General features: G+C 39.2%; 2 protein-coding genes and 1 long non-coding RNA gene across 11 annotated transcripts; 2 read left to right on the top strand and 1 right to left on the bottom strand.

Annotated features, from left to right (window-relative positions):
• Positions 1-68,665: 68,665 nt before the first annotated feature.
• On the bottom strand, positions 68,666-101,421 carry MAP3K8 (mitogen-activated protein kinase kinase kinase 8). 9 transcript variants are annotated; one of them, XM_087946199.1, is made up of 10 exons: positions 101,189-101,396; positions 91,120-91,446; positions 90,511-90,605; positions 88,169-88,533; positions 84,719-84,883; positions 83,470-83,731; positions 77,465-77,571; positions 75,480-75,632; positions 71,617-71,863; positions 68,666-70,097 (listed from the first exon to the last, which is right to left on the bottom strand). In XM_087946199.1, the coding sequence occupies exons 3-10, from the start codon at positions 90,527-90,529 to the stop codon at positions 69,967-69,969; spliced, it is 1,449 nt and encodes a 482-aa protein (XP_087802325.1). In that variant the 5' UTR covers positions 90,530-90,605; positions 91,120-91,446; positions 101,189-101,396; the 3' UTR covers positions 68,666-69,966. The 9 variants fall into 9 exon arrangements, with proteins under 9 accessions (XP_087802325.1, XP_087802330.1, XP_087802331.1 ...); XM_087946204.1 differs by lacking the exon at positions 90,511-90,605; XM_087946205.1 differs by lacking the exon at positions 90,511-90,605 and having other exon boundaries at positions 88,169-88,529.
• Positions 101,422-101,468: 47 nt separating this feature from the next.
• Positions 101,469-104,557, top strand: LOC148128776 (uncharacterized). The gene is made up of 2 exons (XR_015745764.1): positions 101,469-101,704; positions 104,067-104,557. It is a non-coding gene; the product is annotated as an uncharacterized LOC148128776 (long non-coding RNA).
• Positions 104,558-112,487: 7,930 nt separating this feature from the next.
• MTPAP (mitochondrial poly(A) polymerase) lies at positions 112,488-127,491 on the top strand. Its single transcript, XM_026672183.2, has 9 exons — positions 112,488-112,672; positions 116,309-116,481; positions 116,804-117,037; positions 118,826-119,050; positions 122,239-122,450; positions 124,616-124,842; positions 125,074-125,166; positions 125,264-125,337; positions 126,782-127,491. The coding sequence occupies exons 1-9, from the start codon at positions 112,501-112,503 to the stop codon at positions 127,079-127,081; spliced, it is 1,710 nt and encodes a 569-aa protein (XP_026527968.1). The 5' UTR covers positions 112,488-112,500; the 3' UTR covers positions 127,082-127,491.
• Positions 127,492-144,179: the final 16,688 nt, after the last annotated feature.

The raw sequence follows: 144,179 nt of genomic DNA, 5'->3' as shown, positions 1-144,179 counted from the left end.
ATATATATATATATATATATATATATATATATATATATATATTCTTAAGTTTTCTGGTACTTACATGTATGGCCTTCAGCTTTGTTTGGGTATTTTCCCCACGTCATTATAGTTATTGCTTTTAAAAGTTGTAGCAACGTTTCAGCAGAATCTCATCTGCCACCGTCTGGACACAATACAGAAGCCTGATGATGGCAGATGAGATTCTGCTGAAACGTTGCTACAACTTTAAAAGCACTGAACTATAATGCGATGAAAATACTCGAACAAAGCTGAAGGCTATACATACATACATACATACATACATATATACATATACATATACATATACATATACATATACATATACATATACATATACATATACATATACATATACATATACATATACATATATATATATATATATATATATATATATATATATATATATATAATCTCAAATGATCAAATTTGAGTAAATTAACCCTTCATCGTACAATACTTCACTGTTGTTTTATTTTTTTTAGCCAAGTGAATTTCCCACATTTTATATTAAATGTTGAAGGAAGTTAGTACCCACCCCTCTCCTAGAAAAATGAAATATCCTAAGAAATATTAAAAAGGCAGAAACTCAGCCCTTCTTTCTCAATGGGCCATTAAAGCCTGAGCCAGTCTATTCTACATAACAAAGGTAGGATTAGCCCTCTACCCATCTCACCAGGTGGCACCTAGGAAGATTACATCAGCCAGCACTCGAACAAGCCTGGGACACAGACAAAGCCTACCCTTAGAGTCTGACAGCCATTTCTTACACAGGAACAGGACACACTAAGGTGGGGCCAGGCAGTGGGTGTAAAACTTGGGCACTCCTTTTTCCTTCACCCAACATCTTGAAGCATGTGATCGCCATTTTCACCCAGGATCTCCAAGCCATGTGTCCACCCTTAAACCTTCTTTTGAAGCAACTTCCATGATTCCAGTGTCTTTTTCCCAGGGGTGGGATCCTACCGGCATAACAACCATTTCGATGAGCGGGCACAGTACTTGCAAAACAACTTCTCCTGCAAGCAATCACCATCTCCTGCTGATGCGTAGCACTCAGCTGTGCCACACAAAGCAACTAAGGTAAGAATAAAGGACAGCCTAGAGCCCTGGCGGGTAGGCAGGCAGGCGGGCCCAACCGAAGAAAAGAAAATCTTCAGACATAACCAGTTTGGTGTCAGCTGCTCTTCGGAGCTACCGGTTCTATAGAACCAGGCTGAACCGGTAGAATCCCACCCCTGCTTTTCCCCCCACTTGGAACTGAACCCACAAGGATATTTCTTCCAACAATGTTACAATCCAACAAAAGAAGTAGTTTAACTTTATAGTGTTATGCAATAAAAAGTCTAGTGGGGGAAAACAAAACGAAAGCAATTTCTTGTGCTGAATTGACTTATTGGATGCACAATAGAATCAAGTCCATTTCCAATTGAAATGCAGGGGGAAAAAACTGTGTGTGTTGCTTCATATGTGGGAAGCATGATTGAAGCAAGCTACCCATCAGTTCCTCTAAGTTGTCGACCTCTGTGAAAAAGCCACATAAATATCTAACTCAACTGATGCAATCTGTCTGTGCAGGGTTCTGTTAACATCTCAATTGGCAGTCCGATTATGGACCTGATCTTTGTGTTTAATATGTCGACTAAAAAGTGCATGCTTCAGCCTGGGAATATGTCAGAAAGAATGTCAAGGAGGAAGGAAGCTATTAAGAATTCCCAGGAAACAATTTAGAGTATTCTAGTCCAGGATGTTTTAAGATCACAGACTGTAAAGATTGTGTTGAGATAGCAGCAAAGAGAATCCCATATATTAAGGATGGATGGAGAAAGTATACAAGTTTACAGCCATCCTTTCTTCTTTCCTTTTATTACAGATATCAAAAGGCTGCTGTCTGATGAATTTAATCAGAAAAAGAGTTAACCAGAAAAAGATTACTGGATTATTATTTCAAATATTGCCAGAAATATATTATGATAAGGCACTATTACAGATGAGATATCTTATTAATACAAACATAGCTTAAAATAATGAAAGTCCAGCAAATTATCTGGGAATTATATAGAATAAATAAAATTAGAAAGCATATTACTGAAATGAACAGTACAATGATTCTTTGTTCACAAGAAGAAATAGGTAGTAGGATTCTTATTATGCAAGGCAATTTCAGGCTAACTAACTAAATCTGCTACTACCTCCACACGCACCAGATGTAATTCTGTATAGAAGAATATAATTACTGCATATTTGGTGCCAAATTTACGTATTGGACTCTAAACAAAGATAACATTTAGATTCTAATCCGACATTGGCTATCCCTCAAAATTCACTCAATGGCAGATCAAAGGCTCTTATAGTGCATTGTGCCTCTAAAGAACATTACAATCTGTCTCAGTAGTCCTCAAAATTACTTTATTGGGCAGGTCATTACTATTCTTGGTTTACAGAATATACTAACACTAAGGGAGAATGGTTTGCACAGTATAAGCCAGAATGCTTCTCATTAATGTTTCCAATTACCTTGCATGTTCGTTTGGACACTTCTCGTGTCATGAAATCAGGCTACCTTAGCAAAAGAAAAAAGTATCTGAAAGTTCATGATCAGCAAAAGAGTTTGCAATCTATGCAGTACTGTTTCTCTTCTGCTTCAAACAAAATCAAGATTTTCCTTGAGAATCAGCTGGTAGAGAAAATGATTAATTGATTGATTACGATGAAGTGGTTCTTTTGTTTCTCCAATGCACAGATCTGCACATGTTTTATTGCACATGTCATACTACATTGTATTGCATATATCACATTGATCAGTTTTTGTCTGGGTGTTTTATCTTGGGTGAACAAGCTTCAACCTCCCAAGCATAGCCAGAATCTTGTCCACCCCACTGATAAAACATCCAGACAAAAAATGAGCAGCATGATACATGCAGTACAATGCAGCAAGACATGTGTACACTCTGTACACTGAAAAAAACAAAATAACTACTTACAAAACACACATGGTACAACTTAGGCACAAAAAAGCACCTTTGAGACATCCTGTGTTGTAACATTCTCGCTAAAAGTAGAAATGGCCGAAACCTGCAGATGAGGAATTCTAAAGTTTTCTTCTAAAGTTCATTGTACACCTTAGTTGAAATGAAGAGGAATAAACAAAACCAATTTGCTATCTAATTTCCACCACATGTACATTGTTTCTATGGAAGGAGGAAAGAAATAATCTTGTATGAATCTTTGCAGTTCATTCCCAAGCTCCTAAAACATGATTTGAGGGCCTAAGAGGTTCCACATTAGCATTTCTCCAGCAACAAAAGATGACACTTGGACAAAATAATCCAATGAAGCATTTAACTCTGACTATTAAGCCCCAAGAGATTTAATGGAGTTTACTTTCCTCCTGCTGTTAAGACTCAGCTGAGGTCCATTAAGCATTTTGGTTAAAAGAAGAAGAAAAGCAGAAGAAAAATAAACATAGATGAATGAAGATAAGCATTTTATGAGGAAAAGGAAACAGTCTTCTAACAAAGCTCCTGGACTGATTTTGCTGTTTAGGGGCCTCTGGACTAATAAATACACAATTTCCCCCATGTTACCCTGCTAGTTATTATAAAAAGAAAAAAGGAAAAAAATAGATTCCCACATCCAAACCCAAGGACTCCTTCACAAACTGAAGTAGCAATACAATCTGAAGCTCAATATCTGACTTATAACTATAGTGGCTTCTTATAAGTATCTTATAAGTATCTGACTTATAACTATAGTGGCTTCAGGGAGTTAAGCCATAAATTTCAAGCAGAAACTCATTTGCTAAAAGTAAAAACTTAACAAGGTGACTTCCAACATGGCTAAAGTCTTGGCTGGTGATAACTAGATTTATTTCTTTGTGATCTCAGAGGAAAATAAGTATCTTATCAAGGTGGTAAAAACTTTGAAGATCTTTAGCAAAGTTGTGGAATTTAACACAAGAAAGGGTTCATTACTGAGAGCTGGGGAGGAGGAACCAATGCTAGACTTGAAATTCAGGGCCAGATTTATATAAAGGTTGGGGCAAAGGGAGTTGATTGTTCCTCTTCTCCTAAACAAAGGAGACAAATATGCCCTACTTGGTAGATTGACATCTTATTCCTGAACTCTTGTCAGTTATTTAGAAACCCAGATTCCAATTCAAAGACCTATACATTTTCCTGTTATATCCTCTTCCAGTTTTCTGGTTCATCTTATCAGGGTTGAAACCAGTGAGATACAACCAGGGTAAAATATCAGGAAAATGAGGAATTATGAAGACTATAAAATAACTTGAACTATAACCCACAGTGGCTTGCCATTCATTACATTGGTAAGGATTATTGGGAGAGGAAATAAAAGTTCTAGGGAGCATCAAGTTGCCTCCTTTATAAATTTCAAAGTTTTCAGAAGACCTAATAATTTTTGTCTAACTCTATTATATAGTGCTATGCAGAAAAATTCTCCTGAAGTATTTCTTTTCCTACCAGTTCTCCTTCTATTTAATGAAATAATTTCCTCTATCAAAATTTATTTCCCACAAAAGGGAACATTTTCATGATTGGAGTGCCTACTTGTGCTTTTTAAAGTTAAAATATGGCCTGCAGACTCTTTGTTTCCATAATACTTCTGTTTTTTCCAAGTTTCATTTATATCCCAAGAAAAATGATTGGGAGGTAGTCCCTTCCATTTGGCATTTTTAGACTGTCATGGTTGAGCACTCAGAGAAACTTCAGTGAGAAAAAAATATGTAACACCACCATCATTTTAATCATCATTTTATCACTATTATCATCTGATTCAAAGTGAAAATTCTAATAAGGGAGAATGTTTGTAGCTCAGAGTTGAAATGAGGAATCCTTGGTGCCCTGTAAGCTTAGTTTTTTTCTTGAACACATTTTATTACCCAAACTACTGCTTGTCCTGATCAGGGGTGGGATTCTATCAGTTCGGCCCAGTTCTGTAGAACACCAGTAGCTCTGACACCGAATTGTGTTTGTTTTTTTCTGAAGATCTTCTTTTCTATGGTTGGGCCCACCTGCCCACCTGGGCTCTAGGCTGTCCTTTACCCTTACTTTAGTTTTTGTGGCATAGCTGAGTGCCACGCATCAGCAAGAGATGGTGGTTGCTTGCAGGAGAAGTTGTTTTGCAAATACTGTGCACGCTCACACGAACCAGTTGTTATGCCAGTAGGATCCCACCCCTGGTCCTGATGATGTTACCTAGTAATGGTAATGAAACGTCTGCAAGAAAATAACCAAGCTCAGAGAACACCAAGGACCTCTCAAAATACAGTTTGTTCAAAACAGAAACGTGACATAACCCAATTGCCAAAATGATTCATTGGAACATCTGAAAAAACTATCATGTACCAGTAATGAAAAATTGGTGGGAACATAAAGTTGAAGATGTAGTCAGAAATTAGATTTAAATATTGTAGGATGTCCAAATGCATTTAAATCTGGTGTGCTATGAGTTTTGGCTCATAGGGTTATATTATCAGATATAAATGTGGTGGGAAAAAAGAAAGTGTGGATAATTGATGTGGCAGTATCACAGGATAGTAGAATAGAAGACAAAGTATTGGAAAAGATCATGAAGCATCAAGATTTGAAAATCAGATGGAAAGTTTATGGCATAAAACGGCCATTGTGATCTCAATGGCAATCAGCATACACATCAAAACATATTGGTGGGCACTTAGAACATCTGGAGATTGACAAAATGACCACCTGTCAATAGCAACTTCTTGCATCTGCACATAAACTAAACTGATACATTGCAACATTCTGGGTTCTCGGGAAGAATTTAATGCCTATGAAGTTAGCTAAAGAACTGGCAGCTGCAATTTCACATTCTTGTGTGTATAATAGTAACACCTACCATCCATCACCTCCAGTAATTTTTTAAAAAAGCCACTATCGAGAGGCATTTGCGAGAAAGCTTCCAGTATCCTGCCAACATGGAAGAAAAACAAAAGCTTCTTTTTCAGGGAGGAAAAAAAAAAAACTTATGAGAAATTGCAAGGCAGTTTTTGGCACGCCCCTGCCTCTCCTAGCCTAATCTATTTCACAGAGCTGTAATGGAAGGTGGAGTTTGCTTGAGGCCATTTATATTGGTATAATGCTATTAATGATACCCTCATCCCTATCCTAATCCAAGAAACCGTCATAAAGACTTTTTTTCCTGAGATACCTTAAATGTGACATACCTGGATGCTAGGCAAAATGGAAATATTAGCAGAGGCAGTGGACAAAACTCAATTATCTATTTAAGTAGATGTTAACAATAGTTAAAATTGGATATTTCATTACTAAATGGCTTTCCCAAGAGAGAAGAAGCTACTGGTTCACTTAACGTTGGACTATAATTCCCATTAGCCTAGACACATGGGCCAATAGTTCTGGAGTATCACATCTATAGTTCAACACAAACTGGGTGGTTACAAGTTCTAGAATAAGATGAAAAAAGAAGAGGTACATGACTATTACTTTCAAGCAAAGTTGCTGTATTTCTTATTTCATAGGAATTTTTAAGTTTTGATAATTTGGATCTAATATGTTGCTATTAAATATACTGTGTGTGAAAGATATATTTAAATAATTGATATCACAATAATTGATTTCACAATAATTGATTTCACAATCTTGCAACTTTATGAATTTGGGGGGCTGAAGTTCACATTTTAAAGTTTCCAACTTCCAAAAACATTAATTCATTTCAATTTAATATTAATTCTTCAGGGTTTTCCGTTTGTTTATTTTTCTGATGCTTGTTTTGTTATTGTAACTTAACAATTAGATTATCTTTTAGACAGGTATATATTGCCAGTTCTTCTTAAATCTGATTGGGTTCATGTATTTTAAATTGCATTTTTTTAAAAAAACAACTAAATTGAGTTGCAATTTAGCTTTTAAGTCTTGACAATTTGGATCTGACATTCATAATGAGAGTGGAACTTATTTTCAGTATGAGTGTCAGATCCAAATTATTAAGACTTAAAAGCTCTTATTTGGCTAATCCACACCTAGATTTTTTATATTTTTTATAATGTTGTTCATTTAAATGGATTTTTCAAGAGAATAGCTGTGGAATAGATAACATTCCTAGTTTCCCTGATATACAAATTTTGATACACAAAAAATGATACGCTAAATTTCCCTTAGTACACAAAATTGTCTGCTACAATGTCCTACCTGTCAATGATTACTTCAGCTTCAACCACAATAATACACAGGCAAACAATAGAAACAAACTCAAAGTAAACCTCTCCAAACTTGATTGCAGAAAATACGACTTCAGCAACAGAGTGGTCAATGCCTGGAACTCACTATCTGACTCTGCTACATCCTCAACCCCCCAAAACTTTAACTTTAAACTGTCTACTGTGGACCTCACTCCATTCCTAAGAGGTCTGTAAGGGGGCATGTATAAGCGCACCAGCGTGCCTACCGTCCCTGTCCTAATGTTCCCTTTTATTTGTACTCATTTATTATATATATACTTATACATGTTTATACTTATATCTTTATCTGTTATGTTCATACTTATATACTTATACTTGTTTTCTCATACATGCTAGACAAACTAAAATAAATAAAATAAAATAAATAAATAAATAAAAGTTTCCCACCCTTGTTCCATAAGACAGAAGAACACTTTGTGTCCTCTGCATCATCTGAAGTCATCCAACGGGGCCAGGAAAGGGCACCTTCCCTGTTATGGCACCTGCCCTCTAAGAATAATCTTCTGAAGGTTCAGAGCAACCTGACTCTGCAAGCTTTGAGATAACAATTAAAAATGTATTTTTCATCCCAAACTCTGGAATTGGTTGCTGATAAGCCCATTTGATATGCGTGTTGATATGCGTGTTGTAGGGGAACCAGTTTTCCTCTATTACGTTCTGTTTATTATTATGTTTATTTTTACTTGCTTTTGAATGCAGGTAGTCCTCGACTTATGACCACAACTGAGCCCAAAATTTCTGTTGTTAAGCGAGACATTTGTCAAGTGAGTTTTGCCCAGTTTTACTACCTTTCTTGTCACAATTGTTAAGTGAATCACTGCAAGTTGTTAAGTTGGTAACCCAGATGTTAATTGAATCCCCATTGGCTTCACTTGTCAGAAGGTTGCAAAAGGGGTTTGCGTGACCTTGGGACACAGCAATGGTCATAAGTATGAACCAGGTCCCAAGCATCTGAATTCTGATTACATGACCATGGGAATGCTTCAAAGATCTTAACTGTGAAAAATGGTCCTAAGTCACTGTTGAGGTAATTCCCCATTAGGAGAATGAGCGCATACAGGGAGACGTATTTGAGAGTAGTGTTTGAATAACACACGTACAGAACACAGATACACTGTACAGTAAATGTAGGTTTTTACTTCCAAAAAGGTTTAAGCAAAGTTCAGAATAGGCAGTCCAAAGTCATTCACAGGTAAATCAGTCAGTTTTTCAATCCAGGGATAATCCAAATATCAAAGTCCGGTGTCAAAAAACAGTTCAGTAACAGACTTACATTAAATCCATGTATATATATATATATTCTTAAGTTTTCACGGGTACTTACATGTATGGCATTCAGCTTTGTTCGGGTATTTTCCCACGTCATAGTAGTTGTGCTTTTAAAGTTGTAGCGACGTTTCGGCACAACTACTATGACGTGGGAAAATACCCAAACAAAGCTGAATGCCATATATATATATATATATATATATATATATATATATATATATATATATATATATATATATATATATATATATATATATATATTACACACACACGCACATATACACACACACACACACATATATATATATGTATGTATATACACACACATACTATAATATACACATACACATACACACATACATATTGAAAAAACATAACCTGTTGATAAATTTTGAAGGAACTTTGAGTCTACATGGACCAAGACATAATACAGATAATTTTGAGCACAACCTCCTCTGGGGCCTTTTAACAAGTTATTGACTGGCAGAAATAAATGGGCAATTGTTCTTTAAGGCATGAAGATAAGCTGATTCTCCTGCTAATGCTATCAAACTCAAAAAGTAATCCCACAAATTTACCTATCTCCTTAACCCAAATGTGATGCGAAAATGTCCAGGTTCTCCTAGTGGCTTTGGAATGTGTAAATTGTGCAATGACTCAAGTATTCCAGGTAGCTTGGCAGAAGCAGATGTTTAAGCTTAGCTAATTTTGGCTAAAAATTCCTGGCAGCACAGATGATCAGTAGAGGTGATGAGATCATTGCTACCCATATTTCAGAGCATGCAAAAGTCTCCTGCTAAGATATGAACCGATTAAACACATGGCTTCATCCTGTTCCCATTGATGTCAACGGAGAACCTTGCAGATAGCTTGCCAGTATTGGTGCTCATTCAGCATGTCACTTCATGGCACTCAAATCTTTTTCCATTATACACTCTCATCTTTCATAGTGTATAACTTGGATATAAATACACCCTTGGCAAATAATCCTGAGCCTTCAGGCAAGAGGTAGGGTTTATGCTTTTATAAAAATTTTCTCTGCATAGTGAGAAAATGCGTAAGAATTTTTTTTATTGTTAAATTTGGATATTTACCAGTTCTTTAGGATTTTTTAAAAGTCTTATTCAGCTAATATTGGGCTCAGTTTTCCATTAATGTAAAAAAAATCATGTTACTATTTAACAGAATCTAAAAAGCATTATTTCGGAATGCAAAAAAGTCCTCTTTTAATGAGCTGCCGCTGTATATTGGCCAAGATCTGCAGTTCTAACCAAATTAAAATGATCAGAGCTGCTTTCAGGATGTGAAGAAGGACATCCTTTTAATCTTAATCCAAGTAGTATGCTTAGAAGAATCATCTCCACATAACCACTTTCCCTTTTGACTTTCTATATGAATTATAATAATTCTCATATATATATATATATATATATATATATATATATATATATATATATATATATATATATATATATATATATATATATATATGGTGTTCGACTTTGGTTCGGTATTTTCCCACGTCATTGTAGTTGTTCTTTTAAAGTTGTAGCAACGTTTCAGCAGAATCTCATCTGCCATCATCAGGCTTCTGTATTGTGTCCGTCTGTGAGTCAGACTTTTACAGTGGTTTCAGATTTGAATTTGGGGCAGCCTATTGCTGTGCCAGAATGGTTTTTCTTCATCCTGATTGGTTGGGAGTCTTGGTCTGTGTTTATTGGTCTCGGAGTTTGCTGTGTTCTGCTTGATTGGTGTCTCTAATATCTTCTGTCTGTTTTTGGCTCTTTTTGTATCTTGATTGGCTGGCAGCATTGTGTTGCTTTAATGGAGGCCTTTAGTGCAGCTTGGCTTCGGGTAAATGGACGGCTATCATTAATTAGGAAGCTGGGTTTCATCTGGGTGCCTGGTTGGGATGTGTTTGAGCTGGAGGTATCAGGGGATCTGTTTGTGCCCAGGTGTTTGCCTGGCTTGTGGTGTGGAGATTTTTTTGTTTGTGAGTGCAGGCTTCCAAATGATTGACAGCCTGGTGGAATCATCTCTTCTATTCATGCTTTCTGGTCTTTTTTCAATCTCTATGGCTTCTCTGATGATTCTGTGATTAGGGTTTTCTATAGTGGCCAGGGTTTTGGTGCCATTGAAGTTGATGCTATGACCTGTGGCTTCCATGTGTTGGACTAGTGAGGAAGTGTGTTCCAGCTTTTTGACTGCATTTTTGTGTTCATCCAGGCGGGTGCTTATTCTTCTATTATTATTATTATTCTATTGGTCTGTATATATATATTTTCTTAAGTTTTCGTGGTACTTACATGTAATGGTTCGGCTTAAAGTTCGAGTATTTTCCACGTCATTGTAGTTGTTCTTTTAAAGTTGTAGCAACGTTTCAGCAGAATCTCATCTGCCATCATCAATACAGAAGCCTGATGATGGCAGATGAGATTCTGCTGAAACGTGCTACAACTTTAAAAGAACAACTACAATGACGTGAAAATACCCGAACAAAGCCTGAATGCCATATATATATATATATATATATATATATATATATATATATATATATATATATATATATATATATATATATATATATACACACACACACACATATACATATACATATACATATATACATACATACAGCTGTTTTGGCATTACTTTTGCCATACATACCAAAAATGTAGTCAAACCCATTAACATTTCTATTATTAGTACGATATTTACATTTTGCTTCCAATCCTCCTAGCTGATTTTGTTCCGACCTTCACCTCTTTTTTGCAGCCACATATAAAACTTGTTCCAAGCTTCGTAATATTCTGAATCCCCCCTTATTTTTCATTTCTAAAGTTAGTCTCTCAGCTTTTGCACAATTCTTTTCATATTTGAGAGATAACCCACAGTCCATAGGTCAGATCTTCTTGCTTTCCGTAGTGCTCCAAATCTATAAACCATTGCTCAGACACAAGAGAGAGTTGACTAATCACTAACAGTAAAATGAAGTGTAGGATAGAAATCTAAAAAAAATTAGAGAAGTCACTGCTGATGCTACTTCTTTTTTGGTACATTATTGAGTAAGTAAGTGCCCTATTTTAAATTTTTGATGGCAGAAACCCAGACTCAAATTCCCAAATCATGCAAAGCAGTTTTAAAGATTCTCCAAGTTGTTCATTGAAACACAAGAAAAGTCTTTTTAAGCAATAACAAAAACAATAGCACTTATACACCGTTCCACAATGCTTTATGAATGGTTTAAAAATGTCAGCACAGTGCCCCCAACAATCTGGGTCCACATTTTACCAACCACAGTAGGATGGAAAGCTGAGTCAACCTTGATCTGGTCAGGAATCGAACTGCAGACAGTTGGCAGAGTTAGCCTGCAATACTGCATTCTAACCATCATGTCACTATGGCTCTTAAGAGTACCTTAATGGCCCATCTTGATCATTAAGATCTCATAAACTATTTCAGCCAGGATTGAATTCCTGGCTGTGGGCAGAGTTTACCTGAAATATTGCATTTTAACCATTGGGCCACATGGCTCCTGCAGATCTTCCAGACACAAGACACAAGAAGTGTAGGTGCAAATAACCTTCAATGTAACCTGATTAATATAATGGGAGCTTAAGTCCAATTTTTTTTTCAGAATTAGCAAAACTTGTCTAAAGTGCAGCACGACCAATTTCAGCTGCAATTAATAGCAGTATATAGTTGACTTACAACTATTTGTTTAATGACAAGTTTGAAGTTATAACAAGACTGAAAAAAATGATTTACAATCGGTTCTTATGCTTATGATTATCACAGTGTCCATGTAGTCATGTGATCAAAAATTGGTTGCTTGGCAACCAGCATTTATTTACAATAGTTGCAGCATCCTGGAGTTGCCCTTTCCAACTTCCAAGGATGGTTACAATAAGAAAAAGTCGTAAAATTATATGCAACTCACCTAATGACTGCATCGCTTAGTGACAGAGATTCCACTCTCAATAGTGGTTGCAAGTCAACCACTATCTATAAAATCCACTGAAATATGTTCCGTCTCTAGACTACCATACACTATCTGAACAAACCCCTAACATTTTGTATCCCCATTGTTGCCATGATATGGACCAAAAAGTAAGCACAACTACACCACCTGGACTTGTATTTTTAACCCTTGAGATCTGAAAACTCATGAAAAACATTCATATTCATTTTTTTTTTAAAGAAATGCTTCTTAGCAAAATAACAAAAAGCAAAGCCCAATTTTCTACCTTTAAACTTGATATATGTGGGCCTTGGGAAAGGTAGTCTAAAAAGCATCAGACTGTAAAAACCTTAAAATGCAGCTTGACCAAATATTTATCTTTGTAACATCTGTTCCAAGAATCCATTGAAAAGATATGGCCCAATGCCTAGTGAACATTTCCTTTGTTCTCAGTCAAATTTTGCCCCCAGATAGACAGTAGATAAGCTCCAGCCACTGCAAACATTCTATCCATCCCTTGGCAAATTGGAATGGTAAGAGTTATGAATATTATTATTTAATAATAATTATTACCTGCCCCTTAAGTCAGCAGAAATGGCACTCATTACCAACAATGCTCCACACCCACCTCATGACCATGGATGAAAAAAACTATGAAACATGACTTTAAAAAAATACTTTACCCATGCATTAAAACCTATCTGCCATTTTCTTCCAGCATAAAATAACAAAAGCAAGTCATATCAGAGTGCATTGGAGGTGGGTGGCTATAATCCATTTGAATAAATAATTATAAGAATATCTTGACTGTCTATACTAAGGTATGGTCTCTTTTTAATAGGTGCAGATATACAAAACTGGATAATGGAACCATGGATAACAATGGTTATCTGCATCAGTTCTGCAAAAGTTAGTTTAGAATCCTAAAGGATTGACCATATGATTCCACCAGTTTTCCAAGATTATAAAATGGCCTCTACACCAGAAGAAGAGATCTTGCAGAAGGTTAATGGAAAAATAATGAAATTCAAGCTGTATTGCGTGACTCCTCTCTTCGTGGCCACAGTTTTCTAAGAGTGTCAGTAATGTCTTATTTAAGTCCATATTTCTCAACTGTGGCCATTTGAAGATGTGTGGAGTTCAGTATTTAGTATTTATTTGATTTGTCAATCGCTTACAAGATGCAAGTATAAGAATAAATATAGTTTTGAATACATGAGATAGATACTTATAAGAAAAATAAAAAACAATAGGACAGGGACGGTAAGCACGTTTGTGCACTTATGCATGCCCCCTACAGGCCTCTTAGGAAGGGGGTGAGGTCAATAGTAGAAAGCTTAAGGTTAAAGTTTTTGGGGTTTGGGGAAGAAACCACAGAGTCAGGTAGTAGAATATTCCAAACATTGACCACTCTGTTGCTGAAGTCGTATTTTCTGCAGTCAAGTTTGGTGTGGTTAACCTTGAGTTTGTAGCTATTGTTTGCTCTTGTATTGTTATGATTAAAGCTGATTTAATAGAAATTAATTAAAATTAATTGAAAGATTTAATTAAAATTAAAGTTCAACTCCCAGAAGTTCCCAGACAGCATGGGCATTGTATTCTATACATCTTCAAGTAGCCAAAACTGAAAAACACTGATTTATAATCCTATTTCCTATTATTTGTGTTATTCCACAAATCATGCTTAAGCAAACTATAGCTTAACACAAACATAGTCAATTTTTGGCCATTTGGATGCCACACTATCCTTTGCTTATTCTTTTTTTACCACTAAAGGCTGCTGGGAGGCAATACTGGTTGATACACTATCACAGGCTGGTAGATTTTTATAGATTTAAGGCAATATTTTTCAATCTCAGCTACTTTAAGAAGTGTGGACTTCTACTTGCAGAATTTTGAGACTCTCATGCTGGTTGAGGAATTTTGGTAGTTGAACTCTATGTATCTTAAACTGACTGAGGTTGAGAAACATTGGCTTAGAATTTTTTGCTTAGCCTGTTAAGTTTTGAACTGCTTGTACTAACCACAGTTCTAGTATGGCTACTACATCAAGTAATTTGTTGCTACTCTTTGTTCCTCTGTTATCTATGGAGCTTATTTTATGCTTTAATTTGTTTTAAAACAGGAGTAAACAGCTTTTAGCATGGAGAGCAGCAAACCCTTGGGAGCAGTTGTTCAGGAAAGTGTAGTGAGCAGGATTGAAGCAAGCTGTGGATGGAGATGCAGCCAAAAATAACCAGCTCTTTCCCATCCAGATTTCCAGACACCCAATTTTGTCTTCTCCCAAAAAAAGCAGTAGGCTTCAACAGAGAATAATTGAGTTCTCTCTGGAGGTGTGATCTGAATTTCTGCAGGAGAAGGGTTCAAATCAGACCAAGGGCACACCAAATTAATCTGAGGGCCACAAGCTCCTTTACAGCTGCAAGTGGTTTTAAACACTTACAAACAGTTCTGAATGCCATGTTTCTGGGGAAATATTTCACAAGCCTTAAAAAAAACCAACCCAAAGTCATTTACAAATATTGGAAGACTCTTCTGCACACACACATGCAGAGGCTTGTATTATCTTTTACAAACAAGGGGACCCATGTGAGGTTGCATTGTAATTTCAAGAAAGCGGTTTGGTCAAAACATGATTGAATCCAAGTGCAAGGATTTGCACACCTCTACACAGATCATAATTTAGAGCAGCGGTCAGCAACTGGTGGTCCATAGACCACTGGTAGTCCATGAGAAAATTTTGGTGGTCCACAGAAAAATTATTTGTATTTTTTATATTGCACTAAATTAGGGGTCCTAAAACTATGCCCCTTGGGCCGGATACATGCAATGTGTTGCTGCAGAGTCTCCCCCTTTGGGGTCTTTTTGTGAGAGTCAGAGGGGGGCAGAAGTTCTGACTTGGGATCTGCTTCAGCCTCCTGGTGTGGGACTTTGGGTGAAGGCTGGAAGGAAGTGCTGCTGGTGGCGAAGAGCCAGAGGGCCTTGTTACAATGGGACTGCCTCATGGCCTGGAACTGGCTGACCGTCTCAGCCTTCTGAGCCTCCAGGTGCTGCTACCTGGCCTTGCACTCCTGCAGGTCTTCCCTCTGCTTGGGAAGCCTATGTAGAGGCGCCCCTCAATGTAAGTGACATTGTATTGGCCATGGCTACCTAGTCAAATGACCACCTAGCCACGCCTACCCAGCCGGTCATTAGGCAGATCATGTTAGTGGTGCGCGGGATTTAAAATTATGGATTTAATGATCCCTGAGGTCCAAAAGGCTGGTGAGCCCTGATCTAGAGAATGGTAGACAGGGCATTGTGATTAAAACCTCTTCCTTTTCATTGGATGCAAGCCTTAAGGTAGAGCATCAATCACATCATTTTGCTGAGTTTGAGAGATACACTCTATGGATACCCTTATCTTTGTTGTTAAGGGTTGTTTGTTGTTCAGGAATTAGCCCAGGCAGATTTAGTCTGATAGAAGCCCATGGAGGTGTTGCTGCCAGCCTCACGAGGTGGCACTTTTGAACTATGCCTTTAAGCATAGGTGGAACTTTGAAGTTGCCACAACATAAGAGCAGAAAATAGATTGTTGAGTTGGCTGCTTTCACAATAATTCTCTATTTCTACTTTTCCCTCCCTGCAAGAATGCTGTAAAACAGCAAGGTCTCCAACCTTGGCAACTTTAAGACTTGTGGACTTCAACTCCCAGCAAATCTGGCTGAGGAATTCTGAGAGTTGAAGACCAAAGTTTCCAAGGTTGGAGACTCCTGCTGTAAAAGGAGAGCGGGAGTGGGTGGGTGGGTGGGTGGAAGAACTGGTTGGAGAGATTTTAGAAAATGGATGAAAATTACAATCCTTGGCTTCTACTGACAGCATATCAAAGCTCTGCTCTACTCTTCAAATCCCTCGTGTTCCTAGAAACACATCATTTCCCACACAATAGAAACATTATGTTGGTGAGGGGGAGGGGAGAGATACTGATGGGATGAGAATCATTTGAGAATTAGGATTTTGATGTGAACTTTGAGAGAATAATGGCTCTACCACAGAGATGAAGAAAGTTTGAGTCTATAATGACAATATCCTGAGGAGAGACACTTTGAATCCAGCTCCAATTACAGCCTTCTAGGAGTGGAAGAGAAAACAAAACAGCTCCATTAAACTTCTCTCATGCAAGAGGCCCAGCTGTTCTAATAAGGGAAGTGTAGCCTTCTCCAACCAAGTGCCCTCCAGATTAATAGAAACCTGTATTAAACTTGTATTTTAAACTTCTTTCATTAAGACTTGAAGTAAACTTTCCTGGTGCTATAAAACTTGGCAGTTCAAAGGTTCCTAATAATGTAAAAGTAGTTGACAAGCAATTTCTGAAAGTGATAAGAAAAATGGTATGTGAACTCAATATCTTTTTAGACATGCTAATTATGGTTCGAGCGAGTTGGCTATTTCCTCATCTTGCAGCGCTTTCTTTGCATGAAGCAATAGTCTAGAGCAGAGGTGGTATTCAGCAGGTTCTAACCAGCTCTGGAGAACCAGTAGCGGAAATTTTGAGTAGTTTGGAGAACCGGCAAATACCACCTCTGACTGGAGATTTTACAGTATCCTTCCCCTACCACAACCACCAAGTCACACTCACAGAATAGGTAGTAAAAACATTTGAATCCCACCACTGGTCTAGAGCATTTGTGAGGAATCTCAAATCTTTTCCTTGTCTGGAGAGAAATTATGAAGAGCCAGCCTTCCTCCTGGCTCTTCCAATCCATTGCTATCATCAGCTCCACTTTTAGTAATCTCAACTTCTGTGGAAGAAATGACAAGCAGAAGACAGCTCCGCTAAAAGTAGAGCTTTCTTCTGCTTGTCATTTCTTCCACAGAAGTTGAGATTGCTGCATGTGTTCTATTCATACAATGTGTTGTAAGAATATCTATATATTACAACATATTTTTTCATATCAAACCACTTGCATTTGTGTGCTAAACTGGAACATTACATTCTATGTTTATACCAATTCTGAAATGTTAAGTGCAGTCTAGAGAAAAAACACTTGTATATTAACGTCTTCAATGCTTGCTTTGCTTTCAAAGCTTCACTGGCTATGAAGAAGAAAAATACGAACTTAGGAACACACCGAACCTTGCTAAAAGTGCAATTCAAAAAGATGGAATTATGATAATTTTGAAAGACACTCATTAATTATTTTTCCACAGAAATCTTAGGAACTTTATTTACTCCTTTAACCTAAAACTTTCATCAGTGTTAAGGACTCTGTTCTACTTTCCTGATGATTCCAACACAGTTATTGGTTGTGAAATTGGTCAGAATTAAAGTTGTATGACTCAAGAGAAGCAAATAACATTTGCTTATTCTTGGGTAAGGATGGGTCAGATCTAGTTTAAACATCTGGCTGACTATGTGACCAACCACAGTAAAAGTTTACTAAACTTGTTTGCTACCCAACTCTCAACAACTCTGGGCAATTCATGATTAAAGAAATAAAATGATTAAAAAATAAAAATAGCAAATGCAATGAAGCAATGGGACTCACTCCCCCTTCAGCCCAACCATCCCAGGTTTAGGGGCCTATTACCCAAACCAGTCATGTTATTTGGTCACTTGGAACAGATTGTTTTACTTGCACCATATCAACTGTGTAGCTACAAATATGCAATCATCAATTGACAATTTGTAACCTTTTATAAGTTCCCAACTCAACTATTGGGATGCCTTCTTCACTGTGAACTTGGTAACTGCTAGCCTTGAGAACTGCTTGCTAGAAAAGGAAAATCAAACTATGTCATAATGGCTTTATTGGGGACAAAGAATAGGGATGGGGGGGCAGGAAATGTACAGATTTACTCTCTGTACTCCTAGGTGATTATATACATTAGTAACAAATTCGGAAAAATCAGGTCAGTATTTTTATTTATTTTTGCTGCCCACTGAGAAGGATTTGTTTCTGTATACAAATACAAATGAATTTTACCATCTATCAATTCAGCCCACCTCAAAGTATGTATGGATTTCAACTCCCAGAATTCCACAATCCATATGACTATTGCTGAGAGTTCTGAGAGTTGAGATCTCATTTGGAGGGCATTTGGGGAAGATTGTACTAGTTACAGAATAGGAATTTTCTACTCTAACCCCTTGCTCAGACAGGAAGAACTATATCATTTCAGACAAATCGTTGTCCAATCTCTTCTTTAAAATCTTCAGTTGGAGCACACACAACTTCTGGAGGCAAGTTGTTTCACTGATTAATTGTTCCAACTGGCAGGAAATTTGGTTTTCCCCTTGATTAGTTTCCATTCATTGATTCTTGTTCTACCTTCAGGTGCATTGGAAAATAGTCTTCTTTGTGGCAGCTGTTTAGCTGCCAACAGTTAGCTCCTAGTTAGAGTCCAAGGCTTTTATTTGGAAGAATCTATTCTTTTGTTACTGGGTTCAGTTTATCACACACTGTACCACTGAACCGCATTTTAAAAGTCAGGATTTGTTTATTGACCAAAGCAAGCAGCTTTTGAGATCTACCAATAGTTATTACCTTGCTGCTGAAATGTGATTTTCCTCAGGGCTGCTGTCAGGAATCAAGCTAGAATACACATTAAATCCACTTTTGAAAATACAAGCTATGTTTCTCAGTGTGTTAATAACTTGACCTCCTTGACAGGTCCTGCTGTGCATGGTGAAACTGTGTATTAACTCTCTTTTCCACTGCTGTCTTTGGTATTTAATCTCCACCAGGAATTTTAGAAGGTCAAAGTGCCCTTCTTTGAGGAATGCCATACAAGCAATAAAACAAGAACTATCGGCCAACTTTTTTAAAAAGGTATTTTAAGATGAGAGGTAATTGCTTAGATAAGTCATGAAAGGAACAAGAGATGTAAACAAAGCACAATTGATGTACCTGAAATAAAGGTGCCAAACTCCATCCAGAACTGATATACAGCCTGATTGTAATCTATTCATTTCCATCCAAATACCCAATTAATTGGGATGCAACAAAGGATGCAGCAGAATTTCAGAAAGACCACTGGAAGTAAAAGTGACCAAGCCTAGTGAATTTGTGAAAAACTAAAGTAAAAAAAGAACTCAAATACATATAGTGAGACAATTTTTTTAAAAGACTAATAATCACCTGAAACCAGAACCTTTTTTTCCCTGAGATTAAGGAGCAGCCATGAAAGATTAATTTCATTAATCTTTTATATGTGCAAAAATGAAGGACTTAGCTACTCCTAATGGTAAGATAAAGATGACAGAAATAAAAGAGATGGAAAAATTAATTTGTTTGCCTAGAGAAAGTTCAACAGTTACATTTTTTTAATAACTGGAAACGGCTTATGGATTTTTTGCTGAAGAAGGAAAAAATGAACTGGTGATATTTGGAATTGATGAACAGAATGGTTAGATTATGGAAAGAAGGAAACTATGATGCAAGCTTAAAGAGAGAGAGGATAAAATACTAACTGCTTATACTAATAACTGCTGATCAAAAAATTGGAAACCACTTCCTTATTACAGGTAATCCTCAGTTTATGATCAAAATTGGGAGCAGAATTTCCATTGCTCAGCAAGGTGATTGCAAAGTGAGTCATACCTGATTGTACAACCTTTTTTTTTTTTGCCATGGTTGTTAAATGAATCACTGCCATTGTTAAGCAAATCATGCAGTCATTTCCCCCATTGATTTTGGCAAGGTCACAACAGTGGTGGGATTCCAAATTTTTTCCTACCGGTTCTATGAAGGAGCACTTCACTCTCAGGCACGATAATCCAGTGCGAATCAGCTGAACTAAAAAACAAGGGAATATAGGACAGGAAATGGTGGGTGCAGGTGGGCGGGGCCAGTCAGAGGTATTTGCTGGTTCTCCGAAATACTCAAAATTTCACTACCAGTATGCCAGAACCGGTCCAAACCAGCTGAATACCATTTCTGGGTCACAAATAGTGCTCACATGACCCCAAGATCCTGCAACTAAACACATTACATGTAATGTAAACACATTACATGTCGCCATGCAACCAGATTTTGATTATGTAACCATGGAGATGGTATGACTGTTGCAAAATCCAGTTATAAATCACTTTTTTTCAGTACTGCTGTAACTTCAAATTGTCTCTAAATGAATGCTTGTAAGTTGAGAATTACTGTACATATTTATTTATTTTTTCTATTTCTTTTACTTTACTTCATTTCACTTCTGTATTCCTTATTTTTTTTCTCTTTAGTTCAAAAATTATATTATTATTATTATTATTATTATTATTATTATTATTATTATTATTATTATTAATGTTGAAAACTTCTTTGATAAAAATTATTTTAGGAAAGAGAGTAAAATTGAACATCACATGAATTTCTTAGGTCAAAAAATATACATAGAATCAAATAAATATATATTGAATAAGGAATATTGTACGTAAATAGTATCGTATCTCAAGGAAACCTGTATTTTACCAGACTGCGTGGTAGAAATTTACATGTCAAAGAATGAAGGCAAGGTCATTTATATTTAAAAAAAACTTTATAGACAAATGTACATGAATAACTCTGTCTCTACATGCAATACAAATTTTCTACCAATGTTTTATTAGGAAATACTTTTTAAAAATTGGTGAAGGGTTTTTACTAACTAAAACTGGCAGAATTATATTAATCCAAACTTACTTCCGTACTCTCAACCAACTGAAATACTAAATCATCTCAAAACCTTTTTGCTTTGGCTGGATTTTGTGGGGCTTTTAGGAAGTCACTGACCAGATTTATATAGTGTGTGCTGTGTAAACATATGATTCCTGTGCAAAAGAACACAGACCTCAGTTCTCCCTACCTCCTCCTCCTTCTGGAGCTCTCTTGTTCCAAATATATTTCAAAATCCTGGATATTAAGTGACATCACTATTTTCTGTGATTCATTTTTGCCCCTAGCAGCTTAAATTTCAAAGATCATTGGAACATTTTGGTTTAATAATGGGTGTTTTGTTTTTAGTTTTTGTTTTGCTATTTGTGCTTTAATCTTGGGGTGGGGTAACTATGATAGTTAGTTGTATTACTATATTACATTATTTTTATTATGATTATTTCTGAAGTTTGTGCCCTGTAGTATTCAAGGCTAATAAATAAACATAGCCAAAGGCTTAAGCAGAAGGAAATAGCTTCAGGCCAGGTCAAAAGAAGTTAAGGTGGCAACCTTCCATGTGTCACAAGATCGAAACTTCAACTGAGCCATTGAGTCCCTCTCTCTTTCTTTACATGTTGCACCAAATAATGGGGCAAGTTACAGCCACCATTGTGATTTTGTTACCTTGTGATACTTTACAGATATCCATGGGATTAGGATACATGGGGATGGGGGAGATGGCCTGTCATTAAAAGAAAGCTGCTAACACGAACTTCTTAAGAATTAATAGTTATTGACCACCATGAAAGGTTGAAAGTGATTGGCTGCCCAAGCTCAATAAGAATTGCACTATCTTTCTCTAGCAGCAGCAGGAAATTATGGACTGAGCACAGTGCTACCTACAGGCTAAATAAGAAAGTAGCATTCCTTGGATGGTCTTGAATCTGGAAGCTAAGCAGGGTTAGAGCTGCTTCATACTTACATGGGAGACCTGAAGGACTTCAGACTCTATTAGGAAGTTAAGAAACATCCACAGAAGACAGTGGCAAGAAAATCAGAAAATTCTTGAAATCTGTAGGAATCAAAGTTGACTGAAAAAGTAGATTTTACAGGTAGTCTTCAACAGACAACAATTTGTTTAGGAACCAATTTCAAGTTACAACAGTGCTGAAAAAAGTGACTTACTACTGCTCCTTGCACTTACAATCATTGCTACAATCCCCCTGGTCATGTTCATTATTTGGGCATTTGGCAACTATCATGCATTTACCTCTACATCCTACTGATGGCGCAGTGGTTAAGGATGCAATACTTCAGGCTACTTCTGCTGATCACCGGCTGCCAGCAGTTCGGCAGTTTGATTCTCACTGGCTCAAGGTTGATTCAGCCTTCTATCCTTCCAAAATCAGGAAAATGAGGACGACCAAGCTTATTGGGGGCAATATCCTGACTCTGTAAACTGCTTAGAGAGGGCTGTAAAACACTGTGAAGCGGTATATAAGTCTAAATGCTATTGCTATTATGTTTAGGATCATTATAATTATCATCAGTGGTGACACAGGAATTAAAGTGCAGTACTGTAGGCTAACTCTGCACACAACCAGGAATTCGATCCTCATTAGCTCAAGATTGACTCAACCTTCCATCCTTCCAAGGTCGGTAAATGAAGACCCAGATTGTTGGAGGCAATATTGTAAATACCTCAGAGATTGCTGTAAAGCACCGGAGAGGTATATAAGTCTAAGTGCTATTGCTAATTGTTATTTCCCAGCTGGCTTCCAAGCGGCAAAGTCAATGAGAAGCAGCCAAGGAAAGTTGCCAGTCACAAACATGTAATGTTGTACTTAACAACTGCAGCAAAAAAAAAAAAGTTATAAAATCACCTGCAGTTTCATGATGCCTCACTTAGCAACCACACAACTTACAAATTTTCTAGTCTCTGTTATGGTGATAAGTCAATGGTTACCTGTATAATCATGCCACAAGATAATCACAGTTGTACCATTGGCCACCATTGACATTGTCATATTTCAGGAGAAAGTGACTTCAAGGTCTATATCAATCACTTGGTTCTTTAAAGCTACAAGTCCATTTAGGACCACTCATTTAGTGATCAATCAAAACAGAGTCTGTTAGGTGTCCTATACAATCTCTCTCTTTGATTGCCATTGTAGGAAGAACATAAATACAATAATGCTAATGACATGGTGGATGAAATACAGATTCTCTCTATTCTCCAAAAGCACCTGTAATATTATTCGAAATGCCAATGAATAAATGTGATAAGTTTCTTTCCTTTATGTGACTACTTGCAAATCTCCATTGTGTTTTTTTTAATCAATTTTCCTCAGTCATTTTTTCCATCATTTCAATCACTTTTGGAAGATTGCAGAAAAACAGCCAAGAAAGAAAGAGACAGAGTGAGCAGAACAGGGCCGTATCAAGAGATGAGATCAACCTTCCACAACCTGGTGCCTTCCATTTTGCTGGCCTCCTAATCCTATTATCTCTACCCCATATGGGTAACTGCTTGCAACACATGTGGAAAGCACAATGGAAGGGAGGAGGTAATTAAATTCTCCCTTGGGGTCCTTCAGAAGCATTATTTCTCCTCAGAAATTAAAATAAACCATGGTTCAACTTTGGACCACTATTCTTTTTTCATTCTGGTAGGATAGAATTTTGTTTTGCTAATATAAAATTTAAAAAGCTCTCCTCCCCCTTCCCCAATTTTGCTCTTCTCTCTCTGAATGCTCCAGATGTAGCAGAGAAAAAGACACACCTACAGAAAGAAGAGGTCACAGTTAGCCTCTTTTCAAAACCATTGCCATTGCTGTTTTATCTATAGTGAGATACCATCAAGAACAAGTCAAGTGTTGGGAGATTTTTTTTGACAGTCCTTCCAAACATCCAATTACCAGCAGACATCTCTTGTTCTCTACTTCAAAGGCCCTGCCTCTCCCTGCCACCACGTCTGCTCCTAGACGGGCTTCTCTTCCAGCAACAGGGAGACCAGAGCAAACCATGTTTCTCTAACCCTCTGAAGAAGACACACAGTCCTTCTTGTTGTACTAGCAGGACTCAACTTGATGTGGAATCTGGGCTAATGGCCTGACAAACAATCCTCCAAACTGGGCAGGTCTTGTGGAATCTTGTGGTTTTTGAAAATCCTTCAAATCCTTCTGTTTTCATCTGCCAGGTTCATCAAAAGGGGTTCAAGTTCATGAACCTATTTTCCTCGTAAGTTGATATCCTATTTTTGTTTCTCTCCCAATGTGATTCATTCTATTAGTAAGAATAGGGTATTTTTTTTCCCAATGAAAGGGGAGCCATGTGCTACTTTATGTACTGCATGGTATTAGAAAGAGGAGGGGGGGGATTAAATGTTGCTTGCCAACAGTAAATGCCTTCTAAACAACTTATTATTTATTTTAATGGGCTTACTTAAAGGTATATGCACGCATTGCCTCAATTAGGCAGGATAATTCTAAAAACCTCCAATATATCTACTTTTAGTTTTAGTAGAACTTCCCTCTTCTGAGAAAGTTTTGAAATGTAAAGAGCTAGTTTTGATATTCTTCTGGTTTTGCCCCTTTTTTCCACACCTGACTGGACTGACTGGGATTCACTTCAAAGACGGGCTTTGTCCTGGAGTGGCTTCATCTTGATGGAATATCAAGAAAGAGATGATCTACCTTGATTAAAGATGGGCTTCCTGCATATTTTAGTGCATTGTAAGCTGTCTAAAATCGCTTTGGATAGTGAAATGGGCAGCAAATAAATTTAATAAATAATCAATGAATAAATTTAAAAATATGGATTGAGCCCTTCGTTGAGCAGAAGCTTCACTCTGCATGGTAAATTCAAAGGAGTGGTTTGCTTAACCTCTGATTAAGTAATGTGCCCCTCTGAAGACCTCCGCAGTCTTAGTATATAACTGAAAACCAGTATGCCCGTTTCACAATGCACAGCATCAGCAGTAGCATTTGGACTTATATATCGCTTCACAGTGCTTTCCAGCTTTCTCTAAGCAGTTTACAGAGTCAGCAAATTGCCCCCAACAATCTGGGTCCTCATTTTACCCACCTCGGAAGTATGGAAGCCTGAGTCCACCTTAAGCCAGTGAGACTTGAACTGAATTAGCCTGCAATACTTCATTTTAACTACTGCACCAAATGACTGTGTATATACTGAAAACAGTATGCCCACTTCACAGGTTACAGTTTGTGCTTGGCACCTGAAATTCCAACAGGATTTCTGAAAACTTTAATCTTTCCCTTGATATTCAGAAATTAGTTTAATTCTGAATAGATTTCTAAATGTCTTTGTTTTCCTATCGGGCACGCAACAATACCATTTGGAGCATCACAAGAATAAATCCAGTGGTGGGATTTAAATTTTTTTACTACTGGTTCTGTGGGTGTGACTTGGTGGGCATGGCAGGGGAAGGACACTGTAAAATCTCCAGTCAGAGCAGGGGTGGGATTCTACCAGTTCGCACCTATTCACTAGAACCAGTTGTTAACATTCTAAGCAGTTCGGAGAACCGGTTGTTAGAAGAAATTACTGGCCTAATCCTGTAAGGAAGGCAGGAAGGAAACATTCTGGTGTTGCTTACAGAAACTGCCTCTCCGTTAAACCTTATTACATTCTTGGCAGGACTAGACTTCCTGTCTCAGGAACGTCTCTGGAGTTTCCCCCCCCTCCTTTGCTGGTACTTTGCTTGTGTGGAGTAACCATTCAAAGTTACAATGGCACTGAAAAAAGTGACTTATGACCATTTTTCACACTTACAACTGTTGCAGCATCCCCACAGTCATGAGAGGCCAAGCGAAGAGATGCGTGCCTCGATGCGAGTGATATTGAATGGCCACGCCCAGCCAATAACATGACCACCAAGCCATGCCCACCAACTAAGCCATGCCCACAGAACCGGTTGTTAAAAAAATTGAATCCCACCCCTGAGTCAGAGGTAGTATTTGTCGGTTCTCCGAACTACTCAAAATTTTCACTGCCAATTCTCCAGAACTGGTCAGAACCTCTGAATAGATCCCACTCCAAATGTTCTAATGATATCACAAAATTAACTGCTGTCCCCACCACAACATGCTGCTCCTCCCGTGGGAAGCCCCCCTGCCAGAAGAATGAAATATTTTGGGAAATATTAAAAGAGGCAGAATATTACATTTCCCCAAAGGAGAAATTTAGAAAAATCTTAACAAAGGCTAAAAGCAGCCCCAATAGCTTCAGCAGATGCCTGACATCTGTAGAGATGGATATTTCTATCCATCTAGGCCAGTCTATTCCCAGACAAAACACATTCAGGTCCAGATGATGGGATTAAGAATTTACACTCCCCCACCCAAATTTTAAGAACAGGACATGACCCTTAGAACATAATAGGATTAACCCACCACCATTAGAATAGCAAAAGACACAAGGCTCACTATATTTCACAACCCCCTGCAGTATCTCAGAACCCTATAAAAATCCATGTACTCATCAAACCAATTTGTCAGCTGTCCCAGAATTGCATGCTATAGTTGGTTCTGCTCATCAATAACTTCTTTCCAATCGGCCTCCATTTTATTTCCAGTGCCTTTCTTCCGGCTTGGAACCGGACTGGATTTTTCTTCCTTTACTCCTAAACCTCTCCTCCCTCCTAGCTTTGGCAGAGTTAGGTAATGAAGGCTGTACAGTGTGCCCTAAACCTGTGTTTTTCAAATCTGGAAGCTTTTAAGATGTATGGACTACAACTCACAGAATTTCCCAGCCTGCCTTCTAGCTGGGGAATTCTGGGAGTTGAAATCATGCATCTGAAAATTGCCAGATGTGAAAAACATCACCATAAGCCATATTTGATCATGCTTATTCCATGAGGCTACAGTTCAAAGAGAAGCTAGAATGTATGGAACTGTACGATATCACTGACAAATTAAGAGGGACCAAGCTGATAATTTCCTTCTCTTCAAGCCACCAGGAAGAGTGGAAGATAAAGAAGATTGTTCAGAAGGAATGAAAAAACATCTCAGGATACAGCTCAAGCTGCGTTCCTGTGGCCACTTGCCTTTGTTATGTGAAAGAAGTCTTTTTCCCCCCCTTTGAAAGCAGGTTAGAGGAAACCTAGAGGTATTTGGGTTAATGTACATGAACAGGAGGGGGATTAAGAGGCCCAGTCAATTAAGGTGATCCCTTTAAGGATTTGCCCTTTCACCTTCCTGAGTTTGGATTTAATTTTGATTCAGACTGATGTGACCAAACTCATTCTAACCTGAAAGCTGACATAGGTCAAAAGTTAACTGTGCTCACGCATTAAAAGCTGAAATTCTCATGCTGTCAGAAGGATCACAGAGATAAATTATACTGACAAAAAGAAGAAAGAGGAAGGAAGGAAGGAAGGAAGGAAGGAAGGAAGGAAGGAAGGAAGGAAGGAAGGAAGGAAGGAAGGAAGGAAGGAAAGAAAGAGAGACAGAGAAAGAAAAAGAAAGAAAGAAAGAAAGAAAGAAAGAAAGAAAGAAAGAAAGAAAGAAAGAAAGAAAGAAAGAAAGAAAGAAAGAAAGAAAGAAAATAAATCAATCTTCAGCAGTAGCAACCTTTGTGGCTGCAATACATTTGGGTTTGATGTAGATGCTTACTTCCCAAGGAGAATGAGATATACTCTTTGGAAATGGATGTGCACTGAGAGGTTCCCCACTACAATGGCAAAACTTGGATAAATCTAGTTAAATACTGCAGCTTTTCCAATTTGAGTACCATCCAAAGATTCCCAGCAAGCAGTGCCACAACTGAAAGCTCCCAGAATTGAAATTTATGTTTCTAGAGGGTATCAAAGTTGGAGAATCTGGACTGTTTGTCTCAAGTTTCTCTAGAAATTGGCTTGCTCAGCCACATCTCAGGAGCTGCCACAAAGAAGAGGGAGTCAAGCTGTCCTCCAAAGCACCTGAGGATAGGACAAGACAGGACAATGCATGGAAATTAATCAAGGAGAGAAGCAACCTAGAACTAAGAAGAAATTTCCTGATAGTTACAAAAATTAATCAGTGGAACAATTTGCCTTCAGAAGTTGTAAATACTCCAACATGGGAAGTTTTTAAGAAGAGATTGGACAACCATTTGTCTGAAATGGTATAAGTTTCCTGCCTGAGCAAAGGGTTGGACTAAAAGACCTCCAAGGTCCCTTATAACTATTCCATTCCATTCCATTCTAATTCTAATTTTAATTCTAATTCTATTTCATTTATCTGTGGCTCCCATTTGAGTAAATCCATCTGCAGAATCACTCTCTCAGTTCAGAAAGGTGACATATGTAATGAATTCCATGCACGAATTCAATGAACAAGGATAAAGCAGTGAATCTTGTTTTATTTTTTCAGGTAGAAATTTCCTTTACCTGAAGAGGGTTGGAGATAGATGGGTGTTTTAAAACTAATCCTTAATACATCTCAATTTTAGTCATTCTAGCTAATTTTCTTGAGAGCTGGAATCTTCGTTCCTGCTACCAAAACTGTGCTCATGAAATAGCTTTCCAACGTTTTTTTCCCCTCCAATAATTTGCTAATTCTTTTGACTGCAGGAATTAGAAGGGTATCCCTTTGAAGAGAGAACATGAATTTAAAAGCAAGACTACGCTTCAGAAGTAGGCTATCTAGATTAACTCCCATTGGCCCCATTCATAGCAATATAATGTGTCAAATATAGTCCTCCCTTCTAGATGGTTGCACATTATAGCCCTAAATTATAGGAATGTAGGAGCTGCTTTGCTTTTTTATGTGCATTGATGTAAAAAGCATAGTTATCACTACCATCTTGACCTTTTTATAACCACACCTTGCAGACGCCCTTGCTTAGAGGCAAGTATATGAATAATCAAGAGGAGAAGAGCTTTTATCTGTCTGGGCTGTTCTGTGGACTTCTCAAGAATAGTTTATGGTTTGGACCTTGATCCACAATCCCCTTCTGATTATATTTCAACTACAACTTAAGAAGCAGAAACATTGTGAGATTTCAACCCTGCAGAAGCATGGCTCTGTTCACGTAGAAAAAAATAAACAACATTGCTTATGGACCATAGAAAGTTTGCAACCCCAGGAACAAATCATTAGAACATCGAGACTCTTAATCCATTCTTGATGGTGCTAGATAAGATTCCCTTCCATTGCCAGGTACTGTTTTATTTCCAGTAGCCCTAAGCAAAGGCAGAGTTGGCAACTCTGCAGAAAATAACTTGGGTTAGAAATTAGTTGGCATTATGTTACCTACAAAGTCAGTATGTTAAATGAGATTCATTTTGTATCTGGCAACATTGGGTTTATGTAAACTGTAACACACACGCACACACACACACAGAGAGAGAGAGAGAGGGAGACACACACACACACACACACACACACTTGTACTCTTGCATTCTCCAAAGACTTTCTAATCATTTTAATTCTTATAATATTTTAATAGCTTTAGGCTGTCAGTTTCTTTTCTGGTGTCTGAACATTTCCATTGTGTCTAGCCCTTAGAAGAGCACACAACAAAACCATTTAAAAGCACGGGAGGTTTTAAAGAAGAGATTGGACAACCATTTGCCTGAAATGCTTTTAGGGTTTCCTACTTGAGTAGGGGGTTGGACTAGAAGACCTCCAAGGTCCCTTTCAGCTCTGTTATTCTGTTCTGTTATTCTTGCTACACTTCCAAACCCATCACTTCTGCAACCAGTTGAGGGGTGATGGATGACAAAAGGCAGGCAGGCCGTATCAAGAAACAATGGATTAATAATTCTGAAATGTGTCTAACATTGTTGTTGTGAGCTGAAGCCTGCTCCACCCTCACCCCTACCCCTTGTTGATTCACTACCTGAACAGGTTTAACACAAATTGTATTTTTAGGTGTCCATGCAGGACATAAGCAACAGAACTGAGATATCAGAAATAGGCAGGGGTGGAATACTGCCGGTTCTGTCCGGCTCTGTAGAACCGGTTGCTCTGAAGAGCAGCAGACATAGAACCAGTGGGCTTTTTTGGCCCACCCACGCACCCAGGTTATTGCCTGTCCTTTATTTCCTGCTTTTTCAACCTCAGCTGCTTTGCGCAGCACGGCTGCAGTTGAAAAAGCAGGGGAAAAGGGCTTTTCCAACCACTGCGCACCCTGCTCAGCTGTCCAGGCAGCAAGCTCACGATGATTCATATGCGCACATAGCGCGCGTCAGGCAAATTGTAAATCACCAAACCGCTAGTTACACCGGTCGGATCCCACCCCTGGATATAGGTTGCCATTTCTCTAAATTAGTCATGGAAATGACATGTGTTTAAATTATATTTTCAATGTGGATTCCCAAGCTTTGCATTTTTGAACCTTCAAAATCTTCCCTTTTTCTAAATTCTGCAATGCTTAGTCTTAAAAATATTTTACAGAACATTTTGCCTAAATATGATATGTCAACATAAATGTATAAAAAACATTCTACCAAAGAAAATGTATGGAAATTAATATATTTATTGGTTTCTTTGTTAGTTTCTTTGTTAATTTACATACCCTCCATGTTTCAGAAATACATGTTGAAATACAGGAATTTTAGTACAATTATTTTTATTTAAAAAGTTAAGTACAATAAATTTTATAAAGTAATTTATACAAACTAAATTTAGAAAAAATCTGAAACTGATCACTCTATTTTGCACTGAAGGTTTACCTTAGTGACTTGGAAGAAACAGAGATGATGTAAAAAGAATCCATTAGAAGATCTTCAACCAACTCACCTGCTGAATTGTGTTCTAGATTAATAATGTTTTTTTTTATGTTTTAACTATACATTGCCCAGAGTAGCTCTATGAGTAAGATGGGCCGTTTCCAAATTAGATAGATAGATTGGAGGGAAGGAGGGAGGGGGAGGGAGGGAGGGAGGGAGGGAGGGAGGGGGAGGGAGATAGATAGATAGATAGATAGATAGATAGATAGATAGATAGATAGATAGATAGATAGATAGATATGTCTGTGTGTGTGAGAGGGAGGGAGGGAGGGAGGGAGGGAGGGAGAAGAAGAAGAATAACTGTGGTATTCCTGATCTAAGCAGAGCTTATTCCAATACCTGGGGGTGGAAACAGCCACGCTGGAGCTTTGAAATCCTCTCAGTGTTACGGGTTGCATAACCCTTGCTTCTCCAATGATGGATCTGGTCCAGGGTACAACACTAAGCCAAAACTTGTGGAAATTAAAAGCGGTATATATGAAGAAGCATTTGAATAGAAGGATTAACATCAGAAGAGTGGGTGAGGAATGAGATATCCAGTTGAATTGGCAGAAGATATATAGTTATTTGAAATGGAAAGGAGAAAAGGAAGTATTAGAGCAGCACAACATTTAAAATTATAGTATAGTAGTTGAGAATAGTTGATCATGCACATTATTTTAAGGGTCAACTGCAGGCTGCAGATTTTATTTTTACCCATTATTATTTCTCCTTTTCCTCCTCTTCCTCCTCCCCCTCCCTCTTGGAAACTGCCATGTATTTATAATGGTTGCAGTATTCCAAGATCACATGATCATCATTTGTGTCCTTCCCAGCCATTGTCTGACAAGCAAGAAACAAAGGGAAAACCAGATTGCCTTAACAACTACATAATTCACTTAAGAACTGCATTGATTGACTCAACAACCTTGGCAAATTTTTTGCAAAATTAGGTGTACGTCATTTGATTAGCAATGGACCATTTGTCTGAAAAGGGTATAGGGCAGGGGTGGGATTCAAAAATCCCAGCAACCAGTTTGCTGCCCAGTTTCTGCCTGGGCATGGCCTGGTGGGTATGGCCTACCAGAACTTTGGGAGGGCCATTTGTCACTTTCCCAAAGGTCCAGAGGCTTCCCTCAGGCCTCTGGGAGGGTGAAAACGGCCTCCCTGAACTCTGGAGGCCCTCCAGAAACAGGCCCGTTTCACGACTTCAGGTTTGGCCATTTTTTGCCTTCCCAAGGGTCCGGAAGCTTCCCTCGGGGCTCTGGGAGGGTGAAAACAGAGCCCCCGGGAAGCCCTGAAGACCCTCTAGAACAGTGATCCCCAACCTTTTTTACGCCGCGGCCCGGTGACTGCATCAGCTGGGCGCCGCGGCCCGGTGCACGGCATCAGCTGGGCGCCGCCATCTTTTTGATGAAAAGTGCTTCCGGTGAGCTTTCACCCGGAAAAGCTCACCGAAAGCGCTGCGCGCCATCTTTTGATGAAAACGTGCTTCCGGTGAGCTTTCTACCCGGAAAAGCTCACCGGAAGCACTTTTCATCAAAAAGATGGCGGAGCCCAGCAAGCCAGCGGCCCGGTAGGACTTGTTCCGCGGCCCGGTACCGGTCCGCGGCCCGGTGGTTGGGGACCCCTGCTCTAGAAGCCTGTTTTTCCCCATCCCAGAGCCTCTACACAGACCCTGCACTTACCTGCATTGAAAATGGGCTGCATGGAGACTCCTGGGAGGGGAGTCTCTCCCGAACCGGTCCGAACCGATAGAATCCCACCCTGGTACAGGGTTTCTGCCCTAAGCAGGGTTTGGACTTGAAAACCTCCAAGGTCCCTTTCAACTCTGGTATTCTATTCTATTCTAAATTTTGTTCCTAACTGTGGTTGTTAAGTCGAAGGCTATCTGTATAGGGTAGGGCTTGGATCACATGGTCACGGCCACCATCTTAAAATTTTTAACACCCATTTCCTCAAAACTGTCCCAAAATAAGGATTTGCCGTTTGTATCCATTACATAAGGAAAATGTGAAGCACCATATATATGATGTCAAAATTTTGGTGTAAGATCTTACTATAAATTTGTGAAGAAAGAACCCAGGAATCACAAGGGATTACATTGTTGGCTAACTTCTACTTAGTCTCCTAAGTTAGTCTCCTAAAGGCCAGATAAGTTTACATGTTTACAATGTGGGTGTATGTTGACTCTTTCTGCACAAGAGATAGCCTTGTATTTTAGGCTCTTTAAACTATATTTTCTTATATTTTATAGGCTCTTTAAACTATATTTTCTATGCTGTAAGAGCATACAAGCTATACATGTACAGCTATGGTTTCAGTCTTTGGATGAATATGTAGAAGTGCTATGGCTGAGATGTTGGACCCAAACTTGGTCCACAGCTTCATACATTCTATATTGGTTTATTGACTGGATGCAATAATTGGTTTTGGAACGAACACATTCTTGGGATTTTTTATTATATCCTTGCCCATAAACTAACCAAACAGGGTGGATTCTCACCACGCCTCAAGTAAAGAAAAACTAACCAAGATTAAAAATTACCATGATTCTGTCCAAACGGATGGACTTCCAACACATCATGATTTATTAACACATCATGATTTACTGACCGCAAGATGGCAGTACAAATAGGTAAAGTATTAATGGATTTATTCTGGGAGCATGATATTTGATTCTTTCCTTAATTCAACTTACAACCATTCATTTAGTGACCATTTGAAATTACAGCAGCACTGAAAAAAGTGTCATGACCATTTTTCACACGACTGTTGCAACCTCTGCACTGTCATGTAATCAAAATTTGGATGCTTGACAACTGGGCATGTATTTATAAAGGTCACAATGTCCCACAATCATCTTTTACGCCCTTCTGACAAACAAGGTCAATGGAGAAACAAGGTTCATTTAACATCCATTTTGCTGACTTAATAACTGCAGTGATTCACTTAACAACTGTGGCAAGAATGGTCACCCAATGGGGCAAAATTCACTTAACAACTGTCTTGCTTCGCAATGGAAATTTTGGCTGAGTTGTGTCGTAAGTCAAGGATTACTTGTAGTTAGTTAGGTACTTTGCCTGTCATTATAATGCATTTCCTGAAAACAAGAATCTCCTTTCACTTGTAGTTATAAAGCCTACTTCACTAATCATTGCTCAGGTCAGATTCCGACTCATAAAAACAGCTTCACTCACCCAGAATACTTCAGTCTCCAGCAGATTCACCCATTACATTCACCTGCAGCAGATGGTGAAGTATTCAAGGCAAACAGCTGTAGTGTAGCAGGCCTATGGCAGCAACAGAACAACAGAGTTGGAAGGGACTTTTTAGATCTTCTAGTCCAGGGATGTAAAACTCAAGGCCCGTGGGCAGGATCCCTCCCATGGGGTGCTTACATCTGGCCTGCGGGGCCAGCCTGGAAACAGCAAAGGACTGGCCCACAGTGACTCTGCCAGCGAAAACTGAACTTGGGAGGACCGTGCACAGTCTTTGCCTCTGCCGGCGTAACGGCGTAAACAGAGCTCAGTGCCCCCACCCCGGGGATCCATTTTCACTGGTAGAGGGCTAGCAAAATAAACTAAAAACAAAACAAAAGGAGAAGTGTTTTCCTTTTCATTTGAGCATGCAAAGGAAGGAAGGAAGGAAGGAAGGAAGGAAGGAAGGAAGGAAGGAAGGAAGGAAGGAAGGAAGGAAGGAAGGAAGGAAGGAAGGAAGGAAGGGAAGGAAGGAAGGAAGGAAGGAAGGAAGGAAGGAAGGAAGGAAGGAAGGAAGGAAGATTATAATGAGAGTGAGGGAGGGTCTCAGGGACATCCTCCCATAGCACTTGGCCACCACAGGTGCCCCTGACACAAGTGATGTCGAGCTGGCCATGCCCACCATGTTCATGCCCTCTGGCCACAGCCCCCGTCCTCCGAGGTCAAGCATAACCTTGATGCAGTCCTCAATGAAATCAAGTTTGACACCCCTGTTCTAGTCCAACCCAAGCAGGAAACCCAATACCATTTCAGACAAATGGCTGTCCAATCTCTTCTTTAAAACTTCCAGTGCTGGAGCACCTACAACTTCTGGGTTAGTGTTAAAAGGCTCAAAAGGACATGAATTAGCATTTATTCTCCACTGCTGATTGTATTTTCTCAGTGTTTGTTTATTTGCCAAATGCAAAAAAAGGAACATGGACACTGTTTTCTCCCCTGTTCCACTTTGTCTTTCAGACTTTCTCTTGTCAATCTCCAGTAGCAGAGCGAACAGAAGAACCTCAGCTCTGTTTTTGGCAGCTCTCTCTTCATTTTGCCATCCCTCCCCCGGAAGTCTGGCTTTTCTGACTGCAATCTGTTAAAGAAAGCTCACAATGCCTGGATAAGGAATGATTGCTGTTATTAAAAGCTTTTGGGGGATATTTCTAAAAAAATACACTCAGTCTGAAGAGGATGAATTGTGCAATATTTACATTGGCATTAAGATTCATATGACTGCCATTGCTGTGGTATTTATGGCCTTCTGCCATAGTTTACATATTCCAGACATATATATCTATAATCAAATTGCTTTCAGGTTATATTATTACTGTTATTGTTGTTATTATTTTGCTAGGATTTTTTCCCCCCAGAGAATAAAATCTAGAAAATCTACTTAGGTTCTGTAAATGAAGTGACTAAACATCTTTCTGTCAAGTAAACCTGTTTTTCCAAATGCATGTTAAGAATAATATGAAATTTATCCTATTCCTTATGAATAGTTTTCCTTGGCACTTAAGTCTGACAGATGTCAACGGAATTTCCCAAGAACTATAAGCACTGAGTTCATATATTCCATGTATACAAATCTTCTGTCAGACATTTCTGGAAATGTTCGGCTATTGGCACAGCCAATGCCCTTTCTGAGTAAGAATTATGGATACTTAGTCTATCACAGTTGGGTAACAACTGTAAGGGGAAATATCTGTCAGATAGCTATTGTATTAGACTCAAGTTGTAAGAAATTCACATGGGTAAAATGATTATCAGAAGCTAACCCTAGGTGGCAAAACTGCAGGAGGCAAACCATTCAATTGATTAATTGCTCTCACAGTCAGAAAATTTCTCCTTGTTTCTAGATTGGATCTTTCTTTGACAAACTTTCACTCACTACTTCTTGTCCTGACCTCTGGTGCCCTAGAAAATACTTATCCTCTTTTCTTTGTGACAGCCCTTCTAGTACCGAAAGGCTATTATCACATCCCCCAAATCCTTCTCTTCAAGAAGGTGGACATACCTAGTTCCCCCAACATTTGCCATGCAATTTAGCCTTCATCATCTTTGTTGCTCTTCTCTGAACATTTTCCAGGGTCTTAACACGATTGAACTCTGCTTCTTTACTATGTGTATTGCAAATCCCAATCATAGAAAGAACAACCCTATAAAATTAAGTTGGAAGAAAAAACAAGATGTGAAACTTGAAATAAAGCATCCTGGAATGATGATGCCCTGAAGCAGACCAAAACAGTAGCTGAATTACATTGCCGCCATCTTCATCATTGGTTTTACTAGTTTGGGCTATTAGAGGTGGGAAAACAATGATCCTTTGGAGGCCCAAGATTCCCAGTCCTAGCATATAAAATCTGAACCTGAAAGCAGAACAATTTTGTGGTTTTAAAGACCTTTTAGGTCGCAGGTGTCAAACACTCAGCGTCACGTTGCTGTCATGTGATGTATCATGAAGTCCCTCCCCCAGGATTGGCGTGGCCTGCATGTGACGCATCCAGCCTATGGGCCGCCAATTTGACACCCCTGCTTTAGGTCCATATTTCTCAATCTTGGCAACTTCAATATGTACTTCAGTTCCCAGAATCCCCAATCAGCATGCCTTAGGTTGAAAAGTTCCACAGCTAAACTTTTAAGTTAAAAACACCTCAGGTTAAATAATAATTCAGACAACATTTGTGTGGGGTCATTTGGAAGTCAAACCAGGTCAAGCCATCTACAACAAGGAGTCAATATTTCCATTCTGGAAGCCTAGGCATTGCAGTCCACCTGGCACTCCTCTTGAATCCAAGCACTTCCCTAGGATTTAACTTGGCCAGAATTTGGCATGACAAATCGTTTATTAAAACTCAGCCAATCATAACAGCCAATTTGGTATGGTTGGGAAAGTAGCACCCCCTTGCCAGAAGCTGCTCCTATGCTGAACAGAGGGAAAATTGCATAAATATTCTGAACGCGTATCAAAATAAATATTACCAATTGCAGGAAATATGTTTAAATTACTCTCATTAATATTTCAGGGTGGATTTGGCATTGTGGTGACTGTTATAACACACTCCCTTCTTACATCCTTTGACTGATTCTAGAACTGAACCTTTACCACTTCGGCCCAAAAAATGCAACGAGACATCAATTTTCCATCTCTAGGAAATCCCCCAATCCTGGCATTTCTCAGCCAGATTCCATCATCGTTTGGTATGATCTTTGTCACCAGGTTCTTTTTACTGTGGTTACTCAACAGTTCTTGAAAATATAATAAAGAAAAATAAAAGGAAAGCTTTGATGGTGGAGAAGGGTATAAATGACAGAGAATGGCAATCTCACCCTGAACTATGAACATGTTTTCTGGTTTTACTTTAGCAGATTTGTGGGAATGAAGAATCAACAGCTTCTGATGGCAAGTTATTCCGCTCCATAATTGTCCTCACTGTTAGAACGTTTCACCCTAATTCCAGATTTTTTTCTCTCCTTGATTAGTTCCATCCATTGTTTCTTGTCCTGCCCTCTGGTGCTTTGGAAAATAAGTTGACCCCCTCTTCTTTGTGGCAGCCTCTCAAATACTGAAACACTGCTATCATATCCCCTCCAGCTCCTTCTTTACTCTAGACTAGCCAAACCCAAATCCTGCAATCATTCTTCATATGTTTTAGTCTCCAGGTATGCTTGATGCCTTTAGTTATTTATAAAAATAATAAAGACAGGATAAAAATGAATAATTAACATAGGATTTGGACTATACCTGGAGCAGCAGGTAGAGAGAGGCTGGGCTTTTTTCCTAATCTATGATATGATTTCCAGTGTTGAGTAAGAGAAGCTAATGAGGATTACTCTACAACAAAATTATATGCCTTCAAGTTTGCATTTTATCTTCTTCCTCTCAACATTTGTAATGGTAATTTTATTCAGTAAAAGTATTTTGCTCATCCCATTCCCTAATATCCAGATATGGGGGGAGGGGGGCACGTATATAAAATAGCTCATTTTTGCTTCACCACCCCAATTTTTTGTTCTGAGAGTTAGATCTGCTGTCGAAGTTCCATCTAAACAACCAGTCTTATAGTTTTTCTGCCCCATCTCTTTTGCCATTCATCTCATCCAGAAATATAAGGCTGCTGGGCAAAGAAGAAAAAGCTTGCAGCTGGGAACAGATGCTCCCCTTTACCTGCCACAAATAATCCTTATCCAACCAATTTATAATATCAGTAGGCAATAAGAGATCTGTGGATTTGTTTCCATGTGCCATGAATGGTAATCCACCACAAGTCCAGATCAAGTCCAGCAATATGCTTTGTAACTGGGGAACTATTCGGACAAATTATTATCTGTCACTATTTAGATTACTATAACATATAGTAATACCACCCACCTTACCTTTTCCTCTGGGTTATATTGAGAATAAATAAATGCAATAAATTAAAATAAACAATATAAATAGAATGAGAAAAATAGAGAGGTCAGTGAGATTCATGACACACTGTAATAACGTTATGACCTTCCAGGAAAAGCCGTGCTTGGGAAATCAGAGATAACAGTAATTGAGAAAATAAAAACCTTTTCACAGGAAAAAAAATGTGGATGGAAAACAAGATACAAAACAAAACAGAGAGCAAGACATGGAACGTCTGGAATACTCTACCCGACTCTGTAGTCTCTTCCCCAAACCCCAAAAACTTTAACCTTAGACTGTCTACTATTGACCTCACCCCTTTCCTAAGAGGTCTCTAGGGGGCGTGCATAAGTGCACCAACGTGCCTACCGTCCCTGTCCTATTGTTTCTCTTATTCTTCTTTTATTTTTCTTATATGTACCCATTTCATGTATTCACAACTATGTATACGCTTATACTTATTATCTTGTAAACAATTGGCAAATCAAATAAATAAATAAATAAATAAATAAATAAATAAATAATGCAAGCAGCAGTTAATACAAGACTGTAGCAAACATGGTAAAAAAAATAGAAGGATGATTTATTGGAATGAGATAAAGACGACTCTCTGGGGATTCTGGGAGCTGAAGTCCACCATCTTAAAGTTCCTTTTCAAAACAGAGGAAGGAGAATAACTGGTAATTTGGGCAATACATTTCAGGCTAGTATAGTTTTTCTCCAACTCAAAGGTGGTAGTTAGTAGTTTAGCTCAACAATAAGGAAAGGCTTATGATGACTAGTTATACTGCTAGAAGATGAATTGGCAATTGTTTCGGTTTTTAAAGCTTTTTTTAAAGAGTCTTGGATTATTTTGCATTTTTCACCAAAGTTCAGTGAATAGATTGGTCCCCTCTTGATGTTTTGAAAATGGATTTTTGCATTCAACAGGCTTGACTAACCAAGATAATTAATTTTAGAAGTATTTCCAAACAATTTATCTGTTAGCAGTCATGGTCAAACAGATAAATGCATGATATTTTATGTTTCCATTTGTTCATAACTATAACTGTCCTGTTTAAGTCACTATTGTTGCAAGAAATAAATCTACCAATTTTTTTTTACCCAAACTGTACTAAATAATTGCTCTTCAATTTCAAAGGAAAAAAGTACTCAGCTTTAGCAAAATATGCATCTGTCTCTGCTTCTTTGGCATTTCTGTCTGTCTTAGGCCAGAACGGTATGTATTCAACTGCCATCTACTGGAAAGTAAAAGAATTAAAATAATTGTACCCAGGGCAAGGCTAAAAAAAATATACTCCGAAAAGCAATCTACCTTTGTGTTGCAAATTTGTTTTCCCACGCTTTTGATTCTACAATAACAATGGTTCAAATGATGGCTCTCAACGACGGAAGCCTTTACATACCCAAATCTGGTGAAGTTCAAAAAAAATTGTGACATATAAACATATTTTGGACGCTGAAGGGAAATTAAAATCTAAGCAAGAGCTTGAAGACCAGGGCATTATATTAATATGGTGGCCTCAATTGCAAATACAATCTAGATACAAGAAAGACATGAAAAAGTCTGGCTTTTACAAAGGACAAACAGCCTTTGATCTGACTGCAATCATATAACCAAGCACTGAGAGCACCAAGGACTTTCAACCCTAAACTATGTTTGTTTGCTTCTATTAGTACATCAAGGAAACATCACTTAGGCATACACATATGGAGATGTTGGAGTTAGAGAGTATGACAATGGTACAACAATGTTTTGACTTTTCTTTTGTGCTTATTGCCTAATTAATACATTATATTATGGTTTGTTTGCATGTGCATGAACCCAGCCATTTGGTTGGGCAACCGTGGTTTATAGCAGGGGTCTTCAAACTTGACAGCTTTAAGACTTGTGAACTTTAACCCGCAGAATTCCTCCTCCAATCATGTTAGCTCGGGAATTCTGGGAATTGAGGTCCATAAGCCTTAAAGTTGCCAAGTTTGAAGACCCTTGGTTTATAGCTTTGCATAATCCCAATGAATTGAAGTTTATTCTATTATCAAGCAAACTATGTCTTAGCCCACTAACAGCCAAAGGAAATATTATGCTATTTTCTGTCTCTCCATCCCCTCCCTCTGGATAACCTACAAGTGTTGCTTATTGAATAGAATAGAAATAACAGAATTGGAAGGGACTTTGGAGGTCTTCTAGTCCAACCTCTTGCCTGGGCAGGAAACCCTACACCACTTCAGGCAAATGGTTATCCAACATCTTTTTAAAAACTTCCAGTGTTGGAGCATTCACAACTTCTGGAGGCCAGTTGTTCCACTGATTAATTGTTCTAACTGTTAGGCAATTTCTCCTTAGTTCTAAGTTGTATTCGAGGCATAAGCATTAAGAAAAGCAGTTACTGCTAGACCAGAAAACAATATCTGCCAGAGAACAGAGACAAAACATCTAACAATCCATTAAGTCATTTTAGGAAATTGTGGACTCATTCTTTCAAGAACGTCTAGGGCATGTGGGTTTGGGCTGGCTTGGCTCAGTGTAGATCAGCAGAAGGAGCAGAAAAAATATGGAGAAGCAGCTCAGGTATTGCTTGTGAGTACAACTGTTCTGATAAGCTCTCCTAGATGCTAGTCAAGACTCTAGTGAAGCAAGATGTAGGTAGTAGCACCATTGCCAAGCCTTGTATATAGCTTTGAGTGGGGAAGCCACTGGAGGACATGTTGCCAGTTTGACCTTTGAAGGTGAATGAGAGAGGAGAAAAACAGAGACAGGTCACCATGCTTTAGCAAGTGTTGCCAAAAGCACCACTGACTACTAGATTCATTTGATATGCTGAAAGCAACCCTGCATACATTCCCCTTGATACACCATACCTTCACAAGTCACTAGATGGCGAACAATCCTCAGGCGTGCTTATCCCAAAAAGTTTATAAACTGAGCCCTGTTTATTTTTACAAAGGACCTTGCTTTTTTTCCCCTTACCCTTTTCATTTTTTGGAGGGGAGATTGTTGCTTGTGCGCATAATTTTCTAAGCATTCTGTAGCAAATTCTTCCTGTTGCTATCTACTTCCAATGCTGACCTGAGGTCCCAGATAGCCCACTGGGCAAAAATTACACACTCCTGCTATTATAGTAGCCATGTGAATGAGAAGCAGTTTAAATAATTGTTCATTTGTTTAAAAAAGAGTTGAAGATGCCTTTGTAGAAAGTTAGCCACCCACCTTTTTCCTAGAAGAAAGAAATTTTTTTTGAGAAATATTAAGAGGGCAGAATATTATATTCCCCTGGGTGAGAAATTTGAGAAACGTGTTTTTTTAGAGGGAGAAAGCAGCCCCCACCTTTCTTAATAGCCCTCAGAAGATGTCAGCATTTAAGAGATAAAGAGCTTATTGAAAGAAGCCAAGTATCTAGGCAGCTCTATTCATAGGCAAAGATTCCCTTCAGCAAGGTCTGAACAAAAGTGGGATTAGCTCTCAGCTATAATAGGAATTGCCCAACACCTTTTCAAACACAAGCTCCTTCATTGCATCATCTCAGTTGCACCACTCCCAGCAAACTTCAACTAAACTTAGCTCAGACAGACATGACCCTACATGGCCTCATGAGAGTCTGACAACAGCCAAGAGAATACATGTTCTTGCACAGGAACAGGAAGCTCAGGTGCAAAGCCCAGAGAAGGTATAAAAACCACCTATTCTCAACTCCATGTGGTCAGCTGCACCAAAACCATATGCTTGGTCGTTCTGTTCATTATTAAACTATCTTTCCAATCAGCCTCCATGTTTCCAGTGTCTTTCTCCCAGCTTGGAACTGAACCAGGTGATGTTTCTTCCAATTGCATAGATACAATTGTGTAATTATTTCAGTAGCAGGACAAAAATGGTTGTCAGTATCACATTCCAGTATATTTCTCAACTTCCCATTATAGTCTATAGCTCTAATATACCTTTGAGATCTCCCAACCAAATATTTATCATGCCAGAAGCTGCTTAACTAACAGATTGTGTCAGCTATGTGTTGCCACCTGTCGAAACACTTTGCAACTTAAAAAAATCTACTAGAGTCCAGTAGTAGCCTAGATCTAAGTAAGGCATTGAGCTATTTCCAGTGGCACTAATTTGCCTGATTTTACAGAAAAGTATGCAATATAGGATGTAATTACTCCTGCTTTCAAAAGATAGATTTCCCACATGATGAAAAACGGAGTGCCAGGCCAAAACTTTGACCAATGGGAGGAATCCCTATTATGGCATATTTTAAAGTAAATTCATCACAGAGGAAGTTATTTGCTTGATTTTCAGGCTGTTGATTCCCAAGGTTGGCAGATGCTTTTGTCACATGCCATAAACATAATTAAACCTGCTTTTCCACATAGCTCCACTTCTGACTCATTGTTGTTGAACAAAATTGAGCAGCCAAAAAAAATGAGAATGAAGTTTGCTGCCATCAAATGCACCAATAAATTAAAGTTATTACAATCAAATGTACCACTTAAAAAACAACTGATAAATTGTTCATCTTTAGAAAATAAGCCATATGAAAGAACTGCAAGATAGAAATGTGTTGATTATTTGATCCCAATGGTGTCCAGGTGAATTAATTTAAGGAAGTAGCCCGCCCTTTCAAATGTGCAGGTGACATTGTGATATATACAAAGAAGCGAGCAGGGCATGCATTGTGTTGGAAGAAAAATCCATCTTGTTCTATTGGCTGGTGTCAGATTCCTATGGGATCATGTAGGGGTTATGTAAGGATGATAGCTGGCTCTATAGGCAAAAGAGGAAATGCAAATCCTAGGTGTTTGTCTGAGCTAATCTGGCCAGCTTCTGGCTTATTGTTTACATGAGCTCTGAGATAAAGTTTGGATTGCTCTGGGATGGTGCAATGAAGGTGCTTGTGTTCTGAGAGAGTGATGGGAAATTCCTATTGGGCCTAATGACTTTTCCCCGGTGTTGAATCTTGGGTGAGGGGCTGCTTCTAATCCTACCATTCTGCCTTTGTTTCAAAATATCCTGTCTTGAATGGATTAGCAAATCTGCAATTTCTAAAAGTTGGCCTTCTCGGTTTCTGCTTGGAGCAGAAACTGGGGCTGGTTTCTGAGTAGGCTGGCCCAATCTTTCTTAATGGGCACAAAATATCTGCCGGGGGCTATTAAGAAACACTAAGTTTGCTTCCTGCCTCTAAAAAAACATGGTTCTCTATTTCTCATTTATAGAAATATAATATTCTGACTTTTTAAATATTCCTCAAAATATTTCATTCTTCTGGCCAGGGTGGGGGGCTTCCCAAAGTTGTGACACTGCACTGCTGTGATCCTCCTCCATTTTGATTCTCCTTCATTCCTCTGCTGTGATCCTCCTCCATTTTGATTCTCCTTCATTCCTCTGCAGACCCTAGAGAATGTGAATTTTGTTGAAATTCATGTATTTTGCATGTCCCAGATGTTTGCTGGGCCTGCTTTTCTTCTTGCAAACATTTTATTCCCAACTTCGATAACATCATCAGGACTTTCACACAAAGGAGTGCGGTTTACGTGGCAAATTGTCCTATTGTCTTGACCAGGGTTGTTGTACTGTTGGAAGAAATATCCTTCTGGGTTCAGTTCCAAGTGGGGGAAAAGACACTGGAAACATGGAGGCTGTTTGGAAGGTTTAATGGTGGACAGGACCACATGGCCTGGAGCTCCAGAGTGAAAAGGAAGGATGATCACATGCTTCAAAGTGAAGGAAGAGATTTAAAAAGGGCTGATATGCTAAGAGTGCCTGGGTTTTATAACCTTTGTTGGGATTTGAATTGAAGCTTTTTTCAAATTGGTTGTCAGACTCCCATGAGGCCATGCAGGGGCAGCTCTGTAGGCTGTCCTAAGTTCCAGGCTTGGTTGAGTCTTGCTGGATGATGATGCACTGAAAAGGGCTTTTGGCAATTTCTATAGCTTTACCTGGAGATCTTTGTTATGTAAAGTATTCTGGCCCACCCATTAACAAAGGTGGGGGTGAGCTTCTGCTTCTGAGGTGAGTTTCTGCTTCTGAGTTTCTACTCTTTTTAGAGGAAATAGTCTGCCTTTTTAATATTTCCCAGGATATTTCATTTTTCTAGGAGAGGGGTGGGTGCTAACTTCCTAAAGTAGTTTGCGAAGGGGGCAGAGGTGGGTATTCAGCAGGTTCTGACCGGTGGTGGGATTCAAATTTTTTTACTACTGGTTCTGTGGGCGTGGTTTGGTGGGCGTGGCAGGGAAAGGATACTGTAAAATCTCCCGTTAGAGGTGGCATTTGCCGGTTCTCTGAACTACTCAAAATTTCTGCTACCGGTTCTCCAGAACTGGTCAGAACCTGCTGAATACCACCTCTGGCTCTGACCAATTCTGGAGAACCGGTAGCAGAAATTTTGAGTAGTTCAGAAAACTGGCAAATACCCCCTCTGACTGGCCCTGCCCCCATCTACTCTCTGCCTCCCAAGTCCCAGCTGATCGGCTGGGTCTTCTTTGGTTGCCCTGCACAGGAGAACAGAGCTGGAAAGCAGGTTAGTGGGGTTGAGGAAGGAATGGGATTTTACAGTATCCTTCCCCTTCCACACCCACCAAGCCACGCCAACCAAGCCCACAGAACTGATAGTAAAAAAATTTGAATCCCACCATTGCGGGGAGGGAGTCTGTCTCTGATTGGCCTCCCTGGCAAATTGCTGACAAGTCCTCTCCCTGTGCCATCCGTACTCTTGATCTGTAGTCTCTATTTAATTCTTATTAATTTTAACTGTTTTTATATGTATCTTTTTATAATTTATAATTTGATAATAAAATATTTGCAAGAAGAAAACTCTGCCCAGCAAACCCCAACTCCTCAACATTCCAACCCTAAGCTACAGCTATTCTCCACTACAATATTCACAGGATAACTTTTAACCCTGAACAGAATTGGGTTTATTTGGACTAATTCACCCCCACCCCTACATATATGCACTAAGTTGTCCGAATTACTTTCAGAATGATTACATATCTCTTTCAACATCCACAATTGAAACAATGGCCTAAGTGTGACTCAAAAACCAGAGGTTTCTATAAGCCTCTTGTTTCAATGACTGTTTCGTTTCTCATTTTTTAAATCGTGCATTTGAGTTTAATATTATAAAACACAAGGGCTCCGAAAGGAATAAAATATAATGTACAACTGGATATGAGCATAATAATCTGAAGTGTACATTATTACCTGTAAAGCTCTATATAGCTTAGAACTGGAATACTTACAAGACTTACACCCCCACCCCATTTGAGATCTATGGGATCTGGCAGGAAAGGCACATTTGAGGGCACATTTGGCCTAAAAAGTGTTGCCTGGTGGGACTTCAAAAAAAAAATTTTGTTTTTTGTTTTTCTGTTCTGGTCCTCTGGAGCATCTTCTCCCCTGAGATTATGTGCCCAAAGTTTCCAGAAGACTTTGAACAGTTCTGTGATTGCTGCCTGGGTGTGTGACAGAAATCATTTCCTGGCTATGTTAAAAGCATTGTATGATTCTCCAGCTGCTATGTGTTTTTAAACTCAATTTTAGTAATAGAGTGGAAGGTGTGGGTGTAATTTTAAAGTTGTGCACTGCCCAGAGTCATTCATGTATATGAGATGGCCTTAAACTTCAGAGAGATTAGATATAGATAGAGAGACAGACCCATAGAGGCAGACATCATACAGACAGATATAGGACAGATGGTAGATATATGATAAGTGGGGGTGGGGGAAGAGAGAAAGAGAGTATGTCCTAAATTTGGACAAAGAAATAATAAACAGTAAACTAAAGAAATGTAGAAAAAATGATCTCTCTGTAGAGACAAAAGTCTTTTTAAAGAGACGTTGCTGTTGTTTTTCAGTGTACCTGGATTTCGGGGTAATGCTATATATCAGTGATGGCGAACCTTTTTGTTATGGTGTGCCAAAAGCGTGTGCGCATGCTGGCACCCACAATGCAATGCGCCCCTCCTGCGCATACACATGCAACACCCCTGTCCCCACACCCTTATCTGCACTGCGCATGTACATGCCTCCCAGCTTATTTTCAGCCCAGTGGAAGCCATTTTCAGCCTCCCGAGGCTGCAGAGGCTTCCCTTAAGCATACCATAGGTTCGCCATCACAGCTATATGTGTCAATCAGGGGCTGTTTGGGAAGATGGTACGTACCACTTGTTTACCAACAATTTCAGCCTCGTTTTGGCTGCAGCAAAGAGATAAAGAGCTGTGCATCTGGCCAAAAGAACAAGAATGTTTATTGAGATGTTAGAATCTTTGTGAATGACTGAGTCTGTAGTTAGGAAGAAGCTTACATTCACAATAGCTCCCCCAAGCAGTTTAGAATAGTATACACTTGAGTCATATTCCTCCCCCCCCACCCTCTGCCTGCCTGCCTGCCTCTCTCTCTCTCTCTCTCTCTCACTCACACACACACACACACACACACACACACACTATCTCTTTCAAAGGAACAAACAAAAAGGCAGGAAGTGGGAGGGAAGTAATAACTACACAGCCTCCTGTTTGATGGCTGGGTGGAGTAAAACATGGACACTGCTGAGTATCCCCATAATTATGGATCGTTTGCTGATGACACGTGAATTTGGCTGAATTGACTAAGGTGAGCCACACTTTGCAAACAAAGCTACTGAAAGACATTAGTCCGTAAAAGAGATTTTTGCAAGCTGCGTACAACTTATTTCACAAGGAGGTTCTTCAGGATTGTCATGGATATACAACTCTGCACATTATCTATTCATGAATTATGAGGCCACAGGAGAATCAAAATGTTACTTCTTTTTTATGATTCCAATACTCTTAAATTAATCTAGATAAGGAATCAAGTAGAATGCAAAGTAGGATCCTAAAGCATTTTGCTTTGGGTCCCTTGTGAATCTAATAGGATTCAAAAATAACAAACTACATATCAGATTTCCCAAATCTAGTGCCTTCCGGTTGTTTGGACTCTGCTATCATTATTATAACTCCAAATGATCTAGATCAGGGGTGTCAAACTGACGTCGTCACGCCAGCTTCACGTGACGTATTGTGACGTTTTTCCCCTTCGCTAAACTGGGTGTAGGCATGGCCAGCGTATGATGCATCTGGCCCGCAGGCCGGAAATTTGATGGCTAAATTTGATGGCCCTACTTTAGATAGTGCTAATGGAAAGAATGACCTTTATGATGTTCTGTTTTCAAAATATACGCAAACATGCTTTAGTATTTTCAAGTACAGTAACTCATCTTAGCACCCAGATTGTGACAGTAGCAGAGGTGGTATTCAGCAGGTTCTGACCAGTTCTGGAGAACCAGTCGTGGAAATTTTGAGTAGTTCGGAGAACTGGCAGATACCACATCTAACTGGATATTTTACAGTATCCTTCCCCTGCCACACCTACAGAACTGGTAATAAAAATATTTGAATCCCACCACAGTAGCAATCTTAAATTTTATGTCTTTTGGAAATGTTATATCCTGAGAGATCAGATTCAAAAAAATGGCACTGCATAATTTTTTGCTAGGTGTCTTTCTACACCTGCTGGAAACATTGCTTCTCTTAATCTATAGCCCCTTTGCCAAATAAAACTAGCAGTTTCTGTGCTTGGTTGCCATTAGTGTCTAAGTTCTATCATGGGAAAAAATTGTAGAGTCTATTGTAAAGGGAAGGAAAATCAGAATTAAGAATGTATGCAGAATCTATTAGATCGACTTCCGGTTTGTCGGCTTCGCGAGCGGCAGGGATTTGCGAAGCTGCGCGATCCCTGCCGCGCTAGCCGTTTTTGGGGCTCCGACCCAGCCGGTACGGAGCTAGCTGCCCTGCAGGGGCAGCTGAAGGTAGGGGATCCGGAGAAGGGTTTGGGGTGCTGCAGACCCCCTCCTGGCCGGCAGAACCCCTTTTCCCAGGACGGTGCAGCGGCGGTCCGTAATGGCCGCCACAAAGAAGCTGGCAGCCGGGTAAGAATGCGCAGGAGGAAGTGGAGAAAGTGATTGAGAGGAGAAAGTTTTTCTTGGCTCCTAGGACTCTAAGACATATTTAATAAAATTCCTGAAAAGTATGACTTTCTGAATAATACCTGCCAGAAGAGGAAAAAGCGGCTGCTTGAAGGTGCTGAAAGGATAGCTTTCCCTCTTTTCCTATGGAATAAATAACTGGATATTAAGAAACCTATTTTTTTAGGTGGAAATTGGTTTTAAGCGATGAGTGGGAAGAGAGAGGATTAAAAAGAAAATATTTGTATGCTAAGATTTGTTGGAGCAGATGCCTTAAGGATTTGAAGACTAGAATATATTGTAACAAGACTTTAAACAGATTTGGACTTTCTTTCTCTTTGATTGATATCACCCCAGAAGGAGAAAGTGAGAACTCTGCCTTGGTTTGGACTGATTGATAACTTTGGGACTGTTTTATCTTTTTTATTTTCTTTTGAATATTCTGGTTGTTGTAAGAAGAAAGAAGGAGAAAAGAAAAGAAAAGATTTATAATGGCTCTTTCTGTTGAGGAACTAAGAAATGGTGTGGAAGAAGCTTTCCTTTTCTTAGAAATGGCGCTTTACTAATTATCAACAAAAATTACAACAGATGAAGACAGCAGAGGAACAAGAAAAGAAAGGAAGGAGCCATCTTTAATGAATCTTAGAATTTGATCCAGAAAAAAGGAAGAGAGAAAGAAAAGAAAAGAAGAGAAAAGAAGAAAACTAAAGGATTTAAGGACTTAAGATCTAAAAAAACATTTAAGAAAGGGAAAAATAAAGTGCAAAACCAATATGATGATTGTAAACAAAGGGGAAAAGAAATACGACAGAGAAGGGAAGCCGGTAAGGCAGAGGCTAGAAGAAGGGGGTAGAAAGGTTTGTTGGGAAAAGAAAGAAAGGGAAAAGGTGGAGAAAAGCTACAACGTTTTGAAATTAAATGGAAAAAAGGAATTTTTTATGGATAATGGATAAAGTATAATTTCTTTTTTAAAAAAAAGGTTTTGCAAGGTACATAAGATGAGATGGTAGTATTGCAATGGTTTAAGAGTTGATAAGAGATTAAAATGTTAAAATGTTTAAAAATGATTGGTTTTAAAACTTAATAATAGGAGAGGTTTAGAATATTGTTTTAATTAAAGAGTTTAATAAAATTATGGTATTGATGTTATTATAAAATTTTTATTATAGTATTTCTTTTTAATATTTGGATTTATTCTCTAATTATGCACTTAATTGTGTTGGATGTACTAGTTAGATAGAATGTACCAAGCAAAATCTGATTGGGTATTAGATATTATTTTAAAGATTAATTTGATTAACTTAGGGGGGAGATAGAAAGGCATCATACTCTGATTAATGATTTCAGGAGAAACTGATTTTCTTTTTTTTCATAAGGGATGAGACAAAGGGATGATAAAAAATGGACAAAAGATACAAATATAATGATTTAAACTAAGATGATTAATTAAGGTAGAATTAAGAAGTGTGAAATATGTGGAGAAGTTAATATAGAAGGCTTAGAATGGTAAATAAAATAAGTAATAATATGTAAGATGAGCATGAATATAATTGAAGTCCATGAAGAGAGAGACACCTGGGTCCAAGTTACTTTCCAAAAAGATATTTTTTTATGTTTTGTGTGTTGTGTGTATATGTCTTTTTGGGGGAGAATTGGTAAAAACTTGTAGAAATATAGAATGAGAATAATGGTAACTAAGTCAGAAAGAAACAGATGAAATAATAATAATGATATTGAATAAGAGTAAAGAGAAGTAAAGAGAAATTGAATAAGAGGTTTTGGTATATTATATGGAAATGGTTTAAAATAGAATCATAATTTATCTGACTTGTTAAATTTACAAGGGAAAAAGGTTTAAACATGTAATGAATAATGATAATTTGTGTGTTTTAAAAATTAATAAAACTTGTTTTTTAAAAAAAAAAAAAAGAATCTATTAGATCAAGTTTCATCTACCCTGGTACAGGTAGTCTTCGTTTATGATCAATTGTCTAGCAACTGTTGCAATTTACAACAGTACTGAAAAAAGTGATTTATAACTGGTTCTTCTGACCATTAAAACTTCACATGTTATTATGATTTGGGCACTTGCAACCATCACATATTTACAATGGTTGTAGCATGCTGTGATCACATGATTGCCATTTGCGATCTTCCCAGCCACCTTCCAACAACGAAATCAGTGGGAAGCTGAAAGGAATTTGCAAATCATGGTCATGTGATGTCTCAACTACCACAGATGATTTATTTAATGACTGTGACAAAAGAAGTTGTAAAAGCAGGCGTGATCTCGTGATGCCTCACTTCATGACCACATCATTTAATGATGAATTTTTCAGTCCCTATTGTGCAGGGGTGGGATTCAAAATTTTTAACAACTGGTTCTGTGGGTGTGGCTTAGTTGGTGGGTGTGACTTGGTGGTCATGTCACTGGGTGGGCATGGCTTGGTGGTCATGTTATTGGCTGGGCGTGGCCAACTCAATATCACTCACATCGAGGCATACATCTCCTCGCCTGGCCTCTCATGACTGTGGGGATGCTGCAACAGTCGTAAGTGTGAAAAATGGTCATAAGTCACTTTTTTCAGTGCCACTGTAACTTTGAATGGTCACTCCACACAAGCAAAGTACCAGCAAAGGAAGGAAAAAAAACTCCAGAGAAGTTCCTGAGACAGGAAGTCTAGTCCTGCCAAGAATGTAATAAGGGTTAACAGAGAGGCAGTTTCTGTAAGCAACACCAGAATGTTTCCTTCCTGCCTTCCTTACAGGATTAGGCCAGTAATTTCTTCTAACAACCAGTTCTCCGAACTGCTTAGAATGTTAACAACTGGTTCTAGCGAATAGGTGAGAACTGGTAGAATCCCACCCCTGCTATTGTTGCTGTAAATTAACTGGACAGCAGTGACATTTGATTAGCTAAATGTTTCTGAGGAGGTCATATGATGGACATGAAATCAGTATAGGGGCCCAGAATTTGAGCTTTCTTACTGCAGAACTACAGTGAAGTATATTTCTTTTGTTTTTGAGAGATAGAAAGACAAAACAAGAGTCCTTAGACATTTAATCAGCAACTAGGGCCAGAATGCTTCCATTTAATACTAAAAGTTGGATCACATTCTAGTTAGAAAGAGGAAACAAGTTCATTGTAGGTTTTTCTTGTATGGGATAGCTAAAAGCAATTTAGTTCTTTCTAGGTGGCAGGGAGTAAAATCTCCTAGTAAAGTCTCCTTACAGCCCATATGCTAGTTTCATTTTAATTTTATACATGTAATCTATGTATGTAACACATGCAAAGAAATGTGTGGAGGAAGAGGCCCAAATATCAAGATGGCAGCCACAATCATGTTATCAAAGCTTTTCTTTCTTTTCTATGTACTTTGCTGAGTATAACACTAATTTATTCAACCAATAAAGTATCCCTATGCAGCTAATGTGCATATTACAACAATAACATTTAATAAAGTCAGGCCCTTATTTTAGAATAAGACCTTACATTTTTACTATAATTTAGAAAATGCAGTATGATCATTAATTTGCTGAGCAGTAAATTATTTTTCTTCAGGTAGAAAAACATTCTTTTAAAATACTTTTAGCAGACTCTTGGTTTCTGTTCTCATTTGATCTTGTCTATGAGGAACTTAATGTGTCACATTTCTAAAAGATTTGTAATTAAGGATATTGAAACTCTGATCTAGCTATTGCAGAAAACCATGCTTTATTTGTGGCAAATAAGTCCATCTAGGTTTGCTTTATAAAATGAAATATTTATCCTTCATTATCGCCTTATCTTTGGACCCAGTAGTGTTCAAAGAGGTCCATAAGACATAAAATACAACATTGGTTTTACTATAAAATACGACTAAACTGGGGAAACAGTTTTAAATAATAGCAATTACATTCTTTCAAATAGTCAAATGTCTAATAGAATAAATACTTTGAACTTTTAAAAGTGTATGCATTCTATAGATTCCTAAAAGTTTTCACTACAGATAATAGGATGCCTGGCAATTAGAAACAGGTTCTTTTTTGTGGTGGACCCTGTCATAAAATTTGTTTTCTTTTCAGTACCAGTCTGAAGGATTTTGGACTTGTGGAGATTTTTCATTCTATAATTTTTTGGCTTTGTTTTATCTGGTCAAGCTGTGTGGCTTGTCACTTTAGGTTAATATTCTTTAGCTTTGTATTAATTCACCCTGAAAAAAATTGCCCTGAAAAGTAAGGTATGAATTACCACTCTCCTGAAATCCTTAGAAGAAAATAAGAAAAAATTTCCAGGATGATTTTTTTTGGACCAGTACAAGTATGAAATATACAAAGAAGAAGCCGGAGAAAGAGTTGTGACATTAATGTATGTTTTGTAAGTCCTTTAAAAGATCAGAATCAGAGCATTGAATATTACATCCAAATAATCCCTAGAAACTAATTAACTAATTAATAGGGACATTAGGCTTGTGATCCTGACAACCAAAGTATGGAAGACAGTTAATGTTATGTATTAGCATACTTACCTGTAATTGGTCGGTCCGTGGCAGCGGGAAATTTGAAGAGCTGTTACTGGTCACAGCTGCGAGCAGCCCAACTATAAAAAGGGCTGCCGCGATTTTCTTCGGCGCTCAGTCCTAGGAGGAAGTAAAAACAATTGACAATCATGCTGGTGTCCTGAGTCTCATTCCCGCAACTTAACACTGGCGACGAAGGTGGGATACTGAGACAAAGGGAACCAGCGAGCATGTGGCGACCGACGAATACCAGCAACATATCGAGACAAAATGGGCAGAAACAACATACCACCCACACCGTTCAATCCCGCAACCGAAGACTGGGAATCGTATATTGACCAATTCCTCATGTTCCTTGAAGGGAGCAACCTCCATAATATATCCAAACACAGGAAGGGAGCTGTCTTCCTCACACATTGCAGTCCCGTGGTATTTAAGATGGCCAAAGCATTAGTGGCACCTACCAACGTGAAAACAATGGCCTGGCTGGACCTGGAAAGAATACTGGCTCACTACACACCAACCATTTCCTGCCTCATCAAAAGACATGAATTTTATCGGCGCAACCAAAAAAAAGGTGAGAGCATTGGCAATTTCATTGCAACGCTGAGGGGCATTGCTGGAGCGTGCAAATTCCTAAACATGAATGAAACCATGAGAGACCAAGTGGTCCTGGGACTGAGAGATCTTACACTCCACGGTCAATTATTAACAAAACCCAAAATAACACTCCAAGAAGCAATAGAAGAAGCTACCACAGCAGAAGCAATGCAGAAATCAGTGGCCACCATGCGGAAAATGAACAAAGCGCCACCGGAAACCCCCCAAAACACCACCACAACCCACCACGAGGACATCGAGTCCCCATCGGAAGACAACAAGGAAGAAGAAGGGGTAACTCAACTCTGGTCAGAACAGGGCAGAAGGGACCGGAATGGAAAAAGGAAGGAATTTCGTTTTGCCAGTTGCGAGGGGAACCATCCATGTTCTGAGTACCATTTCCTAGATGCAATCTGCAAACATTGTGAATGGCTGGGACATATTGCTAGGGCATGCCAAGCAAGAAAAAACTACAGCCCTAGACAAAAAACGAACACCTCTACCCCAAGAGAGGGAGAAACAAACAGGGAGTCGCTGGAAGCAAGACAACAGAAACAGGCGAGGGAAAGAGACAAGCAATAGAAGAGATGAAACACACCAGAGGGTGACACTCCAATACGACAAACGCCAGGAAAGTATACATCCAGGTCACCATAGAAGGCCAGCTGTGCCGGATGGAACTGGATTCAGGCTCATACTTATCAATGGTATTGTGGGACACGATAAAAAGACTGATACCAGACATAAGCCGGGAAGGACTCGAATGACAAACACTAACGCTGAAAGACTACCAGGAGAACAAAATCCCCGTAGTAGGTACTGGACAATTCAAAGTAACATTCAAAAAATACACCAGAGTCCTTCCACTAACCATAGTCATGCCCCTGGTGGAGACTGACTCTGAGGAAGAGGAGGAACAGCCAACAGAGAGTGGGAGTGTGGCTCCAGAAGTGGTGGAGGAGGCTGGGAAGGCAGAGGCCAGCTGAGCAATCAGACCCATCTCCTATCCATCCAGCTGAGCAATCCAGACCCATCTCCTATCCATCCAGCTGAGCAATCCAGTCCCATCTCCTATCCATCCTAGGTCACGCAGGGAGGAGAAGATCAGGGAAAAGCGAGGTCTACTCAAGAGGACATTACCCTGATCTCTCACAGGAGAACCACTGTGGATACCAGCAAAAGTAACCCAGATAACTGGACCCCGTTCGTACAGGGTAGACACCACAGACAGGAGAAGCTGGAGAAGGCACATAGACCAGCTCAGACCAGCTCAGTCACAAAGGGTGACCCAAACAGACCCAGGGAAGAGGGGGGAGACCCCTCAAACAAACAAAACAAATGCAGGGAAGGAGGGGGAGACCCCTCAAAAATGACCATAAGGGAGGGGGAGACCCCTCAAACAGAAAAAATACAAGTAGGAAGGGAGGTGGAGACCCTCCACAAGCAAGGGAAATAACAGAACAAACCCTGACAACTACTCAACAACCACTACTAACATTAGCCCGGTCGGGAAACACAAACACGTACCTAAGACCAGGGAAGAAGACAGGTCGGGAAGACAGGAACAGAAGGATAGCGGGAAAGCAGTTCCTGGCGGGAGTGGCCAAGCCGACTCAACCAGCCAAGAAATTCCTGGCGGGAGCAGCATGGCCGACTCAACCTCCAGGATGTTCCAAGAAGACGGACGGGAGGAACAACAGATCTGTCCGAGCAGTCCAGGAGCCAAACGGACACTGAGCTGCGCAGGTCCAGTAGACCCCATAAAAGCCCTGCCTACCTACATGATTTTCTTCGGCGCTCAGTCCTAGGAGGAAGTAAAAACAATTGGCAATCATGCTGTGTCCTGAGTCTCATTCCCTGACTTAACAGTTAATTCCTCTGAAATAGATTAATGGTGGGCCACATAATGATGAGAAGAATTGTCAAATTGTCAACAACTGCTACTGCCCAGTATTTATTGTTTCATTTGCTGATTGATTAAAACTGGCTTGACCACACTTGAACCCTAAATCCAGGAGCAAAGAGAAATCAAATGCACTCCAAACTATTCATCTGATCCTTGAAAACCTGCATTCAAGATGTACAACTTTTGTCTAGCTTAAACCAACATTCTGTCAGCATCTTCATTTTATTCAGATTCATCTTCTGCTTTGTTCTGTGAATAGCTGCTTCTGATCTTTACAATAGCTAATTAAATCATTGGCTTATTATGATAGATTACAGACATTGCACTGTTGCAAGTTTGCTTGCTTGGTTTTACTAACAGATAATTCTAAAGCTTTCAATACCTCTTGATAGAAATTGTTCAGAGGCATAATGCCTACGGTTGTTAAAATGCTAAAGCTACCTTTGGATTTAATTCTGTATCTTTTTCTTTTACTTCCATTTGTATACATAGCTTTATTTTCAATACCTGTTCCTGAGTGGTAGAAACATTTCCAAATGTGTAACATTAGATTGATGTATTTTTTTCCACCATGAAGCAATACCCTTTAGATAACTTCTAACATAGGAAGTCAGCAATGCTTCTGTTTTTTTCTGATGTAGCAAGTAGGAAGGCTGGTTAGACAGATGTCTTTCAGGTACCTTTGCTACCGCTGTGCTACATCACTAACAGAAACTGTGCTAATTTACTCTTGCATGTGCTGTGAACAGACCAATGTTATGAGGAACCAATTCTCAAAAACAAGTTATGAGTCAGGTCTGAAACATGAACATCAATAAGATAGGTGCAAAGCTAATTTTAGGATAAACCAGATCTTATCTCATGAGAAGGCTGGGAAAAAAACCATCTCCCCTGAATGGACAAAAACAATTGATTGCACCATCAAAGGATTATAAACATTGATTGGACCAGAAGTGAACTAAGAACACAAGCAACCTATGCAGACAATTATTTCTGTAGGAAAGCTATCTAATTTAAGATCTTATATTTATCGATTCTTTGTTTGAAAGAGCACTGTTGTGTATGTAATTTTTAAACAAAGGTTATATGTCTTTGGGTTAATGTATTAGAGATCACACAGATAAACTTCTCCAGGATAATCAGTCCCAACCTGGCCTTTCTAATGGTGCACCCATTGTACCTATAATTGAGCCCATCCACATTGATGATGGTTTGTCCTCTTCTTGTAGTTTTATATTATCTAAAAATGAACATCTCTGGGCTGTATATGAAGTCATTAAAGGTTTTTTATTAAAATGGGGAAAATGTACAAATACAGAAAAGAAAACAGTACAATAGAGATAATATAATAAATAACAACAAATAGCAACACAGCATAAGAATGAAAATAATCAAGAAACATTCAAAACAGTGACTTTGTAGAAGCACCAAAATGGCTGTTCAAAACGCATGGTGGATAAAGAAAGGGGTCACCTGGTACCAAGAGATGTGTCTCTTATGTCATTTGTGCAACATGCAACAGCATTCCTTTTCTTTCTTCAGCATGTGATTTTTATGATTCTTCATTTTGTGTGAACTGTTGTAAAGAAAAAAAATGATGACTCAAACAACCCAAATGTAGTTTACAGATAAGTGACTGCAGCACATGCAGTCAAGAAACTTGATTTTTCTAAATAATCCTGTCCCCAAATTGTAATGCATTTGTTTACCTGACCATGCTGATTTCTACAGCTTTTGGGGTGTAAATATAGGAATGTGCTTGGATTTCCTTCCCCTGTCCTTGCTGAACACATTAAAAGAAGGAGAAAAAGCTACTGTGACAAGTAATGTGCATACCAATATTTTGAGCATGATCATGGCAGAAACATGATGATATTAGTTCTGTTTATTATAGTCCCCATAATTTGCCCCCACCCAGGGAACTGGGGGCTGAGCTATGAGTTCCTGAAATCCTTCATTAGGCTTGTTGAATCAGCTTCCAATAAACCAGGTTGTGGAGTTATAGTGCATCATTCTTGGCTAAAGTCATGAGACTCCAGTATCCTCAATTCATAAGGAATTAGATTGTGATTATTTTATGAAAGAGTAGTGTGTCTACAGAAGAAATATCTCCCTATCCCAGAGAATTTATTCCCATGACAAGGACCAAAAAAAGTAACACAGCTCTTGTACAAGTATATAGGTTCCTTTGTTAAGACAGAGGAGCTCAATTAGTCAAGGTGGCCGCAGCTTAAGAAACACACTTAACTAGTCTAGTATAGACTAGCATGATAGTCTATGTCTTGTCCCAGGTAGAGAGAGTTCGTTCCACTATTTCCAAATTCTCATCTCATCTTTTGAGTCATGTTTGGAAAGATGGAAGAGAAACTGTGGTCTGGCTGCACACTAAAGTAACTACAGGTCAACTTCAACATGTGCAGATGCCACTGAAGATTTACTGGCCATGTGTTCAGCAACATTGCCACACTTCCTTTACATACTCAGCTAGCCATGCCGCTCCAAGGCTGAAGGCTGTTTGCTCAACTGTCTCCTGGGTGATACAAAAACAAACTAGCTCAGGATCTTCTCAAGCTCAAGAGCCATATTCTGCAATAATTATAAGGAAAAGCATTTCAGATTGTTGCATTTTAAGGATTTGGTTGGAGAATCCTGTCTGCCAGCCAAAGGAAATTTGTAAAGGTGGATCGATGCATAGTCTGAATTTGGGAAAATCTATGAGAATAAAGGTAGTCCTTGATTTACAATCATAACCGAACCGGCCTGTTATGGTCATAAATTGTGACTGTCATGAAGTGGGTCATTACATGATCAAACCTTATTTTACAATCTTTTTTGTGGCAGTTGTTTAGAGAATGTGGCAGTCATAAAGCAAATGTGGAAGTAGTTAAGCAAACCCACTGGGTGGTGGTGGGAGGGTTGGAAACCAGAAGCAAAGGCAGGTTTCCAGAGGAAAAATGTCATAAATTCCAGCCACATGACTGTAATAGCTGTAAATGTGGGCTGGTTGCCAAGTGCCCAAAATGTGGTCATGTAACGGGAAGGGGGAGGCATTGATAGGAGTGCAGACATTGTAACTTCCAAACTGAGTTCTAAGTAGCTTTTGGGAAGTCCACTGTAATCTTTAATAGTTGCTAAAAATGACCAGTCAAGGACTATCTGTAAGATTAAAAAAATAGGAAAATAAACAAAATAAACACAATACTCTGAAGGACATTTTACAACAGTCACAAAATTAGCAATTAGAATCAGACTACATTCTGTCTTTTTAAGTTCAAACATTCTCAAAGATCCATCTCATCCTGGGTGCCCCTTTTTTTTTAACCATTACCATCTGGCAGACGGTACAGGATAATAAAAACAAGGACAAATAGGCTGAAAAACAGCTTTTATCCCAGGGTAGTAACTCTATTGAATTCTACTGTATAGTGCAAAATTAATGCAATATCAGGGTTTTTCAATTCAATGTATAGAATGTGAAGGATGTGTGTTTGTGTTTATTTTCATAGCCATTATGTACACCCAAAGATGGTATTTAATTTTGTTGTACCAGGTGCAATGACAATAAAGTAAACTAAATTAAACTTAGGTGTCCATGATTTCCAGATTTTCCACTTTGCATTCCTTACACAAATTTCTATTCACATTTATGATATCAGAGGTATGAATGCATATCCACTTGTTTTCTTTTATTCCCAAAATGATGTTGGTAAAAAGAGGAATGGGATGAGAGGAATATAACATGGCAAGGAACACAGGTTTTTCCCTTAACTAAGGATGTATCTCGTGGAAGAAGGGGAGTTTCATCAGAAAACAATATGATCAATTCCTTCCTCCTTTAATAGAGGCTGTGGTCAAATTCACAGAGGTTTGTAGCAAAAAGAAAAGTAAAATTTGGAAATCTCTAATGTGACAGTCACAGCGATATACATTTTAATCTCGGGATGAAAAAAACACTAGAAGTGATGATGAGAAATAAATCTTGTGACACTGAACCAGCCTTCCGCAATCTGAAATAATCTAGATCAGGGCTGTCAAACTCCTGGCCCATGGGCCAGATGTGTCACATGCTGGCCATGTCCACACCCGGTTTAGCAAAGGAGAAAAAAGTCCTGATACATCACATGACATCGCCATGATGACATGAGTTTGACGCTCCAATCTACATTTTTAGGTTACAACTCCCAGTGCCAAGAGCCAGGGATCTTGGAAAAGGAAGTTCAGAATTCTTGGAGATCACCAAACCTAAGAGAAAGGTGTCCGTAAAACTGCAATATTTCTCTCATGAGCAAGATAAGAAAACAGACAGCATATGGTGGGATTAGCTTTAACCCAGAATCTCAAATTATGGATCATTGTGACCCAACAATTATGGCCCATTGGTAATTGCTAGTTGCTAACTAGAATCAAACATTTGGCCAATATACTAGTTGCCAAAAAAAATTGACCAAATTCAAAACTATTAGAAGAAATAGAATACGGAACATACCGGTACTTGCTTATATTTTCAGACACATTAATGACAGCTATCAACACAAGGGAAGAGAAAGGAAGTGTTCCCAACTGTGAAATATAAATCGATAAACAAATTTTTAAAAAACAGGGAGTTTCACTATTGTGAAGTACATATTTCGTATCCTATAATGTATATTAGAGACAATTGGATATATATTAAAGGATAGTGGTGGCATTCAATATATTTCTGAATCCTTGCTTGCTTTGTATGTATCAATAGAAAAATATTTGTCAGGATTAAATTATTTTGGTTCTCTGACCTTGGTTGTTTTCTTGCAGACACTTAATTACCAACTAAGTAATATCATTGGTGTACAGAGTGGAATAGGCTCTCTGTTTATATACTAGTGGCTTGTTGATGGGAGTTCCTGGATTGGATTGTTGTTTACTGTTTGTTTGTCTGAGTTGGTAGTTCATTCATTGGGATATTGTTTACTGTTTTATTATTGGCCTAATCTTGGAGTTAATCTCTGCTTCTGTGGGTGTTGATTGCTGGTGAGAAGAGAAGTTAGCTCTGTGTTTATATACTAGTGGCTTGTTGATGAGAGTTCTTTGATTGGGCTGCCTTTTGTTTCCTTTTTAACTTTTTGATTGTCTCTTTTGAATGATTTGTATTTCTATGTGCCTGTTTGATTCGTCTGAATATCAGGCTTCCAGGAATTCTGTAGCATTTTTCAACTTAGCTTGGTCTAGGATGCTCACAGTTTCCCAGTTGATTTTATATTGAGGTTAAAGTCAGTTACATAGCCAACTTGCCAGGGCCAACTCATCATATGCCATGGCCAACTCACTGCTGGACAACTCACCATAGCCAACTTGGGACAACTTGCCACAGGACAAGTGTTACACTAATATTAAAGAAATAGTGGAAAGAGGGACAAAATTAAATGTGAATGATTAAAAATTAAAATAATTTTAAATAATTAAATTGTTGAATTATCTCACAGTGAGTTATCCTATGGCGAATTGGCCATGTTGAGTTGTCCCGCAGTGAGTTGGACGGTGAGTTGGCTGCAATGAATTGGCCGTGGTGAGTTGGCTGTGATGAGTTGGCTGAGGCAAATTGTCCCATTCCGCACTTCAAGAAATACTGCCATCTAAACTGGAGCACTGCTGATTTACAGTTAGGGTACTTTTTTGAAAGTTGCATAAAAAGTATACATGTGGCTCCCAAGTTTGTTTTATTATCCAGGGAGATCTATTGTAATTAAAACAATCTAATACTCTCTACTTTAAATGTTAACTAAGTAATTTGTCACATGTTTCATAGACTGCAGCTCATTTCATCAATATCTAGTCATTCAATTAGAGATATATACTTGTCTCTCAGGATAGTCCATGGATCTGGGGATGTAGTCAACTACATTTGTTAATCTTCATCATGCCACAGGATTCTTGGCTCTTTGTATGTGGGAGGAAATTAACAAGCCACTCTTGGAATGTCCTACACATAGAGAGTAGGCCAAACATATACAGTACAGAGAGAGAGTAGGCTATCCATCCATCCATCTATCTATCCATCCATCCATCCATCCATCCATCTTTCTACACTATCTATCTATCTATCTATCTATCTATCTATCTATCTATCTATCTATCTATCTATCTATCTATCTATCTATCTATCTATCTATCTATCTATCTATCTATCTATCTATCTATCTATCTATCTATCTATCTATCATCACTGCCTGTCTGCCTGCCTGCCTGCCTGCCTGCCTGCCTGCCTGCCTGCCTGCCTGCCTGCCTGCCTGCCTGCCTGCCTACCTACCTACCTACCTACCTACCTATCTATCTATCTATCTATCTATCTATCTATCTATCTATCTATCTATCTATCTATCTATCTATCTATCTATCTATCTACCCATACATACATCTAAAGTGTCTGCCTTCCTGCCTACCTGCCTCCTTATCTACCTACCTGTTTAAATATCTATCTCTATCTCTATCTCTATTTCTCTATCTATCTATCTGTCTGTCTGTCTGTCTATCTATCTCTATCATCTATCTATCCATCTATCTATTTCTCTCTCTCTCTCTCTATCTATCTATCTACCCACCCACCCACACATACATACATCTACAGTCTGCTTGCCTGCCTGCCTGCCTCCCTCCCTACCTGATAGATAGATAGATAGATAGATCTATCTATCTATCTATCTATCTACCCATACATACATCTACAGTGTCTGCCTGCCTGCCTGCCTGCCTGCCTGCCTGCCTGCCTGCCTACCTACCTACCTACCTATCTATCTATCTATCTATCTATCTATCTATCTATCTATCTATCTATCTATCTATCTATCATCTATCTATCTATCTATCTATCCATACATACATCTACAGTGTCTGGCTGCCGGCCTGCCTGCCGGCCTGCCTGCCTGCCTGCCTGCCTGCCTGCCTGCCTGCCTGCCTGCCTGCCTGCCTGCCTGCCTGCCTGCCTGCCTATCTATCTATCTATCTATCTATCTATCTATCTATCTATCTATCTATCTATCTATCTATCTATCTATCTATCTATCTATCTATCTATCTAAGGTACTCGGCTTTACTCAGGGGTGTGATGCAAATATTTTTACTTCCAGTTCTATAGGCATGGCTAGGTGGGAGTGGCTAGGTAGGTGTGGCTACATGACTGGATGGGCGTGGCTTCTTCTTTTTTCCAGCACACCTCCGCGCTCCATTTTTTTGGCCTTTTGGGCCTCAGGGTAGCCTCCCAGGAGGCTGATTTTGCTCCCAGGAGGCTTCCCTGAGATCCAGGAGGCAAAAAATGGTGTGCAGGGGGCCCATGTAGAACCCTGCCTTGCACGCCCATTTTTGCCTCCTGGGCCTCAGGAAAGCCTCCTGGGCGAAGCAGTAAGACAGCAAGGGGGATCCCAGCACAGCTGATCTTTGGAATAGCTGATCATCAGGAGAAAGGAAAAAAAGAAATACTGCAAGGAGCGACTGAGTGGGGTGCGGTGGGGCAGGTGGGGGAGAATTTAGTCAACGATGTCGCACATGATGTCACACATGCACGGTAAGGACAGACTGGGTGTGGAGGGGAGAGGCAGGTGTAGAGGGGCGGCACCAGCCTGGTGCACAATTTGCCAGTTCTCCGAATGGTGCAGAATTGTAACAACCGGTTTACCAAACCGGTCCGAACTGGTAGAATCCCACTCCTGGCTTTACTGTTATATTATCCCAATTAAGAGGGAAGAAAAGGCACAGAGACGTTGAGAGCTAGCTAAATATTTTAAAAAAGCTTTTCCTACTCTAGGAATTTCAACCAATTGAGAATATTAGAAGTTATATATCGTGACTCATTAGGAGAGTATCTCATGATAGAAGAGGCTTCAGACCTACCACTTGCACCTGCCCTTGCTTATTTGTGTATAACAAATCAAATATTACAAAAATACAGCCAAGTCACAGCACATGGCTATCCTAGCAGATACACTTACTACACTTTGGAAAACTGTAACATAGAGGAGTTCATAAAAAATGTACTCTACAGTACAGCTTTTATCAATTGCTTGGTTTCATAATGCATCTTCTATATTTAGCCTTGATTTTATCACGGTCTAACTGACATTTACTTAAGAAAGAGCAAAAAAATATCTTAGGTGATTGATTGATCTGTCTACCCAGTATTTTTTTTTTATTCTGATTTGCACCTTCAAAGAACCAGAAGTCTTTACTGGGTGTTTTCTGGATCAGGTCAAAGGCTCATCTAATAAGACACTTTGCATCAAATAACAGATAATTGAATATATTAAGAAAGCTTTCAAGAGAATGATAATTTTCTTCTACTGATGCTCTTCACTAGCTTGATTTTATATTCAGGCAAGTACCATACAGCTATCGAAACTAGTAACTACTAATGGTCTCTAGTTCTTTTTTAAATCCACTAAATTGGCGACATCAAGTTTGATGGCAGTAAAATATATAATTTAACCATGCATGCAAGTTCCATGCTCTCTTTCCTTTTGATGAGAAGTATTGTATTTCCATTTAAATGATAGTAATTATTCCTACATTTCTATTTGTATAAAACCAAACTGTATATTCATAATGGGTACATAATAGCTCCTCCATCTTATTCCAGCTGTCCTTTGCCACAAAAATGCTGGAATCCAATTTGAAGTGGGTAATATGGACATTGTAGAAATTCACACCAGAACCACACCACGTCACTCTAAATTGTGACTTGAGTGCCATGTTTCTTTAAGGATAAGAGTGATGGGTTTAAGCACATTTTCAAAAAATGTGAATGAAAAATGTAATATCTACTACGACCACAAACATCTACTCTAATATCAATTTCATCACATAAGTAACATTTTCAGATCATTCTATATTTGCTAATTAACATATAATAAACCTATGGATGGAAAAAAAAATGCAGAAAGCAATTTGACAGGCCTCAATGCTTGGTAGACCAGATTTAAGAAAAATACCAACCTTGTTTGCAACATACTAATGTAATTTACAATTACCTTTGTTCATAAACAGTATTCATGATCATGCATGCCACCCACAGTTTCTAGGAGTTAGGCAGTCTATAAATTTAATTTAGAACCAAGCACGTGAATAAAAACCAAGGCCACACTTAGTATTTCTTGCTTTATTATTTCATAAACTTCTTCCATCTCATATCCCGAGTGGGAATTTTCCAGATGCATTTAAACCCATGATGGTGAACGAATAGCATGCGTGCAGGAAGTGGCTCACAGAACCATCTCTCCGGGCACTCCAGCCATCACCCGTTGCTCTTTTGTGTTCCAGGGCAAATGTGCACTGGCCAGCTAGTCTTCACGCACACATGGACTGCAGAAACCGGAAGACCAGGTGGTTGGCCCACATGCATGCGCCAGGGAGCTGCTCTTCTGATTTCCGGTGCTCCTCCGCGCATGTGTGCTCCCGTTTCGGCACTTAGTGCCAAAAAGAGTTGCCAACACTGGCTGAGATTGTAAATCCCAGGATATCTTAAAATTCACTAGCTAGAATGATGCGTCTCTGGATCTCTGGGGCCATAACTTTTTAATGCCCAAGTAATACGAAAAACCCATGCCAAATGTAAATGGCCTTATTTCAGTTACTCTCGTGATTATTACAACATCATTATTTGTTTTGTTTTATTGGTGAATGGTGTTTGTTTTTTGATATGGTAATAGTCTACTTCCTGTAATGTTAGTCTTCTTCACATATTATAATTTCATTTCATATATAATCCTTGTAACCAGTTAGATCCTGTACCGTGTCGTATGACCATTTACAGCCTCTAACACTAGAGACTCTAAGTAATTGCTAATTCCATAAGCCAGTTTATCCACCTTCACGTATCGTATGAGTTATAAATATGTAATGGATAGCCAAAGATTCTAAGGCTATATTTTTTATCTCCCTCCCACAACTCTTTTAATTATATTTCCCCAAAACTGATAGTATGATTTCTTGCCATTTTCACATAGGAAAATATGAAACATAACGTCCAATTTTAATTTATGTACATTATCTCAAGAAAGAATAAATGGGATTTTCAAGTGCTGCTATGAATTTAGAGTACAGGTATTCCTCGACGTATGACCACAAGCCCAAAATTGCTGTCACTAAGCGAGACAGCTATTAAGTGAGTTTTGCCACATTTTACGACCTTTCTTGCCACAGTTAAATGAATCCCTGCAGTTGTTAAGTTAGCCACGTGGTTGCTCAGTGCATCTGTCTTCCCCGTTGATTCTGATTGTCAGAAGGTCGCAAAAGGTGGATCATATGACCCCAGGACACTGCAACCATCATGAGTCGGTTGTGAAGCATCTGAATTTTGATCACATGACTATGGGATGCTGCAACTATCTTAATGAGAAAAACTAAGTCTAAAAAAAAAAAAGTCATTTTTCTGATGATGTTATAACTTCAAACAATCACTAAATGAACTGTTGCAAGTGAAGGACTACATGTATTAGCAGCTGTAGCAGCAATGAAATATTAAGCATTACCTATTTATTTTTATTATAGAATTTCATTTTTCAGGTAGCTGAAGCCATGTCTTAGAGAGGTCAAGAATTCATGATAACCATGGGCTTCTCCCAAGTCGTTTTGCCTTTGACACATGCAGTTGTGATATCTGCATGTGGGTCGTAACCACCATCTCCCATATGTTGCAGTCATTCACTTCTTCCCCACGTGATCCATTTAGATGATTTGCTCCAAACACTTTATGGATCCATCTAGTTTTCAGCAAGCGTTTTGAGATTTCTCTGACAATCTTGTAGATGATTCAGTTGAGGGTCTTGTCATTGCTTGTATGAAGCATAATTCAGGTCCTTGGTAAAACTACTCCCAAGTAATGTTTCTTTTCCAGCTGATTCTAGATGGTTCCTTGATTTTCTGAAGACCTTCAGAAAATGAAGCTATAGAAGCAATGCCTGCAATGCAGGTTGAAAATGACTGAATTTGACACAGCATATGTGCATGTTCAAATTCAGGCCTACTCTATAATGATAAGGGTAGCAAAGACTCTTTCAGTATTTCTTCCACCTTATTGTGGCCAATTCCCTTTTGAGTAGGGATTTATTTGTTTATTTGTATATAAATTTTATTTGCTGCCCATCTCATATTTGACTCTGGGTAGCTTACAACATAAAAAAAACACTGAAAAACGTTAAAATCATTAAAAACACAGTAAGTAAAGACATTAACAGATAAACAAGGAGGCAAAGTGGCAAAGAAGGGATCTGGACACACAGGAGGTGGGGAGGTGGGATTAGATTTTAATCAATCAACCACGTCCAGTATGAAGCGGGAACCATAGCAGAGAAGTCTCTTCTCTTGGATCCCACCAGTCAAAACTCCTTGGCTGAGAATCTACAGTATACCCCTCTGCCAGAATCAATGGGGCAGGCCAGTCTCATCAGTATGAGATGGTTCCTCAAGGGTTACTCTATTGTCTTTACCACTGTGACCATTTTGCCTGACACTTTGACTGGTAAAGTTATTCAAATTTACTCTGATCTGCACTTCACTTGAATGGAACCTTGTAGAGCAGGGGTCCCCAACCACCGGTCCACAGACCGGTACCGGTCCGTGGAACAAGTCCTACCAGACCGCTGGTTTGCTGGGCGCCGCCATCTTGTTTTGATGAAAAAGTGCTTCCGGTGAGCTTTTCCGGGTAGAAAGCTCACCGGAAGCACTTTTTCATCAAAACAAGATGGCGGCGCCCAGCTGATGCCGGTACTGGGCCGCGCCATAAAAAAGGTTGGGGATACCGGGCGCGGCATAAAAAAGGTTGGGGATCACTGTTGTAGAGGGATTCTCTTGCCAATTTATCTGGATTTCCTTTTGACTTGTTACTTGCAAAGAAGTGGATAAGACTTGGTAGATTGTCTTTGATCTTGTATCCTTGCCCTGAATTTCAGACAGATCTCTCTCACTCCCCCCTCTCTTTCTCCCCTTCCATTTCCCTCTCTCTCCCTTCCTCTTTCTTTCTCCCTCTCCCCCTCTCCCTCCTCCCTCTCCTTCTCCATCTCCCTCTCTCTTTCTGTGGTTGGGTGTATATGGAACTCACCATGGACAACTCACCATGGACAACTCACCATGGACAACGTGTTGTGGGACAATTTAATATTATACAATTTAATAATTCAATTTATTTAAAGTAATTAAAATTATTTTAATTTTTGTCATTCATATTTCTTTTTGTTCCTCCCCTGGCATCTTTTAATGATTCTATTCCATCATTTCTTTGATGTTAGTGTAATTCTTGTCCTGCAACGCATTGTCGTGTGGCGAGTTGGCCACAGAGAGTTGGTTGTGCTGAGTTGGCTGCGGCAAGTTGTCCTAGACTTGTGTGTCCTCCTTGACTTGCTAGTGGAGGCTGTAGACAATATCGGCTTGTGGTCTTACTTGAGAGGGGAGAACTGGACTAACACGGCTCCCATTCTCATGACCACCAACTAGACCAGTATTGGTGAACCTTTTTGGCACCGAGTGCCAAAACGGGAGCGCGCACACACACAGGAGTGCTGGAAACCAGAAAAGCAGCTCTCTGGCATGCGCATACATGCCAACCACCTGGTCTTCCGGTTTCTGGTGCACATATGCGTGCAAAGACCAGCTGGCCAGCACGCATGTGTGCCAGAACCCAGAAGAGCAACGAGTAACACTGGCATGCCTGGAGAGATGGCTCTGCATGTCATTTCCGGTTCACCATCACAGAACTAGATTAATATTGTGGTGGGAAAAACAGGAGGGTATTCTCATTTGGAGCAAATTAGGTGGTTCAAAGCCAAAAGCATTATTTTCCTGTAGCGGTCCACTTCTCTCCAATATATTAGCCTTCCTGAAGAACAGAGCTTTTTAAGACTTTTGTAACCAGACACTATGTTATTGTTTTATGTATTGTTTTAATGTATTTATATTTTTCTTTGATTACTGTGCTTTATTATTGTGAACTGCCAAGAGTCATATAATTGCAGTGAGATGTAAATTGGATGGTAGATAGAGAGAGAGAGACAGAGACAGACAGACAGACAGACAGACACCCTTCTTGTCACAAGAAGCTTCCCCGTGACTCTCCAGAAAGCCCAGAAATTAAGTAGCAGCGCTTGACCTCTGAAAATTTCCCCTCCCATCAGCTTTGAAATAAACATGTTTAACAACAAGAGAAATGGGACAAAACAAACTCATAACTTCATATCACTTTCATCCAAAACAAACTCATAACTTCATATCACTGTTAAATACATTTAACAGAAATTTATTTTTTTTACAATAACTGATTCAGGAATTAGAACTTCAAGAAATTGATACAAACACATTTTGCATACGAAGACATTTAAATATAAAATCTAAACCATAATGTTGTTAATCACTCTATTTATAACATACATAGTATGCCTCTTTTTTAAAAAAATAGCTTAATAAACCATTAAACTGTTTTATAAAAGTTAATATATTCATCCCATAGGATGTACAAAGCTTTGTTCTTGAACTAGTTTTACTATCATTCAAAACATTTGTTTTAAATGCACTCAAATCTTCAAAAAAAAAAGGAGGTATTCTTTCCATAGGAACATAAAATAATCGTAACACCTAACTACATGTCTATTTTTAACACATAGTTCTTAAATTAAATTAAGCTCACCTTCATGAGTCATTTATACAATATGTTAACATTCAAACAGCCTATGATTGCAGTTACTAAGTCTTTGTGTAATTTACATTCACATGACAGAGTTTATCTCAAGATCTGGCACAGTTCCCATTCATGTCAAAGAACTATTGTGTTGGAAAATATTTTCAGCCAGCGTGGGGAGCAGGCGTTTTGACAATCCCTGTCTAGCAGCTTGATAATTAAAAACTTAAACAGAAGATGCAACTAAAGTCACAATTGGGGTTTCCTTCCCTCAAAACCAGTAGATATACATGAATTAAATTATAGATATTCATTAGGAAACTAGGTGACTCTGAATTCAGTAATGTTTTCTTGGAAATGTTCTTAGCTTATGTACAGAATTCCTAAATTTGCCACACCCTCAGTTTGAAACAAAGGAGATCAATTGCAACAGCACTGAGAGTTAGGAAGTATGATAAAAAATAATAATATGAAGCCCCAAAATATTATTTTGAAAGAAGGTGCTTATCTCCCTTGATAATCAAAACAAACTAAACTAGTGGTGGAGCATAAATATGCTCTTTTGCTCCAATATTACTTCATTCACTTAGTAAGATTACGTGAAAATACGGATTGAACTACAGGTAACAAAAGGCAGGTTGGTTGGTTGGTTTTTAGGTAAGCCAAGTAATAGAAACCAAGCAAAGGACTCACTGTCAGTATAACTGTCTTTTTAAAAAATCAGTTACATACATGTGTGTGTGTGTGTGTGTGATTAAAAGTAGCAATGGAATCATCCAGTACATTCATTAAAAGATTGTTAGAGTTCAAGGAATCCAAGCGCAGCTCTTATGCTTCTCTCTCTTTCTCCCATCCCTCTCTCTATAGATAACTACTCCTTTCAGTTCCACATAAGAGACCACCAAATCTAGTCATAATCTAGTGTTGTTGGTCCACGGACAATATTAAAGTAGCCAGCTAATGCTCCAAGGTTTATATATAATGAGCGTTGTCTCCTCAGCAAATCCAATTCCTCAGTAATCCCAAGACATGAAGAATCTAACAAGAAAAAAATTAAAGGAAAAGGTATATTATACACTAGAAAAGTAGTTTCAGAACAATTAACAATTAATTAAGACGGGTTTCTCCATCTCTGGAGACTGGTCAATTACTGTTTTAGGATGCATTAATTGGTTTTCCTTCACACTGCAAAGGGTTAAACTAATTTTGTAGTCCCTTCCAACTCCACGGTTCTGTAATTCTATGGTTTATTAATTCCCCTCCTTCCTCTATAAATAAGTAGAGGAACTGTATACATAATAACGGCACCCAATTAAGATAACTTGAAAGGGGAAGATAAAGTTACGAGCAGTTTTATTCTTCTTAGCTAAATATTAGCATCAATTAAATAGATGTTTGTTCCTTTAGCAAGCCTCAAAGTATTCTTCATTAAATCCCTCCTTGGCATCAATTAAATGTACAATGAGTTTGAGAAAGTTCATTTTGTAACCCAATTAGGGATGAGCGCATTTCTAATAAAGTTTTATATCAAATAGGAAATAGAACTTTATGTGAGCTGATGCAGATTTGTCTTCTCTGTTAGAACAGGAATTGTTCCACAAATGAATACAGGGAAATCAAGAATGAAGTCCACTATTATTAAATAAAAATCATAGTGACTTTATATTGGCTAGGAGAAAAGAACCTGGTGACCTATGAAATTTGACTGCACTGCTAAAAGGCTGGGAATAAAATTATTGATAAAAATAATGAAGTTCTAGGAAAATGAAGAAGACAGATACAGCAAACCAACTGCACTCAAGTATGTCTTCTATTGTGATTCCCCCCTCTTATAGCCTTTTTAAGAAAATAATCTAATATTCCAGATTCTGCAGAACATTATAAATAGTCAGTCCTTGGGTTTCAAATGGCAATCCAGATTTTAGGACTGCAAGTATGTGACTGCAGGAATACTGCAAATGGCCAGAATTCTGAAAAGCCAATGTAAGTTCCCACCATTCAGTCCTGTGGCAAGTTTGAATGATTGCTGAATGGATGACTGTAACCTGAGGACCAACTAGATTGCACAATTTCGGAAGCTCCAAAATACATGTTGAGTTTCCTAAATGCCAATGTGAACTTGTCACGGAACTGATTTTGCAGAAATTACACACTTCATCTAAAGCCCTTTCAACTGAGAAGGATTCTGCCTTGCCCTTAAATATTGGTTTGGCTGGCTCTCAGACTTTTATGAGCGATGATGGCACAGTGGTTAGAGTGCAGTTCAGGCTACTTCTGCTGATTGCCAGCTGCCTGAAATTTGGCAGTTCAAATCTCACCAGGCTCAACCTTCCATCCTTCCGAGATGGGTAAAATGAGGACCCAGATTGTTGAGGACAATATACTGACTCTGTAAACCATTTAGAGGGGTCTGTAAAGCACTGTGAAGTGGTACATAAGTCCAAGCTATAGCTATAAGTCCATAGCTATTGCTATGAAGACGCTTGGGAAGTGCGTTGGTCTTTGCCATAAAGGCCAAAGTTATGTGGAAGTAGCTGAAGATAAGAGCAGACCGTACCTGAAATATTCTCAGAGAGTTCCAACTCATTCTTTTCCAGCAACCTCTTTCGTGCAAAAAGTGCTGAATCCAAACTCTGACAACGGGGCTGTTCCTCTCGTGATGGGTGCAAGGCTTCATGTTTGAGCAATTCTGTAGCCGAAAGTCTCTGGTTGGGATTCCTTTCAAGAGCTGCTTCCAATAACTGTCTCATATTAGCACTGCAATCCTCAGCAATGTCCTCAAGTGGCGGAGCTTGCTTATGGATCTACCAAAATAAATGTTTAAGAAAGGAAGGTTGTAACTTGACGCTTAAGAAGAGGCAGAGAAAAATTTCCCACCGTTGCACGAATATATGCATGTTGTAAAGTTACCGCTCTAGGAATTCCCTCTCCCTGATTCACAGGTTGGAAAATTGCCATTCTACTCCTGAGATAAAAAGCCAGAGGAATCCTGGAAGCAGAGCCAGTTTCACACTGAAACTTGCCCCTAAAACAGGTTCAAATTCAATCTAATGTCTACAATCCTAACTCAGAATATCCAAGGCAAGCAAAGACAAATGCACAGCATTTGAAAATTCTAATTTGGGGAGCAAAAGGGAATGAAGATGGATATGCTATAAATTAGAAACAGATCTTTTGGCTTAGGCTGGTATTGTCACTCCTGTAACAAAACACAACCTCCAAAGGCATAATTTGCCAGTTTTGCACCTGGAAATAGTTAAATTGGTTTCAAAGTGGGGCGGGGTTTTTATGTATGAAAAAAATCTATATAGGAATATTGAATATATTTTTAATGTTCTATTTCTGGTCCAATAAAGAAGAAATTATCCAGAAAAATACTGCCTAATTTTAATCAGTTGAGCTTTGGGCCAATTCAAAACAGTACTGACAAATTTTATAGCTCTGGCTGGTCAAATTTAGGTTATGTAAAGACAAGTAAACTGAATCACTCAGAGCTGCTTTGTTTAAATTTATTTTCCGCTTGCAAATTTTTCAGCTTGCAGTTTTTATCTCCCTCCAACTCAGATCAACAAAATATCTTCATTCTCCCAGTTGTTCCCATATCCACAATCTTGTGGCGATTTACTAAGTTTTACGTAACGGGAATGCAAAAGGCCTGAAAGGTAGCACAGCAGCATATCAGCTTACTTCATAGATTCATATCCACAATGTTTTGTTTTCACTATATTTCATAGTCAAACCTTATCCCAAATACCAAAAACCTCCCCTCTGACTTTAGTTTTCCGTGAATAAGAGTATTAACTCTGTACTGCTTGGTACATAATTATGGCACCACCATGTCAATAGTCTGGACTGCATACAGTAGAATAGCTATGCTTATCTCTAATACAATGGAAACTTGGGCATTCACAATCAACCAGTTGGGGAAGGTTCCACAAAGAAATTTAGATTGCATTGGTGTTACTGAGAGGCAACTGCTTAATCCTTTTTCCTGTGCTACTTGAGGCTAAGTTGTCTCTTCCCCTCTTGCTCAGGGTTGGACAAGCAGGTAATCACACATTTGGAAGGAATTTTGGAAGCCTTCAAGTTTCACTCCTTGCATATTTCAAGAAACCAAAAGCAACAATCCTTTCCACCACACCCAAACATACACATACACATATATATAAACACATCTCACAAAGAGAAGCATTCTTTAGATACTTATGGGAATAGAGGATGATAAGCACAAATATACTGCATGTAAAAGCACTAATTACAATCCTTGTTTGAAAAAACATGATGGGTACTTAAGATTCCAAGCCTCAGGCAAAGAATTCAATGAGAACCAACACCTTCCTTTTGTAGCAGTTTGTGTTTTTGTTCTGGTCCTTGCCAGATTCATTATGTGACCCAAATTGCAATGTTGTATTTCTGTAAAGTGAAACTTCTATATTAAATGCAGAAGGTTGTAGACTGAATTTCTGTCTGGTCCACTGAACAGGTTCAGGATGGCAAACTCCCTGGGCCAGGGATGCAAAATACAGAAAATGTAAGTATCCTGACCTGGTCTTCAAAACTTCACTTTTTTGTTTACAATTTCCAAAATGGCTACTCATATGTGCATCATTTAGGCACCCAGCATCTAAGACTGGGTGCATATGTGGTACACAGAAACAAAAGCATGGCTTTTCCAATGTGTCCTTGTGGATTGAGGGAAGTGAGAATGGGAGATAAAAGTAGAACTTGACTTACAAGTGATTGAACCCAGAATTACATTTGTAAGTTGTTCCAGTTTTTAACCGGATCACCATGTGACTGCACCCAATTTCTTGTGGGAGTTATAACATGAATAGGATGGTTGTTAGGTAGATCCATTATTCCAAATAAGTATTTTTTGCTGGAAACCAAGTTTGCAGCAAAAAAGATGATTAATCACAATCACAGAACCATGGAATGTTGCGAATGGTCATACATGCAGGCTGATTGCTGAGCACCCAAAAAACTAGCATGTGAGTATAGGTGATGAGTAGCCCTCGGCAGATCCATTTTAACTTTGAACTGTTATTATTACTTACTATTTATTATTACCTTTATTGTCAGAGTACAACATGTGTACAATGAGTTTGGCTGAGCCTCCCTTTGTGCACCCCCACACACACACAACTCACAGTGAGGACAGAAGTCCCTAACCCAGTTCCAATCTTATTACACTATATGACCTTATTGCACAATGCGCTGGCCCTGTAAGACTGTCATACTATGTTGACATGAAGTTATTTTCCATTCAGAAGTCTGACAGCCCACGGGTAGAAACTGTTCTTCAGCCTGTTGGTGTGACTGGCTATGCTTCTATATCTCCTACCCAATGATAGGAGAGTGAAGAAGTGCTGACTGGGATGTGAGTCATCCCTGAGGATTTTCCTCACTCTTCTAAGGCAGCAAGCCCTGGCAATGTCATCTAGTGGTATCAGGTTACACTTGGCCAATAAAGTATTTTATTCAGTCCGGCAACAGTCCACGATGTCTTGTGCTGTGCTCACCACCCTCTGTAATGTCTTTCTATCCGCGGCTGTCAAGCCAGCATACCACACCGTAATGCAATATGTAAGGATGCTTTCTACTGTGGACCGGTAAAAGGAGGTCATCAGTCATTGTTCCACTTTATTCTTTTGCAAGACCCTAAGGAAATGGAGTCTCTGTTGGGCCTTTCTGGCCAACTGGGTTGTGTTGATTTTCCAGGTAAGATCTGTTGCTAAACAACCAGTCGAAAGTTGAGAATCACCTCTACCCCATGGCATCAACCTATCAGTTGCTTTATATTTTAATAATTGGTATATTATTTACATTAACTACAGTTACTATTTGATATACTTAAAATATTGATAATATGATGATTATTATGTATCATATGTTGCTGTCTAAGCCCATTCAGAAGTAATAAGCTTATAATAAACAACAAGCAATGTAGTTGCCAACTCATTTTGCCTCATTTTTTTATTTAGGATTAGGGTTAATGAATGCGAATCTAATGCTGGAAAAGAAAGTATATTCCCTACATATACCCTAGATTATCAACGAGTTCTACCATATTATGTTTTTCTTCCAGTTCTGCTGCTAAACACACCCCAAATGACACCAAGAGCAAATCAAAATAGTTCAATTTCTTAAAAAAAACTCATCACCTTTACAAAACCAAGAGGTTTTACCCAATTATCTAACCCAGTGTTTTTCAACCTCGCTAAGTTGATGGACTTCAGCTCCCAGAATTCCCCAGCCAAGAAGACTAACTAGGGAATTCTGAGAGTTGAAGTCAATGCATCTTAAAGTTGTCAAAGTTGAAAAACACTGTTCTAATCACTGCACTACTATAAAGATTACAGAAACAGGTTGTCAACTTGCAGCTGAACACCTATTGAACAAACGATTAAATAAACTTACTATGTAGAGATAGGAGGGATATGCTGCACGAGGATATCGACTGACCCATGGTGGGATGCCAGTTTGCATGTGGATGATGGTTGCTCCTAGACTGTAGATGTCAGCTTTTGTACTGTGGCCTCGGCAGAGAATCACTTCTGGACTCATGTAAATCTGCAAATAAAATAAAAAATAGAGTTTGGCTGTACTAAGAATTAGAATAGATTAAGAAACTAGAAATAGGGGGGGATATTTAAAGTGAATGTTAGAGGTTAAGATCAGATTTTGAAAAAGGATGTTATCAGGTACGCTGAAGAATAATGTCATTACTGTTAGAAGGATATAGCAAATATTGAATAATTGAAAAATGAAGGATTGTGTGCTGATACAAATATGTATAATAACATGAGAACTACATCAGTTGGATTAATGTAGTAATTTTTATTTGTATTAAAATGAATGACACCAAGACCCCACACTGTCCAATTATATTGATGTATATTAAAAAAAACTTCACTACAAAAAAAAAGAAAAGAAAGAAAATTAGCTTCTGTGACAACTTTACTCTAGAATCATCTTTAAAGCCAAGTAGCAGACAGGCAGGAATAGCTAACACCCAAGAAGATAGGCTCAAGATCCAGATGGCTCTTGACAGACTAGAACACTGGGCCGTATCTAACAAAATGAAATTCAATGTAGAGAAAAGTAAAACCCTATACTTAGGCAAGAAAAACCAAAAGTACACATATAGATTGGGTGAAACCAGGCTCAATAGCAGTAACTGGGAGTGTGATTTTGGAGTCTTAGTGGACAACCAGCTAAATATGAGCCAGCAGTGTGCAGCAGCAGCCAAAAAATCTAATGTAACCCTAAGTTGCATTAAAGATACAATCAAGATCAAGTGAGGTACTAAAACCACTCTATAAAGCCTTAGTAAGGCCACACCTAGAGTACTACATCCAGTTTTGGTCACCACATTATAAAAAAGATGTTGAGACTCTAGAAAAAGTACAGAGAAGAGCAACCAGGATGATTAGGGGACTGGAGACTAAAACATATGAAGAACGGTTACAGGAACTGGTCATGACTAGTCTAGTGAAGAGAAGGACCAGGGGAGACAAGATAGCAGTGTTCCAATATTTGAGGGGCTGCCACAGGGAGGAAGGACTTAAGCTATTTTCTAAAGCGCCTGTAGGCCAGACAAGGAATAATGGATGGAAACTGAACAAGGAGAGATTTAACCTGGAAATAAGGAGAAACCTCTGACAGTGAGAACAATCAACAATGGAACAGAAGTTGCCCTCAGAAGTTGTGGGAGCTTCATCACTTGAGACTTTCAAGATTGGACTGCCATTGTCAGAAATGGTGCAGGGTCTCCCGCTTGGGCGGGGGGTTGGACTAGATGGCCTATAAGGTCCCTTCCAATTCTGATTATCTGTTATCTGTTTGGCACAGAAGGTTTAAAAATAATTGCATTTTTCACTGATCTCATTTAAAAGCCATGCAAAACTTGAGCTTTTGCTCAAAGAAACAGGAAAATTATTGGTGCCAATTTTAACTGCCCATTTTGATGCAGTGGTGCATTGTGAACAACTAACGAAGAGCAAGAAATCATAATAGACCATCCCATTTAAGATATATCAAAGATTTATATTGATAATAATGACTATATTTATAGGAAGACTTGCTTCCGTTTGAACTTATCTAGATATAAAAAACTCTTCCGTAGTGTTTCCTGTTTCCCCTTACCATTAGAAAAAAAGGATTCCAGTGCAATTCTATCTCATGAGAATGTTTAGCCAATATCGATCTTGATAAATTCTAAATGACATGTCAAAGCTGTTTAACCACATTATGGTGGTGATTTTACTAATGAATAATAAATTGGACGAGGGGACAGCGAAGGAGAACTCCATGGCAGACATTCTTATTGTCCTGTGCTCCATCTCATTCTTCTGCAATTACTATGATACATATGGGGCTATCCTCTCATGGACAATCATTACCTCTGTTCCTCGAAGTTCTTTAGGATAATAAACATCTTCTGTCATTTGAACGCTTAGTCCAAAATCCACTAAAACAGCTTTGGTTGACATGAAAACAATGTTGCTTGCTAGAAATTAAAGGAACAAATGAGGATTAGGCTAAGGAACAAACGTCCATGTTTAGTTTAACACAGAAAATATCTTACAGGCAGGAATTAAAAGGAAAGTAATTTTTAAACAGGCACACACCAAGCAAAAATACACTTTGGACTTCTTCTACCAGTGATTCATAACTGCATGGAAAAAAGCCACTATAGCTGTTTTGCCCTACTTCCTGCACTTGAACAAGTCTATAGATGGATTATTTGACTCAGATGTTGAGCTGCGTATCCATATAGTATGAGCTTCAAGATACGTAAGAAGGGATAGAAGAGATATCTCTGCAGAGGTGAGCTTTTGACCCTGGTCTCACCTTCCCCTTATATCATCATCCCTTTGAGAATCTCATTATGGGTTTTCAAGAACAATAATTCCAAGTTAAGAAACTTCCTGGGCTTCCATACCCAAAGTATGAGATACTGTTCACAAACCCACTTTGGCGGACCGCCAGCTGCAATCTGGGTCACTGATAGGCACAATTCACACTCCATTCCAGACTTTGTGGAGATTGTGGTCCTAAAGCAAATTAAAATTCTGACTTCTGAAATATCTTTTTAGGTACTCATAGCATTTCACGTGGATAAAGTCATGACTCATTAGATGTTTTTGAAATTATCTAAGTTTTAAAGTAACCCCAGTGACAGCAATGACGGGAAAACTTTATATGTTGATGAGAAAAAGGGAGAAAGAGAAATATGATCACTCCCTTCCTCCTATTCTCTCTTCAACTAAACCTTGAGGAGATCAATTTAAACAGGAAATCCCAGTGGCAGGCAAGAAACTAAAGGCTGCATCCGATTGTTGGCGCAATATACTGACTCTGCAAACCTCTTAGAGGGCTGTCTAAGTGCTATTGCTATTAGATTTCTCCAACATCTGCATGTCAGGTAACATACGCCTTTGTAATCTAGAAAGTTGAATAGATGTTGCATTTACATTTCTGTGAATGTTAACATTCTGACACTCAGACAACTAAGGATCAACAGGAAGCTGGATCAACCAATCACACATGCAGGACCCACATCTCCATACAACATGTAACTGAGATTTAGGAGGTCTGCATGTTGGCGTGTCTGTAAACATTTGCAACTTACTCTTCCCCTCAACCCTTCGCTGCGTAGATATGCTTCAATGCCTATACCATTTTGGACAAGCTAAATCGTGCCTAACTCTCATGTATTTTAGCAGAGCTTTCCTTAGTCAAAAAGGAGAAGAAATTATTCAGTCATCAAAATCCTATCTTCCTCATTGTGAGTGGCGTACTTGGGTCTCTCTGGTTCAAATACCAGAATGAGTATTTAGCAATCCCTTCCTTGTTGTATAAAAATAAGTCCTGTCTTACTGCAAGATTATGAGATAACATCAGCAAAAGTGCATGAACATATTTTGTGTAGCCTGCAACTCAGACTTCTGATTCCCATTTGCTGAATAGCAGCATTTCACCGCTAACACACTCCTCCAGCCATCAGTCCTTCAGATCAGTGGTGGATGCTACCGGTTCAGACCGGTTTGGCCGAACCAGTAGTAAAAAAGCAGACAATCGGCTGAGAGGAGAGAAAAAAATCCTCCAATCAACTGAGAGGAAAAATAGAAGAAAAGCGCAGGATCGGCCCTCCCACTTGCCCCTGCGCTTTTCTCTCCTTTAGCCTCTCAGCTCATTGGGGCTGTAGGTCTCAGCTGCCGGCGTTAGGCAAAGCACACCCACCAAGCCATGTCCACCGAACTGGTGGTAAAACAATTTGAATCCCACCACTGCTTCAGATGTATTTAGGACTACAGTTGGACTGAAAAATCTAGAAGGTACTAAACTGGGGGAAACTGACTGGCCTAAAATATGCTTTTGGAATGAAGTAGACCTAAGATAACAAGGAGCAGAACTTTGTTCAGAAGGACGGTGAGTAATAGAACTTCCAGAGGTCTTCCCTCATGACTGAATTCAAGTGCTATTTACTCAGCCTTCGTTTGGTAGAAAACTCTATTGTTGTGCAATTTTCTACCCACATTGCCAAACTTTATCCTGCCTCTTCAGCAATGCATCTATTATAAGTCACTGCTACATGGTACTGTCCTAGTTTTGGATGGTAGAGTGTGATAATCAAGCCATTCAGTCAGTTCCTTCAGTTTTCCTGCCTACTTTGCTTGTCATCAGCCAGGAAATACAAAACTTTTGTCATTTGTGGAGTTACAACAAGAAAGCCTGACAGTTCCTTCCTGTGTCTTTCTCTTATGCCCAATTCTTTCCTAACTCAAGCTGAACAAAGTAAAATAAATAAATAAACAGAGTAGAGTCCCAAAGGAACTGTATTAGAAGCAGCTCCTTTGCTTAGGAATTTTCTTCCTTTCTTTGTGTAGCATGGAGTATGTGTAATGGAGAAGGCCGGCTGCAGGGCGCCGTGCCAATCATCTAAGCAGCTTGGCTGTGAGTGTCCCAGGGACTGACCGCCCTGCGTCATTTCCACAGGGATCTCAGTTGAGTCCAATTGGGGGCAAGGAAGGAGCAGGAGGGCCCAGTTAATTGGCAGCCCTGATCTTCATGGGCACCTGGGCAATTGGCCAGCTAGAAATGTCCTGGGACCACAGTGCTTGGTGCGGCAGGATTCAAGCTACAGAAAGTGGCATTCAGCTTATTGCTGGGCAAATGACCTGCCAGAAATTAGCGGGGAAGGGATGGCCCAGGGGGAGAGAGGAAATAAAAGGAAGAGGTGTGTGGCACAAAGGGGAAACAAAAGAAAAAAGAGATAGAAAAGAAAAGGAGATGGATAGAGAGAGGCAAGCAGAAAAACAGAAGCAAGCAGAGGCAAAGTAAACATATGGGAAGAGGGGAAATATGGGAAGAGGGGCTTACTGGCCCACCCTGCCATCCCACCACCACATGGTCTCTGCTTGATTGGGCTGCACAGGAGACGATAGAGGCAAAAGAGAGGGAGGGAGGGAGAAAGAGAAAAGCCATCAGGCAAGTGGCCAAACTAGTGACCAGTGGGGGCACCAGACACATAGGAGGAGAGCTGATTCAGACAAGTGGATGAGCTATTGACCAGACAGGGCGCCAGACATACCAAACAGCAGCAGAGGAGAATTGATCCAGATGAGTGGGTGAGCCAGATGCACCAGAAGACAGGGAAGGCAAGTTGATCCAGGCGAGTGGGCAAGCCAGTGATAAGAGAGGGGGCCAGATGCACTGGAGGACGATGGAGGTGAATGGAGCTAGGCGAGTGGAACTGTCTGGGGGAGCGACCAGAGTGGGCTGACGGCCAGGACGAGGGACAGAGCAAGAGACCTTGAGACTGAGAGCGGGGAAGACTTAATTGTCTTGGGAAAGGGACAGAGGGATCCCGACTCTAGTGGGATAGTGCTACATTTATATGGGCAACAACTGTCATTCCAGATTTTACCATGCTCTCTTCAAAAGGGAACGGGGAGAAGAATTATGCTACACTAAGTGTTCACCTTAATCCTGGCTGGACCATCAAGTGGAGTTGTGCAGATCTAAAAGAACCACAGTACAATGTTGTCCTGCAGAATGTTGAGGAGGGCACACAAGAGGAAACGGAACACGTCCCTATCGGTCTGAAGCAGTCCCATTCTGATCCCAGCCTCTACTCGTCACCTAACGTTGCCTTGGATATAATGGGTGGCAAAATGTAGAAGGTTTTGCACATTCAATGGCTGCTATTGGATACTCTTTTATCACCATTACAGTTAAGAACAATTTAAGTCCGCCTCATCCATGAGTTAGACGTGACAGGAAGGCAACGTCAGAGGAAAATGGCTGAAAAAACCAGACTGCCAGGGCATCTTTGTGTCTCACTCAGATGTAGGTGGAGAAAAACCTGGAGTCTTCATCTTTGAATATAGAAGGATAATAAAGTTGTGCAGGCCTACAGGAATATGAATTGACTTTTTCTTGCTCTAAAGTACTCCATAAAAGCTAGGTGTGAAAAGCTTTCAATTGCTAGGATTTCTACCACATTTTTCTTCACTGGAATATCTCCTGATGCATTTTCATGCCAAGATAAACATCATCCACTGGATTTTCGACTGTCAGCACATCTTTAAAGAGAGAAGAGCCTCCAAGAGGACAGGAAGGCAGAAAAGGCAAGAAATTTTCTTCATAGAACTTTTCGTTTTCCTGGGCCTGGAAATATCCTTTTAAGCATATTTAAGACCGGTCACTTAATTATCTATTTTCAAAGTTATGATGGCTGCACACCCACCCCATGATCACATGGCAACCAGTCTGCATTTGTGGCAATTTGCACATCCAGTCATCATGTGACTGCAATCTGCAATCTTTTTTGCAGGTTTTATGCCATTTACTTCCAGTTTCCAGGAACACCAGTTGCATTTGTTACAAAAAAAGTTTTTAAGAAAAGGTTCTGGTCATGTGATGGCTCAGCTTACGACCACAATGATTTACAACCCTAATTCCAGGCTCTATTACAATAACAAGTCAAGGAAAACCTGTACTCTAGAGAAGCATTGTACATTTGGAGTTTTGGGATAAATTTCAGGAAATGAGGTTCTTTGGGGTAATAAACACTACAATGACAGGTACTACCTTCCACCCGCAAGCCAAATATTATTGAATTTTGAAGAGGGACCTTTCATGCAGTGAAATTCCTTTGCAAATATCTGCCTAAACCTAGTGATCCAGAGCAACTCAATGCCCTCCAGGAATGCTAGATGTTTATACCTTTAATCAGGAGGTCCAAAGGACAGAGAAAGTAATTCTTCCAGTTGAGAGAGAGAGGAGAGAGCGGTTCTCAGTGTGCCTGCCTTTATAATCTGTCATTTGTGAATATGCTACGCCATAGTGTGGTTTATTTGATTTTGGCCTAGTATTCTGTGTAAAACTAGCCAATCATGTTTGTAATGTTCATTTGTTGTCAAATATGAAGTATAATATCATAGTTAAGTAAATATAAAATCATGGCTGGGCAAGTCATGGCTTAGTGCAGGTGTCTGCAACCTTAAATACTCAAAGAGCCATTTGGACCCGTTTCCCACAGAAAAGAAAACATGGGGAGCCAATAATTTAACAACTGGTGTGACTGGGTAGGCTTGGCCAACTCAGCGTCACTCACTCCCACCCAGTCACCTCCTCCTCCAGAATATGGAGTGAGCCTCCATCCCCCGCCATCACTCTTACCTTCTCAGGCCAGGCGAGGAGTGACGGGGACAGGAGGGGCCAACATGGTGGGATCAACCGACAAGGAGCTACAGCAGAGAGCTGAAAGAGCCACGTGTGGCTCCAGAGCCGCAAGTTGCAGACCCCTGGCTTAGCGGTATGCACAATTCCAGAATTAATTAAATTAATTAAAACAGAAGACAATTGCCTCCATTCTCAGAATGCTCAATCTTGATTGCATCACTATATTCTAAGGGTTGCAGCATAAATTATGGGAAGGGGGGAAAAAGTCATAATGTTTGTTAATAGCAATCCTATGTACCAGTGGAAACTGCAGACCTCCAAACTAATGATAGGCTTGCAAGCTTCTGACTACTGATTAAGTCCAGTAAGAGCTACAGCCACTCCAACTTTGCTTAGTTACATGAACAAGATTCCTGAATTTAATGGGATTTGCTTCATAGCAGCCATAGTTAGCATAGCAGAGCATGGAGCCCACTTAGCATTCAGTTCATTCCATTTCCACATAACATATTGTCCTTAAAACATTCTCAACTTTATTATGTACCCACTGCAGATGAATGTATTAATAAAAGATAAATTGGACATACCTTGTCTCCAAGGTGCAGAAATTCAAGTTATTTTCAGTAAGTAAATAATCTCCAAATAACTTTAAAAGAAGCTGACATTATCCTGAATATAGTTTATATTGTACAATATAGGGACTAGGTTAACTTACGTTTGATATCTTGATGAATAACTCCCTTTGAGTGAAGAAACTCAAGTCCTTTGAGAATATGTTTTGCCAGCCAGATGACTTCAAATTCTCTCAAAGGCCCACAACTTTCTATCTTTTCTAGGACAGACCCTCCTTCTCCTGCCTCCATAAAGAGATGGATTGTCTCATCCCATAAGATGGCTCCATAAAGTTCAGCAATATTTTCATGGCGAAAACAGGCTTGGATTTCAACATCTGATGGCTTGAACTGCTCCACGGGAACCTATGATGGCAAATATGTTCACATAATCATCTGGAAATCTAAGATTATTAAGTTTTTTTTATTAAAAAAAACCAAGAAACCAGACCCAGAAAACCATTCAACCCCAACCTTCCTCTCTAGAATCCCAAGGAAAAGCTATGGCTTCTTCTCATGCTGGTTTTCTGCCACATAGCATATTTGGGGAGGGGGAATTTCCCTTTGTTCTTAATAATGGACAGAGAAAGACCAGATTCTTCACCCATCTTCTTAAGAATTTTGCCAGAGAATGATGGAGTATCTACCATGAAGAGGAGGATTACAGCAGGATTGTGGACTATTGATAGAAAGTACTTCTTTAGTCAGCAATTCAGGCAAAGTATTAGAAATAAAAATCCTTCCATATGTTTCTACTATAAAACCCTGCTGTGTCCTTTTAAATCATATGCATGCCAACATCAGTATAAATGTCTACATATGCAGATGCTTTCTATCCTTTTTTAATAATAGAATGCTTATAACATCCCATCCCAACCCACAGGGCATTAAGCTTTGGTTGACTCATTCTTCCAGTGCTAATCCATTTTTCTTCCATGGATCTGATTGGCAAATGAAGACTGTTCAAGTGTGATGTTCTATCTTATCCTGACCGGACTTAATTAGTTTCAGCATAGTTATCCACCTCCAGGTGGTTGTTAAACCATATTTACATTTATTTATTAAATTAATACTGCCATCCATCTCACATATGTGGCACTTCAGCATTTGTTGATGATGTATATATGGAGTCTCTCCCAAAGAAGAAGAGAACTGGATATGTCATACTTAGATTGAGTTTCAAAACTTGAGTCTACCATATGCATATTGGAGGAAGTACATTTACAAAATGCCGGTTTCCATCATAAAGGGACAAATAGATCTTGTTTATTTCAGCATTATAGAGAAGGCCTAACATGGTGCAGGCAATTATCATAATTATCTTAATTATCAAAGATAATTAAGAAAACTTACCATCTTACAAGCCATCCGCTTTTTGGTTTCTGTATCTTGCGCCAAGTATACTTTCCCAAAAGCTCCCCGTGGAATGAAGTCAGTCCCAATATTTCTGTATGTTAGTTTCCAAGGAAATAGAAGAACATCCGAGTCAATCTTATAGCGCCCATTTTTGGGTTTGATCTATTTAAAGATATTTGAGATAAAGAAGAAAGTCAAAACACAATACTCCTTCACAACATTTTTATTCTGAAATACGGGTGTATTTACTGGAATATACATACTAAATTAATCTATGTCACCAACCACCTACCTTTACCTTGGAATGCCTTTTCTGAGATCTTACATCCCCCCACAAAGGTCTTTCTGTTGCAAATTACTAGGGACTGAGCCTGTAACTGGTATGTGAGAAAGACCCTGGGAGACTGAGGAAACATATGCTGCCAAGGGAATGGACATCTGAAAGACAGCATAGCCTACAATTGGATTCAGATGTGCAGGATATTGTCCTCAGAGGCAAACTAGATAGGAATCATGACCTGATGAGCTAATTCTACTTGTTGTAAAGCAAGGGTATCAAACTCGATTTCATTGAGGGCCACATCATGGTTGTGTTTGACATTGGGGGGGCTGGAAGGCATGGCTGGGGTGGACATGGCCCCCTCCCAGAAAAATGGAGCTCAAGGGGTATATGCTTGGGGAGTATGCGATAGCCTCTTGCAGCCCTCTGTCAGGAAAAATTCAGCTCGGGCCCACCCAGGCCACGTTTTCAGCCGCAACGGCATCCTGCAGCCCTCTGTCTGTAAAAATGGAGCTCGGGTGGTACAGCGTAGCTGCCTGAGCTCCGTTTTCACTGGCAGAGGCAGTGGTCTTCACAGCAATACAAGCAACACGGTGCCTACCGTCCCTATCCTATTGTTTCTTTTATATGTTTTTATATTTTTCTTATATGTATCCGTGTATTCATAACTATGTTTTTACTTATACCTATTATCTTGTAAGCAATTGACAAATTAAAAAAAAAGAAGCTCTAAGCTACAGCCCTTTTTCTACCAGAGAAAGTTCCATGACCATAGTAGTCGTTATATAGAACACTTAATTGTCTGGCAACAGCTTGATTGACAGCCTAATCAGGAGGCTGACATAAGGAGTCCTCTTAGTAGTTTATTGGGTAATTCTGACTATCTCCTAACCTTTTGCTCTACAGAGTTGAGAGTTTGGCTATGAGAGCAAATACAAGGTACTCTGTCTTCAAAGGTTGTATCAGGAGGTTGGCAGAGGAATAGAAACTAATTTTTTCTCAGAATAGGTGATGCAGAAGAAATTTGAAATCTAATTGTTCCTCTACTTCAAAGAATGAATGGTTCTTTGAAAGTACAAGGATTTTTTTACAAGGTAAAATTCTCCAAAGGAAAATTAATCAAGGAAAAAATATCAAAATACTTGGGGTGAGTTCAAGTATAGCAAGTAGATTACTATATTTAAGCCTAGCTTCATCTGCTCTAAAATAGTGGGATTTCAACTGCCTCTACAGAGATTAATCTGTATTATGGAAGTTTAATTGTGTTTGATGCCATGATTGAATTGGCACACAAGCAAAGCTGAAGTTGGAAAACAAAATGGGGAATGGGCTGGCAAGACATAATATAGTCTCAGTGGCGCAGTGGTTAGAGTGCAGTACTGCAAGTTACTTCTGCTAGAGCCAGCTGCCTGTAATTTGGCAGTTTGAATCTCACCAGGCTCAAGGTTGACTCAGCCTTCCATCTTTCTGAGGTGGGTAAAATGAGGAGCCAAATTGTTGGGGGCAATAGGCTGACTCTGTAAACCACTTACAGAGGGTTTTAAAGCAGTATATAAGTTCAAGTGCTATTGCTATATGGTATGGTATCTGATTGGAAAACCTTGTGAAAAGAACTGAGCATATGAAAAACAAAACTAAAATGCCAACTAATTCTATCCAATGGTTTCTCACAACTGTTGTCCACCATTTGATTATAAACAGTGGTTTATAAGCTAGCCTCCCTTTTTCCTCATCTAAAAAAACTGACAGAAATCAAAGGGCAACCTCTCTTCATGAGAAGTGACAAGAAGCTTGAAGATCCTGTTTTCCTGGTCTCAATTTCAACCTGCAAACTTCATCTTTAATTTGTTGTTGTCAAGAATACCTAATTTTCTAGTCCTCATGGTCACGAATAGCAACTGTGAGCAAGGATTGTTAAAACAACCATAAATAAGAGCTGACAAATATGCTTTCCACAGAAACATGAAAGATCTGCATAATTTTAATAATTTAAACTGTTTTTAATATTGATCTTTTTACCACTTTGTATGCTGTCTACGGTCTTATCGGTGAGATGGGTGGTATATTAATTAACACATTTAATGCTCAGACTTTAGATATTTGTCTCAATCTATGTTTAGATTTTTAATTGCATCACGGCTGAGATTTAAAGTTGGGGAATGCACAAAAGTTGCCTTTGGTGAGATGGGTGGCTATATAAAATAGATAGGTGGGTGGAAGTAGAGATAGAGAGGTAGAGGTAGAGGTAGAGATAGATAGATACAGACAGACAGAAAGACAAACAGAATAACTGGAAGGCAGCTTCAATGTAATTTCATATAGGGTGTCACAAGGTGATAATTTTATACGTTCTAGAAAGGGGCAAATTATCTATTTTAGTTTTATGTTCATAGCTGCAATTCTCTTTTTAAGAAAGTGGATCAATTTATACAATAAGGTTTCACTCAGCAAGCTCAATGCCTGGCAATTTCATTGACACATCCATGTCAAATTTTGGGCACTAAATGAAAGGCTCTGCAATTGCTTCTTTTCGTCTGTTCAGCCTCACCTAAAACCTGGGATTCCCTGATGACCTCCCAGCAAGTATTAATCAAGTCCAATCCTGATTAGCTACTTGAGAGAAGCCAAGCTCAGCTAGGTGCTAATAACAGTATTGCACTCTTGAGATTTGTTCATTATAGTTGCAAACAGAAACTTAAATCCAAGCTAAAGATTCTGCTTGCAGAAACCATAGCTCAGGCCAAGATCCATTTTCCTGTACTAGATAATTTTCTCCTGGAGCTTCAAGTGGTATCTGGAGGACCTTTCCCCCCCCTTTTCAGAGTTTTCCCAGGACCTTTGGGCCTCACAAGAAAAATGAGAAAAAGTGTGAGAGGTCCCAAGTCACTCAAGCAAGGTGCAGTAGTTGAGATTATTAGTCCAATACCTTCATCACCTCACCACATTGGAATTAAATAATATCTAACTCCCATATTTAGATATTATACAACCTGATAAGAGTATAGGAATGCCTGTGGACAGCAACAGCTGGTCAGCAAAATCTTATCAGCCAGACCTAAATAGTCGAAGACTCCAAAATCCAGCCACAAAACCCACAGCTTTGAGCCAAGCTCCATACGAAATGCATTCATACAGAATAGCTGGTGGAGGTTTTAGAAAACACACACCATGTTTAATATGATTCCAGATTCTTGTCTCCTGTGCTGGCATAACTGCTTTGCGGTGTTTGACACCTGGTTGGCAAATGCCAGTAGGTCTTCCACAGTCCCATACTTGACACACGAAAGCAAAGAAACTTCTCTTCGGCTGAAGAGCAAAGATTCAGTCCGCTCCTCATTTTTGTTCTTTTCTGGATGCAGAGCAATGAGGTTGTCTTTGTAAATTGTCAGGTCGCCTTTGGGATAAAGGTTCTCCATGATGTCAATTACTTCGGACATATTTAAATCTGTCAGCAGTAAGTCAAACTCTTCCTTATTTTCACTACCGGTACTCATATACTCCATTACTGTATGTTCTCTTCCTCTTATTCTACCTTTAAAAAAAAAAGGAATAGCATTTTATGGTTGGTTAAGAAATTGCAACAGAGGAAATACTACAACAGAAATATGTATGGGCAACTTACATATCTCTACATTTAAGAAGGGGAAAAAGCAGAACTATGTAGTCTACCTAATCATAAAATGCAAACCAGCACATTTTAAGTCCCTAATTCTGCCCTATATAATTGGAGAAGGTTCACTGTAGAGGAATGTCAAGTAAGCATTGATATTAGCTCTTCTGAAAGCACTGATATTAGCTCTTCCACCTCCAGATGTGCTGAATATTAACTATTATTCCTGGTTACTAAGGTCAAATATGGCTGAAGACTAGAAGAGCTAAAGTCTAACACTGGATCAGGCCCACTGCTAACACACAAAAGATTGCTGAAGGCCAATGGGTGAACTGGGTGTAAATCTGACTTAGAGCAATGTGTTGGCAGTGGACCTGATCCAGAGTTGCATATGCTTAAGTACTTCTGAATTCAAGGGAATCTCCAAGTCAACTGTACATTAGGCAACCACTGGTTTTGAAAGGAGTTTAACATGTCTTGTTTCCTTTTCCAGCAGATAATAAAAAACACATTTAAATGCTAATATTATCAACCCTGCTGAAGCAGAACGTACTCATTGAAATCTAAAGCAAAGGTGGGGAATAGTGGCGGTTCTGTTAATACTGAACTATATTTCCTAGCATCTATCACCTTAGGCAGTTCTGACTAGAACTGTTGGGAATTGCATTTTCAGCAAACGTTGTAGAACTATGATTCTTATCCTTGGAACAGAAGGCCAGTGATGCTCTCCAATATGATGGGGAATAGCAACTATTTGAATTGATTATGGGACCTCAAGTCACTGTCAGCTCCTGTCCCCCAAGTAGACAGATTGTAGTCTTTAAGTGATACTCCAGTGGTACTACTTGAACCCATATTTTCAACAGTTCTTTGCATGCAGAAGGTCACCAATCTGAGTGATCAAACGATGAACTACTAAACAAGGCCAGGGTGTGAGGAGGAAGGAAGGGGAGGAAAGTGAGACATCTGAAGTGGCAGAAAACCTAATTCTGCAATTCTCTGGCTTAAACTATCCTGCGGCTTCTGCAAAATAAGCAGCACCAACAACCTGGGAATATTTTGCTTTGGTCTTCTCCCTACCACATTTATTTCTCATGCTTGAATTTCATCCACTGAGAGCTGCCAAGGCTGATTGGGATCAATATCTGCTCATGATCCAAGTAGTCCCAAAGAAATCCCAGGACTTCTTTTATTCATGGGCTGAAATGTGCCTGTTGCAACCAATGGATTGACCCTCTCGGCCAGGGGTCTTCAAACTTGACAGCTTTAAGACTTGTGGACTTCAACTCCCAGAATTCCTCCTCCAGTCATGTTAGCTCAGGAATTCTGGGAGTTGAAATCCACAAGTCTTAAACTTGCCAAGTTGAAGACCCTTGCTCTCGGCCTATCCCCCCCAAAAAGTGGACCCTGCAATTTCAGGAAAAACATTAAGGCACCACCTAGAGACCAGGAGACTGTGAGTTTGAGTCCACCTTAGGCATAAAAACTGGATGGGTGATTTTCTCAGCCTGTACAGCAGACCTGGCCAAATCAACTTCTGTCACAACTAGATCAACACTTTACTAATCTGAAAAAAAAATAAACCCAGCAACGGTGAGAAAAAATCTAGGAAGAAAAGAAAAATTCTAGCTTCCCTGCTTTCCTCCAGTAATTTAGTGCAGGAACTCTCTTCATGTGGAAAACTGGAGATAACTGCATAAAACAGCAGAGACTTTAGAATAGGAGCATTAGGATGATATGCTCCATTACCATAGGAAAGTTCCAAAAAATTTCTACATTATTGTACAATGATATCATAGAGTTAACTTTCCCTCTACATTGTTTCTAGTTTACTTTTTTTTTCTATGCAGATTTTTGACATAGTTCCAGTATTAAGCTGGGGAAAGGAAGGGAACTTACAGGAATCCAAAACTGACATGTCAACTAAAGTCACTTCCCAGTGCTCAATCAGAAGAAAAAAACCTTTCTATTCATAAGAGGGCTCCCTTAAAAACCTGGAAAAACAAGGATTACATTATTTTAGATAATTAGATCATTGGAAATCCCGACACGTTCTCTGTAGACAATGCTCCTTATATTATTATTATTTTAGGAAAAAAAAATTAAAACAACTGGCTAGTAAAAACATATTTATTTTCAGATTTTATATTAAAAAACACATATTAGGCAAGATTTCTCCAACCTTCTGCTATTGAATTTGATGTTTTATGAAGATGACAATTCTAAGAAAAAAACTTCTCTTCTGGAGAACCATACTATTGTGGTAACGTTATTTAGCACTGAAATCTGAGAAAGAAAAAGAAAATTCAAGAGGAAAGGAAGACTTCTGAAAGAAAGGGTCAGCCACCACAAATTCATCTACCTACCAGTATTTGGGGTCTTTAGACTTGATCAAGGATAAAAGATTTTTCTCTGAAATCACTCTCCTTTTTGTTGTTCTACCTATACCTAAACCTACCTAGACCTACTTTTCCTCGCTCTGAAAGGGGAGGTTTCCCTTTGACTCACCTGGGCCACTTGACAGAATCTCACCTATCTGTATCTGCGGATGGAAGGATGAAAAAGTGAACGGTGACACAAGGAGACAGAAAATATGGGTCAACTCCTCCCAAGTGACATCTGAAGCTGCCAGGCAATGTAGCGTGCATAGCTGCAGTTTTGGGTCCAAGGTTTTTATCTTTCCGCTGGCGGGGAGCCTTTGGGCCAAGGCTTTCAAACAGGATCAGGGGAAAGCACAATTGCCAATTCTGTCTTAAGAATTCTGTCTCTTCTGTGGTGATTAAGTATCTGCTGCCAACCACATTTGTCCCAAATGTGAAGAGGATCAACTCATACCTTCAAGAAGTAGACAGAAAATTTCAAGGGCAGAAAAACAGAAGGGAGGTAGCTGAACAGACTCTCTGTGGCCATAGAGAAACTAGGGAAGGGGATATTGGTCACAAACTCCCTTGGTGTCCTCCCCCAGATTTTGTCAAGTTGAAACCAAACAAGAAGTTCAGGAGTATCACTTTCTCTTTCCCTAAGCCAGAAAAAGCAGAAAACATCCCAGCTTAATTTTTTGTAAATTTCAGGCTCAGTCTTGTGCTGCCCACAACATTAATGGTTTTATATACAAGGAGACAAAAATACAAGAATAAATTTGTTTTTTTAGTTTCTTCTGAGAGCTGTCTGAAATCTTCCCCATAGCCAGCAAATATTTAAATGTCCTCCACTGGTTTTTCACATTGATATTCTCTATCTGTGTATACTGATGGACTTGGTGCCATTTTAAAATATATATATCTTTCAAACTTGCTGCAACTGTCATACTGGAATTTCTACTGCAAACTCAAACCCTGGATAAAATTAAATGTATGAACCCACTGCCCTAATGAAGTCTGGCTTATCACAGAAAGGATTGCCAGATATCCGAAAAGGACAAAGAAGGACAACTGTAAAGGCTAAATGGGGGAAAAGGAAGACATACTAATTTTAAAATTAAATTTCATGGCATCCACAACCAACACTACAGTGAAACACTGCAAAAAAAAAAAAAAAAAGACTTAGGCCTTCAGGTTACTGAATTACTTTATCCAATATCAGAAAGATGGGTTTTTCAATGGCAATATTTTTCCAATAAATCATATGCTAGCAATATATGCTAGCAATAATACTGAACATATGCTAGCAATAATACTGAATTGATCACAATAAAAAAATTGCCATTATAAAGAAAATTACAATTATCAAAATTACCATTATGAAAGAAGTCCAATTTTCTTCAAAGAAATCGCAAAAGCCCAAGACACTAAAAAAAATCAGGACAATATTTGAATTTAAGCAGGGGTCTTCAACCGTGGCAACTTTAAGACTTGTGGATTTCAACTTCCAGAATTCTCCAGCCAGCAAAGCTGGCTGAGGAATTCTGGGAGTTGAAGTCCACAAGTCTTAAAGTTCCCAAGGTTGGAGACCCCTGCTTTTAAGGCTATACGTGCTGGACAAAGCACATTTGAGGAAAAGAAGGATATGTCCCTCCTTTTATTGGACATCTGGTAAGACTGTTCCCAGGTAGAATCAAGGTAGCTGCTAGTCTCCAAAATGAAACATATTTTTTGTAGTGTTGCCTGTATTTTTTTAAGTGTTATCTCTACAGCTACTTAAAATCCAACCTCAGCCTTAAAAGGCTACTTTTTTAAAAAAAATACTCCTGTGTTGGCATTTAAATCTAGTGATATAAGCTTTGAAAGGTTTTTTCTTTCACCAAGAACAGTAATTATTTCCCCAATAATCAGAAAAAGTCCCTCCGTGTCATAATTCCAACATATAATCTTTGGTCAGAGTTTCAACCAAATCAAAGGACTTTCAGCAGCAGTTCTCGGGATTTGTTATCCTCGTTAATGAATTTCCTAAGAAAGAAGTACAATGGTAAATGATACGAAATGGTACGATGCTTGCAAATAGAAGAAAAAGATCAATTGGAACTGTGATAAAATAGCAGGGCAATTGTACAAAAAAAAAAAAAAAACCCTGACAAAAGGAAACAGGAAATTACATTTGTTATAAATTGGAGATAAGGGTCAGAGCAAATATTTTACAAGTTCAATGCCTATTAAGAACTACTAGGTTTTTATATGAAATCTGGACCCGAGTACTGATCAAACCCCAAACTGGTATCTCAAAACCAGTGCTTGGAAGTCTTGTTCTTTACAAAATGCCTAAAATTCTGAAACTCCAAAAAAATCATATTATTATCCTAGTTTAACAAGTACATACAGTGTGTGAATCTACTGTTTTATATGTATGTTACACTGGATTTCTCTGATGAAAAATATGCACTAATTAGTGATCCGTGGCTAGATGGGTAGAGGATCACCGAAGGCAACTTACATTCTGTCCATCATGTCAAATCACCTTCTGAACAGCTTTACAGTGAATTCCAACTCTACCCATACAGACCAGAGAAGATAAACATAGGATTGTTTATGCTTCCATGTGGCCTTTAAATATCTCTACATGAACCTTCTTGTGATTTCAAGATAATAATGAATACCTGCAGACTCTGTTGGCGAGAGCTTTACATAGTTGACATCATTCTAACAGCTTCAAATTTATTTAGTGTATGGCACATGTTAGCCAGGGATCACTGAGGTGGCTGGCTGCCTCTGTGAAAGGGTTTTTTTCCAGCAGTGTTATATTTACCCGCAGGTGAGGCTGTGTTTTAGAATTTAGCACAAGGGATCTGAGCTAAACTGTAGGTCACACTTGTATCAGAACAGAAAGCGATGGGAACAGAACTGGGTAACCTAAGAAATTTTGTGCCGCTTTTCCTTCTAGTATCTTCCCAAGATACTAGATATCTTCCCAAGATACTATTACTGTATCTTGGGAATTGCCTAATCGTGATTTGGGTGTTTGACAACTAGCTTGCATTTGCAACATTGTAGTGTCCTGCCATCATGTGAACACTATTTGCAACTTTTCCTTCCAGCTTCCAACAAGCAGGCCAATGGGGAAACTTATTACAAACAGCAATTGTGGGATTGTGGAACCACCAGAACTGTGTTTGTAAGTTAGTGCAGTCTCATAACATTGTTCTTTATCACGACATCACATTTTTCAAAGGAAGATAATTATGATAAAATAATATTGCAAATACAAAACGATCTGGATAATTGGGCCAAAATACAACTTTCACAGTTGGGACAAATAGCAACCATAAAAATGAGTATATTACCCAAACTCTCTCTGATGGCAGATAACTTCTTAGGAATGGGGTGAAAAAGGGGGAACAAGGAAACTTGGTTGTTAAGTGAAACAATTGTTAAGTGAAATAGCAATTGTGCTTATAGTCTTACTTCAGCTTTCTTCTGCTGGGAAAATTTTATGTGTCGCCTCTAAATGAGATGTGTGGCACACAAATCAAATTAAATCATTCAGTCGATCAATAAACAATATGAGGATTCATCACAAAATCTATTTATTTAAGAAAATGTATATGGTCACTCCCAACTCATGCTCAATGACTCCAGGCAACTGACAAGAATACTTTTTCAATACTTTTTTTGTATATCTATGAAAGAAAGCTGGATGTTTTTATATTTTGTTTGTTTTGTTTGTCTTTAAAAACTAATAAAATTGTTTTCAAAAAAAAAAGAATACTTTTTCATAATTATCGTACCTGCAAATGGTCACTCGATTAGGCAATCACTAAATGAGGACTACCTCGACTCTCCCACCGAGAAACTATAAGCAATCATCACTTAACAATGTAAATTGGACCAGGAACTTGATTCTAAGTGATGTGGTGATAAAGAACAATGTTATGAGCCTGCACTAACTTACAAACGCAGTTCTGGCCGTTCCACAATCCCACAATTGCTGTTTGTAATAAGTTTCCCCATTGGCCTGCTTGTTGGAAGCTGGAAGGAAAGGTTGCAAATAGTGTTCACATGATGGCAGGACACTACAATGTTGCAAATGCAAGCTACTTGTCAAACACCCAAATCACGATTAGGCAATTCCCAAGATACTGTAATAGTCACAACTACAAGGACTCATTGCAAGTCCTCCTCATTCAATGCTGGTTGTAACCACAAACAGCCACTGAAAGAATGGATGCCTGTATGTGCTGCAGTTCCACAGGGAAGTTAAAACTATTTTCTTTCAAAGCATTTTGGAATGGTTTGGGCTGACTACAGGCACCTCTTTTTATTTTTATTGGGGGTTTTATCTTTGCCCTCTAGGGTTATTTTTGGTTTGGATTTTGTTCAGATTTAGTGGCTTAATTCAGGGGGTTGGGGGAGGCTTGTTGCAGAATCTTTTGGGATTGGGTCAGATTATAAATCCCACAAATTAAGCAAACAAGCAATAAACATTTTGGTAGATGCTCTGAGATTTCTAGCTTCTGCAACAGTGCTTACAATTCTAGCAAAAAAGACTGGCAAGATTATGATAATAGATTAAGGCTTTTTGAACTACTTTGCAATACTTACTATTTAAGTTGTTTGTTCATATCTTATTTAGTACTCTATTGTTGCTCCAGAATCACAAGGACATCAAGTGAAACTGGAATATCACGACCAAGAAATAAATTCACAAAACTGTCTTTTCCAAGCCCTCATTCCTTAAATGCATTGTGTACAATGTATCTTCCTAGAAAAAGAGGTTTGCTAGGAGATAAGAAAGGATGTGATGGAGCCTATTCTAGAAAAAAAGGAGGACCTGTGACCCCTTACATGAAGGGTCGACAACCTTTTGGACCTCAGGAACAAACAAACTCATAACTTTAAATCCCGCAGACCAGAGACTCTGGGAAAATCCCCCAAAAAGTCTGCAGGAAAATTCCCCACCCCGTTTCCTACTGATCAATCATTCTTTATTTGGGATCACAGGATATAGTCTCTAGCTCCGTTCACAAGAGGAGAGAGAGAGAGAGAGAATTTTGGCTTCATGCAAGGAAAGCAGCAGAAGCAGTGGAAGTCTTTCTTTTTCTCCCCCAAACTCCTCCAGAAATGAGTCTTTGTGAGACTTGTCACACCAGTGCAGCCTCTTAGAGCAGGAGGCCTTGCATGGTCCCAAAGACTCATTTCTGGTGGAGTTTGGGGAAGAGAAAGAAAGACTTCTGCTGCTTTCCTTGTGTGCAGCCAAAAGCAGAAGAAGAAAGACGTGGAAAGAAACAGTCCAGTGGCAAGGTAAGGTGGGTAGGGCAAATGGGGCAAGTTCCCCCCTCCGCCCTTTCCCTCCTCCCCTCACTACCTTGTGTTATTCGCAATGCAAGTGACTCAAGTCTTGTGTTCCCATGGGTCTTGTGGGCGGTGGAGCCTTGTTGTGTTCACAGACAGCCTGGATTAATTGCTTTGGGAGGTGCTTGGCGGTGACATTTCTCTGCGGACCATCAAAATTTTCTCGCAGACCACTAGTGGTCCCCGGCCCACTGGTTGGTGACCACTGCCTTAAGTGATCAAAGCACTGAACAAAAAACTCATTGCAAAGATACAAAAAAAAAACTCATCGCAAGGATATCTGCACAGAACACCTTCCCAGATTAGGCATCACCTTGATATGTTGGACTACAACTCCCATAATGTCTAGCCAGCAGGGTGATACTAGATTAGACAAATTTTTTAAAAAAACTAGATGAGGCAAATCTGCTTTACCCTTCAGAAGAGTCAAGAAGCCATTGCCAAATAAATATACTAAAATGCTTACCACAAAGAATGCTTAAAATGTAGTGAGCGAGAAAAATCACAAGGTCTAGAAAGGTGGCACCCCCAATTAACTTTCCACTAACTGACTCGCAAAGTCATTAAGAAAGGCGTAAACCAAAATTCCTTGGGGCAGGGACACCCCATGTGTTTTTATGTCCCCACTAAGTTGAAACATGACCTAATTTTGAAGCAAGTATTTTTCAGTGACATTTCTCCATGAGCCTGATTCATTCAATTCACGCCTATCAGATCAACATAGCAGGTGATTCAGGATTGCAGCATCCAGATAAACTTGATACTGGAGTGTTAGGCTAGCAGCCTGCTTTTGCCCACTCCACCCAAAATGCCAGGATGAGGGTTTTCACAGGATGCATGTGTCTTTCTTGTCTGGGATTACCTACACAGGAAACTGGGAGTGTTCCAGCTGTCCACTTTTCTTGTCTTATTATTGCTGGGTGGGTGGGTGGGGAACCACTAAAGGGGTTGGGTGGCTGCCGAGTTGCCTGGTCAGTGAAACCCAACTCAGCTTCTCTTTTTGGGGAGTCAAAGTTCTTCATTCCACAAATGAATATGCAAACAATAAAGCAAAACGAGCAAGCCAATGCCATTCACCAGCTTCTAACCTCAGCTACCGAAAACTTCTTTTAAATATTTAAGATTCCGCAAATAGTGTTAGATACGTGCTTTTAGCTTTTCTGTCTGCTTTCGAGAATACTGTTGAATTGTCCATCCATCTATCTACCTACCTACCTACCTACTGCCTAATTCATATGGACACTGAGTGGCATAAAAAACCCCAAACTGTAAAAACAATTAAACCATAAAATCACATGGACAGCCTAGACTAAAACGATCTTAAGGGTAGCACACATTACAACAGAGCCCCCCAAAAATGCATTAAATGCATTAAATATTAACCTGCCAGGGCGACCAAGGTCAGATTTCAAGACATCCCAGGAACACCAGAAAAGACAGTATGTTGGCTGTGGAATTCTGACAACTGTAGTCCGCACTTCTTAAATTTAACAAAGTAGAGGTACACTGCTCTAATCTGATCTCAGTTACCATCATGAAGAGAAGCAATGCATCACATTTCATTTCATCACATTTCAGTTCTCCACTCCTCTACTCGTTGTAGAATACCTTATGCCACCAGACTTGAAATTCTAGAACTAGAAAACCTTGAATTACGCCGTCTTCGGTCTGACTTAAGCATGGTATATAAAATCATACATTGCAATGTCCTACCTGTCAATGAATACTTCAGCTTCAACCATAACAACACAAGAGCACACAATAGATACAAACTCAATGTTAACCGCACCAAACTTGATTGCAGGAAATACGACTTCAGCAATAGAGTGGTCAATGTCTGGAATACTCTACCCGACTCTGTAGTTTCTTCCCCCAAACCCCAAAAACTTTAACCTTAGACTGTCTACTATTGACCTCACCCCTTTCCTAAGAGGTCTGTAGGGGCGTGCATAAGCGCACCAACGTGCCTACCGTCCCCTGTCCTATTGTTTCTCTTATTCTTCTTTTATTTTTCTTATATGTACCCATTTCATGTATTCACAACTATGTATACACTTATACTTATTATCTTGTAAACAATTGGCAAATCAAATAAATAAATAAATAAATAAATAAATAAATAAATAAATAAATAAATAAAGTGCCTTTAATTGTTGTTATCTACCCAGAATCAAGAATTTGAGATGGACAGCCATATAAATGAAAATAAAGATCAATGATAACTTTCTCTGAAATTATCAATGTCACAGAGAAGAATGATCAGTGGTGGGATTCAAAAATTTTTTACTACTGGTTTTATGGGTGTCACTTGGTGGGTGTGGTGTGGCTTGGTGGGTGTGGCAGGGGAAGGATACTCCATTCCCTCCCCACTCCTGGGGGAAGGTTACTGCAAAATCCCATTCCCTCCTCATTCCACCAACCTGCTTTCCAGCCCCGTTCTCCTATGCAGGGCAACAAAAGAAGGCCCAGCCAATCAGCTGGGACTCGGGAGGCAGAGAATAGATGGGGGTAGGGCCAGTCAGAGGTGGTATTTACTGGTTCTCTGAACTACTCAAAATTTCTGCTACCGGTCCTTCAAAACTGGTCAGAACCTGCTGAATACCACCTCAGTGTATGATGCTAGAATAAAGTACTCATGATACAGGCAATAGGATTTGAACTATCATTATTACCCTGAAGTACCAATGACTTCAATGGGTTTTTTTCTTAAGTGTAATTCAGTGTGAGCCCCATTCTTTTCTTCCCTAGACACAATGACATTATCAACAAAATATCAGTGAATGTTGCCCATTTTACGACCTTTCTTGCCACGGTTGTTAAATGAATCATTATAGATGTTCAAATAAGTGACATGTTTGTTAAACGAAATCTGGCTTCTCCATTGATTTTGCTTGTCAGAAGGTTGCAAAACTGATCACATGACCTGGGACACTGCAACCATCATAAATACAAGCTAGTTGCCAAGCATCCAAATTTTGATCACATGACTATGGAGATGTTGCAATGGCCTTAAGTATGGAAAACAGTCATAAGTTACTTTTTTTAACTGCCATTGTAACTTAAAACATGGTTCTTAGTGAAAGACTACCTGTGCAGAGTAAAAGTCAGGTCTGTAGGCCACTCGCAATGTATTTATTTTACCCCCCAGAGAATTTATTTATTTTTTATTTATTTTATTTATTTTGATTTGCCAATTGTTTACAAGATAATAAGTATAAGTGTATACATAGTTGTGAATACATGAAATGGGTACATATAAGAAAAATAAAAGAATAAGAGAAACAATAGGACAGGGACGGTAGGCACGTTGGTGCGCTTATGCACGCCCCCTACAGACCTCTTAGGAAAGGAGTGAGGTCAATAGTAGACAGTCTAAGGTTAAAGTTTTTGGGGTTTGGGGAAGAAACTACAGAATATACTACTGCAATTGGGAAAATTCAAATGTCATGGGTCAAAAGCATGAGGAAGTGTGTAGAAGAAAATGGGAAACAATTCAAACACTTAAAGTAATGTTTATAATGAACTGTGCATAGACCTGAGTTTTGCTACACTCTATATTTTAGCAAGTAGACTGTTTCCTATTTGAAATGGGAAAAATGCATTTTAAAAAGGGTTAACGGCTTTTCCCCTTGTATCTTGCTTTCCGCTAGTCAAATATAATTTCTGCATTGGCAAATCCAGAACAATATCAATTAAAAACAATAGGTAGATACGCAGGATGTTAGGAACATTCTTTGAATTTTTCAGGCAGTTGTACAGCAAAGAAATTAACAAGATGAATGCCCCAATTCTGAGCAAGTATTATAAACATGTTTTTAATCTGCAAAAAATAAACACTTTCTTAATTTATTACACCTTAAGGCATAATCATAATAATATTTAGGAAACGAAACAAATACCGTCCAGAGAATATTATTGCTATGGTCTTGCTGAAAACTTTGGAAGCTGAAATTCCATTGCACCTGAAAGGCTAAACTGGAGAAATAACATTCAAATCACTTTCTAGCACAGATCTGTCTTAAGCTTTGCAAAAGCTATTCTATCAGGTAGAATAAAGTTGCTATTCTTATATTGCAAACTTGGAAAGGGAATTTCCTAGCAGATTCACCTTCCTCTCCAAGGACAAATATATTCCACTGAGCTTCTCCCACACTAATGATGGGAACATTTGGTGATAGCTAACACAAAAGACAAGGAGACTCTTGTATAAGTATCCCTTCCAACCAATGCAAACTTAAGCAGATCCATTTCCAACCCACTGATACAAGAATCCAAGATTCCATTGTTAAATACTAAGCTCAACAGTTTTAAGTTGGTTCCTATAAGATTTGTGGCTTAAAATACAAGTTAATACCTATTCTGAAGATATTTTTAAGTACAAGTTCATCAATTGCTTAGCTGAGCCCAATAAACTAACCACCCACATTTTACCAAGAAAAATGATACGAAACCAGTTATAGAAGGGCAGCATTATTTTTACTTTTCCCAACGGTGCTTTCTAGGATGGAAATAATGGGTGTAGACGGGTATAGATAGGAACATTACAGCATAAACTGACAGGACGTTCAATATATGAAGAGACTTACGAAGGTCGCCCTATTTAACGCCTAAATCCTTAGTTTTAGTTCCCGGCTGAAAATGCGATGCACAAAATACTTCCTACATTCCCAAGTAGTAGGGTTGTAAAAACATAAAATATTTTCCGAAGACCAGTTGTGACTGAGTCGAAATTCCCACGTCATCTTTAACCATAAACAGCCGAAGAATCACTCCAGGGTTACATTAATTTCAAAAGAAAGAAGTAATTTTATTATGTCCAAACTATTTTCTTCACAGAAAATAGACGATTTACTTACACTCGGGAGCGCGATTGCGTTTGCCCCTCTGCTCCTCCTGACACCAGGGGCTTTCTCCTCACCTTCTCTCTTCCCTATAGCTAACCAGGCCAAGGGAGAGTTGTTTCCTGTCCAATCCTGTCCCGCGCAAGGAAAAAGGGATTCCAGACGAGCAACAGGTGAGCGCACTAGCTCTTTCCGCCCGCCGCGCTCGATACCTGAGCAGGCTGAGCGCTTGGCTCCCCTGCTGGAACGGGAAAAGCCAGGGGGAGGAGGAGGAGGAGGAGGAGGGCCGAGTGGAAAATCCAGCCTCCGCAGGCTGCGGAACTCGCCTGGCGGGGAGGAAGGTCCAGTTTTGTGCCGCTTTCGATTTTAGTTTCGGAAGCAATGCGGAAGGCGAGCGGGGCCCAAGCTGTGGCAGGTTTAGCTCGGCGAGAGGTGACGGGGCGGTCAGGTGACAACCTGCCCAGTCCGGGTGTTTTGGGACACTGCTAGGGCCGTCTTTCTTTTAGACTCGGGCTGTGTCCTGAAAAAGAGGTGAAATGAGGAAAAAAAATAGAAAAAAAGACCATTATTTTATTTATTTATTTTAGATATTTTATCCCGCCCTTATTTCTTTATTAATAGGAACCGAATTTGGGGGGGGGCAGATGGAAAAACACAACAATTTGGAGAAACAAATTAATGGGGATAGGGAAATGGAGAGATAAAAATGGCCAGGTCTTGTAAGGCCATAGACAGCAATAGGGTAGCGTGGTTCCTACTACAAGCTAAAATTTGATACAGCAGGAGGGTTTATTTTTTAAAAAAAATAAGTGTGCGTGGAACATACAAACATTGTGTAACCACGGTTTGTTGAACAAACTGCTACTGTATTGTCTGGACTTAAGGTAAAAATAAGCAGTGATGTCAATAAACAATGACATCACCACTGAATCATTGATTAGCATGGTCAGCTATAGAAATTGAATGAAAAACACATAGAAGGGAAACTAGCTCGTACTTTAATTCAGTTACGAAATCTTAGATTTAGAAGAGATCTTAGAAGAGATCTAGAGACCAGTTGAACACAGTCCTTGACTTACAACAGTTCATTTAGTGACCAGTTACAAAGGCTCTGAAAAAAGTGACTTACCATTTTACACAGTTCCACTCCCCATGGTCACATGATCAAAATTCAGATGCTTGGCAACTGGCTCATATTTAGGACCGTTGCTATGTCCCAAGATTATATGATCCCCTTCTTGACAAGCAAAGTCAGTGGCAAGCCAGATTCACTTAATAACCGGGTTACCAACTTACCAACTGCAGGGATTCACTTAATAACCGAGGCAAGAAAGGTCGAGGCAAAACTCACTTAGCAAATGTCTTACTTAAAATTAGGGCTCATTTGTGGTTATAAGTCGAGGACTATCTGTATTTTAGTAGAAATCTTCAAAACCGTGGGGAGAAAGATGCCTTAAGGGAATCCAACAATTCTGATGACGTTACCTACTCTGGATCAACAAAACATCTGTAAGAAAGCAACCAAACTCAGCACTAAGGACCCCCTGAGCTACAAATATTCTCCTTTATGGTCCTGATTTCTGCAGTGAATCTTGGCTAAACAAAGCTTAGCGAGATATTTGAAGCCAGGCATAAGGATGCTCTTCTTTACAGATTTTAGCAAATGCTTGCTTTTATTCTTACACTGTCCTGCAGATCCAAAAGAGAATTGCTAATAATGTTATGAGCTAGGTCAAAACCTAACTTTCAATCACTACTAAGTTAAATCTAACAGTCTTTTTGATAAATAAAACATTACAACCCACATCATTTGTTGTACTCATCTATTTCTATTTGAAAGAACAGAAATATATGTGATCTGTCATATACAAAATTGGTAAAATGTATGAAAAAATAACTATATATTTTTGAGAACATTTTGGAGATCCATTGAAACAAGCAGTTGACCTGTTAAAAATTCCCTTCAGTCACACTACTATACTTACCACAACTAATGTAATGCAGAACTTGATTTGAAATAAGCGCCATAATGGTGACCAACCAAAGCATGCTGCTACAGTTTATAATCTAAAATTTCACACAGCAGCAACGTTCATTTAAAAACAGCTGTGGAATGTAGTATGCAAACCATTGTCTAACCACGGTTTGTTGAACAAACCATAACTATTGGCTTGGCTCAGGTAATACGGTAAACCAGAAACAATTGCATCACCTCTGAACATATTTGCAGTAAGCCAGCCTATATTTAATTCAATTCAAGTTTTAGTACTGTATAAGAGATACAGAGACTACTTCATGTGCTAAATGTATAGATTTATACATTGACTGCAAAACTCTGGATAGCTAATGGCATAGTAAACACCCCACTTCGTTTTCTTCCAGCAGTTCCAATTTTTCTAGCCCAGACCTGAAAGTTATATTTCAGCAGCATCAGAGAACTGCACAATGAGCCCTTATGTTTATGAAGTGTGGGTTAAAAATAAGTTAGAGCAGTGCTTTCCATCTTTGACAACTTTGATGCATGGACTTCAATTCCCAGAATTCCCCAGCCAGTGTGGGTTAAGCATGAATGGCTAGGGAATTCTAGGGGTTGAAGTCCACGTCTTGAAAGTTGCCAAGGTTGGGAAACTGAATTAGATGACATTTTGCTGATGAGATGGGATGCAACAGGGGATATTTTTTTCTCTCTCTTAACACACACACCCAGCCTGCAAATTTACTGTGGAGGTTTGGGGAAATCCCTAGGCAGACTTGTAATGCATGTAAGATTCAGGGAGACAGGAAACTGAAAGTGAACTGAAGTTTTAAGCTAGTGGATATAGTACCTGCTCACAGGTTCACATTGAATGTATCCCATGCTAACCATCTTACTTGATTTTTTTTTTTAAACTAGGATTTAGTAGAGATGCAGTGCACTACAATACTCTTACATTGAAGTGTACAGATTGAAGAGTACTGAATGTTGTTCCTCTTATGTTTCCGGATCTTCCTAATCTATTTCCTGATCTTCTCAATATAAACAGAATTGAAGAAAAAGGAGAAGAGCTAAGTGATACCATCTGTGCTCTGTTAACATTGTCTAAATGTTAATATACTTGTATTGTCGTATGAAGGATCATAATCATCATCATTTTAGCCATTGTCTATCCACTGCAGGATGAAAGCCTCTTCCGCGTATTTCCAACCAATGCGGTCCTGAGATTTCTTTTGCCAACTGGGCTCACAATACTTGCTTGATGTCATCAATCCATCTTGTTTTAGGTCTCATTCGTGGACACTTTTTATCAAGTGGAATCCATTCTAGGACTGCCTTGGTCCACCTGCCATCAGTTCTTCTTGCTATGTGACTTTTCCATTTCCATTTCAATTCTTTTTCTTTCTTGATGATATCGTATACTTTTGTTTGTTCACTAATCCATGTGCAGGCCTTTCTATCTTGTCTTGTAATGACGAGCATGTCTCTTTCCAAAGCTTTTTGTGACACTCATAGCTTCCACATGCTAATACGAAGGATATTGGATATAAATTGGCAAATGAGTGTGTATATAAGCAAAGCAAAGTTGGACCCGGCTAGTCCTTAGGAGGAAATCTCAAGGGGAGCACAGGGTTTTGTAGCAGAACGATAGTCAAAAATTCTTCAGAAGAAGGCAGTGGCTTCTGGATCATAGCTAAGAAATATTATATGGAGACATCCAGAAAGTCAGCAAGAGCTGAGTTTGACTTAAACCAGTGGTTGCCAACCAGTGGGCTGGGGACTATTGGTGGTCCGCGAGAAAATTTTGCTGGTCCATAGAAAAAGGTCACCCCCAAAGCACTCCCCAAAGCAATTAATCCAGGCTGTGTGGGAACACAAGGCTGTGCCGCCCACATGGCCCACGGGAACACAAGGCTTGCATCGCTTGCATTGTAAACAACACGAGGTAGTGAGGTGAGGGGGGGAAAGGGCAGAGGAAGGGAACTTGCCCCACTCACCCCGCCTGGCCACTGGGCTGCTTCTTTCCGCTTCTTTCTTCTTCTGCTTTTGGCTGCACACAAGGAAAACAGCAAAAGTCTTTCTTTCTCTCCCCCAAACTAGGCCAGAAAGGAGTCTTTGGGACCCATCCGACTCCAAGAGGCTGCGCCGGTGCAACAAGTCTCATAAAGACTCATTTCTGGCAGAGTTTGGGGGAGAGAAAAAAGATTTCTGCTGCTTCTGCTGCTTTCCTTGCATGAAGCCAAAAGTCTCTCTCTCTGTCTCGCTCCTCCCCGCCGAGAACGGAGCTGGAGACGGTATCCTGCAATCTCAAATAAAGAATGATCAATCGGTAGGAAAAACAGGGTGGGGAATTTTCTTGCAGCCTTTTTTTTTTGGGGGGGGATTTTCCCAGAGTCTCTGGTCCATGAGGATTTAAAATTATGAGTTTGTTTGTTCCTGAGATCCAAAAGGTTGGCGACTCCTGACTTAAAGGACATTTCACCTGTTGTATATTGGCATTAACACATTCAATTATAGCAAGTCTGAAATCCTGTATTCCTGAATTGTGTTTATAGAATAGCAATTACTTCCCTTCACAGAATTATTTCCCATAAACCAAGACAAAAATTAAGACTGTGATTCAATTTTCCAGACAACTTTATTTGGTTGAACGAGAATTTTGATCAACATATTTTCCTTCTAAAGAAGATTAAAAAAAAAAAGGCCTTTCATTCATAGTCTAAATCCGTGGTGGCAAACCTATGCCAGAGGTAGCACACAGGTGCTTTGGAAAATAGCTTGACTCCCTCTTGTTTGTGGCAGGCCCTGAGATATCATAACACTGCTATCATGTCACCCCTAGTCCTTATTTTCATCAAACTAGACATACCCAATTCCAGCAACTGTTCTTTATATGTTTTAGCCTCCAGTCCCCTAATCATCTTTGTTGCTCTTCTCTACACTCTTTCTCTACACTCTTTCTTTCTCTACACTCTTTCACTTTTTCTTTTGCCCAGTTTAGCAAAAGGGGAAAATGCCCTGATACATCATGTAAAACCGCCGTGACACCACGAGTTTGACACCCCTGCTCTATACCATTCTAAACAAATGGCTGTCCAATCTCTTCTCAAAGCCTCTAGTGATGGATGATTATATTCATATATAATGGTTACATAATAGTTATATACAGTACTATTTATATATAATGATTATATTCATATATAATGAAGTAGCATAGAACTGTTTACAACAAAATAAAATGAGTTAAAATGAGTTTTACTTTCCCAGCAGTTCCCACCATAAACTTCTAAAGTCAGCTCTATTTGAGATAACATTGTCTACCTTGTTAAACACTGAGCTAATGAATTGATCTGGATAATATCTCACAGAACTCGGTTCCAGCCAATTTCTTTCCAAAACTCTACCTTTGATGTGAACCTAGTACAGGTGAGGAACAGAGGGTGGAGGACATCAAAGGAAGAGAATTAAGGAGCATGATTGGTGAAGGTGAAACCAGGAGTCAAGCACCTTTTCCCCAGCAAGCCTCAAGAGGTCATTATTTTAAACAACCCGTCAGAATCATTAGTATGTTTAAGTTCATAATTAATTGTAATGAAGCCTTTGTCCTTTTAAGGCCAGCTTCACAGGAAAGGCAGGCGTCTCTTTCCGAAGCTACCTTGGCAGATTTACAAGGGCAGGTCACGAGAGTCTATTGGAAAAACATTATAATTAACGGGGCAGGGTCATTGAAAAGGATTTCTCACATAGCACGTGTATAGAAAGGACACACCTCTGGCTATGCGTCATTTGACTCATGATCAGGGTGGAGAAAAGGAAACACGAAGTAATCAGACATTTTACCTTTCAATACATGTAAAAGCATCCTGAGGACAGTGGACAACTTACACCTTAAAAAGATGATAAAGTAAGAGAGAAAAAGGTATCATGCAAATTCAGAAAAAGCATCCGTAGGATATCAAAGAAGCAACATATAATGTACCCTGAGATTTGGAGGTTTTCAGTGACTTTTGAAATAGCAATAGGGGGTCTGTTCCAGAGTGAAAACACCATGGCAGAAATGGTGAGTCCAAGTCTCAATAGATGATATTGTTTAATAATTGAAGAGATCTGGAGCACATTCATTCTATCCTTTTTCCTCTCGATGGTCAGAAGCTATCAGAGATCCCTCAAATAGTTCTGGGTCCTTCAAATAGCCTTTTAAGCATTTTATAGTTAGTAACCAGCACCTTAAATTGTACTTGGAAACCAACTGGCAAGCAGTGCAGCTCAGACAGCAGCAAGCACATAAACATACAACAACATGTCTATCATTGCCTAGGCTACCACATTCTGGATCAGCCGTAACTTCTGAGGGATCTTCAATGGCAAACTCATGAAGTTGCATTGCAATAGTCCATTTGTGAGTTGAAATAGGACTGGCACATCAGATAATGGCAAAGCCTCCTTGGCCAAGTTATTACCGGCATCTTGGCTCAATATCTATGATCTACTGATGCCAGTGTGATTCACTGTAGGTCATGTGCTGAGAGACTACTAGTGTTCCTTGTGCAAGAAGGGGTCTGTAAGGACAGCTTATGTTTTTATGTTACCTCTTCCAAAACTAAAGATGAAATGTCCCCAGATCCAGGGATCCAAACATCTACAACTGGTTGGAATTGAACCTGAGTCTGTCCCATCTCTGGAACTGCTTCCAGACCAGAGGTGGTATTCAGAAGGTTCTGAGCAGCTCTGGAGAACCAACAGCGGAAATTTTGAGTAGTTCGGAGAACCGGCAAATATCACCTCTGACTGGCCCCGCCCCCATCTATTCTCTGCCTCCCAAGTTCCAGCTGATTGGCTGGGTCATCTTTTGTTGCCCTGCACAGGAGAACGGAGCTGGAAAGCAGGTTAGTGGGGTGGGGAGGGAATGGAGATTTTACAGTATCTTTCCCCTGCCATGTCCACCAAGTCATGCCCACCGTCACACCATGCCCACCAAGCCATGCCCACAGAAGGTAGTAAAAAAATTTGAATCCCACCACTGTTCCAGACATGGACAAAAGACTGACAACATGACCTGGGTTGAGATGCATAACTGAATGTAATCCACACACTGATGATATCTGGTCCTTCACCCAGAAGGGTTGGGATTATTTCAAAAAACCATGATGTAATTTTTGATAGTAGTATATTCTGCAACCTACATGCTGATGTTGCAATCTATATTTTTCCATCTGCAGTCAACAAAACAGACAATAACCTAAATAGCATGTGAGGGTGTCATTACAAATGTAAAGTCTTTTAAGTATCTCTGAAAATGGTTGCAAGTGCAAGTGAAGAATATTTACAGCACCATTTATGCTGGGATAGCCATTCCAGATACATTGCAATCTCTGCCAATTTTTTAACAAATTTAATTTACAGGTTGGCAGCCTAGAGCCACCAGCAGAATCAGATTTAATCATAGAATTAGTGATCAGGGAACTCCTAGCCCACAGAGATGGAAATCACAACTCAGGGCTTATCTCAAAATAGCACAAGGGTGTGGTTGAAACCTTTCAGAAGTGGCTTTGTAGGACAGAAGGGAGATACCTATAGTGGTACACAAAGGATTCCTAATTTGAACAGTAGCAGCTGCAAAGTAGGCCTCTGCCCTAAATGATATCACTTCAAGTTTGCGTAACCGTCCATGGGGCTTGTGTCAGAAGAGCAGTAACTGATTTTTGGCAGCCTTAGAGCCTTTTTCCCATCAGAACTGCCCAAAACCAATAAGATAATTTTGTCCCATCTTAAGGAGGAATACAAAAATGAACTGAATCTTAAAACAGGCTAACTTAGTTTAAACACACATTGCTATTGAGAGTGCTAAGGAAAGATAAAGAATAGACATCATCCTAAATCATGAAATAAAGCTTCAAAGCAGGCAAAGATGGCCCACCTAATCAAAGGGACAGATTACAAATTATCCTGTACAAATTACCCAATTGTAAAAAAAGAAAGCCATTTCATAGAAGCAGGCTGATCTCTCTCTCCCTCTCTCTTATGTTGGATGTAGCACATACTTAGTTATCAGAGGATTCAATAATTCTCCCAATCTTATAAAGACTGTAAAAAAGTGTGAAAAGAAAGAAAATAGACAAGTAAAATTATGGTGACGGTGTCCCTGGGACCCCAAGGAATGATATCTACAGATGAAAAAAACTTCCACTCAGTCAGATCACAGAGAGCAAAAACAGCACAAACTAAATTCCCACACAGCAATGATATCACCTAGTTAAGTACAGGTAGATCTCACTTAATGACTGTTCTGTTTAGTGATTGTTCAAAGTTACGATGGTACTGAGAAAGTAAAGCAAGTCTATGACCAGTCCTGACATTTATGACTGTTGAAGCATCCCTGTGGTCTGATGGCCAAATCTGGGTGACATTTGGGCACTTGCCAACTGGTGGGCATTTACAACCATCGCAACATCCATGATCATCATTTTTGCATTTCACAGCTAACTTCCAACAAGCAGAGTCAATGGAAAAGCCAGCAATAAAATTGCAAGTCAGGGTCATATGATGTTTCGCTTAAGGTCTGCAGCGGAACTGACATAAGTCTGTTACAGTCAACAGAATTACTGGTCTCAGTTGTGGTTAAGTGAGGACTACATGTAATGAAATGCTGCAAGCAAACAGCCAAGCTCAGAGAGCACCATGAACTACAATTTAAACCTGAGCTACAGGTATTTTATTCTATTGAAGAAGAGAGTAGCAGGGCCAGCAATGAAAATAGCTACTTTTATGTGGTTTAGTTTTGTGGATAACATCTCAGCAGCAAAGAAAGGCTCTAAGAAAATTTAGAGCACCAAATAAATTGGGAATCTATTCAGGCTGTATTCTGGGTATGGCTGACTCAAAAACCTTGCCTCTTTCCTCTCCCACCCGTGGCTGACATTCTGTCTTCCATAATTTTGAAGTACATTTCCCAGTAAATTTAGAGCAGTTTACACTGCAGGAGTTTTAAAGGATAATGCTGTTTTCACCTTCTCCACCCTCTTCTCCTGACATGTTGCAGTTAATGCTTGCTTACTCAGCATCCTGCCCAAGCAAAAACAATGCCATCTTTGCCTTGGTCTGTGCCAGTGGATATTTACCAGCCTCCCTGATGCTTTTAAATAGATTTCATTTCTATTAAAATAAAAGAGCTGCCTGGTCCTCTGAATGGACCCTATTTTTCCATATATTCAACCAATCTCATTCATAGTAACATTAAATTATATTGTTGCTGCTATACTTGAATGCATGGGATACTGAAGAACACAATAGATTTAATATGAATACTGGCTTGTTTTACATTTGGTTGCTTTGAATAGTCAGCCTTTAAGAGCAAAGAAGAAACAGGATGGGTGGTTATGTACGTGCCTGAGTGTGAAAACTGAAAGCATGTCATCACTCCCAACACATGTGCACACATTCATCTGTCAGCCCTGCCCGCATTAATTACCTATGTCTTCTCAGCGGAATTAATGCATTTCTTTTCAGAGGTATCAAAATGAGGCAGGTGATAAGTATTTTTCCAAAGTGCTGCCTTTTATGAAACAGCATAGAACAGACTTGCCATTATGGGCCATCTCGAGTGATAAATACAGGGCTGGTATATGAAAAATGTACATTGGGAGAGGTTAAGTCTGCTCTAGGCGGTACCTGCAAATTTTCTACTCACTGACCCAGTTGTTGAGGGAGAGTGTGCTGAAGGGTCCCTTCCCTTATGAGGTCTTAGGGTGCGGTGAAGCAGCAGACCTTTCCTTTCCTTTCTCCCCAAGTCACTCTTTCTCAACTTTAACCATTTTAAGATGTGTGGGTTGCTATTATTATATTCCAGGCAGTATTGCTGGCTGCAATATTCTGGGATTTAAAACCTACATATCTTAAAATTGCTAAGTTTGGGAAACACTGCCCAATAAAGCATAAGTGCCCTAAGGGAGGCTCAGCCAATCTCACTGTACACATGTTGTGCATTGACAATAAAGGTTTTAATTGAATTGAATTAAATAAGTAACACCTTGCTGCAACAGGCAAAAAGTGCTTTATTTCTATGTGCTTTACATTCAGCTGGCTGAATGTAGCAACTATCTTGAATTTTATGTCGGAACTTTAGAATTTCTAGCTATGGTTATGTTCTGTTTTAGGAATTATTGCTATTATTCTATTTCTATTTTGCCTTTTTGATATGTAACTTAAGGCAGTGAACATACCTAATTCTGATTCCTATTTCCCAATTTATGTGAGAAAGTGTGATTGGCTCAAAATCATGCAGGTGGTTCATGTCTGAAACCTAGAACTCAAAGCTTTCTAGTTTCAAGGTCTTAATCAATACACAGGTTGTTTTCAAATTTACAACTTTAAGATTTGTAGACTCAATTACCAGGATTCTCCAGATAGCATATTTTTAATTGAAATCCACACACACATCTTAAAGTTGCTAAGTTTGAAAAATACTGTGCTACATCAACTGGCTCTTTTCGTTCTGATTTTGCTATTTATTATATTGGTTTTTGTTGTTGCTGTTGCTGCTTTCCTTCTGTTATGCCACCCAGAATTCTTTCAGACTGGATCTGATTATAAATACCATAAAATATAAAGAAATATCAGAGATTTGTTCCTGGTGACTACGTTCACGTCATTTTCTTGGCAGCGATACTGTATGGCAATGCTTGGCTTTTGATTCTTTCAGGATGTTTTCCAGCATCCCATCTAGCCTACAATTCTGTACCAATCAGATTCACCTTTCTTGGGTTTTTTTTTTTTTAAACAAGCCAATGGGAGCTAGATTTACAATTATTTGGTAAAAAGTGCAAAGATATGAAAATGATGAAATATACAATGTGCTGAAGACAATCCAGCTTCCCAACCTTGATTATTCTTTTCCATCTTCCTTTCCACCTTCTTCTTTCACATTTTGTTTTTCCCCACCTTCTTCCAAATCGATTTAGGGAAACCTAGATTGCTGTTGTTAGCTCCTTATCCACATGGAGTCCTTCTCTATATAGGTTCAAAATCTGCACATATCACTCTCATGAAATAGATGTGTAATATCAATTTCAAGAAATAATTCAAGCATGATCTCTTATGGAGCAAAAAATAATCTGAGTTTTCATTCAGTGCAGTAAAGCAAAGCTCACGCCTTTGCCAGGTTAGTCTTTCTCCCTCCAGTAATGCTTCGAATGAAGCTGAATAGAGTTGACACATCCCTAGCTACTCCTTGACTGGAAACGCGTTTTGTTTGTTTTTTTGTCGTCTGGGGCATATTGACCCTCGCGCTACCCTGTAGTGTACGGTCTCCGTCACGGCGCGCAGGCGCACCCGTTCTCCTTCCTTTTCGGCAGTCATGGCTGCCCCCATAGGGACCTTGCCTCTGTTGCTTCAATGGCGAGGATGGATTTTATCCCGCATGGTTGTGCCAAAGAGGCGGCTCGGTGCGATTAGATTCAGCTCCGCGGAAGCCGCTGCGGTGTCCCTGGGAGAGTCGCAGGCTCCTGGCGGCATGGCGCCGACAAAGGGTAAAACGGGGGAGTCTTTTTATTTTATTTTTTTGCAGACGGTAGTAGACTGCAATCGGCTCAAGGGAAGAGGCGAACCGCTTTCGTTGGGCCCTGCCTCGAGATCGGTTGGTGTAGATTTTCGAAATAGGGAGGGATGCCGTTTACTCCTGAGGCCTCGTAGGATTTTAGCTACGAAGAATAAATGAAAGGGGGCCTATCTGAGAGGACGGCATTGGGGAAAGCGGCTCGGGTTGTACGCTGCAGCCCTGGGGTGTGAGAGGATAGGATAGGTGGAGCATTTGGCTTTCTGCAGGTTCGTGAAAGCCCAGCCAACTGTGTCTTATTTGAACAGACAACGAACGGAACCTAGAGAGTGAAACCCAATAGCCTAGCGAAAGAGCATGGAAATATCAAACTGAAATATCAAACCAAATTATCCCAAAGGTGCTTTTTATTCTTTCAAAAGGCCATTGGGCTTTCTTCTTTTCCTTCTCTGTCTTCAAGGAAAAACAAAGAAAGTCCAGTTGCTTTTGGGGGGGGGAAAGCACCTTTGGGTCAACCATGGCTGAGAATCTCCACATCAAGCCAAATAAAATGCTATAAACTGAACAGCTCGCCTTAAATAAAATTTAAAACACACACACACAAAGAGTGGTTGTTTTTCCCAAATACACATGTTGATATTTTAAAATCACTATATAGCAGTGCACTGCAATCACATTTAGGAGTTGTTTCTTAGTTGACAATAGTTAATGTGGCACCTGCTTTACTTTTTTAATTCCTTATTTGCATCTTGCCTTTATTTTTTTTACAAATAACTCAAGGTAGCAAACATATCCATAACATCACTTATCTTAGTAATTAATATTATTAATAGCAATAGCACTTAGACTTATATAGTGCTTTACACCTCTGTCTAAGCAGTTTACACAGTCAGCATATTGCCCCCAACAATCTGGATCCTCATTTTACCTACCTCAGAAGGAGGGAAGGCTGAGTCAACCTTGAGCCAGTGAGGATCGAACTCCTAAACTGCTGTCAGTCAGCAATCAGCAGAAGTAGCCCGCAGTACTGTACTCTTCACTATTGTGCCACCACGGCTTATATCAATATAATTAATAACCACTATTATGTAGTGGTTTATTCCAGTATGAAGACTGTATTCTTTTTACCTTCCTGCATTTCACTAAAAATGGTTCAGAAACACCTCTGATACTTGCCAGACTGATAAACACAAAGTCTTTCTTGAGCTAAGATGCCATAAAATTGGCCAAGCTTCATTATTAAGTCCATATGCATAAAATACAGGTAAGTCCAAGTTTTCAGATGCTTCATTTTCTTATTGCATATTAGATATATTTCCATTTGGAACTGCAGCTATTGACAGGACATCTGTTTTGATGTGAGCATTTATATCTAAAACTTTCATTACAACCTGTTCCAGAGTATTGAATACAAATATTTCTCAACCTTTTATCATTTGTTTACTGACTGTTTGAAGTTATAATGGCACTGAATAAAGTAACTTACGACCGTTTTTCACACAATCATTGCAACATTCTTATGGTCACATGACCAAAATTCAGTTGGTTGAAATGTTCTGGGGTCATGTAATCACTATTTGTGACCTCACAAGCAAAGTCAATGGGAAAGACAGATTCATGTAACAACCATGTTACTATCTTAATAACTATAATGATTCACTTAGCAACTGTGGCAAGAAAGGTCATAAAACGGAGCAAAACTAATTTAAAATCTGTCTTAGCAACAGAAAATTTGGGTTCAATTTGAGCTCAATTGAGGACTACCTGTAATAAGTCTATAATTAGATTCATACATTTCTAAAGCCTTGGGTTTTCATTAGCCTGCAAGAGAAGCCTCTGATAGTACTTTGATCCAATAACATTCTCCTATGGCTTAAGATCATAATAGTTTCAACTTTAAATTCAGGTCTGACATAATGCTTGGTTACAAAAGTTATCATATACCCAAAGTGTCTGTCAGGATACTTTCAACAGATAAAGTATTGGTAAAACTGCATGTTTCTGTGCTATAAGTCAATGTTGGAATAGTTTTAATCTTGAAAACTTTTTAAATTGGACATCCTGAGGTGGATATTTCCAAATTAAAAACTTATTCAGTAACTCAACATGCTGCATGCATCTCAATACATCTCTCTTGCTCAGTTCCCAAAAGTGCTGGGTATGGAATTCTGGGACTTGAAGTGTAGATACCTTAAAATTGGAAAATTGAAAAACATAGCTGTAGCTGCATAACCAAAAATCTGAAGGAAAAAAGGCTATCCAAGCTAACATTTAATGGCCTGCATCCTTGTTATTCTGATACTATTTATATAAAATAATATAAGTATATATTTTTTCCTTTTAACCAAGGACATTATATTAGATTAAATATATTTCATACCAGATTGTTCTCTGATCTTTCTAAGTTCCTCCTCAAACCATTTTAATAAGTAACATTGATAATATCCATATAAATCTGTCCAAGCAAGCCTAGGGAAAGTTGAACCATGCCATTTGCATAATTGCTAAATTAAAAAAGAAAATATAATTTTGTTTAGATTGACCTAAGTTCTTTGATTTCCTTTTTTCAACTGCTTTCTCATGGTTTTACTGTCCTTGTCAAATTACACTGAGGTTCTTTGTTTTATATTAGGTGGTTTTCGTTCAAAGATTATTTTAAAAAAACAGCAATGACAAAATCATACATTGACAAAATTGAGTTGATAACCAATATGTGGGATTTATGTCATCTTGAACTATATCTCTGTATTTTTCTCCATTTTAATCTCTTCATGAGGACGTGGGTCTTGCATCAGAATCCAATATTAGGTTTAATGATGCTAATTGATGATCAGTATCCTCTTGTGTCTTGCTTTTTAAACCTAGAAGAATAACTTGTTCCTTATTTCAGTCAGTTTGGGAAGGGACAGGCAGATGGTACAGTAATTCAATTCTTTCAAATATCTGCCCTTTTTTTGGCTAGTCACTCATATGCTCGCTTCATGTGTTGAACTTGGTTGTTTTCTTGCAGATGTTTCATTAGCCAACTAGATAACATAATTAGTGCTGAACACTGGTGATGTTACCCAGTTTGGATAATAAATGTCTGCAAGAAAATAATCAAGTTCAGAGATTCCTCATTTTAATCCTGAGCTACAAATATTCTTTTTCATCAATACTTCACATGTTTTCTGCTAAAACTGTTCTGCAGATAAATGAGACACAACCCCCCCCCCCAAAAAAAAATTATCTTCCAATTCAATTGAAACTATGTCACAAATTTGGTTCCACACTTTCCTAGTTCATATGAATTTTGCCTCTTAACTTCCAAGAATATGCTACGAGGCAGTAAAATGCTATTTTAGCTATTGGACAACAAACTTGATCAACCCAATCTATTTCTCTTAATAAATTTGCTGTGTTATTAGTGAAATATTTTATAAGGAACAAGTCAGAGAAGTCATTCATGAGGGACTCAGGAGAAGTACCATCTAATGCTTTGTGTCCCAAACTTTCTTTCAGTATGCAAAACTGTTCACAGGTAATCCTAAAAAAAACCCTTCAAGTATGTCATCTAAGTTTCTCACATTAGTCTCTTCTTCTTCTTCTTCTTCTTCTTCTTCAAATCTAGATAGCGAAAATGACTCCAGGAAAAAGACATTCAGTGAAATTCTTGCAGAAAGACAAGTACAAGCACAGAGGACTGTGTTAATTAATTGTCCCCCCAATTTCAATGCCAAGTCTTTTCTCAAATACTTATCACAGCATGGAAATATTAAGAATCATTTCTTCTATAAAAGTAAAGTAAGTATTTGAAAGGTTAGCAACTGAAATCTAAATATTTAAGGTATTTCAGATAGAAAAGGCCTCAATGGATGAGTTTAAGAAAATTCACATTTTTCTGCTTTGTTCTGAATGGCACAGTATTATTTTTTGTCATTCTCTTTTTTCTCCCTGGAAGATCATAAAAGAAGTTAGTTAAGTATATCAGTCTAATGGACTTGACTGTCGGTTGCAGGTCAATTTAACTCTTAAATTCTAATCCTTTAAATAGTTTGTATGTGTTCTCAAACTTAAGCTCTTATTCCTAATATTTTTTCCTGTTTCTTCTCTCATATTGCTTCAGGCTATGTATGCAGTCATAGAATTTTCTGAGAAAGAAAGCATAACTTCATTGCAGGATGTCATTACAATTCCAGAGTTTAAGGATGAACACCCTGTTCCATTTAAATCTAGAATCCTTACCTTGATGTTGAAAAAACAACCAGACCCCGTTTCTGAACAAACCCCAATTCTTTGTCATAGACAAACCTCTATTCCAGTTGAAATGCTGGTGAAGAAACTTTGTGATGCAGAAAGTGTAAGTTCATGCAGTAATTGTTTTACAATTCTTTTATAACAAGCAGGTTTATTTTTGCAATGAATATGTTACTGGAAAATGGATTGTACCTAAATATACCTGAGAGAACAGTATTGACTAAAGAACTTTCTAAAAATGCAGGTGTTTTTAACAGATACTACAAATGATCAATACCATGATTAAACTTGTAAAGGAAAAAAACAAGTTCTATTTTGGGGCTTGCTTTGCTTGCAAAAGAACATGGACCCTGGGTTTCTTTCTGTTGTCTCCTCCCAATACATACGAATTCCTGTCCCTGGCTTTTCTTGCAAGGAAGGATGCAGGGATTGGACCAGATTCATATCCATTCTCACATGGCCTCTGCAACCTTCAAAAATTATATGAGAACAAGGTGTGCTTTCGAGAATAAAGGTTGTCAACTGTGTGTGATTGCTGGTATATTATCCAAAACGTTGCAACATGTCACCCTTGACGCATGTATCATAGGTTTGCCATCACTGCCTTAGAGAAAGAAGAACATTAAGATATTGAGTATATTAGTTGGCATGATAAGGTAGAAGTTTATTTTTTGCTTCCATTTCTCTACCCAACAAGAAAGTGACACAGGGACTGGCTTTCTACATTGTACTAATCATGGTATGTTAACCACGAGTTATATATCAATTTGTATCAAAGCAAAGAGAACCAACTTGTATTGCAAATTTATCCAGTTTTCATCATTGATTCAGATAAGTATATTCAAGAACATTTCCAGCAATCTTTTGAAACTACTTTGAAGAAGAAATATAATTCCTGTGGAATTCAATTTTGCATGCATTGTTTTTCTGTACCTATAAACCTTCTGACCGCATGGGGGAATAAATATTGGGATAGTTAGTAGAGAACCTTTTTATCTCTTTTCCTTGTTTAAAAGATTCACTTTTAAAAATCTCAATATAACATGCTGCACCATTAGTCTGAAGTTTTCAGGGCTTTTATCACCCCTTTGTGTGTCAGTTCTCTTTGTATTCTGACTGACCTGTGCAGTTCAAGTACCTACCTGACTTGCTTGCTCTTCTTAACATATCCTAGGCTCATAACTATAATTAGACTTAAGAAATTGTGGCTTTAAGTCACCATGTTATTTCTTAAATAAATCGCATTTTCCTTCAGACAAAAACCAGGCTCAAAAATACTTTCTAATAAAAACTACACCTATAATTTTAGTGTTTGTCCCTCCATGCTTTCTTTCCAAGGTATAAAACTGCTATCCAACAGCTCTAGGAACCAATTTGGGGAACTTGTGCAATACAATCAAATTAACTCGAATTGTCTTGCTTCTATAGACTTAGTATATTTCTGATACATAATAATGTGTTGCCCTTTTCTCAGAAATTTAGCCATTTTATCTTTTAAAAATGCATAATTTTCTTAGGAAGCAGCAGGAGCAATAAATTGTAATGAAAGAACCAGGCCAGCAGGATGCCAAAGCAATGTATCTGAAGAAAAGAAAACTGCAACTAGAAATTATTTGCTGCATCTTTTCAATTGTTTCTAATCTTATAGAATCAACAGCCGGTTCTTTCAATCCAGATTTTCTTGGAGACTTGTCTATATAGAGGTTGCATCATATCTAATGTTTTTAGCTATTCTTCTAAGATTCTTTAAGCATATATTCTATAAAGATTAAAGTTGATGCTATTTCTTATAAGAATACAATTATTAAAGGTTAGGCTGCATCTTACAAATATCTTGAGTGCCAGATATTTAAAATCTGAGATGCTTTCTCTTTTTATTGTTGTTATTCAGGTGAGTGAACAGTTGCACCTGCTCACAAATGAATGTCAGTTGACCGAAGAAAATACCAAACTCCGGTTTTTAGCCTGTTCCTTAATTCAAGACATTGCAAGTGCTTACTTTTCAGACTGTATTGTGAAGCCTTTTGGTTCTTCTGTGAATACCTTTGGCAAACTGGGATGCGACCTCGATATGTTCCTAGAGCTGAACAAAGTCGGGAAAAATTCTGTCAAAAGGGTAAAATATTTCTCAAATGCTGTTGTAAAATGAATTAATTGCGTTGTGCTGAGATGAATATGAGACCATGACAATAGCATTGCCCTCTGTAGTTGGTCTGATTTCTGGATTGATTCCCAGGTTCATCCCCCATTGTTCTCAGCTTTTTTAAAGGTGTTTACCTCCTGAATAGGCTAAATGTTACTCTTAATACGTTTGAAATTAGTTGCGTTCCTATATTTTAAAACAAGCAGCTGCTGCAGGAAAGATTAATATTATTGTAAACCATTAAACTTCAGAACAGTGTTTTGCAAACTTGGCAACTTAAAGATGGGTGGATGAATTCCCCACATGCTTCTCACTAAGTAGCCTCACTAAGCAAATCTTTTTGGTGGCAACTCCTTCCTGTGGAGTCTCTCAGATTTCTGGCAAAAAAAAAAAAAAAAAAATGAAGTTCTGATTTTTTTTCTATCATTTTGCTTGAAATTTTTTTCATTGACTCTCCTCATTGGAAAAGGATCTTTTAAATATATCCATCGCACTCTTTAAATGCTTTTAAATATTCTGTGTAAATATTTTGTTTGTTTATATTTTTAATCATTGTATTTATAGCTTTTTCGTTTTAGCACTTTGAGTGCTTTTAAACCCTAAGTCTCAAGCCTGAGCTGAACAGTAAGAAACTAGGCCTGGGAAAACCTAAAGTTTCCCCCTTGATTTCCCACATATAGCCTTGAAACTTTACCGCATTAGTCAACAAAGACATATTTCACAACAGGAGGAAGCTGCGCTTTCCTTTGCGCTAATGTGCTTTCTACTGCAACTTTTGTTCAATTGCTGTAAGAAAATGTAAAAGCATAAGATTGTGCTCTGCTATTCACGGTCTTTTGAGGTGCATGCAGGAAATGAATGAGGCATTGCAACTGCTTCGATCCTGCCTCCTTTCTGGGCTTATTCATAGCGATACCGATTGTTTAAGCCTTCAGGTCAGCATTGACGGTCTGGATTAGTCCTTTTCTTGGCAAGGTTTTTTGGACCTTGCCTGCTTCTTAGAATTAATTATTGCCCAAGGTCACCTACATATAGCTTTGTGCCTAAGGCAGGACTACAGGTTGTCCTCCACTTACAATCATTGGCTTAGTTAAGGTTCAGAGTTACAACCGTGCTAAAATAAAGTGACTTACAACCAGTCTTTGCCTTTACAACAGTTTCAATATCTCTTTGGTCACAAGATCAAAGTTTGGGCATTTGGCAATTGGTATGTAATTACGATGGTTGCATCATTTGGGGTCATGTGATTGCCATTTGTGACTTTCTTAACTGACTTCCAACAATAAAAGTACTAGGGGAAGCCAGATTCATTTAACAATTGTGTGGTTCACTTAATGACCAAAGCAAAAAAAGTAAAATTGGGCACCACTCACAACTGCCTTGCTTAGCAACAACATTCCAGTCCCATTGTGGTCATAAATTAAGGATCCCCACTAAAATTCACAGTCTTCTGGTTTTTAGCTTGGTGCCTTAATCCCTATACCAAACTGGCCCTCATGAGGCGGGGGGGGGGGGAGGGACATTGCCTTTTACTTGCATGTAGTTGAAGAAAGAGTGAAAATTCTCACACCAGGCAGCTGTACAAGATGTCAGAATTCCAAGTGCTTTATAGCTGCACTGATAAATCTTGAGTTTGCAGGTAAAGGCTGGGAGATTTTAGGAATCCTGTCTTGAGATTCAGTCTGTTGTTACCCTGTACCACAAACACCACTATTCTCTCAAAAATTCTTCAGTTGTCAACAAAATGTGTCTGGGTTGCTCTTTCTGCTATAATTGGCAATGAAAAGCATATGAATTTAAATCTTAGCTGCTAGTGTTGTTTCTTTCTTGTTGTGCCACTTATATGCATGGTGTTTTATAAAGCACAGATTTGATAGGTCTCTGTGTTTAAGTATATCTCTAAGTTTAATGCACAGATTCTCTTAAATTTAGTTATTGGTACTTGAATGGGGAAAGAAGAGACTTATTGTAGGGATTTTTAAAATGGCAAGAAATAATATGTTTGGCCCTGTGTAAATAGGGTGCAAATATTACTATTACTTAGTTACATATTAGAAATGTGGATAGAAATGGAAACGTTTATATGCAAATCAGCTATAGTGTAATTTTCTCAGTGTCAAAGAAGTCTTCAGAATCTGATTTTCCAGATCATCAGTGATTCTCCCATCATCTCTTGCCATTATTCCTACTGGCTGGGGCTGCTGTGACTTATGGTTTAACACAGTGTTTTTTGAATATAGCAGCTTCAAGGTATATGGGCTTCAATATCTGCCGGCTGGGGAATTCTGAGAATTGAAGTTGCCAAACCAGTGAACAACACTTGTTAATCAAAAAATCAGCATCAGAAAAAAACAGAAATTCCCCAACTCTGATATAATGGTTGTCATTATATCTGTGGATTCTTCTCCAACCATGAACACAGTGTATTACAAAAAGCCCAATTATGATTGAATGTTAGAAGATATTTTCTGGAATGTACAAGCAGGTCATCAAGGTAATCATTGCCTAAAGAAGTGGTGAATTTATTTTCTGTGCTGTACCAAAGCAGAGACAACACAATTATTTGCCACAGGATCGTTTACTTTGGATTTCTGGTGAGCAGGGAGCTGGACTCAGTAGCCTAAATGAGGTCTTTTGAGTTTGAATTTGAGATGTTAGATTCCCAAGTAGCGTGTATATAACATTAAGCGTGATTTCCAGATGGACCGATGTAGGGCTATGATGTGAACTCAGCCCTGATCTCAAAGGAACAGATGAGTCCAGCACATCTGGAGGGCACTAAATTGAAGAGAGAGCTAATGTAAATTAATATTCTCTATCTGAGCCAAAAGTTTTGTATTGTTTGAAAAGTTGAATATAAATTCACATTACAAGAAGTATAAGGTGAATTTTAAGAATTTAAGAAGCTCAGAAATGGGCACACAATACTATAAAAGCAAATAAACAAAGTTTTAGTTGCCATATAACTTTAATTTGTATGCCAGTTAAAATGGCCATTATCTGGAAACATTTGTTTTTACTATGGTTAACTGTACTCTGCCTTTTGCCTAATGTGAGATAGTCTGACATGAATTTCCAATGCTCCCTCTCCTTGTTTCAGCTTTGGGAATGGGACGTCTAATTTGCGAATTAATTTTTTGTGTGGTTTTCCTTTGTGTTAGAAAACAAGCCCCTTTAACATAATTTACCAAATGAAGAAAGCTCCTTCAGAACGAATAGCAGCCCAAAGGATCCTTAATGTGCTTGGTGAATTTCTTGATAACCTTGGACCAGGATGCGAGGGTGTCCAGAAGATACTTAATGCTCGTTGCCCATTGGTGAGGTTTTCCCATCAGCCTTCTGGGCTTCAGTGTGATTTGACAGTAAACAACCGGTTAGTATTTTAAAAAGGTTTTAAAGTTACATTTTCCCTTCTGCTATTGTTACTGCTTCATTTTATAGTCTGTCTTTCCTCCAGGGGGAGTTAATCGTACTGCCATTTTTTGCTCACAACAGTAGTTGGTCATGATCAGTTGGATGGATTAAGAAAAGGTGCCACACTACCCTGTGAGCTTCCATAGCTAATGGTGGACATGACCCTGAGTTTCCTGTTTCCTGATACATCTTCCTAACTACATCTTGATAAGGACACTTGTCTGACAAAGCCAAAAAAGTCAAAATGGCTACCAGAATCATGTGATCAAAACCTCACTCTTTGTGTAGGTATCACAGTTTACATAAAGGGGAGGAACTTCTGTCACATGATTGTGGGCACCATCTTGACTTTTCTGACATTCCTACTCTCCCAGAGATACTCCCTGGCAAGTACAGTTCATCTGGAAGGTTTTGGGGCAAACTAACAGTAAACCTAATGGCTGACTTGAACTCAGATCTCACCATCTGGGCACTGTATGCCCTCACATGGTCCTTGTTCTAGAAATAGCCAGAACAGAAAACATCCAGGACTTAATTCTTTGTTCTTTATTTTATAAATGGTTAAGATAAACCTTGGATTTTTGTCCAGACTTGGATTATTCAGAAAGAATTATTTTCTTAGAATGGCCACTAGGAGGAAGCAGATCTCTTTGGAATAATTGATTCATTTTTCCTTAGAATCTTTTTTCATCTGGTTAATGACTCAATCGTGAATTGCCAAGAGAGAAGTTGCTTCATTCTATTGAACAGATCAGTGTCATGTCTTAGCTAAGGATTTATGGGCCTTGTTATATCATTTCTCTATGTGTGTATGGTGATGTTCCTTTGTTCTTTGTTAAATCAAGTTCTTTCCATTCTCACTCAAGAATTCTGTTCCTTGTTTTTACTTCTGTTCTGAAACTAACGGTTGAAACAGGGAAGGAAAGCAACATCATTTGCCATTTAAAATGTCCTATTGCAACCTATTTGTGAAAGGTATTTCTGTATTGTACATAAATTGTGTTCAAAAGCAGCCTTATAAAAGCCAATCAATCAACAAACATTTATTGACAATGCACAACATGTGTACAATGAAATTGACAATTTCCTTTTTCCACTTCTTTTTCCTCTTGATATGGGACCCATATACCATTAAACCATTATGTTAGGATGTGATTTTTCAGCTCAAAGCTAAGGCCTCTGGTTTGAGGACATTTATTAATTCTGGTTAACAGACAGTTTAAGACATTACTGTTACCAATTGAACTGGCTCACCAAGCTCATGTGTCTAGGATTCCTGAGGTGTCTTAAACTCATTACAGTTACTGCTGTCCAGAAAAAGCAATCTTGTTTTAAAGTATGATGGTAATTTTATAGTAACAAACACTTTATAAAAAAAAAGAAAGAAAGAAAATACACCAAAACCATGGGTGCCACCAAATAGAAAATGTAATCCTAACATAGGGAAACACAATGTTTATAAATAAGTATTTGTTAAAAGTGTAATATACAATCCAAATTATTTTTCAAACAAGACAACTTTTAAGATGTGTGTGTTTCATCTCTCAAAATTTCCCAGCCAGCAAATTTGGGTATTAAAGTCCACCGACTTTAAAAAGTTGCCAATTTTGAGAAACATTGATCTAAATAGAATGTTCCAAATGTTCTTCTCAAATCAAATATACATTATCTCATACATTGGTAACTTTTGCAACATATTCTTACTCTTTATATAGTATGTTCCCAATTAGTTTAACGTGCTTTCATATTTGCTTCTTAGAAATTGCTTTCCTTATTGAAGTTCCATTTTCGTACGCCCTTGCATTAGCTGTTGTGTGAAAGCGAAAATACTAACAGAGAAGGGAATTTCTGTAGTACTAGTTCAGGGTTGAACTATGGAGTCCTTGATGCTCTCTGAGCTTGGTTGTTTTCTTGCATATGTTTCATTACCTAACTAGATATACTAGTAATGCTACCTAACCAGGTAATGAAATGTTTTGAAGCAAACAACCAAGTTTAGAGAGAACCAAGGACTTGCAGTTATAATATTGTTAGGCTTTAATAAAGTTGCTACTGGTACAATATGTTATCAGTGGTACTATAATTTCCCCTTCCATTTTTTTATCTTTTTATTTTTTCCGACAGAATTGCCTTGAAAAGTTCAGAACTCCTTTATGTCTATGGCAGCCTTGACCCACGTGTGAGAACTCTTGCATTCAGCATACGATACTGGGCATGGAATCACGGGCTTACAAGTAGCATCCCTGGGGCTTGGATTACCAATTTCTCTCTAACCATGATGGTCTTGTTTTTCCTACAAAGAAGACAACCACCTATTGTTCCCACCTTGGATCAACTGAAGAAACTGGCCGGTAAAAGAATGATTAATTTACTTTTTGCTGGACAACCACTGATCATGAAATGTTCCTTTCTTAAGCCCAGTGTTTCTCAACTCAACAACTTTAAGACAAATGAACTTCAACTTCCAGAATTCCCCAGACAGCGATTCTGAGTGCTATAATTTTGCGTAGCCCTTCAGAGAAATGTTAACTTGTTTGTTAATGCTGAACTAACGAAGCTCATAAAATTATTTCTTTTTTCAGATACAGGAGATAAGGAAGTAATTGAAGGCTTTGACTGTACTTTTGTTAGTAATTTGAACAAAATTACTCCAACAAGCAACACAGAAACATTAGGTAAGGAGAGAGACATTTTCAATATCCCCACCAATTAACTGAGAACACAGGTTTTGTTTTTCCCTCCTACTAACTTTTTGTCTTTTTCATGTTTCAGATGTACTTCTTGGAGACTTCTTTGAATTCTATGGAAATTTTGCCTTCAATAAAAATTCACTAAATCTCCGAAAGGTAACTGTATTAAGTAATTTCATAGAGAAGCCTTTGGCATCTTTTGAAAAACAACATCTTGACATTAAAAGCACGGGCAAAAGCGGTGATACTGAGCCAAGCACCAGTTAGCTTGTGCTGATAATTGGGACTTATTCTATCCAACCCTCCTTATCAAAGCTCTTTTGGAGCAGGAGATGCTTTGTCCTCAACAGCCCTTCACAAAGTCAAGAGCACCCTGTCAAAAATTGATATGTATCTACTGTGTAGAAAGACTGGAGACCTCTGGGTAAATGTTTGGTTGCAATCCAGTATGGTAGCTAATTAGACCACTTGAAAATGGGTTGCTGGGAGAAATGAACAGCAAGCCCTTTGACAAGTGGAAAAATTGTTCCATTAGAAAGCAGTAGATGATCAGGTTTGCCTCTTGATCATTGCTGCATGCTAATGTTTTAGATCAACAAGTCTGGTGTAAATGAAGGCCCTATGGGGAAGAGATAGGGAGGACAGGGTAAAACAAGGTGCAGTCTTTATTTATTTGTTCATTTTATTAAATTTGAATCCTGTCTTTTGTAGACCTGAAGTCCCACCGCAACAATGCTGTGAGTTGGGCCAGGCTGAGAGAGAGAGAGTGTGTCCTAAAGTCATTCGTCTGATGTTCATACCTAAGGGAGAACCAGAATTCATCATCTCTCAGTTTCTAGCATAACAACTTATCCACTATAACAAATCATTGGCCTTGAATCCTTTTTTACAGAACTCCAGTGGTATAAGAGTTCAGCAGTAAGCAGGGGTGCACTTACTAAAGGAAGGAAATGAATTCAGTCTCAAAATATATTACTAGAAATAGTTCTCAACTTACAACCATTTGTTTAGCGACATTTTAAAGTTACAGTGGCACTGAAAAAAAAGACATCACTGCTCCTCGCACTTAGGGCTGTTGTAGCATCTCAGGGGTCATGTGATCAAAATTTAGGGGCTAGGCAAGCAGCATTTATGCAAGCAAGCTACAGCCTTCAAAGTTCATGTGATTGGTGGTTGTAAGTTTCTTAGGCGGCTTCCAACAAGCAAAATCAATGGAGGAAGCTGGATTCACTTAACCTTGTAATTCACTCAGTCATTTGTTTAACAACGAAACAAAAAAAAGATAATAAAATCCAGCATAGTGACAGTCTTCTTGCTTATTAATGGAAATAGGGGTTATAAGTTCAAGACTACCTGTACTACTAGCTGCTTTAGTGTCTTTGTAAAAGGACAAGGCTTCTCCTCTCTGTAGTAACTCAATTCATTTTTTTCAGTTTATTATCTTTCCATCTTCTGAACAACATAAATTCGCTTGTGCGGTTGGTAGAATATCCCTTTTGTATGTTGTGCAGTCTATCGCTTAATGATTGAAAGGTTGTTCAAAAAGTATGTTGAAGTTCGGGTACTTAAGGATTTTGTTTCTTCTTTTCAAAATCTACAGGGGAAAGAACAGAACAAGCCAGAGGCCTCTGCCCTCCATATACAGAATCCCTTTGAAGAGAATCTTAACATTAGTAAGAATGTAAATGCAGCCCAGCTTCAACGATTTGTTAGCCTGGCCAGGGACAGTGCCTGGATTTTAGAGCAGGTGGAGAAACGTCCTTTAGACAACTCCAAGCCTTGGGGCTTGGCTGCTCTTCTACAAGCATCTGAACCAGGACGTGTCAGCAAAGGCTTCAAACGACTGAGTGTGTTAAACAGTGACAGAGTGAAAGACTTGCTGAACTCCTTAAAGATGTAGGCCAATGCCCAGAAAAGGCTCAGAAGTATGGCAGCAGCTACAAAAATCCTCCAGATTCACTCTTGAGGAGTCAGGTTCTTCCTGGCCTAAAACGGAAGGGGCATGTTTCAAGCTGAACTGGTTAGGATATCGTTGGTCCTTTAATAAATTCTCCATTCACCTTTTACTGATCGTGTTTAATAACAGGCCAGGAAAGGAGAATACACTATTGGACATGGGAAAAAAGGTCCTAGGGGACTCTGAATTGGATAACTAAGAAAAAATTATTTAAAAGCGTCCTCATGGAAAATCAGATTTGCCGACATACTGACACACTGCAGCCATTTTTTTTGAAATATTTACATTTATTTCTGCAAACTGTTTTTCATACCCATAATGGAGAAATAAAATAAACAAAACAAAGTGATTGAGCTCTAATTGTGAGGCTTCTTAATAACTAAAAACTGTCTGAGGAGTGGTAATTATCTAGTTATACCATAAGGACTAATTACAAATGACATTTCCATGCTGTAGAGAAAAATGCCTTTTTTTAAAAAATAAAGTACACTTATCTTTTGGATCATACCTTACCTTTGTTTTCAAAATCAACTTTAATTCTATTTCCAGTTAAGAGAAGTTGAAATAAGCTGCAGCCTCTGTTCTTGATGCCTCCTAGAATTTTATTAATGTAATTCAGGGCCTTCCATGCAGGTTATGTCCAGCCTTCTTGTAAGTCTGAAATATTTCAAAGTCAGAGTCTTTTGGGGGGATCCTGTATTTGTGTAGAAATTTAAAACCTAGTAGGGGTCTTCAGCTCCTGTCAAGAGAAAAATCTCCCCTTTGATTTCATGGTGGGGTGGGGGGAGAAAGGCTCAACCTCCCCCCCCCAGTTTTGCATTTAATAGGCAAAAAGGATTTGTTTTTGTATATTTTTGTATTTTGGGTTTCATCTTTTGGCATGTGGTTGCTGCATTTAACAAAAAGTGGTTGTTGTTGCCATTGGGTTTCTGAATGCCCCTGCCCGTTGCTGTCTTCCCTCCCCTGCCCTGCCCTCCTGGTGATCAGTAGCTTTGCCAGCATCTTGGCACAGAGCTGTAAAGGAGTGCGCAAGTAAATATTTTTGCTCATCTGAAATAAAGAGATAGGAGCTGGCCTTCCAAATTTGGATAGGCTGTTTTTTAAATACATTATGGAAAGTCCTTAGTATGAAACAATATGTATATTGTATTATTTTTGTATTGTTTTAAATGCTTTTGAGATGTATAAACTCTAAAAATATTAAAACAATACAAAAACAGCACCTAGGTATAAAAACAGTTTCCTTTCCCTGAACTAAAATTTGATCTTCAGCAAAAGAGTGCCTCTGAACTTTAGCTAATGTTTGTCTATTCTTAACATTTATTCCTGTTTTTAGTCTGTGGCTATCCTCATTATACCTCACAATAGAGAATTATGTCTTTCATTGATTTTTGTTTTGTTGTTTTTGGGTTGCCCTGAACAATTTAATGGGGTGATTTCAGCAGTGGGATCCTACCTGTTCCACTACTGGTTCAGTGATTTTTCAGGGGAAAAAACTGCTTCCTGCCTAGATAAGCCATATTCAAGCGTAAAGTGGCAGTGTAAGCCCTTACAAGTTTTAAATCAGTGTTTTTCAAACTTGGACTCTTTAAGATGTGTGGACTTCAGTTCCTAGTCACAGTTGCCTTGCTGGCTGGGGAATTCTGGGAGTTGAAATCCACCTATCTTAAAGTGCCCAAGTTTGAAAAACAACCGCTTTAAATTAATAAGGCAGCAGAAAATAGATCACAATGCCACCACGCAAAGAGTCATCCTTTGAGTTTCACAGTACTCTGTCTACCATTAAATCTGAGCACAAGGCTCCGTGCACTTAAACCAGCCCCTTCCTCCCTGCATCTGTGTTAGGAGGATTGCTGCTCCTAAAATTCCTAGCTAGCAAGAAGACTAGGAGCGGCAGTCCCAGTGGAATCAGGAGGTTAAAAAAGCAGAAAACATTGGCTGAAATCCTCCCCACCCACCCCTTACACATTGTTTTGCCATGTGTAGCTTCAACTGAATTGCTCTATGGCTTAGCTCCCATCGCACCAGCTTGATCTGCAGATACAGATGAATCCTGCTTTATTCAAGTGATCTATTTTCCCCGAGAACTATTTTAACTCTGCTGTGTAGTAAAATTTTCAGCGTTGAACTGACATCTGGCAGGAGGAAACTATTTTTCTATATTATGCTTTTTTAAAACAGCTTTCCCACTGTTCAACGCTTTGCATAAACCCGGTGTGTCAACTGGAAAGAACAGGAACTCGCAACGAGCAGAGCAGAGTTTTCATCTGGTGTATTTCGTTGACCACAATGTTAATTTGTGCTTATTTTGGAGTTTTGCAGAATATTGCTATAACTGGGGAAGGGGGCACTCATGAACACTTATATTTTAATTCGAGTCCAGCTCTGGTTAAGAACTTTTCATTCTATATGCAAAACTACAAACAGGCAGGAAATAATCTGTGTTCAAATGACTTCTCCCTATCCTGCCTTGCAAGAGAGGAAATTGACTCCCTTGTTCTGTATGACTTAAATTTCTATTGTCTGTATTTGTGAATTTTGATGCCACACTTAAGCAGAAGTGATAAAAAATTTATGTTCCAAATAACAGAGTTGCATCCAGTCTCATTGACCAAAGCTGACTTGATTCAAAGGCACCTAAATAGTTCTGCATCTCCTGGTTGGCTTCATACCTTTCCATTTGTTCCATCCAAAAACCATAAATGTTAACTAGTGCCAACTGTTTAGTGTGCTAGTGTTTCTTGCTTGTTAAAATCTTATAAGCATTTGAAAGGGTTTATTTAAATTGATGAGAAAAGAGTTTATGCTAGATTGCTAATTCCCAAGGAGATAAGACACTTTTTTCTTCACATGTACGTGGCATATAGACAGAGTTTTGTAGCATTGGCTTGGATTTCAAATGCTGAAAGCTTCTGAAAATGCTCATCCTGAATTTGCCTAATTGAAATGTGAAATTATTTGCCAACCAGTATTATATTCACTAAGCAAAGTGCTATTCATCTGTGGGTATGGGAATACTTGCTTTCTGCTTGACCAATAAAGGTAGGAGAGGTTCCAGCAGATAGCATTGATGGAACCCAAGATTTTTCACAGAGAAATGACTTCTTTGAGTGCTCTTTCTCCTTGGTGGAACAATCTTGGAAATGACAATGAATGTTTTTCCACTTTTCAAGGCCAAGGTCAAGAGCACCAAATGGTGTAGAACCTCAACACAAATCCTTATGTCTCAGTGGAGCTAAGAAACAGGATTAAGGTTGCTCACTACTTTAAGCAGACCTAATGATATTTATGAATTAAGTCAACCATCTCAAACTCTTCTGGATGTTTAGGATCCCATACCTCTGCTGAATTCATACTTCATTCTAAGCCATATTATGGCTTAATTAGAAAGCAATAGCACTTAGACTTATTTACCTCTTCACAGTACTTTATGGCCCTCTCTAAGCTGTTTACAGAGTCAACATATTGCCCCAACAATCTGGGTCCTCATTTTACCAAGGAGGGATGGAAAGCCAAGTCAACCTTGAGCCAATCAGGATTGAATTCCTGGCAGTGAACAGAATCAGCCTGCAATGCTGCATTCTAATAACCATGCTACCATGGCTCTTTAGATGTAGCTTAATGTATTGTGCAAATGCACCATTGCTACGTATAAACCTTGATTTATGGTTTAGCATCAGAAATGCAGCAAATCATTGTTTAGTCAGTAAACCATTATTAGACTACTGTGTAAATGTATAAACTCCATATGATATATAGAATCCATACACTAAAGTCATTATGTAGATGTTTATGGCTTACTACGCTGTATGGATTCAATCATTTTTGGTTGGAAACATAGATATCCTCATGACAACCAATGACATCTCAAGAAATCTTGGGCCTAACAGATTGGATCTTGCTTATATCTCAGAATGGATGTTATATTATCTGGAAAAAGATAATTTTCCATCATCTATTGGCATGATCAGGCCATGTGCTGATCCAGTTGTGCTTGTTAGCCACCTATCACCCCCTTGGAGCCAGACCTTAAAATCTAGGAAACTGAAAATAAAAAAAGAAAAAAAGAAAAAGAAAAACCCACAACAGCCTGCATTTCTGTAATGGTGCCAATGTTTTGACTATCTTCCTGATGGAGATCAGAAAGTTCCCCTTCTTTGTGGGCCTTGAAAATGGGCCTTCATCACTTGGGAATGTGATCTTAAAAAGATACTCTCCCTAAAACAGTGTTTCTTAATCTTTCTTAAAGATACATGTTTTTTTTTTTAACTTGGGAGTGTTTTCTTAGTTAAAGAAAAACACCAACTATTCTTTCTTCTACTTTTGTACTCTCATTTGTTGCTATTGCTTTTACTTCCTGAGATTTAGAATATTATCTTTTAGTCATGCCATGGATGTTTAAAAGTTACATTATATACTAACTGAAGCCATTAGGAGTTGTCAGGTTGTGACAGGTACAACTCTCTCTCTCTCTCTCTCTCTCCCTCCCTCCCTCCCTCCCTCCTTCCCTCTTTATTTCTCTCTCTCTCTCACACACACACACACACACATAAACTATCCAGCTTGAAACTAGCCTTTTTTGCCTTTCTGCTATATATTCAGTGACTCTTTATTCTTTCCAAAGGAAAAGTATGTCTGCAATTTTTGTCTATCCCCTATTATAATTGTCTTCTGCTTGACCAGAATAGTCAACATGGAAACATAGAACTTCAAAAATACAGATCAAAGTGGAGTTTCATCTCAGATCTTTGAAACAAACAAACAAAAAATATAGGCAGTTTTCCCTGGATTGAGTTCGTAGCCAGGCTGTTTTTTTTATACAGTATTGGCAAAATAAATGAAAAATCTCCAAAGCTGAGACTTGTGGTTGTATAATCAGCTTGCTTTTCTTGGCACCTTTAATTAAACATTATGAGCTCTAAGGCACAATTGTATTGCAAAATGTGTCTTAAGAAAGCCAGAACTGTGGGATATTAATAATGAAAACATCTTAATGTACCAGCTTCTTAAAAGGTAATTTTCCTCTTATCCAATGACATCACCAGGAGAAAAATATAAGATATCTGAGAATAGTTTGGGTTTGTGTGATAATCTGACAGATAATGGACTCAGTGTCAATTAAAGCGTCTGATGATGAAAAATTAAAACAGACAAAAAACACTCACTTTTTCCTAATGTGCTCTGCTTCAGTGTTGAGGCTTCATGGACAAGGATGCTTCTTGTGCAAGAGCCTTTTCAGTGGTGGCCCCAATGTGGAAATTCCTTTGAGGCAGGCAAAAAAAATTAGACAAAAGGGAAGGGAAGTCATTTGACTGGGCTGTCAGTTCAAAAGTGTTGTGGAGCGGCAGTAGAGATTGAGACGGACACAGGCTTGACTTTTAACAGGCTTTATTCAAACGAATAAAGGGTTGCCGTGGCTGCCGAGGCTAACTGGCAGTCAGCTGGCGGCAACAGCTGATGCCGTTTGACAGCTCCTTTTATAGCCGGCTGTCAAACGGCATCAACCAATGGGAGCGGTCGGCACACTTCTTTCCCCTGGCCAGGAGCATGCGTAGTCCTGCAGCCGGGTAGGCCGCCTTCGCTCACGGCCGGATCGCCGTAATCCTAGGGGCTCGCTTGCTGGCAAGGAGTCCCTCGCTTCCAGGGTGTCGCTTGGAGCTCGTCGTTGGCCCTCTGAAGCCCTCGCCCGAGAGTCCGGCTGCTGTCCAGGTAGGTCCCTCTGATCAGCTTGCTGCGGGAATGGCTCGGGGTTCGGCGGGTAGGCTTCAGCATGCGGCTGGTAGACCGGGGCGTCTGGCGGGTAGACTTCAGCAGGGGGCTGGTAGACCGGTGCGTCTGGCGGTCCCTGGGAGTCAACGGCAGCTCTTTCCCAACGCCTCCTTAACTGGTCGATGTGCCGGTGCCATACTCAACCATCTTCCAACAGGATCCTATAGGACTTGGGGCCTGTAATTGAAACTATTTGCCCTGGCATCCATAGAGGGCGCCCTGCATAGTTCCTGGCATAAACCAGGTCTTGCAGGGTGAATTCCCTGGTATGGCTGTCAGAGCCTAGAGGGTGCCAGGGGCATAATGGGGATGCAACCTGTCCAGGGTGGTCCTAAGGCATCTGCCCATCAATAGTTCTGCAGGGGACTTGGTGGTGGTGCATGGAGTAGAATGCTGGGTGAGCAAGTAAGTGGACAGTTTGGAGTGCCAATCTGCTTGGCCAAACCTTGCCAAGGCTTCCTTTACAGACCTAACAGCCCTCTCAGCCATCCCATTGCTTGCAGGGTGAAAAGGGGCTGTGAGGGCGTGCCTGATGCCCAGGTTGGCTGCAAAAACCCCAAACTCACAAGAGGTGAACTGGGGGGCCATTATCAGATATCAAGGTGTCAGGGAGGCCATGCGTGACGAACAGTCTGGTCAGGGCTCTTGTGACAGCCAGCGTGGTTGTGGAGGGAAGCAAGGCTACATCAATCCATTTAGAGAACGAATCTACTATGACTAAAAAAGGTCCGCCCATGCACAGGGCCAGCCAGGTCAACATGCAGCCAGGACCAAGGGCCCCAGCATCCTCCCATCGGGTTGGGGCAGCTGCTGGAGGTGCTGATCTAGTTGCCTGGCAGGTCTTGCGCGTGCTTACCCAGCTGGAGATTCGGGCATCCATGCCTGGCCACCACACGTGGCTGCGGGCCAGAGCCTTCATCCTCACGATGCCAGGGTGGCCTTCGTGTACGGCTTTTTAAAATTGGCTCTTGAGTGTAGTGGGGATGACCACTCTTGTCCCCCATAGTAAGCAACCCTGTAGTGAAGATAACTCTTGCCTGCGGGTCTTGAATGGCATGAATTCAGGGTGTACTGAATTTCAGGCCACCCCCTCCCCACCCAGTCCAGGACTTGGGAGATTACCTTGTCCCTTCTGGAGTGGGCAGCAATATCCTCAGCTGAGACGGGCAGGTTGAGTTCGCTGCAATCAAAAATGGCGTGGATGGGCGCGGGGTCTTCTACTGGTGTTGGTAGAGGGCACCTGCTGAGGGCATCTGCATGGCACAGGTTCTTTCCCGGGCGATGTACCAGCTTATATGAGTAGGCGGCTAGGAACAGGGTCCATCTGGTCATCCGTGGGGATAGTACCTGTGGGGTTTGCTTGTCTCCTGCTAAAAGGCCTAAAAGTGGTTTGTGATCTGTTATAAGCTCAAAGTAATGACCATAAAGGAAATCGTGGATTTTTTTGACAGCAGCAACTGCTGCTAAGGCTTCCTTATCAATTTGACTATAGTTCCTTTCTGCTGCAGAGAATGTTCTTGAGAAGAAGGCAATTGGGGCCTCAGAGCCATTTGGCAGCCTATGGCTGAGTACTGCCCCCACGCCAAAGGGGGAAGCGTCTGCAGCTAAAACCAGGGGAAGTTGTTGGTTAAATTGGATTAGTATTGCATTTGAAGTTAGCAGGGATTTGACCGCTTGGAAAGCATTAGTTTCTCTTTGTCCCCAGTGCCAGGGGGCTTTCTTATCTAAAAGTCTATGTAAAGGTTCAGCTATAGAAGCCTTGTATGGAAGGAAAGCTGCGTAGAAATTCAGGAGCCCTAAAAAGGCTTGTAGTTCCGTTTGTTGGAGGGTGTGGGTGCCTCGTGGATGGCCCTGACTTTTGATTCTATAGGATGTATTCCAGAGGCGTCAATTCGATAACCTAGGGAAGTCCACTTGCTTAGTGGCAATGGTGCACTTGTCTTTTTTGAGTTTTAACCCACGCTGCCTAAAGCGGTCAAGAACTGACTAACCCTAAGTAATAATTGTGTTTTGTTGGTGGCAGAGACCAAAATGTCATCAAAGTATGGGACTACACCTGGGAGTCCTTGGAGAATCCTCTCCATAAGGGACTGAAAGATACCAGGGGCCACACTAACTCCAAATTGTAAATGCTTACACCTAAAAGCGCCCCTGTGGGTAACTATTGTTTGCAAATCAGCAGTATGTTTGTCTACAGGAAACTGCTGATATGCTTGAGACATATCTAGCTTTTGCGAAAAGTGTACCTGGCTCAAAGGAGTGCAGCAGGTGTTGGATTACGGGGACTGGGTATGCACTAATTTGGAGAAAGCGATTGAGGGACGTTTATAGTCTGCGCAGATTCGCACGCTGCCATCTTTTTTAGGGGGTGACTATGGGTGTCTCCCATTTTGCGAAATCTACTTGCTCTAGTACTCCTTGCTTAATTAGCTTATCTAGTTCAGAATCCAATTTAGGGCGAATGGCAAAAGGGACTCTGCGAGTTTTAAACGAATGGGGGTGGCTTGTGGGCCTACATCAAATGAGATAGGGGTACCAGAATAACATCCCAGCTCATCACTAAAAACATCAGCGTAGTCCCTAAAGAGGGTGTCTACTTCAGTATTCACCACAGAGTGAATCCCAGTTACACTAAGGCCCAGAGCAGGGAACCAATCTAGCCCAAGCAAGCTGGGAAGGGCACCATCTACAACCACCAGAGGCAAGTGGCCTCTAAAGTTCTGGAATTGAATTAGAACTTGCCTTTCCCCAGGACTGGAATGGTCTTCCCCTGATAGTCTCGAAGAGTCAGGTGGCAGTTGAGCAGCTTCTTCTTGGACAGTGTAGGGAGCAGCTTCTTCCAGGGTGGCCCACGAGATGATAGAGAGGGGCAGACCCAGTGTCCACCTCCATCCGGCAGGGCTTACCTTCTACAAAGACAAAAATGCTTATTTTGTTAGACCCAGGGGTGGTATTGTCTGGTGGTAACAGGTATAGCAATCTTCAACTTGCCTTTGGAAGGAGGAAGTGGCTTGAGGTCTTTGTGGGAAGGTTTTTTCAGCTTGGCAAACCCTAGCTATGTGGCCTTTTTTCTGGCAGTTTAGGCAGATGGCATTTCTGAATCTGAATCCCCACAGCTCAGACAATTGGGTTGCTGTCTGGTTGTTGGGTTGGTGTTTTTCCTTGGCATCTCTGGCGGGGGGCGGGGGGGGGGTCTTGGTTGTCTGAGACGGTTTACGTCAAGCGATTCCTCCTCTAGGGAAACCTCATCAAAGTGAATGGTAGAGCTTCCTTGCTTTATGGGGTTTCCCTGAATCTCAGCTGCTGACAGCTCAGACAGCTCAGCAGCCTGAGCTTCTTCTATGGCTAAGGCTAGGGTTAAGTCCTTTTTTGCTAGTAAACATCTCTGTAGCTTTAGGTCTCTGACCCCTCCTACAATTTGGTCAAGCAGCATGTCTTCCAGGTAATCTCTAAAACCGCAGTGTATGGCAGCTGATCTTAAAGCTGCCATATACTGACTAACGGTTTCCCCTTCAGCCTGAACTCTCCTTCTAAAAGCCAGTCTCCTAGCTATTTGAGAGGGCTTGGGGGAGTAGTGGTTAGACAGGATTCCCTGCAACTCCTCCCAGGGAATAGCCTTCACAGAGTGCGGGGATACTAGTGCAGAGGCTGTATCAAAAACAGAAGCTCCACAGAAGCTCAGAAAATAGGATCTTTTCCTCAGGTCAGTGGCTTCTGTCAGGTCGATCGCGTTTAGGAAACACTCGAACCAGTTCATATACGACTCCCATGTTTCGCCCGTTGGCTGGAATGGAGGGAATGTCGGGTTTGAACCCATCTTGAAGCGGCAGCGTCGGTCTCCTCAGCTGAGGGAGCTTTAAATTCGCGCTTTTAGAAAAGCGCTTGCGGCGATGCCTGACTCCCCAGCTGGGGAGTTTGAACTTCGCGCTCGTGGAGAGCGTCAGCGGCGGTGACGTTATTCAGCTCACAGCGGCTTCAGCTCTTTTTGACAGTGACTGCACTCAGCTATCTTCGCCTGGTTGTCTCTTCGTCTCTTATTGCATCCCGCCCTCGTCGCCAGTGTTGTGGAGCGGCGGTAGAGATTGAGACGGACACAGGCTTGACTTTTAACAGGCTTTATTCAAACGAATAAAGGGTTGCCGCAGCTGCCGAGGCTAACTGGCAGTCAGCTGGCGGCAACAGCTGATGCCGTTTGACAGCTCCTTTTATAGCCGGCTGTCAAATGGCATCAACCAATGGGAGCGGTTGGCGCTCCCATGCAGGCGGCGGACCGGAGTGAGGACCACCGTCAGTCTTTGAACACAGCAAAAAGAGAAGACCTTTACTTTCTTTTTAAAAGTGTTCAGATTGCCTTACCTGGATTTATATGTATATGCACATGTTTGACACAGATTTAAAATTGTTTTCTTGACTTTGCTCTTCCTTTCTTTTTGCTATAGGTAAAGACCTGATAAGCCTGGAAAGAGCCCCCCGCCCACCCTCTGGATTTTTTAAGAGCCTGGTGTTTTTGAGAATCAACTGGAGAGTTACATTCTCTAAGGCATGGGTGTCAAACTCCGGTGTCACGTTGCCGCCACTTGATGTTTCATGGCATTTTTCCCCTACGCGGAGTTGGGGTGGGCATGGCCTGTGTGTGACACATTTGGCCCATGGGACACTAGTTTGATACAGATAACAGATAATCAGAGTTGGAAGGGACCTTGTAGGTCATCTAGTCCAACCCCGCCCAAGCGGGAGACCCTACACCATTTCTGACAAATGGCAGTCCAATCTCTTCTTGAAAGTCTCAAATGATGGTGCTCCCACAACTTCCGAGGGCAAGCTGTTCCATTGGTTCATTGTTCCCACTGTCAGAAAGTTTCTCCTTATTTCCAGGTTGAATCTCTCCTTGTTCAGTTTCATCCATTATTCCTTGTCTGGCCTACAGGCGCTTTAGAAAATAGCTTAACTCCTTCCTCTCTGTGGCAGCCCCTCAAATATTGGAAGACCTCTATCATGTCTCCCCTGGTCCTTCTCTTTACTAGACTAGCCAAGCCCAGTTCCTGCAACCGTTCGTTGTATGCTTTAGTCTCCAGTCCCCTAATCATCCTGGTTGCTCTTCTCTGTACTTTTTCTAGAGTCTCAACATCTTTTTTATAATGTGGTGAACAAAACTGGATGCAGTACTCTAGGTGTGGTCTTACTAAGGCTTTATAGAGTGGTATTAGTACTTCCCTTGATCTTGATTGTATCCTTCTGTTAATACACCTTAGGATTGCATTAGCTTTTTTGGCAGCTGCTGCACACTGCTGGCTCATATTTAGCTGGTTGTCCACTAAGACTCCAAGATCCCTCTCACACTTACAGCTATTGAGCCTGGTTTCACCCAGTCTGTATGTGTACTTTTGGTTTTCCTTGCCTAAGTGTAGGACTTTACTTTTCTCTACATTGAATTTCATTTTGTTAGATATGGCCCAGTGTTCTAGTCTGTCAAGATCCATCTGGATCTTGAGCCTATCTTCTTGGGTGTTAGCTATTCCCGCCAGCTTAGTATCATCTGCAAATTTGGTAAGTTCCCCTTCTATTCCCTCGTCTAAGTCGTTAATGAAAATATTGAAGAGTACTGGGCCTGCTCTACCCCTGCTCTAAGGCATTTTAGGAAACTTTTTGTGCTTTATAGATACTTACATAGGTTTATAGCAGCTGGTTTTATTTTGTTGTTTCAGCATCTTTTTTTCTTACCTTCTATTGTTTTTATCATTTATTGTTTAACTCTCACTTATTTTACTTCAGTGCAGTTGTAGTTAACAGGATAAGATATACTGATTATATTTAATAGTGAGACCTTAAAATACCAATTGGCCGAGCTCGAAATAGCAACTGACTGACCTTAGCTGATTTTGAAAAATTAAGCATGTTTGCTTACTAATTGGATGGGGACACCAACAGTATGAGCTAGGAAAAGACAACGGTCAACAACATCAATGAAGTTATTGCTAAGAAAATTCTACTGAAATTTTCTATGAGGTCCTAACTGCAATTACCAGAATATAAAAACATTATTTTTATGTATTTGTTTTACATCATTGTTAGATTTCACTCATCACATGATTTTCTTCCTTTTGGATGGCATCTTGATTATTGAATGCTCTCCACAAAGTAATGATTATAAAATTATGTTATGTCCCACTTTCCATTTTCTCAGTTCATGCAGACATCCCCCCCCCACCCCCGCCCATGACCTGAAAATGCTGTTTATGGAATTGCCGGTGTAATGACACAAACATACATGCAATCTAACCATAACTAGGCCTACTTTACACTCCAATTTTGTTATGCAATTTCCATCTCTCTCTGTGTGTAATATTTTTTCAGTCATGAGTGACATGTCTTGTACATAATGATTGGATCCATGCAATTATACTTATGATACAAACACCTTAGAATATACTTCATGTTATTTTTAAATATATACTTTTAGCCCCTTGGATATTGTACTTGTCTTTAGAGACTGGAAATAGTCAATAACGATTTTCAGAAAGCTCTGAAGACTATTATTTTTAAGAGATTGTCTTTCTTGTTGGATTTTAATTGCTTCTCAATTATAGATTTTTACAAGATTTAATATTATTTCAAAAGTGTAATCTAGCTGATTTGTGATAGAAACTTTTTTCAAACAACTTTCTCTTTGTCTGTTTATTCTCCAAATATTATGAGGAACTATTATTATTTGGCCTGGATCACTTTGAAAAAACAGGCTAAATAGACAGTTTAAAAAAATTTAGCAGAATCTTTTAATAAACTAATTTTAGGTTATAAACATGTATGAAATTATGGCTTCCTGTAAGCTCAGCAAAAAGGTTTGTTTATGGTTTTCTAATTTATTCCCAGTTTCTTTTTATATCTCACTGAAGCTTTATAAAATGTGAGGCAAATCAAGCTAAAATGGAAAGGAAGATTGGGGACACAAGCCAAAAATTGGCCAGGAAATTTCAAGCAATCTATGCAATGTTGTTTGTAGACTACCTTGGCTTGTTTGGAGCTTGTTCAAATAAGCTACCATTTAGCATAGTTTAAGAAGTAGCACTTCAAACTCATGTTTTATATTTCTTGGATATAAAAATATCATTCCAAAAACCAGCCAAGTTGCTCTGGCTCAACCTATTTTAGAGAGATTGGTGGATATTATCTCATCAGCAGGCAACACATGGTGGAAGGGAAGCCAAGACAGGGAATCCACCAATAACTTGTCCCATATTAAAATAGTCAGGACCATGAGTTTGGCCTTGTTCTTCTGGCACACTAAGTTTGGATAATTGGAATAACCAATTGTATGCCTGACCACTTTTCTGTCAGATCAAGGGTTGGTAACTAGAGTTTTAACATGGGTTTCAGTTCCTTTGACCTAGTTGTTTGATTTCAGCTTAGAACAATGAGTAGAAAAAGCCATTCTAGACTATAAGACATAGTTTATGGCTTAGTTCAAGAATTCTCAATCTAAAATTTCATGATCCCCTAAACAAATAAATTTGCACGAATTCCCTCTATTCTCCTGTGATCAAACTAATGACCCTGAGATTAGTTTCGCGTTAGCATAGAATTCCTCTTCAGGGAGATAGGCAATTTAGAAACACAAAATATAAACAAACAAACAAACAAACAAACAAACAAACAAACAAACACACACACACACACACACACACACACACATACATTTTCCTTCTGGCCAGGGCTGTGAAGCATATTTTTTTAATTTCTAGCCCAAAACAGGGCTTTTAAGTCATGAGATTGGAAGAAACAACAATGTTCAACTTAGCAGTGAAAGCTGATTAGAGTCATGAGACTGAAAGAATACCAAAGTCTGAGTATTAAATTATTACAAGAGAGAAAACTATGGCAAGAGAGTAAACATAGAAAGATCCTTATTCTACTGATGATTATAATTGAATGGGTATATAGTTGCATTCGTATTTTCTGCAGTGAAAGACCTAAGCATGTCTTAAGATTGAATTCATCAAGATTTGAAAGTACTACTGAACTTTGTGCAGATAACTTTGTGCAGATAATAACTAGCCCTTTTCCTTAAATGTGAAATAGGCTCCTTAACATTAATAGGGGATAACTAGGTTGATTCTGTGAACTCATGCTGGAAATACTTAAAATTTCCTCTTATCCTCCCTCTGATAAAAAAATCAACTTCCAGCATATTTAGAATTATACTTGCTTGACTCAGCAATCTAAAGCAAAATAATTTAAGCGCGCTGCAATAAACTGAATTTTAATTTTTGTTGCCGACGGAGGCTGCTATTTTAGGATGTGTATTGCCTCCTAGCATGGTAGTCCCAAATCAGTTTCCTCATAAGGATGACACCCTGGAGGGAAGAACTTGCAGGAAATGATGAGCTGTTTCTTTGAATTCCCAGTGGGAAGATGAAAGAGAATAGATAAGCAGTTGTGTGTCCTTAAAACTGATAGCCACCAGAAAGAACTCAGCCTGCCATGTGAAAATGCTAATAAAGCTAGCATTATCCATTGAAGGTGCAGAGCACAAACAAAACAGAGATGTGTCTTCCAATTGTCTGAAACTTAATGGAAAGTTTACAGCAGCCCCGTGTCTTTCTGAAGAGGGCAGAGATGGCAATTGCTGTAGACTTGTAACATTATGGATTCTAGGGCCAGCAAGAAATGTTTCCAAAGACATCTTGACATCATGACCCCTTTCTCTGTTTTTCCACTAGATGTTCATACACTTTAAATAAAGCAGATTTATAAAAATGAAGACTTCAGTTTTCCAAAAAATCTTCCTTCATACTGTCCCAGTTTCATACTTGGTCAACATATCTTCCAAGGGATTGCCTTGACGTGACTTGGCCAGCTCTTCCTAACATTGTGCCACTGGAGAGGTGGAGTTCCTACAGCCTATGGACCTTAGGCAGGCAAGAGAGAAGAAATAAATTCTATAGAGCCTCCTTATGGTAAAGGGTGTAGTTGTAGTATTCTTGTCTACATAATCTCCAACTATGCCTCGGTCAAGAATCAAGAATCCTTCTGAAGACAGCGGATTCTATATTCCCTATATAGGTAGTTATCCTTTGTAGTGCCTGCCTTATGGAGTATCATCCTCCTGCGAGATACTACTGGAGGAATTAGTAATCCAGAAGACATTAGAATGTGCTGAGATGGATAAACTCATTCTAGAGCTGAAAATCAAAGAAGAGTCAGAATACTATGCGATCTGGGATAATTGGTATGAATGGTTGAATAGTAGGATTAAGAATAGTAGAGATAAGAAAAATGTAAACATATGGAGATCTATATAGGTAACAACGATGCCACAGTATTGTTAAAGATGAGAATGAGATATGTAAATGTGAAAAAGTATAATATAAATAAATAAATTTACTTTAAAAAAAAAAGAATTGTACATAACAAAACTGCCTTTTCTACTATCTATGGAATGCAAATAGTGCAAACCTATGGCCCAGCAAAGCCCAGATGGGGGTTATATGCAGCCTGGGATATTGAATGTCTATGGAGATTCTCAGTCATCTTGGTCACGGTTGTCTCAAAGGTGCTTTTTCAAAAGAGAACCTGACTTTTGTTTTTTCTTTGAAGATGTTTTGCTTCCCATCCAAGAAGCTTCTTGAGCTCTGACTGGATGGTGGGGAATGGAAGGCCAGAGCTGAAGAAGCTTCTTGGATGAGAAGAGAAATGTCTTCAAAGAAAAACCAGAAAGTCCAGTTGCCTCTTGAAAAAGCACCTTTGCTTTTATATATACAAGAAAGGGCATATTCCTTCTTTTTTTCTTGTTTTTTCTCCTTGTTGAAAAGAAGGAAAGGGAGAATAAATGCTTCCAGCAAAAGAATTTCTAAGACACCCTTCCAAAATTTTCCTGATTACCTGAGGAGACCCACAGGTGGTAAGTAAGGGTGTCTTACTACTGCTACCCTGTTTCTCCAACAATAGGGCCTCCCCCAATAGGAAGTCCCAGCATGTTTTATAGGCATGAAATGAAATTAAGCCCCTCCCCCCAAATTAAGGCCTATATTAAAACATGCAAAATGGGGGGGGAATGGTGGGGGGGCTTGCCCTTAGGAAGTGCTTTTGTTGCACATCCGGATATGGTGCTGCCTGCATTGACCCCGATACGAAGTGCCCCACCAACGCCGAGGTCAACATCCAAGCTGTCGCCGTCCGCCCGCCCGAAGATGCAAGGTGGGGGGGGAAAATTAAGTCATCCCCGAAAAGACAACCTAGCCATTTTTTCAGGGCTCAAAAAAAAAATAAGACCCGGCCTTATTATATGAGAAACACGGTAGAAAAACTACTGCTAGAAAAGGTATGTAACACAGTATGTATCTCTTTTAGGAATGTGCACAGTGCTGTGTTCTTCTGTATGTGTGTGCCAAAAAATTGCATATGGTGTCTTTGTGATCAAAGTTCTTCTTTAGATATTGCCTAGCGCAATATTTCCCAAATCTTAGCAAATTGAAGGTGAGTGTGCTTTAATTCCCAGAATAGATATGCTGGCTGTGGAATTCCAGAAGCTGATGTCCATAATACACTAAAGATTTGGTTGATTTTTCAGACATTTGAGTGGGGTGTTAGATAAGCTTGGTTAGGCTGTTAGTTGGTTGATAGCTATTTTTCCATTGATGGTAAGGTGAAATTATCTCCCTGGAATTCTATATGATTTATTATTTCTTACAATTTTTAAAATCAGCTAAGTTTTAATGTTTTTATATTTTAATTGTTTGTTCTTCAGAGTCATAAGAGTGAGATTGGTGGCCCAAAAAAGAAAAAGAGGGAGAGAGGGAGAGAGGGGGGGGGGAGGGAAGGAAGGAAAGGAGAGAGAGGAGGAGGGAGGGAGGGAGGGAGGAAGGAAGGAAGGAAGGACTTTTTTAACCATTATGTACAAAGGAACCAGTGGTGGGATTCAATTTTTTTTATTACCAGTTCTGTACGCGTGGTTTGGTGGGCGTGGCAGGGGAAGGATACTGTAAAATATCCAGTCAGAGCTGGTATTTGTCGGTTCTCTGATCTACTCAAAATTTCCGCTACCGGTTCTCCAGAACTGGTCAGAACCTGCTGAATACCCACCTCTGAAAGGAATACTAAATAATATCAATTGTTTTTTCCTTTCTTCTGCAATTCGATGTTTCTTTTTACCCTTTCTATGCATGAAGAAACAAGATATTTAAACCATTGTCTTCCTTTTTTACTGAAACTTGCTGCATTTGGTGCAGTATAGATCACAATTGTATTAACCTGTTAAAATGTATATCTTTTGTGT

The sequence above is a fragment of the Notechis scutatus genome, chromosome Z (genome assembly GCF_049901735.1).
Source record: "Notechis scutatus isolate UNSWTSFEM ecotype Mainland chromosome Z, rNotScu1.2, whole genome shotgun sequence".
NCBI lineage: Eukaryota > Metazoa > Chordata > Lepidosauria > Squamata > Elapidae > Notechis > Notechis scutatus.
Note: the sequence above shows the minus strand (reverse complement) of the source record. Positions and strands in the feature narration are given on the sequence as shown.

Coding starts and splice junctions, on each gene's coding strand:
- MAP3K8 (XM_087946199.1), bottom strand. Junction 84,884..88,168: donor CTGGAATCATATTAAACATG/GTGTGTGTTTTC, acceptor ATCTTTAAATAG/ATCAAACCCAAAAATGGGCG. Junction 75,633..77,464: donor AAGAACTTCGAGGAACAGAG/GTAATGATTGTC, acceptor TTTTATTTGCAG/ATTTACATGAGTCCAGAAGT.
- MTPAP (XM_026672183.2), top strand. CDS start 112,501: ATGGCTGCCCCCATAGGGACCTTGCCTCTGTTGCTTCAATGGCGAGGA. Junction 119,051..122,238: donor GGAAAAATTCTGTCAAAAGG/GTAAAATATTTC, acceptor CCTTTGTGTTAG/AAAACAAGCCCCTTTAACAT. Junction 125,167..125,263: donor AAGCAACACAGAAACATTAG/GTAAGGAGAGAG, acceptor TTCATGTTTCAG/ATGTACTTCTTGGAGACTTC.